The following is a 120,767-nucleotide window of genomic DNA, read 5'->3' as shown; positions in this document are numbered from 1 at the left end:
TGCTGTTCAGGGTCCCTCTTTGGAAACCCAGCTCAAGCTGAAATAAACTGGCTGCTTCATAAGCTTCTCAGAACAGAAGGCTCTGGGGTGACCTCAAACTGCAGCCTTTCAGTGCTTAAAGGGAGCTTATAAGAAGAGGGAGAGTGACTTTTTACACAGACAGATAGTGATAGTACAAGTGGGAATAGTTTTAAACTAAAAGAGAAGAGATTTAGATAATGCAGAGTCATTAGGAGGAAATTCTTCCACGTGAGAGTGATGAGGCTCTGGAACAGGTTGCCCAGAGAATCTGTGGCTGCCCCATCTCTGAAAGTGTTCAAGTCCAGGTGGTATAGGGCTTGGAGAAACCTGGTCTAATGGAAACTCTCTATGGCTTGGGATGAAATGAGGTGGGCTTTATGGTCCCTATTAACTCCAGCCTGTCTGTGATTCTATGACTATACACCTCCAGATTTAGGGTCTTTCTTTTGTGGTCTTGTGCAGACCCTTCTTTAAATGTCGATAGGTTGAAATGCTGAGGTAGGGTGCTACAACACAAAGTACTAAATCAGGTACACATTCAGAGATGCTAAACAGAGAGCAAAGAACACAGTGAATTGTATAAGCATAGCCAAAACCACGGAAGTTCAATTTTTCAGGAAGAAATTGTGAAAAATTGAGTGCTTGCTTCCCCATCTAGTGGTTATATTCAGAAGGAAGAATGTTCCAGTAAATATAAACCACTAGTCTCTGGAGTCTGGTGCTATGTGCATGCACTTAGATCAAAGCCCACAAATGTGGTCTTATGTGTTTTTACACATTGATCCTACTCCTTCTACCTACACAGCTCATTTCAGAGAAAAAGTGAAAGAAATCAAATATACCACAAAAGCACAGAAAGGTATAGGTAGGGCAAGACATTTTGAAACAAATGCTTGACAAATTTTGAAACAAAACATGCTTGAAACAAAGCTGTCTGCAAAGTTAGATCAGGTTATTCAGTCAAATTTGATCCAGCTAAATTTGAAACTCTCCAAGGATGGAGATTAATCACCCCAGTGAATATACCACCATAGTCCATATACAAGTCCTGTTCCACCAGCCTGGGAAAGCACTTGAAGAAAACAAAGTCCTAGCAAAAAAAGAAGCTCCCAAGTCCTGCCAGGGAATGGAAGTGCTATGTCCCCTTTTTGCACACTGTGATGTCTGTAGAGGAAAATGCTGTTTGCATTGCAGCTCTTAGGTTGTGCCAAGAACAGGCTCAAACTGCCAGGGTCTCCCAGCAATTTAGGGTGTTGAATGAGATTTCTAAACATTTTAGTTCAGGCCCTGAATAGCCCTAATGATTGACAGCTTTGCTTATGCTTTCAAGATCCAGAGTCCTGGGCCAGTGTGCCTGGAGAGTCACAGCTCGGGAGTAGCACTGACATTGCAAGTTAATTAGATAAGAGAAACTCAGACTATGAATGCTTCTAAGGCATTTCTTTGTATTTGTGAGTGGACTTAGTTGCTCTTGCACAGATGCAGTTTGCTAGAAGCAAGCCACAACTTATAAAAACTCAGCTTGCTTCCTCTGAGAAAAAAATATCCGGAAGGTAGTTTTAATGACCCTCCCATAGTGTTTTTAGCTCTTTGCCCTCAGGTCTTGTGTTTTGACCAATGCCTTCAGTCCATGATATAGAACAATCCCTGTTCCTTTGCTCTCAGGGCCTCATAAGCCTCCTTCATGTTATCCCAGATCACCCTCTAGTAGTGGGTGCTGGAGATCCCACCACAGCCAGGGAGGAGGGCTATGCCATGGCCTAAAGATACCAGGCTGCTCTTTTGAGCATCCCTTAAGTGATGCCTGGATGACCAGAGCTGTGCACCAGGGACATAATTTGAATTCTGGAGTTTCACTCAGGTGAGCTGTTGGTTACATGTAAAGCATTTAACAGAAAAAACCTTCCCCTCTGTGTCAGTGGTGCCTTGCCCCATGCTGATATAAGATCTGCAACAGAAATTGCATACAATTCCTGGAAATGCTGAGTAAGCCCCCAAATAGCCCCTTAGTTTTCTAAAGCCAGATTGAGTACTGTAGTGTGTTGAGCATGTGAGTAGCTTCACTCATGAATCAATTCACTCATAGGACATATTGATCATTCCACTTTAGCAAGTATTTTACCCTGTGAATTTTCCCACTGAAATAATTGTAAATCCTTGCATAAGGATACTAAAAGGAACTGAATTTAGTAACAACCTGAAAGTCTTCTGAAACTGCACCAGATGCCAGAGAAAAGACAAGGTGTAGGCTGTGTAGCTAGTTGGTTCGTCAAGATGATCTCTTTCCTTACAGTTGGAGAATGATTGATAGCTCTCTTTCCTCAGAGAAAAAAATATGATTCAGTCCTCACAAAGGAGAAAACAAACGCTTCATAACAAATCACCTACTGAGTTAGAACATCTGAAAACATTAATGGTGGCAACCAACATCACTGTTATGTTGTTAAAGACCCTCAGACGTGGGGTGTGTGGTCACACTGATTACTTTAGAGTTCGGGTTACATGCAACTATTAGTTTCCAGGGATGAACCACTGTCTTCACATTGCATGTTGCCTGAAAACAAGTTAACAGATGTATTTTCTTTTTTGTTACAATTTCCAGCAAATAAATGTTTGAAAACAAGGGGCTTGGCCACTGCTCAGTCACCCTCATTATTACAGCAGTTTCTGGCTCAGGATCATGATGTCACAGGAGGTGTGAGCTGCCACAAGAGGGAGTGGGACCTTAAAATATTCTGACGTGGATCTGTAAGACCCACAGAAATGGTCTGGCAGCTGGGAAAGCATGTGACGTCAGTCAGTTCAGTGTGACATAAATCCATACTGCTGTTGAAAAAGGAAGCCCTATTCCTCTTCAGGTTGCTTGTCCTTGCCAGCTCCCCCATGCTGTAAGGAATGAGTTGAGAAGTAACTTCATCAGTTCAAAAACAAGTTAAAAAATAGGTTTCAACTGATTCAGCTCCAGAAGAACCTAACTTACACAGAGCCCTGGATGTATTTCACAATTAATAATAATTACTGTACTGCTGAAAATCATAGAGGTGTGGGCAGAATGGGCCTCTGGAGGCTTCAGGTACAACTTTCTGCTTGATCCAGGTCTGTCACCAGAAGCAGACAAGGTAGTATATTAACTGACCTACATGGTGTGAGCATCTAGAAACTGCCTTCTTGTCCAGGACACTGACAGAGTGATAGAGCTAGAAATGAGACAGTGATTACCAGTGGTGCTGTCTAGAGCCTCTGTTTGTTTTCTTGCTGATGAATGCTGATGGCTATGGATCAAAATGACACTGTCATGCTATGGAACAACTGTGAAGGCTCCAGGGTCTGAGTCCATTCAAATGACAGAAGTAGAAAGTCTTCAAACAGAGTGGTTGGTTTGGGCTGGGGTTTTCTTTGTGAGGTGATGGTTTTTGCTTTTGTCGGAATTTTTGTTTGTTTGTTAATTTAATTTGTTTTTCTTTTTCTTTTGTTTGGTTGCTTTTTCTGTGGGGTTTTTTGTGGTGGTGTTCTTTGGTTTTGTTTTTTTGGTTTGTTTTTTGTTGGTTTTTTTTTTTTTTTTTTTTTGAGAGCTCGGCTATGGAAAATATTTAATTTGTCAAAGTCATAGTGACTTTTAGGCCATGTCCCTTTAGAAATACTGACCTAACAATAGTACTAATCAGAAAGTATGGCATTTATAGTATCTTAATGGCATGCACCCAAAATAGATTCTAGTTATATCAGCAAGTTGACAAGCTCATAGGGTACAGATAACTCTTGTAATTAATTTCTAAAAGTCACAAGAACTGTGAAGTTGGTGTGGGTGGAGTTTAATTTTTATTGAAATAATAAATTGCTGGAATCAAATTTATTCTGGTATTACTACAGATTTACTTGAAGGTAAATTAAATCACAATCAGAAACCTCCCAATGCTGTTTTATCCTGTTAGGATAAAACTGTTAATTTTCCTCTCTTACATTAATGATTCTGAGAAGTATGGCCTCTAATTAGAACATGAATAGAGAACATACTGTGACCTGCTGGTTCTTAAGTGTAGTGTAACTTTCTGAGGTACATTCTTTCTAAAGAGCTCCCCTTAAATGGGTCACGTCACTCACTATGCTGGTACCACATACTCATAAGAGAAGCACAGGGCAGTAATTTCTATAATTAAAGTTGTGCAACATTTTCACGATAAAAGCATGTTCACAGTTTCTTATAGGTTTAACAGGTTTTAATGCTCTAAAGTGAAATTTTCTGTAATGGATATCTGTATCAGAACAAGCACTTAAAGTAAAAATGTAATCATTGTTTCTTAGACATATAAGTAATTACTCTGCCTCACTTTTCAAGAGTAGTGTTTGACTCAGTTTGTAGGATATGTCTGCTTTGGGAAAGGAATTTAATTCCATAAAGACTGAAGCTAAGTCAGCCATGCTGTATATCCCTGAAAATTACAGTTCTCATGTGAATAGAAACATGCTAATTCTTTTGGCTAAATTCTCTGTAAATTGTCTGCACCAAATGTTCTCCAGGGAAAAGACACAGACAAGGTTTAGAACTACACACAGACTCAGGCTGCCATGTGGACATCATGCAGCTGCCAGCACCAATGTCCAACCCTGTAAGCTCTGAGTGGATATACACAAAGTAAAACAAACAAAAAAAAAACCATACAAAGCTATTCCAAGTCTCAGGTCGTGTTCAGAGGATACACAAAAATCAGCTTTAAGTCAGCTGGGATCAAATGAAAAATGCTGCAGCTCCAGATATCTATGGATACCATGGCTGGAGCTCTACCCTCAGGGAAAATGGGGATGCCTTGTTCAGGACCACATAGCTTATTGACTAGTGGCAAGTTTATTTAAGCCAGGGAAGCATGACAGGAAATCTCAAGTGAAAAGCAACACTCTTAATAGTATTTTACTTCTTCCTAGGTAGCTGGAGAGTGAGAGGTTAAACAAAGTCTCTTGCTGCTTTAAGTGCCTCCTGGAATGCAGACGTGGTTTTCACTGATCTCCAGGACCCTTTAAAGCTGATAGAATGTGTCTGCTCAGCCAGCTTTCAGCCCCCTCCCACACAGCCCACTGTATCCCTTGGACTCATGTGGGCTGAGAGTTCTCAAGAGATTTTTGACTTAATCCTGTCTCTGAATCCTGTCTCAAATCTCAAAGACCTTCCTTAGTGGAAAGTAAGACTAGGAAAGCTTTTGGAGTCCCTTGGCAGTGTCAACTCTAGTTGGCCTTTGACTTTCCTAATATCATCTCTGCATGCTGAAGAAGTATTCCTATTTTCCAGTTCAGTAGTCTTCCATCCTGTGTACAGTTTTTTTGTGTTCATTCACAAATTCTGTGTTTACAAAGTTTGTCTCCCAACACATTTACTTACTCCTCTGATTGCTGGGACAGACTGTTTTTGTGCTTGGAGGAAGTCCTTAATAAGCTGCCAGCTCTTTTGAGCTCCTTTGTTCTTCAGAGCTAACCCTCACAGAATCTCACTTCACTTGAATAACCCAAAGTCAATCTCTTGAAAGGGCTGAAGTCTGACATTTATCTTTGTCACTCCCCTCAGAACCTTGAATGCCACAATTTCATGATTATTACACTCAAAATAACCACTGATTATCACATCCCCAGACATTCCTCTCTTGGTCAGATACAGTTGCATGTCCTGCTGAACTAGATGGCCGAACTAGCAAGTTTTAAATGGTAAGAATTTGTCCCTAACATGCTTTAGAAAACACCTGGATTTCTTGTGCCCACTATCTTTCAAATTCAACTGATAATGCAGCTTGCACTAGCAATCGTAAAACTCCAAAGAGTATTGTCTGATCTACTGAAGTATTCCATCATATGGAATGAAGATGAAGATTGACATTTATTTACAGATAGGTATTCTGTATTTAAAGATAGGTGTCCTGTGTGGTGTGGTCAACATGCTGGAAGGAGGGGATACCATACAGAATGGCCTGGAGAGGGTGGAGATGTGGGATGATGAAATTCTACACAGTCAAGTGCAACTCCTGCATGTGTCAGGGCAATCCCAAGCACAAACACAGGCTGAGGGGAGAATGGAGTGAGAAGAAGCCTGGGGACAAGGACCTGTGGGTGCAGGTGGATAAGAAGCTCAACATGCCCCAGCCATGGACACTGGCACACAGAAACCCCTCTTGTGCTGGGCTGAGTCCCCAGCATGGGCAGCAAGAGAGGGAGGGGGGCATTCTGCCTCTCTGCCCCACTCAGGTGAGACCCCACCTGCAGAGCTGCCCCCAGCCCTGGGGAACAGCAGGAAGATGTGGAGCTGCTGGAGCCAATGCAGAGGAGACCACAGAGATGCTCTGAGGGCTGTAGCCCCTCTGCTCTGGGGACAGGCTGGGAGAGTTGGGGGTGTTCACCTGCTGGGAGGGAGAAGAGAAGGCTCTGGAGTCACCTCAGAGCCTGTTCCAGGGCCTAAAGGGGTTCCAAGAGAGCTGGAGAGGAACTTTGGACAGCAGTCTAGATTGACAGGACAAATGGGAATGACTTCCCACTGCCAGAGGGCAGGGTTAGGTGGGATATTGGGAACAAATTCTTGGCTGGTAGACTGGTGAAGCCCTGGCACAGGTTGCCTAGAGAAGATGTGGCTGACCCATCCCTGGGTGTTCAAAGCCAGGATGGATGTGGCTTGCAGCAACCTGGTCTAGAGGAACATGTCCCTGTCTGTGGCAAGGAGGGGAATGAGATGGGCTTTAAGGTTCCTTGGAACCCAAGCCATTCTTGTGATTATTGTTTTTTCTAAATTAGTGTCATTCATTTATTCTTATCAGGTTTTGTCAGTTCTACTGTTATATTCCTGATGGACAATTCTCCTAGCAGGTAAACCAGATGGTTTTGATGCATGGTACTTGCAAAAGGAATCAGGAACCTGGCCCTTGAATCTTGCCTTATGATAGTGCGACAGCTTGTGAAGGATATAGTCAAATGCTGGGCACTGTGCATGCTGTTGTTAAATGAGCCCTGAAGCAATCATTAAGGCTAAGATGAGAATCATGAGCTGGTCAGTTTCTATGTCCAGCACCAGCTGCTGTTGACCAACGCATAGAGATTGAGACCATGCAGTCAGGGGAGCTGTAGTGCACTGAACAAAGCAGACAACAAAATATGGGGCACCATCAAGAGAATGAGGGCACTAGCATGGTTACATACTGAACTCTTTGGACTGACCCTCTGTGACCATATAACACTCTGGTGCATCTACATTTTGAGCAGTGTGGACTTCTGTAGAACCAGATGTCACAAAGAATGGCAAACACAGATGTATGGGATGGAGAAGCATCCTCCCAAAAACTGAAGAGTTTGAGTCTCTAGTCTGGAGAAAAGGCTTGGCAAGGTATGATGCATGACCAAAGCGAAGGGTATGAAGCTGTGTCATGGGAGGTTTAGGTTGGGTATTAGGCAAAGGTCCTCCCAGAGAGTGGTCAGGCACTGCGCAGGCTCCCCACAGCAGTGGTCAGACCCAAGGCTGCCAGAGCGTTTGGACGATGCTCTCAGGAGAAGGGTGGGATTGCTGGGCTGTCCCCTGCAAGGCCAGGAGTTGTACTTGATGATTCCACTCAGGATATTCGATGAGTCAATGCTCAGGCTGACAGCATCCCAGAGGAGTCACGTCCCAGAGCACGCGCTGCACGGGCGCTGCTGGCCCGTAACCGGCCGGGGCAGCGGGCAGCGGCACTGTGAGCGCAGGCCGCGGCACCAGGAGCAACTCGTGGCCTGCCCGCCTGGGCTCCGCAGCCACGGGAGGAAGTGCGAAGGGCAAGGCCGCGCACGGGACGGAGACCCGCGTGCAACTGGCCCGGCTCCGACGGCCGCGGCCGCCGCGGTATACAGATGCGTGGGCCTCAGGGAGAGATCAGGCCAATGGAAGCCCCGTAACTAGCCGGCCTACGCGAACGCTGCCCAGACCGCCCACCCGGAGCTGCGGAACCCACTGGCCACCTCGCGAACGCCGCCAGCCCGCCACGGCCGGCCCCGCCCACGGCGCACGCGCGGCGCCCTCCCGGAGCGGCCGTAAATCGGGGCGTGCGCGGCGCGCGGGGCCCGCGGCGACCGGTGCCGTCCGGCTGCGCGATGCATTGTGGGCGCGGCTGAGGAAGTAAAATGGCGGACCTGGCGAACGAAGGTAGGTGGGAGTTGCAGGCGTCGCTGCCCTGGCCCGCGGTGGCCCCGCGCTGCCGTGGGCCTGGGTTGGCCTAGTCTGGCCTGGCGTGGCTCGGCCCTGGCCAGGCTCTGCGATCCGAGTTGAGGGGCGCGTCCGGGAGCGTTACCTCCCTGCGGCCGTCCCGGTCCCCGTGGGGCGAGCGGCTGGACAAAGGGAGCGCCTTGGCCGGGCCACTGCGCTGTCCGCGAGGCGGGGACGGACGAAGCCGGGCTGGAGCCTACGTCCTTAGAAGCCTCCCGCGGGTCGGTGGCTCCGGGTTCGTGGTGCGGCGGCTCCCGAGACGGTGGCCGCCGGCGGGTCGGTGCTCCCTGGACGCGGACAGCAGGCCCGGCGCTGGGCACGGGCCCTGGAGCGCGGCAGCGAGCTCTGTGTCTCGGCCCCGGCTCTGAGCAGCTTTGTGCCCTGCCTTTTCCAGTTGCTTTTTAAAGTTGTTTTCCACAGCTTTCGCACCACTGTAAATCTTTCCTTTGCTTAAACTCATGTTAATAATGTTTTAGTTAAAGGATTCATGGCAGTGCTGTGTAATACAAGGTGGGGTATCAAAATAGATGCATTGTATTTTTTTTGAGCTGAGAACATCAAAGGTCCGCTAGTAAAGTGGCTTCATGTTTTTTCTGAAGAGCATTAGGAGAACCTGGGCTGCAGTATTACAGTATATGGATGTTCTGCCGTAAGGTGTGTACAGTGGTGTTTTAAGTGGCAGTGGGTATCTATATTTTGCCTCTGTGAATGGCAAGTGTGTCTCTGTTTTGGCAAAAGCCAGTTTGCCCTGCTGTCTCTGTTTCTCATCATTCCTCTCAGTTAATGGAAGAGGGAAAGATACGCCCAGAGGGAATGAAAGTATGTGTGAGGCCCCTTCTTTCAGGATTGTTTCTTACTTTTGAGCTTTGTGTCAGTGGCAATTGCTATTTTGATATTATTGTTAAACAACAGGAAGCAAATAAATATTATAGGTGCAGCCTTTGAAGGTGAAACCTTCAAGCAGCCAGCAATGCAATTGCACTTAAGCTAACGAATCCTGTGATGCAGCATGTCTTGAGCTGTTGGCTTCCAGACTCAAGATGAGTTGTCAGCACCCAAGGAGGCATGATATGTGTCTCAAGAATAGTAGTACCCAAATCTGTAATGACTATTTGCGAGAAACTTAATGTCAATATTTAATTTATATAAAACCATTATAATGACCTTATAATAAATTTTAATGGGTTCTTTTGTTCTGGGTTGTTTTGTTCCTAGAACCAGAAGCTTGGCAACACTTATCTTAAGTCATGCAAGCCCTTCACTTCCCCTTTCTGCCAGGGAACATTAAACTCAACAGTTTACCAATATTTATTACGTCTTTTGGTGATGACTTGTCGTGTACTTCTATCTCTACTTCTGTTTTTCTGCAGAGTCTTATAGACTGTCCAGGATGGCGAGGGGGAGTGTGATCCCATCCTTATGACCCTTTTCTGCCTCCAGAGACTTACCTCACCTATAAACATCTTTAGTTTATATTCACCTGTCTTTGCAGAGTTGTCACCTTCATCTGCTGCTGTTTTGTGATAAGAATGTGATACAGTCTTTCCTCAGGTGAAGCAAGATCAGCTAATATCATTGCCTGTTGCTAGTTTTGTTCCCTTCAGTTCCATTTTTGAGGTGTATGTTTTTTGTACAGCAGTGGAAATACGTGCACTTCCCTGAATTAGCATCTTTCTGCTGAGAATTCTGTAATCTTTCTACTTGGCTATTTGCGGTCTCTGTCATGGCAAGGATCTTCTCAGGTGCCTGTTTTTTCCTCATTCTTAACCACATCAATTAGTTTTGTTTTTCTATTGTTTAGGTGAATGCTTTACTTTACTGTGCCTAGGTAATTTCATCTAAATATGTGAAGTAACTGTTTTGGTAGTGATAATTCTTTGACCTTCTGTTTAGTATTGCTCTTCTGTTGTTTTTAGCATTTGATAGCTCAGTGTTCATGTTCACAAAAAAGTATGATTCCAGCAATGTTCTTAGTGTTCCTTAGTCTTGATTGATCTGTACAACAGTGCTGTCTGAATTGTACTTCATTGTGAGATGCAAAGCTAATTATTCTTTGACACAAAGTAGAAGTAAAAAGAAAGAGGTTTCAGTCATTCTTAAAGACTGTTTTTGCTTGGTCTGTTTAAACAGTAGCTTTTATTGTCTATTCATGCAGGTGAAACTCAAGATTTTTACCTGTTTGTTGACAGACATGTTCCTGGCCTTGAAAAGTGCAGAATTTCATGCTGTCAGTGGCTTCTAATCTTACTAATACGAAGCTCCTTTAACCTGTAACTTTTACATGATACCCATCTTTCAATTCATTGGTTGGTGTTTCTGTTTCCAACAATATATTAGCTATCTTTCTCTTCTAGGTTCTAATGTCTCTGTTAGACTACTGAATATCTTAAATCACTGCTGAGCTGTCAGTACTGCCTCCAAGTAACCATTTTACCAATGGGCTTTGCAATTTTGATGGATGATCTTTCTGTGATGCATTTCTTCAAAGCTATAAGCATTTCTTCAAATAATTACTTCACTCTCTCATTCTTATTGTTCCTCAAATCTTTTTCATCCACTTGTCTTTCATTTGTTTCTAGTGAGGTGAAACTGCTCTCCTGCCTCTTAATATTGGAGTGATGACCAACTGTATCTTGATAGGAGAAGGGGTTCCTCTACTGCATAGAAGGGGGCTAAAAGATGAGGTAGTCCTAGTGCCACTTTCCAAAGACTTTTGTACTATGAAAATTCCTAGGAACAGTTCCTAGTCTTGACATTGCCTTTGGTGCTGGGAAATGAGCTGGTAAGTGTGGAGCTAATGAAGAGGAGGGGAGAGTAACTTCTCTGTAGCTTTGTGAAGTTTGATTGACTTTGTTGCAGAGATTTAGTGACATTGTGATAAAGGTTTTTGGGGACTGTCATCGTGAGGATGATTATTGAAACAGGATTTTGGACTGATAAGCGTGGTTATTGGTACTAATGTATAAAGCAGTTACTGAATGTTCTTAAAACTTTCTTTGAAGTCTTTGGTACTTCACTGCTAGGTGTGTGAAGTGTCAGTTTTAAGACAATCCAGCTAGAATACTAAAGAGAACTAGCACCTTCCTATTGGTCCTGTATATTTATGAGAACCTGAATGCATTTCTCATTAATTTGCAGCTGATACGTAGCTAGTAATTTGCTTGTTTATGACTTACTCCTGAAGCTTCACTTTTAAGACAACAGGATCCCCTTGTGTGGGGAATTAATGACTTTATTTTTTCAGTGGCTGAAAGGAGTTAGAAATTTTTCTCAGGGCTAAAATTTGATGGGTGTGTTCGCATTTCCCTTTCAGGAGGTGTCTGCAATTTACTTGGCTTTATGAAATAGCTGAGCATAAAGTTCTCAATCATAACAAGTTTACTGTATGTAACTGCCGTAAGTGAATTAGAGGCTAGAGAGCAGTGGTGGAGGAGGGGACCTGGGGGTTCTGGTCAACAGCAAGTTGGATCTCAGTCAGCAGTGCCCTGGAACCAGGAGGGCCAGCCATGTCCTGGGGGGCATCAGGCCAACTGGGCAAGGGAGGGGATTGTGTGTTTCTGCTCTGCACTGCAGCAGCCTCACCTTGAGTTCTGGGGATAGTTTTGGGCACCACAGTATAAAAAAGACATTAAGCTAATAGAGAGTGTCCAGAGCAGGGCCACAAGGGTGGGGAAAGGTCTAGAGGGGAAGCTGTGTGAGGAGCTGCTGAGGACACCTGGTTTGTTCAGCCTGGAGAAGGGAAGACTGAGGGGAGACCTCAATGCAGTCTTCAGCCTCCTCATGAGGGGCAAGTACCAGTCTCAACACTCTTGTGACCAATGACAGAGCTTGAGGAAACAGCATGAAGCTGAGTCAGGGGAGGTTTAGCTTGGATACCAGGAGAAGGTTTTCCACACAGAGGGAGGTCAAGCACATAAGGCTTCTCAGGGCAATGGTCATGGTACCAAGCCTGAGTTCAAGAAGTGTTTGAATAGTGCTCTGTCGCATGGTGGCCTTTTTGGGATGCCAAAGGTGCAGGGCCAGGAGTTGGACTCAGTGTTCCTAATGGATCCCTTCCAGTTCAGCATATTTTATGGTTTTATGAAATGCACAAAAGGTGAGCAAACTGTAGTTCCTTTCAGACTAATCAGTATTATTTCTTTACCAGACTTGTAGGATGCTGACATTTCTTCTGCGCCATTTCCTTGGCGGGGGGGGGGGAGAGGTTGAGCTGTTGCCCCGATTGTTTGTTCTTGTCTCATGGTAACTTTTGGACAGAAGAACGTCTGCCATTACTCTGGGGAAAAATGTGGTATTCACCACTGACTCTGCACGTTCTAGAAACAAGATTTCTTTTCCCCTCATGGTGACTTCAGATGGATTTGTACATGTGAAGTTAGGCTGACTGACATGTCCTAATAATTCACGCCCAGACAACATAAAGATCTATTTAATTGACAAGACAGACCTATCTAAATGCTTTAATACCTCTTGTTAACACTTTTTTGAGTTCTTTATTTAATTTTATCTACATTGCAAAGTAATTGGTCTGCCTCATGGCTTTCTTTTTCCTCTCATATAAAAATAAGCTACTTTTCTTTTTTTTCCTGACTTGTGACATTTGCAGATGTATCTCTTGTCCCCATGTCAGTTCTATTCATCGTGACATCACTTGTGAAGTTTGGCTGTAAATTACCCAGTTGTGTTTCTCATTCTTTCTGACATGAGGTATGGCTGGGTTTTGCCAGCGGAGGTCTTTCTGCAGATAAGCTCTTAGTGGCAGCTTGCTCTTTGTTTTGAGTCTATCGTTAGCTATTGAAAGAGAATCTTGTGTTGTTATCAACACCTTTTGAATTTTATAGTGCTGCAAATTGTCTGTATCTCTTCATGTGTTACAGTTTGCATGATTATTCTGCTCTTCGTAATTTAAATGGTGAAAAAATCCCCAGGAGCATTTTTTGTGGCCTGCAGTGTTCCAAAAAGCATAATTAAACCTAACTTTGAACTTTATTTTCTTGACTTTTAGATAAGTGTTTCACTAGTGATAGATTACCACTCTTAAGTATTTTTAGTCAGTTAACAGCCTAATTGCTCTTCTTTTTAACACTCATTAGTTGTTCACAGGTACACTTAATTCTCTCAAGCAAGATATTACAAAGAGTTACAGTTGGAGTAGCTATTCCCAACTTGTATGCTTCTGGTGTTGAAGAGTGCTTCTTGAAATTGAAGCAAGGATTTTCTTGCAAAGAAGTTGCACCCTAGGTTTTTTTTAGTTTTCCATGTAATCTGGTGTTATTCCATTTCTAAATGTAATTTGGAGTAAATTTTAAGAATGTTTGAAACATTGTAGTTCTTAGCTTTAAAAATAAATTCTTGTCTTAATAACGTGGCTATAGCAGATCTGGTGAGGTCTTGAAAGCTGTTTTCATGACATGGGTCCTTCTAAAATTTAAAGATTAACATGAATCACCAAGATATTTTGTGATCTGGGTTGCATCCAACCTGGCCTTGAATGTTGCCAGGGATGCCACAGGTCCATGAAACAACCTGTGCTGGGCCTTACCACCATTCCAGGGAAGAATTCCTTCCTAATATATTATCTAAATTTACCCTCTGTCAGTTTGAAGATGTTCCACCTTTTCAAAAGTCCCTCTCCTGTAGAGCCCCTTTAGGCCCTGGAACTGGCTCTGAGGTCTTTCCAGAGCCTTTTCTTCTCCCTCCCAGCAGGTGAACACCCCCAGCTCTCCCAGCCTGTCCCCAGAGCAGAGGGGCTACAGCCCTCAGAGCATCTCTGTGGTCTCCTCTGCATTGGCTCCAGCAGCTCCACATCTTCCTGCTGTTCCCCAGGGCTGGGGGCAGCTCTGCAGGTGGGGTCTCACCTGAGTGGGGCAGAGAGGCAGAATGCCCCCCTCCCTCTCTTGCTGCCCATGCTGGGGACTCAGCCCAGCACAAGAGGGGTTTCTGTGTGCCAGTGTCCATGGCTGGGGCATGTTGAGCTTCTTATCCACCTGCACCCACAAGTCCTTGTCCCCAGGCTTCTTCTCACTCCATTCTCCCCTCAGCCTGTGTTTGTGCTTGGGATTGCCCTGACACATGCAGGAGTTGCACTTGACCGTGTAGAATTTTGTAACATTTGCACAGTCCCAACTGTCTTGCCTTCCATACTTGGTCTCCACTTGCACACGAAGCTGTTGACTGCAACTCTGAGTGCAGCCACCAGCAAACCCCTTATCCAGGGAGTGGTACATCTGTCCAATTTAGAGACAAGGATCTCCTGTGGGACAGTGTCAAATGTTTTGCTTAAGTCCAGATAGACTGTCAGTTGCTCTTCCCTTGTCCACCAGCACTGTAACACAATCATAGAAACAAATCTGTGAGGTGTTATTTGTTCTAAGTGAAGCCATGTTGGCTCTCACCAATCACTGCCTTATTTTCCTTGTGCCTTAGCACAGTTTCCAGGAGAGTCTGCTCCACAATCTTGCCAGGCACAGAAGTGAGGCTGGCCAGCTGTAGTGCCCCAAGTCTGCCTTTTCTCCCCTTTTGTAAATGGGGGTTATGTCTCCCCTTTTCCAGTCACTGTGAACTTCCTCAGATGGCCACGACTTCTCAAGGAATGGATAGTGGCTTAGCCACTTCCTCTGATAGTTCCCTTAGGACTCATGGATGCATTTCATCAGCTCCCATGGACTTGTGCACCTTCTACTTGCTTAGATGGTCTCAAGCCAATTTTCCTATAGCAGGTGATCCTTCATCCTGCCAGTCCCTGCTGCTTTCCTCTTTTGTAACTTGGGTGGAGTGTTTGGAGCACTTCTTGGTGAAGATAGTTAAAAACATCATTGAGTACCTCAGCTCTCCATATCCATGGAAACTAGCTCCCTTGTTTCCTGCTAGAGAGGGCCCACGTTTCCCCCAGCCTTTCTCTTACCACCAATGTACCTACAAAAGCATTTCCTGTTGCCCTTGAATGAGTCATTTCATGCTGCAATAAAGATCTGACACCTTGCGGCTGCGAGAGGTGCATCATGTGAGTGGATGTCTAGCTGTGGGAAATGTGGTTGACATGGGAGAGTGGTCACGCATATAAGTTAAAAATCTAATAGTAAATAGTATATGTGACTTGAAGATGATATCTCTGCATGAGCTATGGAGGTAATATTTTCAGTTTCTGCCTTCTGATTTCCACAGCTTGTGAAGGAAGCTCAGCAGGTTTAATAATACAACACATCAGGTATTTATCAGTAGTTAATTACTTGATGGTAAAATATGTTAAATAAATTTAGCCTGTGAAATCCAGCTCTTGAGATTTTTGTAGTTATTCATGCAGGTTGAAATATCTGCAAAGTGAATAAACTGCAGGAAGGAGTTCTGTGGATTCACTTGGTTTTCAGGTGTGGATTCAATTTGATTTGACAGCCTAAAACCATTTAGGTTTGTATGGTTCCAGATATTGAGATTGGAAAGGTACTGTCTCTGATGCTAATTATTGAAAATTTTGCTTTCCTTCTTATATGCTTGGACTTTATCTGAACACCTTTAATAAGGCTGACTTGGTTAGAAAATGGACATTTTTCTAGATTTTGTTTTGCTGTGTTTCTGTCTGCTTCTCTGAAGAAAAAACCCGAGTCTAATCCTCAGTTTTTAAGAACTGTATGCTCTGACTGCTCATCTCTTGGTGAAGGAGATCTTGTGTTCTCTTACTCTTACATGCATTCTACCTGAAGTTTGGAGGTTGAGGGTTTTTCTTTTATATATCAAGCTTTATTTTCTTTTTAAGTTGTTGACAGTTTAGTGGACCTGGCAGATCCATTGTACCATAGGTCATCCTTTAGATACCCTGGTATAGCAAGAGCATGCTTGAGAGCATGAATGTCAGGCCCAGAGGTTGGGTAGTACAAATAACAGTGGAATTCTTGTTTTGGACCAGTTGGAAAAACCAAAGAACTACCTGACATCTGGATTTTTGATCTGCAAAATTAAAACCTGGTACGTGGGTTCTTCAGTGCTCTTGTACAGAAAACATTAAATGCTAGAGAGCTCTATATAAATGCATTTAAAAGCATAACTAGAAATAGGAACCAAAAGCTGGAGTTGGACATTTGAATGGGAAATTTAGCACTAGAATTTTTATATGAAGTGCAGAAATGGATGATTGAGGGTAGTAAAACTTCGCTTTTGATGCCTTCAATGAAAATGTTTACCCAGAATTTAAATAAGGCTTAGAAAAACATACAGTATTTAATGAAGGTGGTCAGATTAGGCAATCTAGTGATCCCTTCTTGCCTTGGGCTAGAATTAGGGAGATGTTTCCAGCACTGTGGTCTTGCTGCAGACTTAAAAATGGATACAATGAACAAGTGTTCCCTATGTCTGGTCCTGAGTAAGCACTGGTACAATTGTTAGCTGTGAGTCCCTATTGCCTCATCATGATTCCTGACCCTGTCAGTTGGTCTCACAGTCAGCAAGAGCAGTAGTGGGATTCTTGGACCTGGATGGCTGTGTTCCTTCAGTGGACAAAGAGTATCAAACATTGCACTGGTGTTCCCTTTTCCAGGTTGACTAGCAGACTTGGCCACAGTTTGCTTTATTAGATCCTTTTGCCATTGTCATTTGTCATAGCTAGACACAAATCTCAAATAGTTGGAGATTTTTTACTCTCTTGTCCTTTGTACTTTAATGAATTTTTTTTTTCCTGTGAGCTTTCTGCTGTTCCTGGCACCTGTCTTCTTTTTTCCTGAGTGCTTAGTTTACAATCACTGGACTCTTATATCCAATTTTGTTGTGTTACTTTGCATCAATTTCTCTGGATACCCATTCCATCTTTTGCCAGCTCTCCCATGCTTTTTTCTGCACTGTGCATTGTTGTTTTTCTTTGCTTTCTTCTCTCAGTACTTCAGTTCTTTATTATGCACTAGACAGACAAGTAGTTTTTTTGCTCAGTTCTTCTTGGTATTTGCAGAATTTGGTGCAGGAATCTCTTGTGAGGTGTGCATTACAATCAAGTCCCACATTCTGGTAGATCTCCCCATTGATTGGTTGGGCAGAGAGCATGCTGCAGTAGCACTAAAGTATACCTCATGGTATTAAGAAATAATTGTCACTTTGAAGTCAAGGGTTAAAAGCTTAACAGTTGCCTCAGTGAAGCCTCCCACAGGTAGGTTATACTGAGGCCAAGGGAATGAAAATGAATCCCTAGCTTGTTTCAACACAGCCCGGTTTTTGGGACAGGTATTACCTTTAAGGGTCTGTATTGTTTTCACTTCTGAAATGGATTGTCTGCATTACTCTTACTAATAAGCATTTTTAAGATTCAGCAGTATTTAATGGATAGAAGAACTTAAAAAATAAAGGGAAAAAAAGAGCAGACAAAATGATATCATAAGTAGCCTAATTTCTTGATTGATTTTATCTTTTGTAGAACATGTTGTGCCAGTCTTGCATGTTCAGTCTTGCAGTGTTTTTTTTGGTTTTGCTGGGTTATCCCTTTGACTTAGATCCACAGAAAAATAGAAAGAGACTTTTCTACCCTCAAAATTAAATACACAGTTCTGGTAATAATTTTCATAATTTTGTGTATGTCAACTAAAGCTTCACTTTTTCAGCCAAACTGATCTAACACTAGCAGTTCCCGAATGGAGAGTTTCATCCGTTTTTCCTTATGTGGTGATCCAAGTACTTTATTGATGCTGCAGCTCATTTATGGAAGCTTTTGGGGTACTGTTAGGTTGTTCTTTTTTTTTTTTTTTTTTTTTTTTGTTTTTTTTTTTGTTTTTTTTTTGTTTTGGTTTTGTTTTGGTTTTTTTTTTTTTTTTTTTTTGGTGCAAGGTAATTCATCTTGATAGCTTTGTTTCCTTTTTTAATGCTAGCTTTTCAAGCTCTGAAAGTTTTAAATTTTTAAATTTTCATAGATGTCTAGATTTGTTTATAAGATTGGATAATTGCAAAGGTGGAACTTTCTGGCTAATTTCTTTGCAAATCTAGCTCTTCCTAAATCCAATTTCCAGACTGAAAGACTGAAATATTGTACTCGTCTTTAGCTGTGCAAACATACAGAAGGCCGCTGACTGTGTAGTGCGTGCGCAGCATCTCTTCAAATGTAACACAGGGAACTCTCAGGAATTCTTCTCTGCTTTATCACACATGCTCCCCCTGTGTATGTATATTTTTGTTATTCAGGACACTGAGGTATAGTTGTGAAATCTCACAAAAGGACAATGGAAATATGCACTAATTCTAGAAATTAATTCTATTCATGTAGACTAGATGCTGATGTGCGTATTTAGAAAATAGCATCCTGCTAATATTTGATTCAGAGCTTTAAGATGAAAGCACATGTGCTCTTAAATTATACAGAAAAGACTGGTCCCTCTGTAATATGTAATATATCAGGTTTGAATTTTAGACCTGTAAATATTGATTTAGAACCTTTCTAAAGCGTTGAATTATAATGAAATACGAGTGTAATCAAATGTCAGTTAGTGACCTTTAAAAAAGGGGTATGTAGGGGTGTCAACTCTTCATTAATGTGTGACAATGGGGAAGGAAAAACATCTGTTCAGCTAGTGAACTGCTGCAGCACAGGGTCTTTTCCTTATGATGTTCCAAAGTATGGTACAAGTACTAGCTTGAAAGTGATCTGGAGGGGAAACACAGTTAGCTTTCAGATATTAGTTTTGTTGTTCGCCTTAAAACACTCCTTACTTTTGAAGATCAAGTCCTTATAAACGTCTATTACCAGGAACTGATAGAAACTATATGTGTAACTGAGAATTAACCAGCTTAAGGATTCATTATTGGTAAAAGCATCATAGAACATAACATTTTCATAATAGTCAATATGAATGAATGTGGTTGGAAAAAACCCCAATGATTTCTCTTTTTACAGAAAAACCTGCCATTGCTCCACCCGTCTTTGTATTTCAGAAGGATAAAGCACAGAAGGTAAGGAGATGCTGATATTTTTTTTTGTTTTGTTCTTAGCCCCGATTCCTTCCTTCCATGATGATCAGCCCTTTGTCTGTATTGTTGTGAGGCTGAAGATGGCTAATAGGACATCAACATCATTAATGGGCATAGGGCAAGCAAGTACTGAAATGCTAAAAGTGGGAAGGTGTGTGGTGGTTTCACAGTACAGGTAGGTCTTCAGACAGAAGATGGACCAATGTGGAAGAAAAAGTGTGGTGAAGGTGTATCTTGAGCGTGTGGCAAAGGAGTGCTGACACTTGAGTTACATGACAAAGCTACAAAATTTGTTTTTCTGATACTAGGACTAAGATAAAGCAAAGAAAACTGGTCTAGATTATGCATTTCACCTCAGTGTATTTAAATGTCTCTCATATCTTTGGTTAGTATACTGGGAAGTGACTAGTTACCATGGGAAATGGTAATTCTGTTCCCTCATCTCAATAGGGTATTTAATTCTGTTTGGTTAATAGTAAAAGCTGTTAAGATATTTATGGGGGGAAAAAATCAAGGTTACTCTTGTTTGTGTTGAAGATGGTGGGAACCAGGAAAAGTGTATGATACTTTCTATAGGATCACTGGATTGTTTTGTTATCTGTGGAGTCAGAAATGTTTGTATTGAAATACTGAACCACTTTTCAGTTGATAGCTTTTCTTTGATTTGGAACAAGTACCAGATTCAAGCTTTCTCACAGGTTCAGTAGGTGTATTCCTCAGCAGGAGCTTGAAATTGTTTCTCAGCTTGGAAAGGATTTAAGTCAGCTGTCCTCCTAAAATTAAATCTGCCAGAGAGTAAGTACTTTCAAGACATTCTTTTAGCTACATTTTTTGCAGTCACTGTTTACATATATCTTGGGATGAAGGGAGTGGTAGTGTTTGCACTACCAGTTGTGATTATGTTTCCTTTTAGGAAACAGCTCCCAATCACCCACTGTTGGTTAGACTCTTCTGAAGTCCCTTCTGAGTTGCATCATGGTTGAGTGTTCTCTACAGGTGTCCTTTACCCTAGTGGTGATCATAGCAGTGTGATCCAGACAGAGTGACATGTCCTGTGTCCTTTTTTGCTGGCCTGGTCCTTACATGCCAAGATAGCAGTTCTTGTATTCTCAAGTTCTTTCTCCAGCAGCCTGCACACTGCATGCCTTGAGCATTTAGCTGTGCAAGCTCCTGCATTGGGCTGTGAGGCAGATCTGTTGCACTCTGATAGGTCTCAACAAAATATTTGTAAAAACATATTGACTAAGAGTCTGTAGACACTGCAATGAAGTAATTCTGCTCAGGATGTCCAGGTTCATGTGGAAAAACACCCTTTCACTGTTTTTTCAGAAAAATTTAATATCTAAATGTTCCCAAGAAGGGTAAATTTCGTTACTGTTTCTGTAAAAGGTGCTTGGTTAAGTGCACTGCCTACCACAAAAGACTATCTTTAATAAAGTTAACAGGGAAATCCTGTAAACGGAGAAGTTTTTCCTAGAGCAATGTTTTGAAGAAAATTCAAAAGTAACTTCAAAATAGTAGTTAAACACACTACTCAAATATGTAATTTCTCAATGTAAATTACAATTCTAATTTAGCAAAATGTCTGTCTAGTCAAGTAACTCTTTTTCTGTAAGCAAAAGTGTTATTGGAGGCTTGTAGTGCTGATACAGCAGTCTGACAGTAAGCTGAGAGGGAGAAAAAGTGGTACATTGTGTATTTAGTTAACTGTGATGGTTGTTTATATGTTTGCCCAGTGTTTTTCCAAATGAACCTGGACATCCTGAGAAGAATTACTTCATTCTAGTGTCTACAGATCCTCTTAGTATTACACCTGGGTTGATATAATTCAGTGCTCTTACTGACTTATCTGGAACTAACAGTAGTGTCTACTATAAGTTAAGCAATGTTCTTTTTCTAGAAATCTTGACTTAAGTTTGTGCTTGGAAGATGTCTGACATTTGGGTCATACCAACACTATGAAACACTTTGGAGACTTGGGGCAGAGTGGCTGGAAAGCTGCCTGGGGGAGAAGGCCTTGGTGGTCCTGGTCAACAGCAGCTGAACATGAGCCCAGGTGTGCCCAGGTCTCCAAGAAGGCCAATGGCACCTGGCCTGTACCAGCCACAATGTGGCCAGCAGCACCAGAGCAGTGACTGTCCCCTGTGCTGGGCACTGCTGAGGCATTACAAATCCTGGGTTCAGTTTTAGGCCCCTCATGACAAGAAAATCACTGAAGGGCTGGAGCATGTCCAGAGAAGGGCAGCAGAGCTGGGGAAGGGGCTGGAGCACAAGGCTGATGAGGAGCAGCTGTGGGGGGGCTCAGCCTGGAGAAAAGGAGGCTCACGAGTAACCTTCTCAGTCTCTACAGATCTCTGACAGGAGGGTGGAACCAGGTGGGCTCTGCTAGCAGGGAACAAGGGACAGGATGAGAGGAAATGACCTCAAGTTGGATCTTGGGAATTTCTTCACTGAAAGGGCTGTTCTGCCCTGTTACAGCTGCCCAGGGCAGTGGTGGATCCCCATCCCTACAGGGATTTAAAAGCTCTGTGGATGTGGCACTTGGGGACATGGGTTAGTGATGGACTTGGCAGTGCCCAGATCATGGAGGAGTTTTCCAGCCTGAACAATTCTGTGGTTTTATGATCTTTTTCTCCATGAGAAATTGGAAAATATTCAGCATACTCTAGGACAAAGCTCATATTAGTCTGGGAACTAATTTTTTAACTGCATCTTCCAGCTAAGTATGCATACATTTGAATAAAACATCAGAACTTGCAATTTGACATATTTATTTGGAAGGGACAAAAAGTGCATTATGTTAATAATGCTGCCCCTTAATTTTATTTTCCATAAGGAGGTTTGAATTTTCTTTTGTAGTTAAAGACAGGATTAGTCTGTCCTTGTCTTCAGTTTAGGTGTCAATTAATGGTGGATGTCAAGTTGGTATTAAATATGAGTGAGTCTGCATTTTCATGATTTTTGTCTCCTTAACTCTTTGAGAACTATTTTTCTAATGTGTGAAATATAATTTTGCAAATGTCTCAATAGTAGCACTGCTGTTTGTGTTTCTGACAAGCAGAGTTTCTAGTGCTGACACCAATTGAAAACTGCATCAGCTTAAGGCTTGTACTGTTGAGATCTGAAAGCAAGATGAGGTCTGAACCTCACTATGTTAGGCATAAGAGTATATCTGTTACTTATTTATGAGCCAAGCTATGCTTTTCATAGCCCTTTCTGAATTAAATATTTAAATTGATGGATACAAGTAATATCTGTTTTTAATATTAGACACTTCTTTGGTGTTTCTGCTCTGAAACTGACTTTAACTTCTGCCATAAAATTATTTGATGACAAGTTTGTGGCCACAGGTTACTTTAAGTAATTTTCTGAAGTTAACTTTTAACACGTATTTCTGAGGTGAAAGTATTGCCTTTTTTTGGATTTATACATTTTTAAGCAAGTATATTAGCTCAAATTTAATCAGTAGGAGTGTAAAGAAACACTTTGTCCAAAAATGTTTTTAAAGTAGTGTCATTTATTCTGTAAGTGTGAACTGTGGTAATCTTGTCATTACTGATTGTCAAGGTATAGGATCATTATGACCTCCCTAGTCACAAGTATAGGAAAAGGTAGATTTCTCCACTCAGATTTTAAAAAAAAAAATTGTACTTGAAAATGCCAGTGTTTAAGATGGAGCTTGTGCCTTGTCCTCTTCCCCCTACCAGCTGTGTTGGAGTATTGGTAGTGTCATGAATGGATATTTTGGATATGTTCATTTTTGTCCAGTTAATCAAACAACAAAGTTAAATTTAGCAGCAATTTATTAACAACAGCTATTGTATATAAATAAGTACAATCCAAGTATATTAGTTACATAGATACAAAATTTGGCAGTGAGTAATTTAGTATAATTGAGGTTCAAGATTCAAATAAAGCATAAGTAAAACTGACCGGGGATACCCTGACCGGGGGTACGGGCAGGGCCATTCCTCTCACACCGTACCAAATGAGTCAAGCTAAAAATCTCACTTATATACTGTTTGCTAATACATATTAATACAGAATCTTCTAGAAAGCTCTTCCTCATTTCTGTTCCTAAAATCTACATCACTGTGTTGTGTTGCACATGCGTCACCCGTGGTTGGGGGTCTCCCCTCCTTTTGGGGCTCTTGTTTCCAATGAAGGCTCTGGGTCTTCCTTAGTGTTTGCTGTTTGACCTTGCAGGTAGCGCAGGCGCACTGAGCTTAGGATTATATGATTAAATATATGTTCCCATAACAGGCCTTTGTCTGTTGTTCAGTGTCTGGAATGATCCCAATTTGGCCCAATTCAAGGCTGAAAGTTTTGTTTCTAGATGCTGTAGACCTATACCCTTACTATCCTTGCTCCCACCAAACATCTGGAGGATGATTCTATCTGCTTTCTTTAACCATTTCCTTTATCCCTTTTTGCTTTATAACAATTAAATGCAATTTTTCTATTAATTATAAAGCAACAGTTTTGCTAATATTGTTACAATTTAATTAGCACGAATCTCATATATAACAGTGGAATATAGAAAAGAGCACTTCTAGTTTGTTGTGTAACTAATTTTGATCAGTGTATACTGCTTTCCATATGTGAATTGATAGTGGTAGTCTTTTAAGATTGACTCTGAAAGAAGGTAAATTATGTGATACTTGGGTCATGTTCAATACCAAAACAGTACAAAGATTTTTAAGGGGTAGCTGGGTCCTAAGTGCTAAGGTTCTGGAGTGAATAAGAGGTTATGTTGTTAGATTGTTCTAGCTATCATCATGGTCTTAACTGTGGAATTTTAAAACTAGGTATGGAGTTGTAAAAGTGATATAGGGAATTAGAAGATGGCATTCCCTGGTAGCCTGGAGAGCAAAATCATGAGTTAATTTTTAATTTTTTTTTTAAATTTTATTTTTTTAATATATAAAGTAGGGGTTAATTGAAGTCCTGCTTTGATGCAGTATTGTTTGGAAATGCTTGGGTTTTGGAAGCTTGGAGAAATACAGAGAGCCTGATAAAGTGAAAGGCTGTTAGGCATATAGGCAAGAGTTGTCCTTGGCTCTAAGCAGGTAAAAAATGTGACAACATATTCTGAGAGTAATCTTTTAGGCTATTGGATAGAGCTGCTAGAGTGAGAACACTGAGGAAAGGAGTTGCAAATAGTTCAACTTAGAACTGGGAGGAAAAGCTGGTCCAAGAGTGCTTGTGCCCATCTTTATTGGAAAAGAATATTATTTCCTTGCCTATATTGGATGACTAGTATCATGTGAGTCTTAGCTTTTAAGTATTCCTTCATGTCTCTCCTTATTTTCTGCAATGCAGAAGAAGTCAAAACTCCAAATAGACTTAGATGTATTTAGTCTGTATGTTATTTTTAGTTTTAATAGAAGTTGTTTGATCTGGCTGAGCAAGGTGAATTTGTGTAGGTGGCTTCCTAACTTTATTCATATTTCCCTTGATCTTTGCCATAGTGTTTAAAAGACAGGAACAGGTTTCTGTCAAGTTCTCCCTAGAACTGTATTTTGTAAGGAATGTTTTCTCTAGAGAAGAGGAGGGTCAAAGAGGGACACATTTCTCAGACAGCAAAATATATTCCAGCAAGAAGGAGGAGAATGAACTGTTCACCATCTCTGAAGAACTTCCAGAAAGAGCTTAGATCAGAATTCATGAAGCTAAGAGACTAGGAAACACTTTCAATAGTGCATAGGATTAAAATTAATTTTAAGAGCTTGCAGTTACCTTTGGATATGCTTTTTTGAGAACAGCTGTACAAACTTCTGCCTGGAGCACTTCTGGTTTGATAAATCCTTGAGTCCTTTGTTGGTCTTGTTTTCCATGACTTATACCACATACTATTCACAAAATTCTGAAACTTACAGTAGTTTTGATTAATACATTTTTTCTAATATTATTTTATATGTTTTTATGTATTTATATATTGGCTGTGAAATTCTTATATTGGATTCAGATTTTTCTTCATAAAGTGGTGATTTGCAGTAATTTTTGTTTCTTTTGTGGGTCTTGAAGCAGCTATTCCAGTCTTGCTTAGGATAGACATGAGATTTATGCTTATTTCCACTTTTTGAAATGCTTGACACCAAGTATTTCAAGTATTACAAGAGTTATTAAAATGTGTTGGATGTTTATTTAGCCTACTTTAGGATATTCTAAATTGTCTATGAATTACTTGCAAAGTGTTTTATCATTTCCAATTGTAAGTGCTTAGCACAAATGTGTATTGAATATTCTTGCCTCCTCTTCATTGTTAGCAATTTTCTGAACTGTAGCCAGAAGTCAGTGTAAATTTTTTTTAATTTTATTTTTTTAAACATATCTTTTAAGTGCTATGGCCAGTTCCAGGTAGTGTTTTCCTGCTGTTCTCCCCAAAAGAAAAGGTAAGGATAGGTTGCTAGACTGCTGATTTTATTAAATGTTAGGTGAAAAAATGTTTCTTTAACTCCTCTCATTCTGTGGGGTTTTAAGTTAGTGTTTGGGTCTATTATTAACAACTAACTACTAAAATGTTAGATAACTTTGACAGTACAAAAACCTGGCCTCCTGAACTTTTACCTGATATCCATAGTATTATTACCATAAATATATTTTGACTATTTTGACCCTTATAGTAATTTCTTGCATGATAAAACTTCATGTATTGCTGTCTTTTCTTACCATGACAGGACAAGTGTTACTTGAAAAACTTGGTTCATAAGATGTTAAGTGCTACTGGTTCTTTTTTTTTTTTTTTTTTTTTTTTTTTTGAGGCTTTTGCCAGCACCTGGGCAATGATGAGCATGGTTAGTCTTTGTTCTACCAAGTGTTATCTGGGAGCAAGCCAAGGTTGAGTGCTTTTGAGTGCCATCTCTTCCTTACTGCTTAATTCTTCAGATACTTCACTATAAGATGCAGGGAAGCTCAGCCCACAGATTGCAAATGGGAGCACATCCTTGGCTTGCATGTTATCCATGGACTGTAACTTAGTCCTTAATCACAATACAGTTTTTTGTACTCAAAGCCTTTTTAGCTTTTTTCATTCTTCAGATGTGTACAGAATATGAGAATGCTAACTTTTGTTGTACAAGCAGGGATGTGCAGCATTAAATCATGTGAAGGAATGAAAAGACTGTGGCAGAACTTGGGCAAATACCAAATGTCATTAGGGTACACTAGTTATCCCGTCACCTCCCTCCTTGAAATAGATTGAAACTTGCTAATTTATGAAAAAAGCATTGATGTTGCTTTTCAGATAATTCACTGTCGTGTGAATATGAAAGGATCCTGTGTCTTGTGTGAATGTTAATTAATTTCTGTGAGAGTTTTATAACCAACCTCACCTCCCTCAAAAGTGGGCTGAAGAGGCATTGGAGGACACTTATTTGGAATAATTGTGTAATTTTTATATCTGAATCTGCAGGTAAAAGCTGTCAGCTGTCCTTTAGTACTTGAAAGAGAAGAGGGGTGAAACCCCAACAAGTCTGCAGCTGCCAAAATCCTCTTTGCTGGGGACACAGATGATTTTGATAACTTCCAGAAGAGTTCATTTGCTCCAGCTGAGGTCTTTCGCAGAGAGGGGAGCTAATTCTGTCGGCAGGTTCTGTTACAGAGTTTCTATGTCTTTTAATTGGTGTCTCAGCAGCAAGCATCTCCTTAGGCCAAACTGTGAAAACAGTGAAATTTAAAAATGGATCGTGTCACTAGGACCACCGATCGCTCATGTTGCAGCCTTGCATTGAAGGGACGTTGTCTTTTCTGCTCACAGTCCCCTGCAGAGCAAAAAGCTTTGTCGGATTCAGGCGAGGACCCCCAGGGAGAGGTTGAGCCCCCCTACCATGGTCTGGGTCACACAGAACCAGCTGGTGAGTGCAGCTCTGAGCACCCTGTTCCTGCTGTGGCCTCAGTCAGTGCTACCCTGAGTCCTGCTTCTGAAACCCAGCTTGCTCCTATTCAACAAGAACTGGCAGGGGTAAGTGTCAACCTACCAAGTACTTCTGCTGCTTAGGGGACAAGAGGAAAAGGTCCCTTCCACTAGGCGGAATCCGTTATTGTAAACTGCAGGTAGTGCAAATCAGTCTGTCTGGTTCTTTGATCTCAAGTGTTAGTCCTGTCTAAACCCTCATTCCAATTAGAAGAAATTAAATTTGTGCATAACTGTAGAAGACACCTCAAGGATTTTATAATTTGAGGTGTAAACTGTGTGTTTGCTAAGGGTAAGAGCCCTTCTAATAAGTGAGAAGGCAGGTCTATATTTGACATAAGTGAGCTGCTAATACTGCTTCCACTGGATATGTCATGTCAACACCTAAGGTATTTAACAGATTAAAGGTACCAAGCATCATAGAGTTTTGAATTTGGGTGTTTGGAGTGGGGAGGAAATCAGTATCTTATGGAAAAGCTGTCAGTGCTCATAACTTGATTTTTCTACTGGTGATGTAGCAAAATCTTTTCAATTTTCTGAAAGACTGGATAACTAAATCGCTGCTACCATGCAGTCTTTCAGAGCAACTAAGTGTTCCTATTCTTTCTGGTTGATGGACGATGTTTTCTTGGTGCAGGTGAGTGTCACTGTTCATTCTGGCATTACACCCTAGGAATGTGCTCTTTGCTAGATCTTTGTTGAGGCTGCTTCATGTAATACCTGCACCCTTTTCTTGCAGTGATTAGTTTGGGGTTTTTTTTTTTGTCCAGGAATTGACCATTTCAAGTAAACCCAGTACTGAATGGATTGTCATGACCAGGTGCTAATAGCTGTAGGTTAAGCTCTCAATGTTCAGACTGTTACTTGATTACCTGCAGAAATATTTCAGGTTTTTTTCTGAAGGGTAGAGTTTTCAAGGGTTAATATTTAAAAATACAGCTGGTAAATATGTGCGAAAAATCATGCTCTGAAAAGCCAATGTCCATAAAGGAGACAGAGGAGTCCTGCAATTTTATTCAAATAAAGGGAGAGAGTCCACTAAGCCGCATGTCCCCACTGGGTTTTCTCTCTCAAGGTTTCAGAGGGTGCAGTCTCTCTCTATCCTAAACTCCCGGCTGCATGTTGCCCTCTCCCTCTCCCCGTTGGCTGAGGCACCAGGAAGGTACAGCCTTCCTGAACCACCTACCACCTATTTCCCCTTGAACCTGGCATTTTACCCCAAAGTTCAGGAGTTCAGGCTTGTGCAGAGTCCTCCACTTGTCTGTCTCAGGAGTCAGACTATCTGGGCTCAGTAACAAACCTGCTATTTAGAAGAGACATTAAGACCCATTTCAAAGATGTTACCGCCCATTCACTCACTCACTGAATTGGTTTGTAAAGACATTATCACACATCTTTCCTATCAAATATAATCACAGATTTTTATCTCCATTTTCTGTCATTTGAAATTACAGTGATACTAGAACTGTCCAAGAGAATGATACTAACCAGACTTTCAGAAACACAGCAGCAAGTGGTTATCTTAGTTTTTAGCTTTGTTCTTAGAGAGCAGAAAATCTTACCCCAGTTAACCCAGTTGTGAAAGAAATTTAAAACCCACAAATGCTGTTGGGGATCATATGCAGAAATGTATGTACAGAACAGCTGTTTCAGCATTCTTCTTGGCTCCATTCAGTTAAATGTACCAAGTTGTTTTGTGCTCAGTATGGGCATGTAACTGGCATGCACTGGCAAGTACTCTTCAAATTATCCCAGTGTTTTACAGTAAAACCATCCCTTACCTTGAAATCTAGACTATATTCATGTATTTTAACAGTACTTGTGCTGATTTGTTGGAGTGGCAGTTTTCATGCTGTCTTTTTAGGGCCTAGGAAGATGGATGAGTTAATACAGAAGAGACACGACATATTTCTTTTACTTGTACACACACTGCCAGATATTCTTGATAGGATATGAATTTAGTGTGGCCATACATACAGCCTCTCGCAGAGCTGATGGTTATGTCCTAACTTTTTGCTGACCCACAACAGCCTTCGACAGCATGTGGCTGTCCCAGCAAGACTGCTCCTCAAGAGTTGCTGAAACAGCTTCTAAAATCATGGCAGTTCAATAATGCCTGTGTATGTGCAGAATCTCTGGACTGAAGACTTGCATTACTGTGCTCTGAAGTCCTTTATATATGACTTTTTGCATCTTAAAGTGCATTTTCAAAGATAAACACTAGAAGTATACTCCTAGAGCTTATTCTGAATTACACTGACCTTTTCTGCCTTACCCAGATTCTCCCTTCCTGTCCCTGTTTCTGCTCACTAGTGGGAATAAGCAAAAACTGACAAATTTGTTGAAGTTTTGAAGTTCTTCTCTTAGCTTGATGTTAAAATTGTGTGAGGAATTAATGTTTGTATTTAATTACTGTGGCTTTTAAGAAGCAGTTGGTAGTTTTTATAAAGCTAATTTCCTTATCTAGAAACCTGTCATAATTGTAGGAGCCTCTATATATGCATAAATGTAACTAAATTCTCTAGCTGGATTTCTGGAAGCCGGGGGCAGACGTAATATGTGAAAAGTGGCTTCTGCTCCTAATTGAGAAAATTCTAGGTTGGATTTTGCTGTTACCAGTTTGTGTCTCATCAGCATCTAAGTCCAAACAACTGAATGGAGATTAATAAGCTTGGTGGTTTCTTCAGGATGAGATGGTCCTGCCTTTTGTTTCTGTTATGTGGGGTACTTGTGTAAAGCAGGTGTTGCTGTAAAGTACAGACTGAGTAGGTTGGGAAGAGAAGCCTAAAATGGTGAGGTTGGACTGCAGCTCATTGTCGCTAAATGTGATTTGCTGTTTTTCCAGTCTGTCAGGCTTGTTGTACATATATATCCATGTTTTTTGTCTAGTCTATCCAGCTTGCTCTTGGTAGGAGCAGCATTGGTATGCAATTCTGGCTGCAGTAGTGACTTATATTATCTGTGGCTTCATAGAAAAGAGAAGCTTATGCTAATACAGTAGATATGTGTACCGCCACCCCCATAGAATCTACCTGGCATCTATTTGTCCAAAGATACATAGCTTAAATCTCCCAAAACTCTTGGGCTAGGAAGCATGAAGATAACATGGAGCAGATTCTCTGATCTGCTTTGCCTTCAGTAGGGTACAGAACTGGTTTTGGATATTGATGCCTGTTGCCACTAAGCATGGTGATGGTACATTAGTTGTGCTTGTGAGATGTTACGTAGTGATTTGTGTCAATGTGATAAATATAAACAAGAATACTGAGTCCAAAGTAAAGCATGGACATGAGACACAGGAAAATCTAATGATTTCATTATATTTGTTTAAATCACTTTCTTGTAAATTGTTGATTTTTTTTGTTTTTGTGGGTTTTTATTATTTTGACACTATAATCATGAATTGTATCCACTCTCATGTATAAGAAAAACATGAGCTTGTTTGGACATGAGCAGGCTTGTCCTTGCTGTTACCTGCTTGCTAGGAGTGTAACCTGACATGTTCAAGCCTTGCCCAGACCTGGTGGGGGTTTGTAGCCACTGCTGCTTGGGCCCTAGCCAACATGTTTGGGCTTGCTCAGACTTGTGCCCCAGCACAGTGGGCATGTTACATCCCACCAAGAAACTGCCTATAAAAGGGACAGTGACCGGGGGTAGAGTGGACGTGTGGGTGGAGTGCAGACTCCCCACGTCCCCAGCGCTGCTTGCCTGTTCCTTATCAACAGATTAGTAAATTGCCTTATTGATTGACCTACCCGATTGTGGTGAGTAATTTATAACATTGTCAGTTGTGAAATTACAATGATAAGATGATTTGAAGCTTGTGCTATATAGGTTTGACTTCTTTGCATGTGTTACTTGAGCATTGAGAATGAAGCATGTGTTAATAACATCTTAAGGTTTTGACATTCAGGTGGAAATCACTTGTTTATTTTTAAGGATTTTTGCATATAGAGATGTGCAGTTCCACTCATGCAAATTTTTTACCAAATATTTTCTTATTGCTTTTAGGATTTTTGATAAAAGTGGAAACAAATTGCTTATGTATGTGACAATACTTCATGTGCAAAGTGGAATCTTTTCTGAGTTCAGGTGCTGGTTGCTGAAATACATGATGTTGTGGTTTTTCATTTTGGCTTCATCTTTCGAGAAGGTATTGTGTATTGGTAAGGGCAGTGAGTAATAAGACCACCCTCCAGTTGTACCATGGACTACTTGGCTAATTATGTGGGAAGAGTCATGGATCATCAAATGCAGAACTAACATGGCTGGGCTGATAGGTGTATGTGAATGCAGGGAGTGTTCCAGAACTGTTGGTAGCTTTTTATTCCCAATGCTAAAGGATTCAAAAGTACTCAACTAGGATGGTAGTGAAGTAGCTATACTTTTCTTTGAGCATTAAACAAAACATAAAAGCCCTTAAAGGTAATTTAATAGGCAAAGTGCAGTGTAAGTGGATTTTTACTAGCATTTAGTGGAGTACTGATAGTACAGTATTATCTCTGGGTTCTGAATGTATGTGGTGCTAAATAGAAAGTTTTGTGCTCTCAGGTATTCTTACACCCAAGGTATGCCTCAGATGTCAGTCCTATGCAGATGTGAGCAGTTCTTCTGTATGGCTGCCTGCTCACAGTGCCCAAGTGGGCTGAATCATGGTAGGGAAGGAGTTTTGGGGTGTCAGTGAGCTCTGGGCATGAGCTGCCATTGCTCCATTTATCAGCCAATATCTGAAAGAAGACTGAGTGAAGGGGAGGTGTCTGTCCGCATGTCCTGCAGCAGGAGTGGGATGAAAGGGTAGTATTGGACTAGGTAGATGGTCCAATATGTCAGAGGTATCTGAAAGGATGGTGTAGCCAAGGTGGGGGTTGGTCTGTTCTTCCAGGTAACAAGGTTCAGGACAAGAGGAAATGGCCTCAAGTTGCGCCTCAAGTTGAACATTTAGATTGGATATTATGAAAAGCATGTTGCACAAAAGATTTGTGCAGCCCTGGAACAGGCTCCCCATGGCAGTGGTGGAGCCATCATCCCTGCAGAGATTTATAAGACGTGTGGATGTGACACTTGTGGACATATTTTAGCACTGGGCATGGCAATTCTGAGGGATCTCTTAGACTTGGTGATCTTAAAGGTTCTTGCTAACCTAAGCAATTTGATGATTCTAAGATGTTTTGTAATGAGATGAAGATGCTGGTGCAGCTTTTGATCTCCTTCCATAGTGAAAGGAGTCTGTCATGGGATTATTTTTTAAAGGAGCATGGGAAGTTGAAGAACTGGTAGAGAAATAGGAGGAAAGAGCCATAGAAATCCTCAGAAAATATGTAAAACCTTTGTTCAAATACTTCGAATATCTGTGATATTTGATGCTTCCTGTTTTGTTCCTGGTAGTGTGGAAGATGTTAGGGGACTATCTGTTGTTAATTCCAGTGAAAATACTGTTGTACTGGTTTATAGAGCATGCTTTGAAAGACATTCCTTCAATGCTATAATTTTGTTGAAGGAGCTAATGTCACTTAGAGTAACTAGTAAAGTGCTTTGGAATGAACTCCCAAATGATGGATATGTTTATGTTGAGCTTGAAACTTTGTATTTTAAAAATGAAACCAATTTTGAAAACTATCCTTTTCAAATTTTCAGTATATAGAAAATAAAACGGTAGTAATTATTACACCATCCCTAAAGATATTAGTGCTTGGGATATGAACTTTCAGGAATCTTACTTGTAAATGAACTATTTTGAATTAATTGTGTTTGATAGTATCTATGTGAAACTCTATGCCCACATGTAAGTAACAGAAGATTATTGCGTTTAGTGTATATAATTGACAGGAAAGAAAAAAAGATCTCCTAGCTGATATTTAAAACATTTGGATCAAACAGAAGAGACTGAAATGTTCAGTATGTGATCTTTGTTTGATCAGTGTAATCTGATTTCAGAGATCTGCAGATGGAGCAAGTCCAGAAGATGGAGATGGTAAGAGATTTTATTGTAAAATCAAAAGTCATGAGTGTGTCTCTAGCTCGGATATTTTGCATTTTCTCTAATAATTTTTTTCAAATACAGAATCTGATCGGGAGGATGGAAACTACTGTCCACCTGTGAAACGCGAGAGAACTTCGTCTTTGACTCAGTTCCCACCTCAGTCAGGTAAATGTTGCTACAGTATTATATATGAGGGATGGTTTTCCTTTGTAAACATTCTTTTTCCAGTCACATAAGCAGTCCTGTTACTGTCTGCTGTGCTTTGAGTTAAGACCACAGCAAATGTATACTCATGTTAGCAAATGTGGTGAAGCCCAAAAGAGTTCATAGTTTTTTAAAATGTTTTCTATCTGTAAGTTTGTGTATTTGTGGTTTTAGCTTTTACTCTTGTGCTGTTGAATTGCAGAATTAACCAGAAACCTTCCTGATTTGTTGTGATCAGGTTGCTTTTTTCCATATTTTTATAAGTGCTACCTTTTTCTTAGTTACTCTGCTGCCAGAGAAATTTTTCAAGTCTCTGCTCATGTTTTAGTCCTTTTCTTTTCTCCCATTCCTTTTAAAATGGGGATGATTCAGTGCATTTCTGCAGGAGAGAATGACCACTGCCTCTGTGTGTGCATGGTCAGGGCAGTGAAATCACTGAGGTAAATTCATGCAGTTCACTTGCACGGCAATGATCATGTTTGATATTTGTTCACTGACTGTAACAGTCTTGATTTGTGCTGTCTCTCCTCATAGATCATATCAAGGTTTTAGCTGTGGTCAGTGGTTATTTTAGTGAAGATATGTCAGTGTTTGAGGCAGATTTTGAGACTGCTGCTTTATTTCTACCATCTTAAGTTGAAATAAAGGAGATGAAAAACATTGAAGAGAACTGTAAAAAGAAATTCCTCTTATATGCTGCCCATTCTGGAGATGTGACTAAAAGGTGAAAGCCTAGTTGTTTTGATTTTAATTTTAAAGAAATAAGTTACTATGAAATCCAAATTGTAGCATTCTAAATTCATGTACCAGTGCTAGTCATGGGAAGAAGCCCTTGTCTTTCAGATCCCAGTTTTCTGTGTCGCTCATTGGGTCTCCAGGTGCCATCCTGTGAATTGAGTGACCAGCATTGCTGTTATCTGCTTGCCAACCACTTTTAGTAAAGGAATGCACAAAAATAATGAAATACGGGGTTTTATAGATTTTCTGTTAGAATACTAGTATGTGTATACCAAGGTTCCCCAAAATCTGTAACACTTCCATTCTGCAATGTCTTTATATTATAAGATTAGAATCTCTTTGCTAACATCTGTTAAGAAGTGGAGAAAAACAGTTTACTCAACTCTTTCATGGTGAAACATTGGATATTCCAGGAGTCCAGTATCCTTTCTCAAGCCTCTGCTTAGCTAATGTATTTTGAGAGGATGTGGTAATTTATTCCCTGATGCCTTTGTTCTCTTCTGATGTATTTTGTTGTCAATGACAACTTTGATTTGAATTGCGACTTCCGTAAAGACCTCTTTGAATATTGTTGACATTATTCAATGGCTTTGGTTTCCAGAAAATCTTTTACTTTCCCACCTTCTTTTTTTTCTTGTGGGGTTGTTTCTATCAAGAATAGGGAAATTTTGCTTACATGAAAACTGTGTTATGTGTAAGCTTAAGGCAGACAACAATAAAAGGAGAGAAGATGGAATTAAAGGAAATATGAAAAAAAAATTTAAGACTTAATTCTGAAAGGCAGATGCCACATCCTAGTACAGTGGTGTTCAGAGATGAGCTTCATTTATCTTTTCAACATACTTAAACTTTTTCTACAGCTAAAAGCTAGAATAGCCAATAAATACTTTTATGCTTCTTCATCCAAAATGATCTGTTGGAGAAATCAGTCTCTTTCTCTGATTGTTGTATTTCATAAAGTGGATTGTGATTTTTGTATAACAACAGAAGTACTAGAACTGCTGGAGAGGGCATCAGCCAAACTCCCTATTGCTTGCTTCTTTAGGTTGCAGCAAAGTGTGGAAAATAAACGGTGTTCTTTGCCTGTTTTGTTCAAACATTTTTTTCCCTTTTGTTGACTGTTGTGCTGCTGAGGTGACATCTGACAGAACTCTGATGTTCTGTCCTCTGTTTCTTAGGAGTTTTGTCTTTGCAGGGTAGGTCATACCTAAGTTGCCTCTTGGTGCAGACAGTGCGGTCCATCAGAGCCCAATTGTTCACTCCTGCTTCTCTAGCAGGCATTACACACCTTTTTGCTCTCTCTGCAGGGGCCTCTTGAAATGGTATTATACATTTTGCAATGCTGTTATATAGTCTAACACCATTTCTAATTCCTAATTCAGACTGGGAATCCTGTATTTATACAGGATTCAGAAAAAATGAAATTTGTTTTTTCTCTGTTTCAGGAAACACTGAGAGGATTTTATGAACAATGGCTTGTTTGCTACTTTGGCTATAATACTGCTTTAGTTTAGAAAAAAAAACCAAAATAAAACAAATTACTAGAAAAATAACTTTCAGTTTGAAGTATGGGAGCAGGTTTATAATAACGAACAACATACACAACTTCCCTTTTTTTTTTTTTTTTTTCTTTTTCAATGACCGCAGTAACAAAGAACAATGTTTTTATGCCATCAAGCTTCTGTGAACCCTCTACGGGCAATTCTGATTCAGAACCAGGTGAGCTTCCTCATTTGTCTGCTTTTTTCTTATCGTGATCCAAATTTGTTGTGATCCAAAGTACTCTTGATACTTCAGAAGTAAGACCCTCTCTGTGAGAATGGAAGTGATGATGCCTCTGATCTTAGAGCTGTTCTCTTGCTTACTTCATTGTTTGACTTCATCCTTGCTGGAGGTAATTAAAATAAAATCAAAATTGTTAAATGAGTTGGGAATGATGGTAGAATACTGCAGTCTGACCTTTTCTTGCTAGGCTCACAATAAAACCTGTGGGAAATTCTCATTTATCTGCTTTGGAAAACTGTTCTTTTATATTGGAAAGCAAAACAACCATAAGGTATGGTCGTGATTGTGTTCAGCTATGACCTGTGAGCCCTGTCTTGACAGAACAGCTGATATTGTTAGTTCTGGTTTGGTTGTGTTGGTATTGCTGTAGTGCACATCAGTATCGTATGCTTATAACCAAGCACAGTGAGGCTGTAAGATGCTGAGTTGTCTTATTCTGAGTACAGATATTAAGCCAGTAAAAGGAAAAAAGAATAATTATTCATTGTAAGTTCTTAGGAGCTTGATTTTTATTCGCTGTAGATTTATAATTTTATTTTTGAGATTTTGGTACTTTATTTAAAAACCATAACTATAGTGAGTATGAGCAAAGGAATTTATTTTATCTTCATACTACAAAAGCATGAGTAAAAGCTTTTTATTGCAAGAAACTAACATTAGGTAATTAAGTTTAACTTAATTTATGATAATTAGCAATTATGTCCTTGTTAGCATCTGTCATGTTCAGTTGTAATTTTGATTGTTCTTTAGTTTGATTCTCACTTAAAACCTTTATCTATATTAAGTCCTTCACAGAAGGAACCGCATTTCTCTAGTGAAAGCAGTATTTTCCTATTTCTTAAAAAAAATTTGAACTTTTTCCTGGTGATACCATGTGTTTGTCTGCGATGTATATTTGCTGTGGTGATCACTGGAAATTCAGGTTTCTTTCAGAAGAAGAGTTTATTCTTTGGAAATCTAATAATTTTGCATATTTATAGAACTTGTGGGTTGTTACAGTGGGGGAAACATGAGGAATTTTTTGACTTAATGGGTATTTCTTGTATGTTACAGCTTTGTCCTTGTAATTTTGTATTTCACTTCCAGAGGAAAAGAGCAGTGGATTCCGGCTGAAGCCACCAATACTTATCCATGGTCAGGCACCTAGTGCAGGTGAGTTTGCTGTTTACTGCAACAGTACAAAGAAACCAGCTCAAGCATTTTATTTTGTTAGTAGTTTCATCAGTCAGCTAGTGGAAGGTGGCAATACCTATGTGTCTGCTGAAAAAAAAATCTTGTTTTCTCTAGGGTGGTTGTGCCCATATCCACTGTGTAACATGTGTGGACGTGTCTGTGTTTTGCATTGGATCATCTGTGCATGTCTGAAGTGCATTTCCCAGCTGTTGCTACTTAGCAGGCTTCTCTTTGTGCCTGGAATAATCCTACAGAGAGTGAATTTAGTTCCTGGTAGTAAACTGTAAGAAAAAGAGTGTTCCAGGAGTGCCTTGAGCAAGTTGTAGCCATTGCTGAGTGTTCAGTCTGTGACCAGGCCGGGGCAGTTGGAAGTGTCCGAGAGTGCCCACTTTGGCTCTCCCTGGCTATTGGAGGCAATGTGGGTGGTGAGTCTATGATCATGCCTGTTCTGCACTACAGGTTGGCTATGACTGAGTTTTCTGTTTGCTTATGTAGACCCAGCCACTATCAGAAAGATATTAGTATTGCAGCTTCTTAGGAATTTGAGGGGGAAAAAAACCCCAAAAGTATTTAGGTAATGAAAGCTGTTAATGCATAACTATATGGAAACTTCATTTCACTTGCAGGAAGAGTGGTAAATTTAAGAAAGGAACAAGCTGTTTTGAGCTTATGAACTTTTCAGCTTAGGACAGCTTTATAATTCTGATGTCATGGCCTTTGAATATGGGTGTCCTGAAATGCCGCTAATTGCTATGAGTGAGTTCTGTTGCAGTATTCTATGGGATCAAGAGTTCATCCTGACATTTTTCAGTGAAGAAAACGGAACCTTCTGGGCTTGCCATAACCTTCTAGAGTTGATGTTACAATGTTTGGTTTTTTATTAGTTGGTTTAAGGTCCATTAGCTTTCTGAATCATAACAGAATTAGAGTTGTAGTGCTGTGCATTTTACTATAACAGCCAAAGAAGCCAGGTTAATTCAAAAAACCAAAAGGTTGTTAAATGGCACAACACAACTATTACAGTACCAATACATTTGATTGTATGGATAAAAAAAATTTGTATTAATATTTGGAAATTACTTTATTGGAAGTAGAAAAGACGACTTTGAATGTCTACTTGAATAAAATATCAGTATATAAATAGGATTACTGGTGTACTGTTAATTTCTCTTACATATTGGTGCTCTTTTTTGTGGGTCAGTAGTAAACTTTCATTCTGTGTTTTCCTGGTAGACAATATATTTTGAAGTATCTTTTTAGGGTAGGAAATAGTCTTTCTATTTGGGACTAACTCTTTTGAGGCTGAGTAAGGAGGGATGGAAAAAAAAGTGAGTAGAAGCTTTTCTAGTGTCTGTTTTTTCATTGTGTGTCCTCTTGGAAGCAGTTAGAGAAGATTAGATGAAGCTGATTTTTCCAATTTTAAAGCTTTATACTTCTTGAAAAAACTTTACACTTGCAGGTCTCCCTAGCCAGAAACCGAAGGAACAGCAGCGAAGTGTGCTCCGTCCAGCAGTATTGCAGGCACCACAGCCAAAAGCTTTTTCACAGATGGGTAAATAATGCTTTTGCATTCTAAATATAGTGGAAAGAACAAGAGTTGAATTCGTTTAGTTGATGGTTTGGTTTTACTGAACACCCACCTTGGTTTTTCTAGTTTTCTCCTTTCAGAAAAGAAACATCTTAAGTGGTAAGTGTATATGTATTACATGAAGGATAAAGTGGTGGAACCTTCAGGTCTTGTGTAGGATGACTGATGTTTCCAGGCCTCTAATGTTGGTGTAGTCCATGCTTTAGTTCTGGAAAAAAGACTTAGGAGTGTGGAATAGCAATCAATCTCAAATGACAGCGTAGACCATGGTGTAATAAGCTATTATTGCTGGTAATTGATCAACAGTAAAGTACCTAAATCAGTGAGAGGTGCCTCTGGGCTTGGGGACCATTTTGGAGTTGTGACTTTGAAGTTCAATTTTAATTCTGAACATAGAAACTTAATTCTTAAGTTTAGTCATCTCTATAATGTTTATTGTATTACGGAATTATGGAATTTAATATAGCTGATGGAAATAGACATGACTAAAGTGTGGAAGTTAATACAAAAAGCTGTTTGAAGTGTCCCTGTCTCCTAAACCCTGTATTTCCCCAGCCTGATGCAATTTGTTATGTGGATGTTTAATTGAACAGAAACAGGAGTAACTTCAGTTAATGCAGAATCTGGCAAAGAACCAAACACTTCTAGCTTGATTTCTTGACATGCCTCCTGACACTAATTGGACTCTGCAGAGGACTTAGTATTGGGGTAAAAATTTTCAGTGGGAGTTCAGTGTATGAGCAGGTAGGTCAGTCTGAAGACAAGCCCTGCTGGCTGTGAACAGTATTAGACTGGATTAGGATGGTTACTTGAAGTTGTATATATTGAAGTCCTTACAACATTTTTATAGACTAATTTGCTTACTTGGTTTTCTGCATTTGGAATCTTGATTCTGCTAAGAATTGCTGAATTGTAGTCCTCATGTCCCTTGCAAAATACTGTGGGACCTTTTTAGTTTACATTGCAGCATTTAATGGACTTAAACAAGCAAACAGCATGTAATTTACATAAGAAAACTTTTATGGCATTCTAAATATCTAGAGAGTTTGTGTATTTTTATTTCTGTGTTGCAGTTCTCAGCAGTGGCACCAATGGTGTAAATATCCCTCCAGATTCTGCAGCCACATCAGAATCACCAAGTGATGCCACACTGAAAAGTTCAGACTCTGAAGACAAGGTGAGTTGGAGAAGCAGACTCAAGGTGACAGATTTAAATATTCTCTGAACAGAGTAAAAAGCTAGTAGTTGCACAAGAGTTCCCTACAGGAAGTGGATAGTGCAGGTAATGAAGGGCTGAAAAGCTTCATGCAGAGCAAAAGAGTAAGTGCATTGCAAGTTATGTATTGGCCATCATGAAAGAAAGGTAGTGAAATATTTACTTCCAGTTCTTGGTAGTGTGTCCAGTCCTTTCCTTCCCTGTAGGTTCTGAGCTAAACCATTAGCATCTGAAGATCTTGACTGATAGTATGAGGAAGATGTTTGGGGATTTTGAGTGCGATTGGGTTTTTTTTGTAGTTTCATTAGGCAGTTGTTTGCTTTTTGTTGCCATATTAAGCCTAGAAATAGTGTTGATAAGACAAGAGTATGGAACAGGTCACTTGAAATTCAAGTCTTAATCCTGAAGATGCGAGCAGGAGCACTTGCAGTGTGAATGGCTTTTTAGGTTTTAGTGAAAAGCTGCTGCCACAACTAAATATTGGTTGCATACATGTCCCAGTATGAAAACTGTGGGACATGCTTGTAACCCAGCTGTGTGGGTGACTAGGGACACCCTTCATTTGCTTTTAACATCCAAACATCCTCTTAAGGATTTTTAATCAACTGACCTTGGATAAAGTTTTCTGGTGGATGAAGTCTCTTAAATCTTGATTGCTAAGGATTTCTGGAAGCTCAGTATAAGTAATATATAGGCTTCATAACTGAACATTTGCAATTTTACCAAGGGTTGTGGTGAGATATTCTATTGTCTTGGCATTTGTAGTTATCTTTGTCTCCCTGAAGCTTCCTAGCACAGCTAGATGTCATTTGAGTTCATGCAGTAGTTGTGTGAAAGTTGTGCTGGAGTCTCTTCAGACTATTAGATGGCTTGGTGAGAGTGAAAGATTACTTCTGGAATTGTTTCATATGAGTAATTGTATGTATGGATGTGTGGCATAGATTTGATGCACCACAGAGAGAGAGCTTCCTTGTGAGAGCAAGTATGTTATTTGCAGTATTACATGAGCATGGTCTGCCTGTGTTAGCGCAGATGTGAGTCATGGTCTTACTTTACTGTCAGAAAAGATTTTTCTTTAATGTGTTTGCTACCTTGTATAAACATAAGACAGAGTGAGAATGTTCTCTGTCTGGTGATTGTCATACCCTGAGCAGCTCTGTGGCAATTTCTACCTATCTGGTCTCTTGTCTTGAAAATACCTAGGAAACTGTAGGAGCCCTAAGCAATATTGTTCTCACATGGGTACAAGCTGCAGCCTTTGATCTAACCTTCCACAACTGTTAGGAGAGTCTGGTGGCTGAAAGTCATCAGGTGTGCAAAGAAACTTGACAACCCTCAGCCTTTCTAGTAGCAGGGAGATGCTGTTCGTTATCCAGAAGGAAGAGGACATGTTAAGGAAATCCTAGGCTAGTGATTTTTCCTTGTGTCCAACAGAATGCTCTTTACCCTATGTATCATTCAGTGGTGAATGACTACTCCCAGTGATCATTACTGGCCCACTTCTGATTGCAAGCAGAAAAACTATGTCTTTGAAATGCTAGAATTAGAATCTGAAGGCAAATGATACAGCTAGATTCAAAGGTTACAGCTAGGTTGTCCCTTTAAACATAATATGGGATTTATGAACCTTGGACCGAATCTAGTGTTGTTTTCCTACTGCTTTTTTTTGACCTATGTGATAATGTGCAGGAAGTGCCATGGCTGGCACATGGAGACAGCAATACCCTGCATGAGATACTAACAGAAGGGATTGTAAATCTGTGTTCAGTGATGGTTCTGATGTGTTCAGTGATTGGGATCATGGATACAGGAGGTTAACTTGGGCAAGTAGAGTACTGCATTAGATACCTTTTAAGAAATTAAGCAGGAAAGACAGGGATGGGTTCCTATCGGGAGACCAAAATCACGAGAGACGGGGCAACTGAGAGACTTTTTTAAAAGTATGGCTTATTGCCTCATGGCGTCAGTCTCACAGAATGGTGAGACATTAAAGGTGTTACGTTTAATGCCATATATCAGAAGCCGTCTATTTCTTAGTGACAATGTCTCATGTAAGTTTTTTAGCCAATCACATACTTCTGGGAAACTTGGTAGCATCTTTTTACATTAGTTGTTTTACTTTTTGTGGCTTTGCTGCAATGCATCATTTTTTAACCAATCATATAACGCTTCACAAACCTTCATTGGTACACCTTAAGCTTCCAACTGACTTCATAGCAGGTTCTATTGCTAAACTTCAAAAATTTTTACACTCTTACTTAACATATTGCTTTACTTCCATAATGCATATCTCTGTCTGCTTAAAACATATTTCTACTTAAATTACAAACTTATATTTTTGTTTTATGTCTGCTTCACTTTCAGTGTTCTAATTCTCCAAGCCTGTTCCAAGGTCTTAGGTCAAACCTTGTATCCATCTCTATCTCTGAGCCTGTGTGCACAAGGCCCTGAGAGCTCTCTGTACTTGCAATTGCCACATCTCCCCTCTCTGAACTAGGAACACTCCTTTGATAGCTTTGTCAGTCATTTGCTGTATACAATGAAGCACACAAGGCACCATTATTGATACGACTATTGTGACAAACTATATATAGACCCAGTTTTAGAAGTTCTTTAAACCAAGGTGCGAAATTCCATATATTAAACAAGCCGTCTAACCAAGATCCGTCGTTAACCTTAATTTTGGATGCTCCTTCTTTTAACTGATACATGATTTTATGGATGGATTCCAAATTATCTGATAGATTAATACAACACATTCCAATGAAGTTTTCACACCTGTGTCCATGTGCTAATAAGAGAAAATCAATTGCAGCTCTGTTTTGCATGTCTTACATCTTTGCCGTCAGCTAACAGACTTCTCTATGTAAAAAAAGTACCACTGTTTTGCTTATTTAGCCAACAACCCAGTCTATCCAATTTCTTTAATACTACTGCAGAGACAAGTTGAAGTAAAAGTACAGATATTCAAAGTCTTTTTCCAAAACCCCAAGGTTCAAAGTCCGCTTTACATTCTGATTCATACTGATGAACAAACCTTTTTTCCTCTGCATCTATTTTCAGTGATCATTTTTGTACTCGGTGTTAGCAAAGTAAGCCTCCCCAAGCTACATGGGTTACCTATGATGTGTGATAAGATGACAGGCCGAGCTCTATCTCCACGAATAAAAAAAATTTTTACAGTGGCAACTGTAAAGGTGCGTCAACAGACCATGCAAGTATTGGAGAAGTATAGTTACACCAAGAAGTCTGGTTTCTATATACTTGGTGGTGGAGGAAACATCTTTGATCAGCAACAACTCTTTCCCTGTATAGCTGAATTTAACATGAAAATCTGTTTTTACTGAGCCAAGGAGATCTATCTCCTGAGGTTCTGAGGATGCCTGGGGAAGGTCTCCTGCCCAGTAATTCCAGGCATCTACAGGGGTGTGATCCTAATCCCACATATGGTTAGCACTTTTACTTCGTAAAGCATTAATTATCTTCTCCTTTATTGGCCATGCATCCACTGGCAGCCCCACTAAACAAGTGGAAAAGGAATTTTCTGGAGTTGTGGTGGCTAAACACATAGTGTCCAAGCCTGATGCATTTGCTAAAGTCACCCAAACATTTCTTTGGGGCTGATTAATGGACAAGGTCACACTACTAAAAGCAAGCACAACAATAAAAAAGTGTAAGCCTAATATTTGATTTAGTTCCATACTTCTTTCTTATGTCTAGCAAATCTTTTAACACATTCCTTTTTTGTTTTTTCCCAAACTTGCTCTGGGACAGACCAAAGATATGGCATTAAGTTATTTTATTTGCGTTCAGCTTTACAAATTTGAATATTTTCTGATTCTTTCCAAAGTTCTTTTCTGCATTCTTCTCTAAAAGTGGAGATACAGGGGATATTTCTTCGTGACCTACTACTACTGAAAATTCAATTACTCTACCTTGATTGTGACTCTAAAATATAACATAATATACACCAGGCTTTTGCTAAAGAAGCTCCATGATACCTGTGATTCCCACAGTGTTTACATTGACATAAAACCCAAGGTTCACAATTTTTACAGATGGGGCAATAGACATCAGTCATTAACTACAGTCTGTGTTTCTCATGTCTGTGTGCTTATTTCTCTGCTCGTGGAGTTGTCAGCATGTTTCTGCACGTGATATGGCTTCACATTCTTTGCTGGAATCTACTTGGGTCCTGTTCCGGTGGAAACACTAGCATACCCTTTATCCAGGTTATTAGAGAAAACAGACCCTCAATTTGTCCCATTTCTGGGTTTCTAATCAAAACTAAAAGGATTTTCTTTCAACTTTTCTTTCAACTACTTTTGTGCTATTAGAAAAATGCCTAAAAAGTGGCAGATTTGGCTCTGCAAAGGAACAGTTTAAAAAATTAAGAATATACAAAGCTTTATTTAACCACATTTGGGCATTTACCCGAGTTGTTTGTCTAGCAGAGATTTCAAAGTGTGATGTGTTCTTTCACTAACAGCTGACTTGTGGGAGAATTGAGTAATACCAAAAGTGTGGAAACACCCCAATCCAGTAAAAAAGTGGCTAATTTTTGAGCTGTATATGCGGGACCATGGTCTGTTTTGATTTCCTGAAGTCCTCCTAATGAAGCAAATGCTTGTAAAAAATGTTGACAAGCATGATTAGCTGTTTCTCCTGTGTGTAAAGAGGCAAAAATTGCACCTGAAAAAGTGTCTGCTGATACATGGATATATTTAAATTTCCCAAAAGATGGATATTTGGTAATATCTGTTCGCCATAATTGCAGACTTTGTAACCCTTGTGGGTTGATAACTCCTGTGGACATAGGAGGTTGCACAAGTGACAATCAGGACAAGCATTTATAATTGCTCTTGCTTGATCTTTGGAGATGCGAAACATTTGCATAAGTGTTTGTGTATTTTGATGAAAAGAGACATGACTTAATTTAGCTTGTCAAAAATGTTAGGCAAGGTACTTGTAACAGTCATTGTCAATGTATCTGCTCTTATGTTTCTTTCTGCTAAGAATCCTAGAAGTGAGGAATGTGCCCTAGTATGGGAAACAAAATACTTGTTAGTTCTCTGTTGTATAATTCCGTAAAGACACGTAAGATAACAATACAGATCATCATAAATAACATCTTTTAAAACTGTTTCTTCTATTCTTTTAACAATATTAGCAACATAAGCAGAATCTGTAATTACTCAGAAAGTGGATAGAACAAGCACCTGAATAATCTGGCAATGCAATTTGTAAGTCTTCTGAATTTTGTAAAGCCCAATCAGAATATTCTTTTTTTAAGGGACAATAAATCACTGCAAACTCTTGGCCTGCTATAGTTAGCAGTCTTGCTCTAGCTCTGATTCTGATCTGAGTAATAATTTCCAATGTTGTGAAATTTGTCTTTGGGGACCTGTGAGGGAAAAAAATCCACTCTGTTATCTGCAAAGGCTCTTTATCAGAAACATCCCATTGAAAAATGAGATCATACAGCTGCAGTTGTTCTCCTAATAGCCATAGAAAAAAAGATTTTGAAAAAATACATTTGTGTGCTTGTCTTTGTTGAAGAGCTTCAGTGATTTTGTTCAAGAGTGTTTTGAGCTTCAGCCAAAAAAGTTCTAGGAGCTTTAATATTGCAATATCTTTAACAAATGAAAAAGTGGTTCAAGTTCATCATTAGGGATTCCCAAAACAGGTCTAATCCAATTAATTTCTCCCAAGTTGCTGTAAATCTTGTAAAGTGGTAACACTAGTACGAAGTTGTATTTTTTGTGGCTTAATGCACTGTTCTGATATTAGCCGTCCTAAATACTTCCATGGTGAGGTTTCTTGTATTTTTGATGTAGAAATTTCTAGTCCAGCATTCTGAACTTCTGTAATAACACAGTCATGAGTTTCTTCCATCTCTTTTTGTGTGGTGCTGCAATTAACAAGTCGTCCGTGTAAGGTAAGGTCATTGCCTGAGGATATTTCTGTCTGGTGTTCTGTTAACATAACCTTGGAAAATTCTCAGGTTGCTCAGTTGGTGCTATCTGTGTTGTCGCACAGTGGTGCTGCGCACTTACTTTTGGGTTTCTTGACAACAGCTTTCTGCAGGCTCTGGATAGTTTTTTATTAAGTGTCCAGGCTTTCCACACCGGTAACATAATCCTGTAAGAGTTTCAGCTTGCATTGGTGCCAGAGAACTACTCTGCTGAGGTATTAAATGTAGGGCGGAGAGGGTTTTAACTGGTCTTTGATCCATAGCTTCAGCTTGCACAGCGACAGCTCTTTCAAGTCTCTCTCCAAAGATACCTGCTTGTATTGTAGCAGTATGCTGCAGCCTATAGATTTTACTGCAGGCTTCTATTATTTGAGGCATTTCTGGCTGTAAGTCAGGCAAGGCTTGAATAATCTGTTTACACTCATCATTAGCATTTGCAAAGGCAAGATTACAGAGCACGTGTGAACATGCCATGGCGTTGTCACACTGTTGATCTATCACTTGTGTTAGGCGATCTATGGAAGTTGTAAAAGGCTCTGATACCCCTTGCCTTATTTGAGTATAAGCTCCTTCAGGGCTCCCTGCTGGCTGAACTTGCAAGAGAGCTTTACATGTTGCATCTTTACTATCACCAAGCACTGCTCTGGGTAAATAAGCTGCCTGATCTTAAGCTCTGTCATGTGGAGGGTCCCCAGCTAAATTTACAACTATAAGAGCTGCATTGGGACCTCTTGCATATTTTTCTATTAATTTGTCAAGAAGCCTTCGCCATTTTAAGTCCCAGAAGACACACTGTGAATCCATTAAAATCATGGATGAAACATAGCGACAATCAAAAGGAGTCATTATAAACACTTTTCAGCAATTGTTTAAACTAAGGCAAGCCCAGACTACTATCTTTAATAGCTTTTCTTAAGTCTTTGATTTCATCATGTGAAATAGGGTCCCATCTGGGGTTTGCATTCTGTCTCCCATACCTTAGTGGCAAAGATAAAGTGTCTCATGTGCTAATTCAGCATCACCTTCTTTGGTCACTTTATGCCTGATATCAGCCCAATCTGTCAACTTAAATTTGTTTTTTGGAGACTCTTAATTTTACAGGAGCCAGGGCGTCTCTGGGCTCAGGAGAAAACTCAGTCTCTAGTTTTAAGTCTGTCTCCTCTTCAGAAGCAGAATTACTATCTTGCTGTTGCATACCCACAACAGATTAATAGTTTTCAATTTTCTTTTCACTTTCCCCTTCATTGGCAGTTTTAGAAGCATCTAAAGATAACAGAGACACAGTAAAGGCGGCAGCTACAGGAAGAGCAGAATCCGAAGACCGAGACTGAACAGGGAAAGAAGCTAAGGGATGCATTGAAGGCAGACCAGGTTGTTTACTGAAAATGTCAACAACTATAGGACTTGTTGGAAGCAGTTTAGCAGCTGTAAAATCCATACGGATAGTTGCATTGTAGTCTTACTGCAGCAGAGTCCCAAGGAGACATGGTAAAAGCAGATGCAAGGTCTGTGTCTGCAAAATTTTTCTGTACCCAGCATAAAAGGTCTTTTAACTGTTGGTTAGGCACGGCATGAGAATTAGCTCTTATCACAGCTTTTAAATGAATGTAAATGTCTCTCTGTTCCCTGGACATTTCTTGCCCCATGTTCCCCAAAGTTCACTTGTCATCTCGTCACAGGTCCTCTCTAGATGAACTTCAGCCAGGCATAACCAGTGGGCTCAGTTTTCTTTCAACAGCCAATAGAATCTGTTCTTCCTTCATTTCAGGAGCCATTAAATCTGTGGATTTTCTGCTTCATTCCAACAGCCTCTAAATTAGGCATTCGGGGCTTCCCGATTGCTCAGTAAGATTGATCGCTCCTCACACCGTGGAGCACCAATTATTGGGAGACCAAAATCACGAGAGACGGGGCAACTGAGAGACTTTTTTAAAAGTATGGCTTATTGCCTCATGGCGTCAGTCTCACAGAATGGTGAGACATTAAAGGTGTTACGTTTAATGCCATATATCAGAAGCCGTCTATTTCTTAGTGACAATGTCTCATGTAAGTTTTTTAGCCAATCACATACTTCTGGGAAACTTGGTAGCATCTTTTTACACCGACCATTAGCTATTTTACTTTTTGGCTTTGCTGCAATGCATCATTTTTTAACCAATCATATAACACTTCACAAACCTTCATTGGTACACCTTAAGCTTCCAACTGACTTCATAGCAGGTTCTATTGCTAAACTTCAAAAATTTTTACACTCTTACTTAACATATTGCTTTACTTCCATAATGCATATCTCTGTCTGCTTAAAACATATTTCTACTTAAATTACAAACTTATATTTTTGTTTTATGTCTGCTTCACTTTCAGTGTTCTAATTCTTCAAGCCTGTTCCAAGGTCTTAGGTCAAACCTTGTATCCATCTCTATCTCTGAGCCTGTGTGCACAAGGCCCTGAGAGCTCTCTGTACTTGCAATTCCCACAGGTTCCACTATGCTAAAAGAAGCTGTTTGAATGCAGAGGCTTTGTTTTGGGAAGGCACTGAATTGGTCAAGGCTTTATAGATTAAGATCAGAGGGGAAGCTTACAAGAGGGAGAACCTATGTGAACCAGACTTAGACTGATCAAGTAGAGAAAGTAACTAACGCCCTTGAAGAACTAGAAGCTTCACAATTACAGGCCTTGTTTCTAAAGATGAACTTTAGTGCTTGGACACCTGATAAAATGGCAGTATGTCCTGGTAGAAATCCTCCAGAATGCTCCTGGAGATTTTAGAAATAAGTTGATAGGAGTATTTGTGTGCCCTGGGTAAGTTGACATGGGAGGTATTCAGCTTTACCTGGTATTCACAGCGAAGAACTGACTGGAAATGCAAAGCTTGAGAGTAGCTGTCATTGCAGCATTAATGAGATGGAGTTTGAGATCCTGAGGGAGCTAATATGTAGAAAAATAAAGATCTAGACTTCAGGAGAGAAGGCTTCAGGTTGTTCATTGAGCTGGTTGGTAGCATTCTGAAGGACACTAGAGCTCATGAGAGCTAATTACCTCCGTGGACAACCGCCTTAGAGAATGAATAATTTATCCTAAAGTACATGAAGTTGTGTAATTGTGGCATGAGGCCAGCACGTATGGAGTGGGAGCTCCTTAAATCCAGAAAGTGTGCATATAACTCATGAAAGCCATCTGAGCTTCCAAGACACCTGATAAGTATACAGCAGGATTGCCTGGATGTGTGTGAGAACTGGGAAAGCCTAAATTTGTTTGGTGTTTGAAATGACCGGGAATGAAAAGCTGCAAGCCAGGCCTCCACTGATATTGGGATCAAAGGTAAAATGAAGGAAAATTATGGGCCATCTGCAAAATGTTGAAGGGAGTCTAGTGGTGAAAAAAATTCTTCTGTAGTGCCTTTGTCTTGTTTTCTACTGAAGAGGTCTGCTGTCAGGTCTGCTGTCTGCTGCCAAGTCCCTTTTTTTAGGGGAAGTATGAGGGAGTGAATTATTACAATAAATTTGCTTAAGGACTGTTTTAGACAGTTCAACTTAGGCAGGTCCATGGGACCAGGCAGGATGTATCCATGGGTGTGGAGGGAGTGTCATGGTTTAATGCCAGCTGGCAACTAAACACCATGGCACCACTTGTTCACTCCCTCCACTCAGGTGGGATGGGGAGAAGAATCAGGAAAAATTAAAGCTCGTGGATTGAGATAAGAATAGTTATTTAAGTGTTGAAACAGAGTAAAGTATAATAATAATTGTAATGAAAAGGAGAGAGGGACAGAAACAAAACACAAAGGAAAGAAGTGATGCCCAGTATAGGTGCTCAGCACCCACTGATCTGTTTCCAGACTGTCTCCCAGCAACAATCAGCCTCTCACCAGCAACTCCCCCAGTTTACACACTGGGCAGTACATTTTCTGGTGTGAAATATCCTTCTGGCCAGTTCAGGTCAGCTGTTCTGCCTGTGGTCACTCCCCCAGCTTCTTGTGCAGCTCCTCGCTGGCACAGCGTGAGACACTGAGAAGTTCTTGTCTTGGGCTGAGCACAACAGAGCCACAAACAAAATACCAGTGTGTGATCAAGATTCTCATCCTGGATCCAAAATACAGTGTTGTACTGAGAAGAAAATGAACTCCTGATGGGGTGCTGGGGGGTGCTAGTGTGAGACCACTACCTGTCCTCAGAGACTTACGGTACTGTGGTGGATCCCAATTATTGGGGAAGAAGAAAGCATAGCACACGTTTACATGAATGGCAAGAAAGAGGTTCCAGGAAAGTAGAAGGGGCTCAGCTCCTTCCTTCTTTGTGGTGAAGGAGTCCTAGGATATGAGGCACATTAAAGGGATTGAGAACAGCCAGCGTAGATAAAAAGGAGACCAACCTGGTGGCTTTTTTATCCTCTGAGATTATTTGCTTTTCAGAGAGCCCTACTTGTTGATTTTAGCTTTAGGCAAGATCTTTGTATGGTTTGAAGTATACTTGTCACAGCCAAAATGGAGAGAGGTGTACTGTTTGGGTGGAATTTAAAGTGGGTGAAATATTGACTGAAGCAGTGAGCTTTGAGGGTAACAGCCAATGGTTGGAAGTCTGACAAGTGTCAGTCGCTAAAGGTATTTCTTAGGACTGTTCAACATATACACAAACAACCTGGCAAGGTGGAATAAATCTTGTTAAGTTTGTTCTACTAATACACTGTGGGAAGGGGAAATGATCAATATGTTGGAAGATAGGAGCTGTTCAGCAGGATCTCAGCAGGTTGGAAAAACAAGCTGAGAAAAACCGTCTGATGGTCAGCAAATGCAAAATTCTGTACCTGGGGTGAGAGAACCCATATGTCACAAGGACTGAAGAGAGATTGGCTAGAAAGCAGCTGTGCTGACAAGTTGTGGAGATCCTGATACTGCATGAAAAGTGTTGAGACAAGTTCTAACATACAGAATTTACTAGCAGATCTATAGCTGATAACATTGCTTCTAAGGGTGACAGTTACTTTGTTTTGGAGGAAGGGAGATAAAAAGGGGAAATAAAAGGGAAAATTTCATGTTGGCCAGCCATAAAACTAGTAATGGATTCCCTAAACAAGCATCTTCCCCCTGAGTGTCCTCTTCAGTGGGGCAGGTGGTATCCCCTAATATTCTTCCCATAATAACTATATGGCTTTCTTCATAATATGCTCAGACTTGCTGTGGTTTTGGAGTTTTTTTTCTTCTTATGGTGCTGTTGATGCTGATGGAAGTGTGCTTTGCTGAGGGACAACTGCTGTATGTGGGTCACTTCTGAAACTTTGTGTGTGGATAGAGTGTTGGGTTCCCATCAGTGGCAAAAGCTCTGTGGTAGGAAATTAGGACAGAAGCAGGAGGGAGTGATTCCTGTGCAGTTTCCAATTGCTTTCCAACACTACTTTAGGGATTTTTAAGTGCAAGGCTCTGAGTATAGTGGAACAAGAACTATAGCATGGGAATAATCGGGAAAAGTGCCACCATGGCATGTGCAGGGAGAAGTCATGAAGCCACTTGTGGAAAGCAGGTGGTAGAGGTGCAGAATAGAAAGTCCTTAGGAGAACAAAAAGCTCAGGAACCTTCAGGTACTGTGCAGCAGTGATGAGCAATAGATTCAACATGAGCAAGTATTGTATCCTTTTATTGATAAGAAGACTTACGGGAAACATTAAGTTCAGAAAAGTGATCTTTCTCTTTTTGTGCCACTGGAGGATGGTATCAGAAGTGCCATATAGTTTGGGGCTTGATAGTACATGAAAGACACTTTAAAAGCGGACGAGTGGCTGGAGCACGAGATGTGTGATGAGAGAATGAAAAAGCTGAGTATGTTCTGCTTGGACTAGGGCAGGGAAATTGGGTTGTTCCCCTCAGCTCTCAAGTGGTAGGTGGTGGCAAAACTAGAATGAAATTAGGAAGTGTCTGTCAAACAGATGAGAAGCTGCAGGTGTGGTGTGAAGGAGATTCCAGTGTTTTAGGACATAACTATAATGCTTAGTATAGTTGAACATTGAACCAGACTACTAAAATGTAAAACTGTCATGTGGATTTTTTTGAAACTTGATATGAGATCTTGGGCAGCCTAATATAAGTTTGAAGTTGATGCTGCTTTGAACACAGTTTGGACCAAGTGATTATTAGAAATTCCTTTGAACCTTAACCATTCTGTGATTTGCTACGAAAAATGCTTAGCAACAGAGACATTATTTAAATGCAAAACATGCCCTGTAGATCTGGAAGTGTTACTGGTTTGTCATTGTAAATGAGTGTGTGACACACCTTGTTGTAAGGTGTTTTTATTTAAAGAAACTCAACTTCTTAGGCTACATTTTTCCATTTCTTTAGGCAGCGGAATGTCAGAAAAAGGAGTCCAACAATACTTCAGATGATGACAGCTGTGAGAAGGCTGAACTAAATGCACAGCAAGCATTTGTTTTTGGGCAAAATTTAAGAGATAGAGTTAAGGTAAACATACATTTGTTCTCTTGACTAAGAGTTTATGAAGTGTAGCTACTGTATGATAAAGTTAAAACTTTTTACATGTATATATGTAAAATTAAAAGCTTTTAACTCAGAGTTGGCTGTTTAATTAAACTAGTCTTCTGTACATTTAATAAATGAATTCTGTTAAGTAGCACAAGAAGCTTTTTCAAGAATAAATACATCTACTGCAATCATGAGTAAAGGCTAAAGCTCAGTAGAATGTAGCGTTTTCTCTTACCTTTTGGGTTAGAATGAAGTTGAAATGTGGTTCTAAGATGCTCCTATGCAACCAAGACTTCACAGAAATGTGGAAAAATAGGCTGAGCCTGAGCTCAGACTTGCCTGTAGAATAACTGAGTTGGATTGTTAGTACCTCCTGTTGAAGACAGGTTTGCTCAGGTATCCTAATGTAATAAAAGAAAGTGTAATATTGGGACATAGACTTACCTTGTTTTATTGTAGAAAGCATTTGTGGATGGAACTTTGTCTTCAGAAAGAATTAGTTGAAAAAATTGTGGTCAGTAATTAAAATTATTGATACATACTTTATTAGAGTTTTTATATAAATACTATATATACTTGATTAAAATTATTGATATATACTTGTTCTTTGTCTAGCTAGGAGATGAAAGCGATGAAACTGCTGATGTGCAAAATGCTGGCCTCCTGACAGCAGATATACCTTCTGCAACAAATTATTTTCTACAGTACATCAGTTCCAGGTGAGACTACACGGAAACCAATAAAACAGTTTTCCTTAGTCATTATTGAATTTTTTTTGTTTCTGCTCTTTATTGCATGCAGGGCTTAGACTGGGTCAGTGGGGATCCAGACTTTTGAAGAATGAGATGGCAGTCTTAGGTTTGGGGGAATCCTTAATCATCTCATCAAGGGAGATGAATTTGATACTATTTATTTGACCACATCCTCCCCAAAAACCTCTTCAGAAAACCAACAAGTGTGACATGAGAAGTCTTCTCATGGATGATTAGAAACAGTGATGGACTAAATTTGAGCTACCAGTAGAATCTCGTGGACATCTACACTGTATTTGTGTTGTTCAGTAGGTTCCGTATATGATATGGATGACAGGAAGAATAGTTAAATTTTTTGAAGTAGTGTACAGAATGAGAAAACAGGAGATACAGAACTGTGAATTCAAGTAGTAACTGGAAAAGTGTAAGGGGAATTCCTGCCAAAAATGATGAAGCAAAGCAACATCTCTTCTCCTGGAGTAAGCTGAAATTCAGATTGAGGCAATGAAATAATTGTAGGAAAAGCACCAATACATGCTTTCTTTGTCCTTATGTTAGGCATTTATAAGATTCACCATGTTGGTGTTGTTCACCATGAAGGAGGCAGTAGGCGGTTCTGCAGTCAGTAAACTTTTGATGCTGAACTTTTCAGCACTGGAGAGGTAGAGAACACCTTTGCTCTCTTGATGCCAGATCATCTTTCCAATAGACACAGTCAGACTTGTTCATTTAGATTTGGCAGACAGTAACTACTAATATGTGACCTTCAAATACTGGAATATTTTTTTCACATTCTTCAACTCCTATGGCATCTGCTGTCATTCCATTCGAGTCTTTACTTTGGGAGGATTTATTCATGGTGGATCAATTGTCAGAAACCTAGTTTTGCACTTGTCTTAAAAAAAAAAAAAAAGTGTCTAAGGGGAGTTGGCTCTGGTTTTCAGTGGAGGTGGCAAAGCATTGTAGTAATCAACTTGTAAAAGAAAACTCCTCCCTTTGTGTAACAGTGTCAGTTCTTTAAAAAGTGTAAATGTGCTGGGTGGTGTGGCATGTACTGGTAGGCCACACTGAGATCCCTCTCAACATTTAGAACTCAGAACTGTGGTATTTAATACCCTTAGTAGGTAAAACTATCTTCCACTGAGGATCTCCTTTGTTCTAGGAATCCTTAATCAGAAGTAGCAACTCTACATGTACAGTTTAAAAGTTTGTTTGGTTTCACTTGAATCATATACATATGAGTCCTCATTTTCCAAACTTGGTGAAATGCACATAGGCTTGATTCAGAATGGTCTTATATTCACTTTGTGAGCAAGCTGGTTTCTTAGAAAGGTGTGCCTGATGGTAAGGGACCTAAACTGTGTTAAGTCTTTTGAGTCTGTAAAAGAATAAAACTCTCGTCCTTTCTAAATAGGATTTAAAATCTGTTAATAAAAATACTAATGGAAGGAAGAAGTAAAGGCTGAGTGAGATTTGACTGTGAAACTTCTTGGAGAAGCTGTGATATAGCAGCTAGTCTGATAAAAGGCATTACTTTTCCCTGCTGCCTTTGCTTCAATTACGATATTGGAAGTGCTTTTGTTTCAGTTCTTTCCCTTTCTGAGAGAATTGACCAAAAAATATGTAGTAGTTCAAGTCTGTTAAAAAAAAACAGTTATATGATTAGATCGTAAGCCCTCACTTAGCATTCAGCATTGCTTTGTGTGTTATTAGTTATCTGAAGGGGAAGATTTTTACAGAGGCAAAAATAATTTGTTTGCATTCTTGAGAGAATTCTTGTTCTGTAAAGAATGTGCTCTTGTGGTCAGTTGAATTAATTTTTACCTATGTATGTGTCAACCAGTGCTTACTTTTTTAAAGCCAGTGACAATCACTCACTTTCTGAGGAATTTTATTAGTAGAAAATAAGAGGTATTATTTTCTGTCTTGTAAAACCTGGCTTATTTATTGGGTTTTTTTCAGCGTAGAGAACTCTACGAACAGTGCAGATGCGTCTAGCAACAAGTTTGTTTTTGGACAGAACATGAGTGAGCGAGTCCTAGTGAGTATCCACTATGTATATGTTGTAATTTTGTGAGCAGTTTGTTACAGATTCTCACTCAGGAATTTTGAGATCCTTTAATTGTACTTGTCACTTGGGTATGGGAGTTTTCTTCCGTGGTTTCCCCTGAAGGTAACTTACTTAGAGTGCAGCAGGGGAAGTTCATTATGAGCTATCTGCCCAGCAATATTCTCCAGGATTTCCCTGCCAAACTCTCTCAGTGTAAGGAGATTCTGTGCTCTCTCTGTAGTGCATATGGTTCTTGTGCCCAAGCATTTTATGGCATAGCTTGTTGCTTTAAATGGCTATTGGAGTATTAGAGGGTATTTTACGTTTGTCCTCAAAATTGAGAGCAGTGCAGTCATGTGACTCCCCCCAGGATGGGATTTCAAGCCTCGCAGTAAAGCAGATGGCTCAGGACTTGGGGTATGATTCTGGAAATGCTTTTTATGATGTACTAACCTAAGGAACAACTTCTAGTACCTCACTGTTTCTTGCTGTTGTTTTGATTCCTGTGCTGGAACAAAATGGAAACGTTTAATGCTGTGTGTTCAGACCTAACTACCAAGCAGGACTTCAGTCAATTATGCCATGAGTAGCTGTAGCTGAAATTGACTTGCTGTGTTGAACAAATCAAGTCAAAAAGCCTCAAAATAAGGATTGAAATTTGGTATCAATTTAAGGGGGAATAATTTGAACTGTTTTTTAGGTCTCCATTCAGTTCCTTGGCTGAGGTAGTAGGATAGTTTTAACTGTGAAAGTATGGTGCCTATGAGCTTCTTTTATTGCCATATGGTTTGTAAATACTGGAAGTGCCCTCACACTTGGTCACTAGTCCTGTTCAGCAGAATTAGTGTATGTTTCTCTCTTCTGTTTACCTCTTCTTATTTCTGTGATAGAGTCCACCAAAATCAAATGAAGGTAGCACAGAGGGTAATAAGGAGAATGCTGCTACAGAGTCTGGGTCTGAATCATCTTCTCAGGAGGCCACGCCAGAAAAAGGTGAAAACCAGAATATTATATTAGGAATGGTAGTTAATAATTTTTTAAATTACTGTGGTTTTCAATATCCTGTTACTTTTCAAAACCATAAAATTTTTATGTTGCCTTTCCTGTCTCCTGTAACCAAAGATACAGACTGGGTGTGAAAGTTCCTGGATGGTGTAGATACTCTAATAGTAAATGTGTATAGGCTGCATTGTCTTTTTCAGTGTCACTCTGTGGTAGTGGGAGTATCTTCAACAGAATTAAATTAGAGGGAATTAACAGAACTGGTTGTAGGACTTGGTAGAGAATATAGAAGAAATGTCGCAAACTTTTTTTAAAAAATTCTGTTGTATTTCAAGTGACTGAATTTGAGTCAAATGTGTATTGTATTGGGTGGGTATCCCACATGTTGCTTGAACTCAGAGAGAGCTGTTTGCTGGATTCTGTGACTTCAAATTTTCAAGATATAATGGAAATTCTGGCAGCTATGGGTTTGCTTCAGTAAACTGCTTGCAAGCCCAAATGAAAATGGAAAATAAATTGCACTTCTGTAGGCACAAAAATAAATTGTGCATGTGTAGGTACAACTGTATGGCTGGCAAGAGTATCAGCACTGCTGGAGCATCTACAGATAAGCAGGTATCCATGCAAAGGTTTTGAACTATTGTGTGTAGGGACAAAACTTCTTGAGAACTTATCTCTTCTGTTCCTTGTGCTTGTAAAACAAGTATTAAAAGACAAGCTTTCACTTCTGCTTTAAATTTCAATCCTTTTTTACATGTTTTATTAAGGTCTGTCTTCTGTGCTTTTCAGAAGGTCTCAAAATTCTGATGTGCTTGCATGTGACCTTTGTACATCTTACAAAATTTTATGCTAATCATTCTCAGACTCTCAAAATGTTGTTCAGCTAATAATATTTCAGAATCACTGGCAGAGTCTGCAGCAGCCTATACTAAAGCAACAGCAAGGAAGTGTTTGTTAGCGAAGGTAGAAGTGATTACTGGGGAAGAAGCTGAAAGTAATGTGTTACAGGTAAGAAACCGATAGAGGAGCTTTGAGTTTGTGGGGTTTCATATGGATGTCCAGTGAATGCACACCATCTGATTCCCTACAACTCAGCCTTCCTCTATATCTCTAATGTATTTTCTTGTGTTAAAATTAAATTATTAACTTGTTATTCATTGTTTTTTAATTTCCTCTTTCTGAATAAATTTTTCTGTGTACGTCATCCAGGTGTATGTTAAACATAATTTCCTGAATCCATCACATAGAAGCTTCTGCTTTCTCAGATATTTATTTGAAGAAAACTTAGATGAACTAAATGTTTTTAAGTTCTTTAATCATTGTACTACTGAAGACTTTCTAAAACTTAAGAATGGACTCTTTATGCCAACAGTCTAGTTTCTTGCAAAACAAACTATATCACAAACACTCAGGAATTTGGCTTGAGCTACTTAATTGAATTAGTGATGTTGTAGAAGGATATTTAGTTGTGACTTTAGACTCCTGATTTTAATCATGATATATTTAACATTGTAGTTATAACTTAAATATACTTACGAACTCCTGTATATCCTTAAGAAAAAGGGTTTTTATATCAAATGCAGTGGTGTATGTGTTTTTTCCTGTCTCTTTATCCTCCAATTATAGTATGTTTTTTTTCCTTGAGATACATTGTTTCTCAGCATTTGAACTGTGTTATTTTCAGGTCTAGCTTGCTTTATTCTTACAGACAGGATGCTCTTTTCTGGCACCAAACAGTTGCACTGACAGTATCTAATGTCTATCAGTTACACTTGTATTACTTTACAAAATGATACTCTATAATGTTTGTATTCTTGAACTTCTTTTTACCAGACATAAATGGTCTTTAAATGGTTGTTCTGGTATGTCTCTGTTTCTGTGTAATTCAGAAGCGTTTGGAGGCTTCACATAATTGAACAAAACACTGAAGAGATAAGACTCCTGTTTCACTTAAGAAAACCATAACTTTTGGGAGTTGTATACTTAATAGAGGACTGACTTGCAGGAATGTGCTGTAATTTAACAGACCTCTTGCCTAACTTTAATTCTTTTTTTCTTGTGAGATATAATGCATTAAAATTCCAAATAAGACTTTGTACAGACAGAACTATGTTAATATTGCAGAAATACATGTTTTGGTGTGAAGAAAATGGTAAATGGAGGGAATGAAAATGGAAATATCTTTTCCACTTAGTGCATGTTCATCTGTGGGGAACTTGAAGGGTGACAGTTTGGGGTATAAAACCTCAGCAGTAACAGTGAAGTTGGATTAGAGAGAGCGATATAGAGTAGAGATGTTTGTCATGGAAGAAGGCAGCTTGTAGGTCAAGAAGGAGTATTCCTACTGTTGAAAAAATACATACACCTTTTGAGTTTTATAATCTATGAATGCTCTAGGGAGGCAGTAAAAATACTTCACTTATTAATGACTTTGTGTGGTTTAGGCTTTGATAATGACTTAATGAACTAGTGTGTTTATTCATCCTTTGCTTCCTTACAGAAAGAATTTTGCTTTGCTTTCATTATATTTGCTGGGTCTTCCCAGCAACAAATAGCATCTTCAGTGGTGCAATGTGTACCTAAGGCTTTTAAAAAAATTGACTTGTAGAAGGCAGTCTCTTACGACATTAAGTTTCCTCTGTGAAAATTAATATCTTACCTGAAAATTACTTGTTGTTTTGATCTTGAGCCCTCTTATTCTTTAAGAATATATAGCTTCTTTTAATAAAACCTGATGAAAATAGACAGCATATTTTGAGAAATTTGTTGCAAAAAAGATGTTTTGATTTCCACAGCTATAAACAATTAAAAATTCCAGTATGAAATATGAATGTTTTTAACCAACTGTAGGTGACTAAGAAATACATGATTACTTCAATCAGCCGCTATGCCATAGAGATATTTTCTGTTACAGATTCAGTGCAAGCTGTTTGTATTTGATAAAAGCTCTCAGTCTTGGGTGGAAAGAGGTCGAGGGCTCCTGAGACTCAATGATATGGCCTCAACAGATGATGGAACGTTACAGTCTCGACTGGGTAAGGTTAGCCAGGGGAAATGAGATATTGGATGAGAGTCATGCTATTTTCACAAGGTTCTTCCTTGATGCACAGCACCGTTCACTTTAGTTCGTCTTAGCTCCAGCAACACAGAAGCAGTTTGGACCTTTTCTTTTGCTTTGCTTATTGCCTCCAATAATACTGCTTCAGAATATTGCCTCCAAAGAGAGTATCTTTATACCCTTCTATTGCGGCAGATGTTCCAGTTACTTTTTCCCCTCCTAAAAGCAAGCCATGTTTAGTAACTAGAATATTTGCCTAGAAATTTATGGTAAGATCATTCAGATCTGGCTGTATTGGATGGGTTGCTTGTGGTGAGGGAGGTCTCTTTGAATAGTGCACAATTGTTCAGTCTGGCAGGAATGTGCATTAGCCTGAGATTATTTGCTCAGATACCACTGCTGAACTTTAATGTATTAACATATAAGGCTTCAGACTAAATAACTTTAGACATGACTCAATCTTTAATAGCCTTATTACAGTTTAGGTCCAGCCAGCAGCCAAGCCCCTTGCAGTGTTTTGCTCACTTCCCCTCCAGCATGATCAGGGAGAGAACTGGAAGTGTATAAAAGTTAGAAAACTCATGGGTTAAGATAAAGACAGTTCAATAAAAAAAGCAAAAGCAGTGCATGCAAACAAAGCAAAGCAAGAAATGAATTCACTGTTTCCCATGGGCAGGCAGGTGTCCATCCATCTCCAGGACAGAAGGGTCCAATCACACATAATGGTGACTTGGGAGGACTAACGGCATCACTCCAAACATCCTCCCTTCCTCTTCTTCCCCCTGCTTTGTATCTTGATCATGGTGTTATATAGTCTAGAATATCCCTTTGGCCAGTTTGGGTTACCTGTCCCAGCCGTCTGCCCCTAACCTCCCACATACACCTATCTTTCTCATCAGTGCATTATTATAAAAAGCAGAAAAGGCCTTGGCTCTGTGCAAGCATTGTTTGGCAATAACAAAAACATCTCTATATTATCAACCATATGTTCAGCACAAACCCACAACACAGCCCCATACCAGTGACTGGGAAGAAAGTTAGCTCTACCCCAGCCAAAACCAGCACAAGCCTATGTTCTTCACATTTACTGTTGTGACAAAAGCCCAAGAGGGCTTATTTGTAGAAGGACTGAAACCTTTTGACAACAAAAAGTGTCTTGACTGTTTTGAGCTTCCTGATGTCTTTTTTCACCTAACTGATCTTGTAACTTGGCTTTAGTGATGAGGACTCAGGGGAGTCTCAGGTTAATCTTAAATACCAAGCTCTGGGCTCAGATGCAGATCGATAAAGCCAGTGAGAAGAGTATCCGGATTACTGCCATGGATACAGAGGACCAAGGAGTTAAAGTTTTTCTTATATCAGTGAGTACTGTTCTTGTTTACATCTTAACCATCCTAATAAAGTTGGTGCGTACTTCAACTGTAGTTGAGGTTAGCATTCCCATTTTTCTTTGCACCCTACACTGTCTTAACATCACCCCTGCCCCAAAGACAAGGCACTTGGCAGATTTTCTTGTCTGAAAAGTCTTGATCGTTGTAAACAAATGCCACATCAAAGGCTGCCCTAGGAAGCCAGATTGTCCGAAGCATTGCCTATGGAGTTATGGGACCTGTTCCACACATACTGAGACTCTAACTATAGTGTTTAAAGCAGATTGTTTTCTGATTTAAGAAAAATGGGCCTTACTTCACAGATCTAATGCAGTAGTTTAACCAAAATTAGATCTACTGGAACTTTCAGCACAGGAAAGCTGTCACTGTCTGTAGTGCGGGAGGATAATAGGTGTCTACTGAAAAGGAAACACTAAAACTGTCAAGAACATAATATTAGCATTTAAGGGTTACACATTTTAACTTTGATTTTCTTTTGAAGATTATTTTGATTAGTATTTTGATGAGTATTAAAGCAGTAACAGGACAGTGAAAGTGATTTCTGTGCTTGCTAAATGGGGAACGGCAATTCCGATCAGAATTCCTAAAACACTCAGGATCAGATCACACAGTCAGCAAGGAAGAAAGGTCATTCTCTAATGCCTGCTAAAGCATTTGGAGAGGTCCAAACATGTTATTTTGATTTACACTGATTCTACACAAGATGTTGCAAAAGAATTAGTGTTTCTAGGGATCAGAAATTGAGAGCATCAGCAAATGGTCAGCATTCCCTCTGACATTAGGTTTGTAGGGCTGGGATCTGGAGTCCCAGAATGGAACTTAATGATACCAAATATGCATTGATAAAGAAAAATAAGTGAAATTACTGGATAATATTTTCTCCATATTTTTCTAGATTTGGAAATTTTGAGTTAATCTGTCATCAGGTCATTCACTCTTGATTTTAGTATTGATAAAAAATGTCTTGTTTGGAATTTTTTTTTTCATTACAGCTCATTGCAGGGGAATTTTGCAGACATAGAGGTTACAGATGCAAGTGTCAGATGGGGCGGATAGAAACTATTTTTTCTGAAAGAATTTGACAGGTTGTCAAAAATGCTTCCCTCTGAAACAGAGACTGTTTTAGAAAAATATTGAATAATTGCCTGCCTGACTGTTCAATGAATTTTCTCATTGTATCTCATTGAAATTTTATGCCAGTGCCTCATGAAACAATTGGCTTCATTGCAAATAACTAATGTGTGAAGTTGAATTATTGACAGGCCAGCAAAAATCTGCAAGATTTTAATTGAAGGTCTTTTAAATATGAGCTTTTGGGAGGTTTCAGGAAAGCTCTATGATTCCTGTGTGAAGACTATATGAGATCAAGAAGTACTGGGTATGTTAGCAAGAGAAAGTTGGGACTAAGCAGAGGAATATTCTTTCACCACCAGAGTTTTGTATATCTAATGTCCTGCTGTGTGTACCACAGCCTGTTGTAACTGGTTTGAAAAACACTTTATGAGAAAACTGAAAAGTATATTGTGAAATATGGCTGGTGTGTACTATGTCAGCAGTGTATTGTGTTATAATTCTATGTACCTTTTTCTTATTTCTGAATATTAAAAAATGCAGGCAAGCTCTAAAGATACAGGGCAGTTGTATGCGGCATTGCACCATCGGATCTTGGCCTTGCGCAGTAGAGTCGAACAAGAGCAAGAAATCAAGAATGTAGCACCTGAGCCAGAGGTAACACAGTCAAATGAGGAAGACAGTGATGATGATGTCATTGCACCTTCAGGATCAGTTGGAAGTGGTAAGTAAGGAAGACAGTGGTGTTTCCTGTTTCCCATGCATCTTGCTGTGTCATTTCTTAAGGCAGATGGTGCTCTTTGCATATGTCTGTGGAGTAGGACTATTGCATGGACTTCCTTTTTGAATGCAACTACTTGATTCTTCTCCAAACTGGTAAAAGGCCCCTGTATTGCCTCTGAGTTACATGCCAGAGTTTAGCAGAGGTTTTCTGTGCTTTTTTTCATTTACAGGATTTCTAAGGGTGGTTCTGAGTTTTGTTTTTTGCCTTCATCATGGCCAAGAATTGCACATAAAACCTGAGATGACTCAGGATCAGTAGACAGCATCCAGACTGACCTTTCAGTGGAGAGCTGTTTGGAAAGCAGAAAGTTTACAAAGGGACATGGAAGGAGTGTAATGGTTTTTATTGTGCATGAGGAGACCATAATTTATGAAAAATACTATTCTTTGATTTGCAGAAGGCTTCCTTTTGTACTCTCAGCTTGGAAGTCATCTATGCTTTGCTTTCTTGTGGCTGAGAACGTCCAGCCTTTGACAGACCTCTATCAGGGTTCACAGAAGGGGAAAAAAAGAGGAATGAATATGAGCAAAAGCAGTGGGAAGATTGAAGAGGTTGGAAATGGAGCTTTTAGGCTTTGGGATGCTGCTGGCATTTCTGAACCAGATTAGTCAAGAACACAAAATTCTACAGTAGACAGATCTTAGTCTGGAGAAGGCATATGCAGGGCAGGGGAGGAGGAATTCTGTAGCTCTCATCTCTCATTGAACACCTGAATCTGAGATTTTGTAGGCTGCTTGGGATAGGTCTCTTACTGCAAGGCAAGAAACACAAGATATTTCTTATGACCAAGAACTGCTTTTATTGTTTCAGGTCCTAATGATGAAGGCGATGGGCAGAACGTTGGTAGCACATAGCAGATGTTAGCCGATCTGCTTGCAAGGCTGCTATGAACACCATCTTGCAGGCATCTCTGGATACCCCAGGCCAGCGATTATTTCAGGCAGTGTTGAAAACTCCAGAACTTAAGACTGTGCATCTCTGTTCTGTTTGTTTGGGTTTTTGGTCTGGATCAGTAGATTCCACACAAAAAAAGGCAGACTTGGAAACTACCTGAATGTGGTTTGGGATGTTAAAAGCTCATCATATTGATGAGCAAAAAAAATAAAAATCCAACCCCAAAACAACAAAAACACAAAATGCAACCACCCCCAACCATTTCTCCTCTTCCTTGTAATTAAAATGGCACATTACAGCTTGTCACAGCTTTTCATTGGGACCTTTTGGCTGTTTCTTCAGTAGTTCATGTCTTGCAGGTCTCCAGGATAGAACTTTTCGACACGGTTCCAACTCGAATTCTGCATTTATAACCCCTACTCCCCTTCACACAGGGAAATCCGGTCCTCACCAGGTCCTATGCTCACTGGCTGCCCTTTTGGGTTCCTGTTTTTTTTTTTTTGGACTGCAAATGGGGCAGGGTTATGTTTTTACCTTTTAATCCCAACATAGATGATGGATGTGGATTCCATTGTTTGCTGTCTAGTGGCTTGTAAACAGAAAGAAACAAAACATTGTGGTTCACCAGAAGAGCTTTTTTAACTTGATAAGAGACTTTAAAGTCTGCAGGATGTTTTGCTAACTCTTTTTTTCTTCCCATTTCATTATTATTTTTGGGGGGTTTATATTGTGGTGAGACTTTTTTATTTTAGTTTTTCAATAAGATGCTCTTGTGTGTTGAAAAAGTGAAACTATTGTTTTGTACTGTTCTTTTCTGTTACTATTTAAGGGAGAGCTAAGCCACTATATATAATAGATGTTGCATACAATTTTTCTTAGAAAACTGTGTTTCTGTGGCTACAGTAAAGTGCAGGAGGCATACAGAAAAGTTAATGACAAAACAGCTGTTAGCCCTAGGAAGAATAAAATAGGCTCATGTAATGAGCTCTGCCAGCTATTAAAATAAATCTGTATAATAAAGCAGCTCTCATTTAATGGCTTGATTCAACAAGCCATTTAAGCACCTGCCTGACTTAACTGTATGTGAATAATCTTACTGAAGTCAGTGCAACTCTTCATGCTTAAAGTTGAGGACATTTTTTTAAATCTTGCTGAATTAATGGCCTTAAATAGAAAATTTAACTTCTAACCCTTCCTGTTCCTGTTCTGTTTCCTAAAGTCTTGCAGCATGAAGAAGGTAATACTGCCAGCCTTGAGTAGTTTGGGCTGAAGGTTATTGTATTCTGTTCCACCACAAATAAAAGCAAGAATGTGTTTTTCTGTGTGTAATTCTGAAGTACTCCTACTGTAACCATAACTCACCCTTTTTTTTTTTCTTTTTTTTTTTTTTTTCCTTTGGGTGTTTTTTAATAATTTGAGACTTCTGTGTGAAAACTGAGTTTTATTTTCTTATTGAAGTATATGGTATGTTCTTTTCCAGCAAGTTAGGAATTTGATAGTCACCAGGTCACTTTCACTATAAATTCCCCAAATTTTTCTATTTCCTTTATAAATAGTTTGCTGATAGATAATTTTTGACTTGCATGCTTGCTTCTTTGTAGGTTAAGGATCTAAAATGCATCACCTAAAAGAAAATGAAAGGGGAAGAAGCATTTGATGTAGTATTAATTGAAAACAGAAAACCAGTTTATAGCACAAAATCATCTTTGAACTTGAGTATTCAAATAGCAAAACAGTCCTTATTGCCTCTGTTTTAATGAAACACACTTTTTGCTGGCAATCAAGAACAGGTCTAACCCTGTTTTCTGTTGTTAACCATCACTGAAGACTTCACTGAAGACTGATGCTGTTGGGGCAGAGGGTGCTTTTGCTTTTCCTGATAGCCAGTTGGAGGAACACCTGTAATTACTTCTCTGGCAATTGAAAAGGGCTAATGATAAGCTGTGCCACTGCATCTTGATTGTCTGCTCATGCCTTCTTGCATTTTGGTTTTCTTTTTCCCTCCTTAGAGTTATGGGGGTTTTTACTAATGAACAGACCTGTACCCCCTACCTTTGCTGTGCTTCAACAGGAGCATGGCAGGTTCCTTAGTACCCACTACACGATTGCTTCTGCATCACAGGGACTGGGGACTTTCATGTAAGTGACCTGCATTTTTGGATCTGGGATCTTTTTGCACTTTTGAGATACTCAGATTTAAACTACTCTTTTCAAATACCCTTGCACCATAAAGCTGTTTATTGACAGCAGCTTGTTCATAAGGAAAATTAATAAGGTGTCTTGGCCAGCACAGCCCACTTCTGAGAAAACAGGCATTATTTCCTGGTCCCAGGCTCTCAGGGGTCCATGCTGAGTCTCACTTTGAAGTGTTTTACCTAAAATGAATTGATGGTGCATGAAAATTCAGAAAAATTGAATAAGCATGCTTGCTTTGGGGTTTGGTAGTATGCAATCACCTACAGCTTTTTCAAAGATTTGGTAACTGTTTACTGATACAGATTTTATTTTTAGCCAGAAGCTTTGCATAAATGTTTATAGTGAAGGCAGAATTATGTTGCTGTGCATCCCAACAGAATTGGCAATGGGTTGAGTTCAGGCCCTGCCCAGCAAGATACAGTTAGGCCAAAGCAAAACCCTAACTTAGCTTTCTGCTTTAAGCTTTAGTAAGCCAGTGGCAGGCAAAACCAGATGATGCCCATGTGTCTCAAAAGATCTATGTAAGACTGTCATATTAAAATGTACATGGGAATTACATTAAAACCTATGTTAGCGAGCAAGCAAACAAAACACTATGAGCCCTGCATTGTGTTTCCTGTACCAAGCAGTGGCTGTTCAAGGGGAGGGTAATGGTGACCAGCTCTACTGCCTTACAGCAGTCTTCCTCTTGATCTCACTCCTGCTCCATCTTTCCCCTTAGGCTTTCTGTTAACTTTTGTGTGGTGTTGACAATTCCTGTATAGTCTGTATGGCTGCTGACCCACACAGGCACAGCCTTTCAGATTTCCAAGTGGACAAAAAATACTGAAGAGTGTAGTAAAGTCAAACATGCTTGCTGATGACTCAGCAGTGTACTGTGGCAACCAGGAGGGCAAGCCATGTCCTGGGGAAATATCAGGTACAGCCAGGCAAGGGAGGCTGCTGCAGCAGCCTCACCTTGAGTTCTGGGGATAGTTTTGGGCACCACAGTATAAAAAAGACATTAATATAGAGTGTCCAAAGAAGGGCCACAAGGATGGGGAAGGGTCTAAAGGGGAAGCTATGTGAGGAGCTGCTGAGGACACCTGGTTTGTTCAGCCTGGAGAAGGGAAGACTGAGGGGAGACCTCAATGCAGTCTTCAGCCTCCTCATGAGGGGCAAGTACCAGTCTCAACACTCTTGTGACCAATGACAGAGCTTGAGGAAACAGCATGAAGCTGAGTCAGGGGAGGTTTAGCTTGGATACCAGGAGAAGGTTTTCCACACAGAGGGTGACATTAGAACTGGAAAAGGCTCCTCAGGGCAATGGTCACAGCACCAAGCCTGAGTTCAGGAAATGTTTGGACAGTGCTCCCAGTCATAGGGTGGGATTGTAGGGCTGCCCTGTGCAGGGCCAGGAGCTGGACTTGATCATCCTGATGGGTCCCTTCCAACTCGGTATGCTCTATGATTCTGTGAAAATGTTGCTAGAATGGTAATGTCACTGAAACCAGAAGTAAGCCTCCTACCCATCAAATGGGAAAAAAAAGGAAAAAAAAAAAGAAATAAAAACAGTAAGGTAAGAGAATGTTGTAATCCAACATCTTTCTGTAGTCCAGTTCCCAGTGCATGATACATTGCTTTAGAGAAGACAGAGCAGGAAATTACCTAAATAATTGAGTATTCAGCCATCCTGCCGTAGAACCAGGGTGGGAGGTGACCAGATTGTTAGAAGCCTGCAGGAGTAAAAACACTCCCAACTCAGTTCCTTTAAGTATGAATTGATGCTATTGCTTGGGTATTGTGGCCATCAAATGACTGTTCCTAATATGTCCCATTCTGCAGTTCAGCTGGTCTCTTGCTCTCCCAGTGAGTGTAGAAAATGGTTTATTTACTTTCTAGAAACATGTTACATATTTCAAAATTTACCGTGTTTCCCATAATCTTCTCTAGTTTTAAGAATTCCAGTTATGATAATTGCCATAATTTGTCATACAAGATTTCATTAAACTGACTTTTCACTGTGCGCTTTTTCTCCCGGTGTTACGTGGTCTTTCTGTGCACTGACTGGCTTAAATAGAACTCTAGTTCATCATGTGGGTGCAGATTTTCAGATAGGTTGTTATAAAGATGTTTCAGTTTTTTTAAAAGATTTGGGTTTTTTCCCTCCTGTGAAATCAGCACAGACCAACACAGGTTCAAGAGAGAATTGCTGAATCAGACAAAGTCAGTCTTGATTATTTTCTGCTAGGTGAAAGTACATATATCTCAATAAGAAATACTTACAGATTTCTGTAAATAAAAGTCTCATTTGAAGATAGTATTCAGAGCTCCCTTTTGGCTACTTCCTTTCAAGGACTCCTTTCCAAAACTCTTCCTTTTGTAAAGATACAAAAGCTGAATTTGTCACTGAGAACACTGGTAATTCTGTTGCATGGGTGGGCCGTGAATGCCTTTTCCAAGGGTATCTCTGAGTTAAATGTGGGGTTATTTTAAATTAATCACTTCTGATCAAATTCTGGTAGCTTACCTTCAGCTTCTGATGAAACTGGAAAAGCCAAATGGTGATATTTGATTTCTTCCTCCTGTTCCAGAGATCAGGAGGTGTCGTAGAACCCCCACTGCAAGGTGTCTACTACTGGTAACGTGTACCTGACCGTTCATGTGCTGACTGTACGCTGTCCTCTAAAAGCAGCTTGCTGTCTGTAGTCCGTTTAGCAGACAGAATAAATTACTGCTCCAGAGAATTTAGAGCACAACTTATGCTGCAGACAGGAGATCTATCAGACATGGCCCTACAAAAAGCACCCAAGATGGAAGGGTGGGGAAATGTTTTGAATGCCATTTGCTGATGGATGGTTCTGCCATTTCTGAAAAGGTTTTGGAGATAAAAGGAACCCCAGGTATCTGCAGCTTGTAATATGATGGCAAGCCCCTCTCCCTGTTTAAGGGTACTAATATTCTGTATCAGCAATTTTGTTAATCAGCAGTAAAAATATTTGGAACCAAGTTAGTGTTTTAAGAGTAATGTTACATTATTTATGTATTGCTTTCCCTGGAACTTTCCTGTTTGTAGTAAAGTAACTGTTCCCTCCTATTATAATAGCTCTCTGAACAATGTTGACTGCCTGGGGAGGGTCTGCAACCCAAGGATGTATATCTGCTAAATAAACCCTACCAGCAGTATTGCAAGGTTAGGTGCAGTCTATCCACGAGGCAAGTGGAAAGCTGTACACACCAGGGTGCTAAGTCTTGCACTTACAGGCATTGTACCTGCTGCAAAGCAGAAGAGATGTGAATTCTCTGTTCCACCTCCCTTGTCAGTGGAAGAAGCATTATGAATACTATTGGGTTTCAGCCTCAAAAGAGCTTTTTACAGCTGCTTGGATCCCAGAAAGCTATTTGTAACTTAAATGTGTAGAGTAATGGTGTTACTTAATGGTAGAGTCTTGCCCTGTGCAAGATTCAGTGGCTTCTGTATATTTATATTGGGGAGAGAGCATTTGCAGCATGTGCCACCCTGCAGGTGAGTGTTTTCTCCATCCTGCTGTCTGGAAGGGTCACACATCCCTTCATCCAGTGTGCTTAGGAAGAGCTTTGGAGAAGGAACAAAGTTGTTCTAAAAATGCTTCCTGTCTTAAAGCACCAATGAGTGCCTGCTGGTGGCTTTAGTTCTGTGTGCGAGAACAGCGGGCTCTCTGGCACACAGAGGACAATGTGCCCAAGCCAAGGGACAATAGAAGGCCCTCTGTGAATGCACTTCACACTAGCACCTTCTGGCACTGACAGCTCTGGAACAGAGATGAATTTCCTGTCGCAGTTTGAGCACACCACAGCATGTCTCTGGTGTGATACAGCCCAGAGCAGCTGCCAAACCCTGGCCATGCCCCTTTTCCTGCTGCCAGGGCTCATGAAAACCCGACTTTACTGCTGGCAGGATACAGTGCTACAAAAAATTCCTTTAGATAGCAGAGCAGTAGCATCCAGTGCCAGCTGCTTTGAGCTCCTAACCCAGAGGAGAGATACTGTGGGGGACTCAGCATACTGGAAAATGCAGAAATCAAGTATTTAATACTTTTCTCATACAGGAAAAAGCAGTAGAGAGGTGACAAAGCTTGAGCTAACAATGCTACTGAGCCCAGATAGTCTGACTCCTGAGACAGACAAGTGGGGGACTCTGCACAAGCCTGAACTCCTGAACTTTGGGGTAAAATGCCAGGTTCAAGGGGAAATAGGTGGTAGGTGGTTCGGGAAGGCTGTACCTTCCTGGTGCCTCAGCCAACGGGGAGAGGGCAATGTGCGGCCGGGAGTTTAGGATAAAAGACTGTGCCCTCTGAAACCTTGAGAGAGAAAATGCTGTGGGTGCATGCCCCAGTGGACTCTCTCTCTTTATTCAAATAAAGTTGAAGGATTCCCGTGTCTTCTTTTTGGACACTGGCTTTTCATTGTGTGATATTTTGTACAAAGTGGTGACACATCCCGATCCTTCCATCCTCTAGATCTGGCACGTGGCAAGCAGAGCTGGAGGTGTGCCTGACCCAGCTTTAGATGGCCAGCTCCCTTTGGCCCTGGCTGACACTGGGCAATTGATTGGGTACCTGAGACCCACAAATAGACTGGGGGGGGTCCGTGAATAGTCCACAGGAAAGGACCACTGGAAATCTCACCAGTGAGTACCATGGGAACATCAAGGAGTAAAACAAGGCTGCCCAGAAGGGGCCATAAAGGAAAGTTGAGAAAGGGTCTCATCTGTAGGGCTGATGATCCCAAAATGCCTCCAGAGGTTCCTTTGGGAGAAGGTTGGGATGGTTTGCATAGTCTCCCAGAGACAGATAAGGACATGGACACGAGGAGGAGGCAATATGGGGAGCTGGTATTCCTACACCCCCAGGCATTATGGAACTATAGTGAAGGATTTGGGTTTATCTGCTTCCTACTGAGGATTTAAGGGGGTTTCTCTGTGGAGTGCCGAGGCTGGGAGCAAGACTGCAGGACCAGCAGCTTGGGCTAGGGGCCTGTGGGGAAGGTGTGGCACCAAGCTGAGGCTGTGGGACAGCCAGGGCTCAGCTCCAGGTGCCCAAAGCTGCCATTCCACCTCCCCCCCGCCTCCTTGTCCATCCCTGTGGCACTGTCGGTTGTGCCCATCAGCTGAGCTGCGCCAGCATCTGGTTCTTCACAGAGCTTGTGGTGCTAGTAGAGCAGCCTGGGGACCTGGACATTGGCAAGACAAAGGCTGGCTTTAGTGTAAGAGACAATGTGTCACCAAAGCCTGGCTTGATACAAGAAGGGATTTTGTTTGGATCACCAGGGAGGTGTGTGATTTTTGCAGAATTCAGAGGCTGAGGGAGGCTGAGAGCCCACAGGCAGCAGGAGCACAGGCTGGAGCAGTGGCAGAGTGGGCACTTGCAGGAATTGATTAAAAAGGTACATCAGGTATATAAAAGATATGAAAGAAGGGGTGAGGAAAAGGTAAAGAAAGGTACAGGCAAGGATAATGTCACAATTTTTATAACCCCCAAAGGGAAAAAGTGTGCAGGGAGACCCAGGACCAAAGGGAAGAGGGCGACCACCAGGACAGTGATTGGGATGGAATCAACGTGCCATTTGTAAAAAAAAGAGAACATTGGAAATGGATTGTTAGGGGTATCAGGATCTATTGTACTGGGGGCATTCCACACTGGAGCCCTTGCTGGACCAAGAAGAGTTCTAGTTTCCTAGTGACATGGGGGCCTCTCTGTCTACTTTGTCTACTTTGCATTTTGTGCCAAAGGTGGGACAATTGTCCAAGTCTTCTTTTGATAAGTGGGAAAGATGAGCAGATACATTTTATTCAATTGCTGTTGGTGAATGTGGGAGATGGGTTTGAAATACATGAGTTTCTGTTTGTCCCTAGTTGTAATTGTGTTTGCTAGGAGGAAATTTGATGACTGAGTTGGGGAATGTGAGTTACTGTCATGAGAAGTGATAGGGAGGCTAGTGCTGTTGTGCTGATAAAGCTTATGCTAAAGTGAACCTAGAAGTGTGCTTAGTCCCAGTGGAATGTGGAAAACTGGATATGGAGTCTCTCCATATCCTCAGATTACTATAGAGGTAACTTGGACAATTGGTATCTAAAAAGCAATACCTTCTTTCAAGGGAAAGAAGGAAGGGGTTGCAGCCTCTTGCTGAGTCCCTGTTAAAGGCAGATATTTGGAGCCTTGTATAACACTCCTATACAGTGATAGATACCAGGTATGCCAGATACACAGAGTGATGTATGGCATCTTATAATACTCCTACCCTGCCAGTTATGGTGCAGGACCTAAGAATAAATAATGAAACCCAGGCATTCTGCAGTCCCAGATCCCTATACCATCTTGAGCCAGGTTCCCTCTTCTCACTGCTACTATTTAGGACTTGATTTAAACGATGCTCACTTACAGAGCACAGTAAACAGTATTTTGCCTTTGAGTGGGAACAAGATTATTTGGGCAAGATATTAGCCAAATTTACTCCATCCCTAGGAATTAGGTTATTGCAGTATGTGAGAGACTTACTTCTATTGAGAGAATGGGAGGAGGTGGTAGAGGAAGCCACTGTGGTTTTCTGGCTGGAGGGTGCTTGGAGTGTCTGAAAGGAAGGCACAGGTGATGGACAGAAAGGTTGAATGTTTGAGGCATATTTTGATTGAAGGTTTTTGGTGTATTGGCCCAGAGACGGTCCAGGGGAACTTGGAGGAGCCATTGCCCAGGGCTGAAGGGGGCCTGTGACTATTAGGATTAATAGAATATTGCAAGAAAATTAAAAGAAAGATTGATTAAGCCCCAGCTTTAGCTCTCACAGGCCCAGAAAAGGAACTAGAACCTCCCTTTAGTCCCTGTGACTCAGCTGCTGCCAAGGAAGGAAGTGGGGAGTGGTGCTGTCTTTTCCACCAGAGGAGTTGGAGATAATTAAAGGTGGTGAAGTAGAAAAATGAAGGGAGAATTGATTTACAAAAACAGTAAACAGTGAATGCTGGGGGCTTTGACCCTGCAAATGTTAAAACAACTCCCTTATGGGAGCCACTGTGGGTCTCCAGGAATGGCAGAAGCCTTCCTCAAGATGAATTGCCTTGGGTCTTTTTGTTTTAGCAAAATGAGCTACTGAGGGGAACCTGGGTAAAGTTAATAGCCAGACTGCAGAGGAGGTTGCAAGGTGGGGGAGTGACCTCTGGCTGTAGTCCTTTCCAAGAATACTGGGTATAGTTTGCTGAGGTGCCTTTTTCACCTCTCCGTATTTGGATTTATCTACCCGCGGGGCCACAGTTTGTTTGTAAAGACACCTCATTCCTTTTACCCTTTGAGAATTAATTTTTAATTTGGTGGAGAGGTGAAAATGTGTATTTTAACCAGTACGTGGCCAGGATTCTGTCTCATGAAATCTCTTTGACAGGAAGCCCATTTAGCACAGACACCGACTTTGGACTTTGGCTGTTCAGAACATCCAACCAGGACTGCAGAGACAGCAGCCAGGACAGCGGAGCACAGGTGGAGCCATCACACTGGAGTCAAGGTCTCTAGAGATCTGGAGATTTGGACTTCTCAGCAGGAGACAAAGGATAGGAGACCTCACCTTTCAGTAGCCACGTTTCATCTAGAACGACCTCTAAAGATTAGTGGGCTTATATGAACTGTCATTGTCTACTTTATTCTCTGTATTTACTGTATTCTCTGTTTCTCTGTATTTGCTTGCCACACCTAGTGCAGGGGCCAGATGTGGAAAAATTGGGTGGAGGTGTTTCAAATGTTAGTCTTTATACCATGCCAGGTTGTTTAAAAAGGTTAGTAAAAATCTAGGGTTTGTGAAGTCAAACTGAGCAATAAGAGGAAGGATTGATAAAGTGTGTCTTTACAATTAGATGGGTGAAGGTACGGGTGTTAATGTCTCTAAAATGGGTCTTAATGTTTCCTCTAACTTCAAACAGTAGGTTTGTTACTGAGCCCAGATAGTTTGACTCCTGAGACAGACAAGTGGGGGACTCTGCACAAGCCTGAACTCCTGAACTTTGGGGTAAAATGCCAGGTTCAAGAGGAAATAGGTGGTAGGTGGTTCGGGAAGGCTGTACCTTCCTGGTGCCTCAGCCAACGGGGAGAGGGAGAGGGCAACATACGGCCGGGAGTTTAGGATAGAGAGAGACTGCGCCCTCTGAAACCTCGAGAAAGAAAAGGCAGTGGGCGTTCCCTAGTGGACTCTCCCTTTATTCGAATAAGGTTGAAAGACTCCTCCTTCTGCTTTATGGACATTGGCTTTTCATACATCACAGAGAAGGCACAGTAGAGAGCTGTCTTTTTATTAGCGTACTATGAACAGCTAGAAAAATCAATGTATACAGCATCCTTATAGCCTGTGTCAAAGTATCTTTATTATTTTATCTTTATTATTTCAGAAGGAAACGGGGCCATACAGCAGTATAAACACTCAGAAATTAAAATATAATCTTTGAAAATTCCTTAAAAATATTTCAAGCGCCATTAAGTAAGAGTTGTAGACCCTACCAGAAAAACAAACAAACAAAAAACCAAACAAAAAACAAACAAAAAAACAATTCCTCCTCCACAAAAATGCAAAACATCCACAACAGATCAAAACCACACCGATCTCACCGCCCCGCCAAACCAAGACAAACGGTAAGGTCAGAGCTCCGGATTTAGGTAAAAAGCCTGAGAGCCGCGGGTGGGGCAATTGGGAACAGGAGGTAGAAATCCCTCAGAACAGTGCGGGTGCAGCGGGCAGCCGCCGGTGCGGAGCACACGCTCCCGGTTCGTGGAGCACACGATCCGGCGCGGAGCACGCGGTCCCGGTTCGCGGAGCACACGCTCCCAGCTAGGAGCACGCGCTCCCGGTTCGCGGAGCACACAGTCCCGGTTCGCGGAGCACACGGTCCCAGCTAGGAGCACGCCTTCCCCGTGCGGAGCACGCGGTCCCGGTTCGCGGAGCACACGGTCCCGGTTCGCGGGTCCCGGTTCGCGGGTCCCGGCTCCCCGCGCGCGGGGCTGGGGGGCGGGGCGGGGCCACGCGCGTGCCCGGGGAGCGATCCCTGGGCTCGCCCCCTTGCGGGGCGGGGCCGCGCCGTCCTCTCGCGATACCTCGGCTGTGCCCTTGTCGCCATGGCGGGCTATTGGGACGGGCCGGAGGGCGAGCAGTGCCCGCAGCGCACCTGGCTCGCCACGCGCGTGGGCGCGGCCGCGGGTGGGCACCGGGGGAAGGGGTCACGCGGGGGGAGCGGCCGAGTGGGGCCCTGGCCCGGGCAATGACGCGCGGTGCTGTGTTGCAGGCCTGGTCGGGGCGGCGTATCGCATCATCCTGCTGCGGCCCGGCTCGGCTCTGGCCGCCTTGCAGACGGCGGCGGCGGACAGTGTCACGATGGGTAAGGGCCGGGCCCCTGGGCAGTGTAACTGCGGCTGGGACTCCCGCACACCGCGGGGGCGCCGGCCTCGCCTCTGCCGGCTCGGGCTGCGCCACTCGCTTTTGCCCTTGCCTTTGCCCCTGCACGGTTTCATTGGTTCTCTCCGCCGGCCCTGGGTCGTTGTTTAGCCAAGAGCCAGAACACTGAAATGTAAAGACGTATCCTTGATTTGCAGGTCAGGTAGCGTACTTTTGCAGTCTAGAGTAACAGGTACGTAGGGGCTTTTTGATATTTCTGGAATACTTAGTTTGTGGACAACAATGTAATGTAAGCAAATTTAGGTTTTTGCTTAATGTATTTAGGCATTGTGTTTAATAAACTTCACTTGCTAAAGAACAATGCAATGGTTTTGGTGGCAAAAGGAAAATAAAGGTGGGGGTTTTCCCATCATGTTCTGTAGACAAAAAGAAACCATGTAGTTGTATTAAATTGTCTTTGGAAGAGGAAGTGGATTATGAAGAGAGGAGCAGGGATCTGAAGGGGCTGCATGGTTGAAGCTCTCTCTACTTCTTGTCAAGTGCAGTTTTCCTCTTAGTAGACTTTTGCTTTTCAGTCTAATTCAATGGCTTGCGCCACCTCTGCCTCTCCTGGAGTGCTGGTGCTCTGAGCTGGGGCACAGGCAGTCCAGGTTTGCATTTTTGAATAGTTTGACTCTAAACCAGGATCTGGTATCTCCTCTAACGAGCTGAGATTGTTATGAAAGGACTGGATCACGTAATCAACTGTGATATCAATAAATCCCTTAATCCTAAACAAGCATATTGGGTCCTCTTACCAGTTTCATACCTGAGGAAGGATTTGTCCTGTCTGCCATTCAGGGGCCACACCTCACAGCCTTAAGCTGTGCATTTTACCTATAGATGCCTTGGTCCAAAGCAGGGAGAGCAGGAAAGTTGAAATGCAGTCCTAGGTCTGGGGATTTTGTTTCTTCAGTGCTCTTTTCAGTTGATTTTGGCATCAGCATAATTTGTTTTCTGCATAGGTTTGTAACAGGAGCTGCTGGTTTTATATAGGGTTTGAAAATTTTTATCCTGTTGTTCCCAAGAAGGATTAATTGAAATCTCCAGATGGTGCCTAGTAGACAGTTTCATGTTTCGTGATCAAGAGTTTGTTTAGATACAAACCCAGCTTTTCTTGATACGACTCTTTGCCAAAGGGTCTGATGAGATGAGGTTTGTAATTCAGTGGACAGGATGCTTGTACTTTACAGGATTTTAGTTCAAAATTCTTAATTCAATTTCAAAGTCAGTTTTAAAACAAGAGTAATTTACAAACTCAATTATTTTTGCTACTATCCAGTAATAATTGTGAGCCCCAGGTAGGCAGAGGAGGAAGGTGCCAGGACTAGCAGTGACAGAGAGAGAAGAGCTCTTGGGGTTGTTCTGCCTGGTGCTGTGAGGTGGCTTCCCAGGGACTTGAGGACTGAGTTACAGTGCAGAGTCCAGGCAAAGCTGGGGTGGTGGCTGCAGAGACACCGCTGCTCTCCTCAAGCACCCCGAGCTGGCAGGGGTGCCCCATGGCATTGTCAGGAAGGGCTGTGGGGCGATACCCCGGCAGGCTGCGGTGGGTGTGGGGTGCTCTGAGCCTCCAGCTCACAGCTGAGCGGGATCTACGTGGTGTGTGAGGAGAAACCCAGGGAAGCTGGGTGGGACTGGGTGGATGCTGAGTCTCACTGTGGCAGCTGGGATAGGATGTCCTGGGAAACAGATCTTACTTCTTTGCCATTATAGTCACTGCGAATATTGAAATCATGTTGAGTGTGAATTCTCTGATCCTTGAGGAGGTTTTTGCTGGGGTTTTTTTACTTCTTATTTAAAGCTACACTGGGAGCTGTGTTTGGCTTAAGTACCTGTCTCAGTGCCCAAGTCCGGGAAGAACCAGAGGATCCTTTGAACTACTTCATAGGCGGCTGTGCAGCAGGAGCTGTCTTGGGAGTGAGAGGTAACTGTGGACAATGCCTGCGTTGAATTGTGCTCTTGCTGGTTTTAGAAACTTTACTGTTGGGGAAAAATGTTAAAGAATGTTGGTGTCACGCTTCTTTAGTAACAATTCATTTGAGCCTCTATTCATGCCAGTTTCATTGACATTGTATGAGCCTGCTAAAATAAATATGGCTTCAGGAGGGGAGGACACCAGAGGCAACATGAAGTGGTAAACAGAATGAAAGGAGAGCTGACTCGATACTGACAGTAAGCGCTACCAAGTATACCTTAAAATTGCAGGATAGGGAAAATGTAGTTGTGGAAATCTTGGCAACAAATGTGATTTATTTTAGACAGCTAGTACAATCTAATATCTGCATTATGAATTCTTCATATAGTCTGAGGGACAAGCTGTGCCCTGCTGTTGCTTCAATAACTTGTAAGGCTTAAGCAGCTCCTGCAGATACTGACTCTGCTCTGTTTTCTGTAGACATTCATACTTGAACCTGAAGAAGTGAAGGATTTATTTAAGTTGTATTTGTGGTGAAACAGAATTAATCTTTACTTGTCCTAGTTGCTGAGCTGATGACAGTTCAGAGCAGTGATTGTTATTTGTGTCACTCAAATGAGCCATATAGGATTGCCCACTTAAGGGGATGGGGCAGTGGAGTACTGAAGTTGGTATTTCAAATTGCAAACCATAAGCATGAAAACTCAGTTTTTTAAAACGGCCACTTTTCCAATTCCTCTGGCCAGATAATGTTGCTGATGGTCAAAGGATTTACGAAAAATGGCAGTCTATCAAGATCTTTTGTGAAGGATTTGTGCCCTAATGGGTCTTTTTCTGGTTTGATGTGTTTTCTTCAGCTCACAGTTACCTCACTGGCACCACAGCATGTCTGGGGTTCGGAATCACTGCAGCTCTCATGAAGATCGGTAACAAGGAGGGCTGGAGGCTGACGGGACCTCCCAAGCTGTAAATGTCACCTTTCCCTCCTCTGAGCTGGCTTCCAAATTTCCAAAATGTATGTACTTAGGATATTGTGTAATAAAGGTTCAGTCCAATCAGCAGTTGTCACAACGTTGTGGTGTCATGTGGCTGTTTCCCGGAATTTGAGCTGAGGTGCAGAAAGCTGGAGCTGCTGAAGGGGGGGGCGGCATCATCTGGTCTGGCTGCAGTTTTTGTGCATATGACTTTGCCTCCGTGTCTCGGTGTTGTGCGCGCAATCGGGAGCACCACACTGCAGCTTCAGTGAGGTCCTTGCAGTTGAGTGGGCCCTGTGGGGCTTCTTGACAGGGAGTGGGATTACACTGCACAGTGAGGCTCCAGAGCCAAAGCTTCTGAAGAAGTGCTTGGCTCTGAGCTGAAGGTGGGGAAGATGGGGTAGGGAAGAAGTTGTGCATTGCTCACAAGGTGTCTGGGAGCCTGGGGTTTTTCTCTAAAAAGCATTTCAGGAAGTCTAGAGCTAAGTGCTTCAGGGTTGAAATTGAGGAATATCTGAGGCTGGAAGGGACCCCTGAACGCCATCTGAGAACTGGAGCAGATTGCTTATAACTATGTCTGGTTGAATTTTCTGTGAACAAACAAGTGTGTCCTGCAAACCCACTAAGGAGATGGAGAGCATGGAGTCACAGGATGCACAAAGAGAGGTGAAAACTGGATCTTTTTTCCTGGAGAAAAAGTCAAGATTTAATTTAATAGCACTTTTACACAACTTAGTGGCTACAGAAAGTGGAGGCTCAGGTTGATGCCTTAAGTTTGGAGTTTTCTGTTCTGCTTGGGTATGCTTTCCGTTGAGCTTAAGGTGGTGAAGACAAAATAGTCCGATTCGAGCTATTGATTCAAGGACAGTTTCTTCAAACTTTAGGCCCTAAGTATAAACAGCGTGAAAAGAGGAGGGCGGGCCATCCAGGAGAAGAGGAGGATAACACCTTACAATTTGAGACTATTAATTGGATGGCTGACTCCTGTATGTAAATGGACTGAAGTTTATAAAAATGTAAAATCATGTGACCAAGCTCTCTTTTGCATCCACCTTGGAGCCACTCGGGCAGGGCAGGGGCCACGCTGTGGCACTGTTGCTGCCAGGGTGTGGCCTTTGAAGGCCTCTCAATAAATACCTATTTATTTCCCCTAACTCTGTGTGATCTCTGTTCCAGCTCCTAAAGGCAACAAGGTGTGCAGTGAAAGATGGGAAATAACAAGATAGGGCGATTTTAACTAGACAGAATAAAATCTCGCGCAGGATAGGTAAGTGCTGAAAAATGGACTTAGAGAGGATGTGAAAACACCTCTGGAGACACAGAATTTAACTGGACATGTGGGAAGAGTGCGGTAGAGATGGGACATTAGGAGATGGGTGCATGAGTTATAGAGATAGGGAATGTGGGCTTGCCGGATGCAGGTGTGTGGGACAGGGGAACTTGGGGTGTGAGGGGAGGGGACAAGATGAGATTGGGGCACCAGAGGACAGCAGAAGGAGGAACGGTGGTACCTGAACACAGTCAGCCATGGCAGGCTTTGTTGCCTTGAGCACTTGAGGGCACTTGAGGCTGGGCCAAGGGGCTGGTGTCTCCATGTGCTCCTGGAGCTGAGACCTTCAGTTCTTCAGGAGTCAATGGGGCTGGGCTGCAGCTCAGGAACACAGCAGGTGATGGTAAACCTATCACCTCCTAATGGGGGTGGGGGTGCAGGCAATTGTTCGTCTCCTACCCAAGGGCTTGGGAAGGGGCTCTGCTTCACATTGGGCTGTGGAGAAGAACAAGATTTAGAGAGGGGCCTGAAGGGCCAGGGATCCCCAGCAGGACTTGCCCAGGGTAGCACGGGATTTACAGAAGCTCCTGTCATCTTCAGCTGGCCCTGCTGCCTGTCCTCATAGAATCCACTGTCCCAGCCTGGGGACTCTGGGGCCTTGGACCTCCCTCTGCCTGAGCCTCTCCCAGCTCCTGGCTGGGGCCACGTGTTCTGTCCGGGCTATAATTACCCGGGCGCATTCCTAGGGGGTCACCGGAGTTCTGCAGAGCAGCAGCAGGCGGTAAGGGGGACAAGTGCACGGCACAGCATAACAGGCCACACAGTAATGCAGGGGCACAGCATACAGCAAGCGCTTCACTGGGCTGCAAAGTGCATGGCCTGAGCAAGGACAAGCAACACTGCGCAAACAGTGAGCAACACAGTGGGGGCAAGGGGTGGCACCGTCACAAGGGTCAGCACACCTTGACAGTACGCAGTGCAGGGGAGTATGATATGCAGCATTGCAGACAACTAGCAGGATAATGCATCACAATGTGTGACAGCAGCGTGACACGCTATACAGGCAGTGCACAGCAGGCACTGCCATGCGACAGCTGCTTTGCGGGGGTCTGTGGCTCGGTTGCTGTTGGACCATCAGTAGTTTCAGCTATGGAGCAATGGCTGAGGAAGGGCATGGTTGTGTGTGCTATAGGAGTGAAGGTCTGAGTGGTGACGGTGGCCTGAGCCACTGTGGGGCTCTGGCTGTAGAGCAGCAGTGTTGGCTGTAGGTCAGTAGCTTCATGCTAAGGGTTCAGAGATGAGACAGGCGAGGAGATCAGGCTTAACTATGGGGCAGTGAAATGGGCTGTTGCTCTCAGCTACGGAGCTGCAGTTTTGCCAAGAAGCATCAAATTCAGTAATGGAGCAGTAGCAGAGCCTGGTGATCCTGGCTGTGGGGTAGAAACTTCGGTGGTTTTACTTTACGTGGCAGCACCAGTAGCAAGACCCCATGTCCTCAGCTAGTACTCCAGCCATGGGCCAGAGGCTCCAGTTTTGGAGACAGCACCCTGACACCTTGCTTCATGTATTTCCACAGGCAAGATGTGGGTTGCAGAGGGGCCAGCCCCAGACCAGTGGAGCCTGCGGGATGGGGCTCATGCTGGACACTTCCTGGCCGTGGCTGAGCACCTCCGTGCCGCAGGACAGCTGGTGGATGTGGCCGTGGGCCCAGAGGGTGACATGGCCCATGCTGTGGTCCTTGCCTCCATCAGCTCCTTCTTCCACCGCTTCCTGGAGGGCAGGACCAGACAACTCCGCCAAGATCCTCCACCCCATGTCCCCCTGCCACCTGGGACTACACTGTGGGGCTGGCGGGCTGTGCTTACCTTTGCCTATGGGGGAATTGTGCCCCATGGCCGGGCAAAAGAGGTGGAGGAGGCTGCCCGGGCCCTGGGTGCCCCCCGGCTGGCGGCTGCCTGCGCCCTGCGTCTGGAGATTGACCACCAGGAAGAAGGTCCTAAGCCCCTGGAGGAGCAGTGGGAGACGCTAAGAGCCATGGAGCGGCTCCATGCCAATGGTGTGGGCTGTGACCTCCAGCTCCAGGCAGGGAACGAGGTCATCCCAGGTGGGCAGGAAGTGGGGGTCCCCTATGAGGGGCTGAGAAGTGGGACAGGGTGCTCTGGGATGGCCAAGTCGTCTGGGAGGGATGATAAGACTGCAGCTCCAGGTAGGGATCAGGCTCTAGAGGTGCCTGCAGGGCTGTTCCCTTTGCCAGAGCTGGGGCTTTGATGGGCACGGGGCCAGGATACCTGGGTTCCGGCAGCTGCACAGTGCAGAGGGTCCCCTGCTGCCTCCCACCATTATTCTTCCTTCCTCCTAGTTCAGCGACTGGCCCTGAGCTGCTCCTGTGACTTCTTCCGGGCCCTTTTCACCTGCCCCATGCGGGAGGCCACCCACGACCCTGCCGATCCGCTGGTCACAGGGCTGTCCCCAGCCGAGCTGCGTCTCCTCCTCTCCTTTGCCTACACAGGAGCTGTAGCAGGGCCATGGTCCATGGTCTTGGAGGCAGCTGAGACCTCCCTGCGCTACCAGGCCTGGGGACTTCTCACTCTCTGCCTGGATGTTTTCACCCGTGGCCTGACTCCAGAAACTGTCCCTGACGTGCTGGCCTTTGCTGTGGCCTATGGGTTGGATGAGGTGGTGCATGTAGCAGAGAACTACATCTTGGCCACCTTCCCTTGTGTGGTGGTTACACCAGCCTTCCTGGATCTTCCTGCACACCTTCTCATCCGCCTCCTCCGCTCTGATGGTCTCAACATCCTCCACGAACTGGAAGCCTTGGAAGCAGCATCTCGGTGGCTTATGGCCAATGGAGATGGCAAGGAGGATCTAGCCAAAGAGATCCTGTCATCTGTTCGCTTTGCCCTTATGTCCAGCCTGGAGCTGAAGAAGGTCCCATCTGTAACTGCAGGGGTAGCTGACCCAAAGATCCTCCGCGAGCTCATGGTAGCAAGTTTCACCCCCATGGCCCAGCTTCCATGCCGGGTACGTTCCTTGCAAGAGGTCTTGGTGGTTTGTGGTGGAGACAAAGTAAAGGACAACCTGGCTGCCCGGAAGCCCAGCAGACACCTCTGGTTTGCAGACCGCTACCTCAGTGCTGTGGGATTGGTGAAGCAGGTTGAGTGGCGGGCACTGGGACATTTTCCTGATGGCCCACGCTTCCGTCATGCTGTAGCTGTGGTGGGCAACAACCTCTACATCCTGGGTGGAAAGCACTACTACGGGGTCCATGACACCCTAGCCAGTGTCTACAGGTGAGAGCTACAGAGGACTTAGAGTTGCCATGTGGTACCAGGACATTGTGGGAGGTATTGGTAGTGCTAGAGCTGCCCTGTGGATTCAAGACACTGTGGCATTGCAGCTGGTCAAGTGGCCCCAAAACATTCTGGAAGGGTTGGGTGTAGGACTCAGAGGTACCCTTCTACTCTGGGGTGTTACAGGCTTTTTGGGAGTAGGAAAGGGAGGCTTCTATTTGGACATGCCCCAGTACATTATCAGTTTGATATTGTCCATAAGGAGGGATATTCCCATGCAAGGTGACCATGTGACCTCAAGGCATTATGGGACTGGCAAGTTGTAGGTGGGTTGTTGTTCTCAGCAGTGCCAACATCAGCTCATGGTGTTGTAGATAACAGGTAGTCTCTTGCTTCTTTGCCTCTCAAACCCAGGTACCAGCCTATGGATGATTCCTGGGAGCGTCTGGCCAGTATGACATGTGGGCGGAGCTACTTTGCTGCTGTGGCACTTGGTAATTTCATCTACGCCCTGGGGGGCAGCTCAGGGGAGCTGTACTGCACAGATACTGTGGAGTGCTATGACCTGGCCAATGACACCTGGAGGTGAGGTTGCTCTGGCAGATGCCTAGTTTCCCTTTTCTCTCAGAGCCCCTTGTCTTGGCCATGGTGCTCAGTGAGTGCTGAGGTCACTAAGCCTCCAGTGGAGGATGGACCTAGAGTGTATTTGAAAGAGGTTTACTGGGTATTGAACAGCCATGTCCCTTGGGGACTGGGTGTTGCCCAGTGTTGCCTAGTGGGTGGCAAATGAGTTTTAGGCCAGTAGTGTGTTCACTGCGGGTCTTGTTGGCCATCTGCCAATGTGAATAGTAGTTTGATTCCTTTCACAGGCAGAGAGTTCATGAGGTGATGGCCAGCCTTCACCCCTCTCTCTTTCCTTGTCCAGGCGGTGCCAGCCCCTGCCAAGGGCTCTGTGTGGGCATGCGGCGTGTGCCCTGGACGGTGAGCTCTACGTGTCGGGTGGGTGTGATGAAGCATACCAGTGTCAGGCATCCTTGCTCCGCTATGTCCCTGGTGCACCTGTCACACTCCTGGCCCCCATGAATGGCGAGCGAGCTGGCCACGTCATGGAGGAGGCAGGTGGGCAGCTCTATGTGGCTGGGGGCCTGTGTCAGCGGACTGGGCAGACTGGCTACAGGGACCAGCTGACCTTTGAGGTTTACAGCCCCAAGCAGAACATCTGGGTCCTACTCAGCCCCCTCCCCCGTGCACATGTAGTTGGGGGTGCAGCTGTACTGGGAGGGGAACTGCTTGTACTGGGAGGGTACAGTCATGAGACCTACCAGGACACGCACTTGATCCATGCCTATCAACCGGGTACCCGGCGCTGGATCACCCGAGGCACATTGCCCCATGCCTACACTGACCTACAAGCCTGCGTTCTCACTGTACCCCCTGCCTTGCGTGCCCCCAGCTCCCTTAAGGACCCCTTGAGATCAACAGAAACTCCCAACAATGCTTAGGGTATACTCTCTGTACACCATACTGGGATACCCAGGTAGCATTCATGGATACTTCTATGACAAAAGTGTCCAGATCCCTCCCCCAGAGTGGGTTCTTTCTGTGGTTTCCAGCAACCCTTCACCCTCAGGATACATGACCTAGACTGTCATGAACTTGTGGAACATAAAGATTCCCCACACTGTAGCCCTGTGCCTCCAGGAATACTCAGTCCCCTTGTCTGAGCCCTTTGCTGGGAGCTGGGAAACCCCCAGTTTCCCCCCACACTTGGGTTGAATAAAAGTGCTTCCCGAGCTGTCTGTCTAGGTCTTGTTGTTTCTGGTGGGGAGCCCAGACATCCAGGTGCTTCTCCCAAGGAAGAGGAGGAGAGCAGGAGACCAGTGACCTGAGTGTTCTGGTAGGTGGTGCTGGGCACTGGGGCTTTGTGTGCCTGTGTTCACTGGGCATGAGGATGTATGTGTGTGTCTCAGGACTGACAGGGATCTTGGAGTGTGTAGGGGATCCTAAGGGAATAGAATCCTGGGAGTGCCAGGATTTGTGGGGGTTGATGGTGGGGTAGAATAGGGGATCCTGGGGGCTTTGAGGTTTCTAGGTGGTATTGAGAGGTCTTGGATTCCTGGAGTGACCTGGAGTGCTTGTTGTGTGAAGAATTCCAGGGAGGAGTTGCAAGGAGAGGCAAAGGTAATGGGGTTCTGATAAATACTGGGGTACCAGTAGTGCCTGTGGGGAGGGAACTGGGTGGCTTCAGATGCGTAGAAGGTGGCAAAAAATTGTAGTCTAAAGGTTCTGGGGAGAAGGGGATAATCACTTCCCTTGGCCTGCTGGCCCTGTCTCTGTTAACCCAGTCCAGGTTTTGTTGCCCTCCCTTTGCTGCCAGGTGCACGGCTGGACCTTGTTCACCTTTCTGTCCACCAAGATACAACGATCTTTTTCCACCACTCTGCTTCCCAGTGCCCCACTGTTGAGGCCTTCAGACTGTGCCAGCACTGGAGGTGCTTGCCTCATTGTCCCAGAAAACAGGGATATAGAGGATGGTGTGGTTAGAGGACAGCCACCAACAGACAGACAAGTGCCTCCTTAGAAATGCACTATATATAAGTCCAAAGATGCACTTGCACACCAAACCTTCACTAGCAGACATTCTCATGCTGACCAAGCACAGGCACACATTCCCTCCTGTGGACCTAGTAGTTAATCTGGCAGAAGGCCATGCTGACTCACAAGCGGTTTGACATTTGGGGCAATTAGAACTGGAACTGCATTTCAGGCTGGAAAAGTGATTCACAGGATCCAGCTGCACCAATTCTGGGGTGAGCCATTCAACCCCTACCAATGGTGACTATTGCCTCCTTCTCATACATCCCAAAACGTTTGAGTGACATCTAGACAGGTGGTCATGAAGTTTGTCCAGCTCCGGTGTGCTTTGTCCTAGTATAATCCCTTACAAGTCACATCCATTGCCCTTCAAAGCCTCTCATGCTACTCCATATCCAACCATCCCATAATAGGTCATGCAGAGGCATCAACACTTGCACTTTCCTTATTACCTGCCAGTGGGATGCTTTTCCCGTGTGATTCAGTAGCACAGGAAAAAATCACACATTTGGGGCCAAAGTCAGAAATAGGAATGTAAGTGTGCTGTTTTGAATGCCAGAATGCAAGGAGGATCTAAAGTTGTTAAAGAGTATCCAAAGGAGGCCACAGAAATGGGGAAGGGTCTAGAGGGGAGGAGTATGAGTAGCAGTTGAGGTCACTTGATGTATTCAGTCTGGAGGACATCGAGGGGAGATCTCATCGTGGAGGGGAGGCAGAGGGCCAGCTCTGATCTCTGCTCTCTGGGACCTGAGTCAGGAACCCAGGAACAGCTGGAGCTGTGTCATAGGCATATCCCAATAGATCAATACCGGAAAAAGTTCTTCCCTCAGACAGTGGTCAGGCACTGAACAGTCTCTTCAGGGAATTGTCACAGATCCAAGGCTGCCAGAGCTCCAGGAGCTTTTAGACAATGCTCTCAGGCACAGGGTGGGATTGTTATGGTGTCTGTGCAGGGCCAGGAATTAGACTTGATCCTTAGGGGTCCCTGCCAACTCAGGATATTCTAGGATGCTGGGATTCCATGGACTTTTCTTCCCTGCCTTCACTATTCCAAATACTGAAGACAAATTACTCATTCACTGTGCCCTGCCAGGAGTTGTGGTAGGTCCAATGAAATCAAACCAGCACCCCTTTTAAGTTCAGGCACAGAATATTTATTATGTGATTAAGAACCTGGCACTGAGTAGAAAGTGGTTTGCATCTTTGTGTGCATAATTTGAACAGAAGCAGTTGCAACAGAGCACAACGTAAGTTCTGCTTGCTCTCACTCACCCCAAAACCAGGCAGTGGCAGTCCCAAACTGTCACTGACCAGTTTAGGACATTATCTTTCTCCGCCAAACACCCAAGTAATTATTTTAGCTCTGGAAACCTCAGGCTATTTGAGAATACTAGAGGAAGGAGCTGGATGGCTTCCCCCTAAGCAAGTAGATCTTTCCCTTGTAAAACAAAGTATATAAAGCACAGCTGCAACTTTCGATCTCTTTCTCTGGGTGTACAGAAACATTTACATGGTATTACCCACATATTTCATTCTGACATCACCAATGGCCTTGACACCCCTGTCTAGGCTGTAAGCAGATGGGGTCCTCAGGGAGCCAAGGTCTGTGACCATCAGCTGCCTGGGGAAAGGCTTGACTGATGTGTGCAGAGGACTGTGGTGAACCCACAACTCCTTTGTGGTGCAAAAGGAGTAACTTGCAGGAGGACTGCACTGTATCCCCAGATCTTTAATTGTGCAGTAGGTAACCTCAGGGCACAACTCCACTTCTTTGATTGTACAGAATGTGGGTCGCTGGAGAGGGATTTTGAAACTGCTGAGATGCATCATAGGGTTTCCTGTTGACTCCCTCCATTCCAGCAGTGGATACCACTCCTCTTGGGTCTGCAGAGACTGCTGCCTGGAACACTGTCCCACCAGACACATCCATGCCAGCCAACCTGCTAGAGCCAGCATGATCAGGATTAGCAGAGCCAAGGAAGCGAGGTAGAGCACCCAGTGCAACAGGCAGCAGTGCCTCAGCACCCACTGTCCCCACTGCGGACCCCCCACCACCAGCCTGCAAACGCACCACAGGTACAGCCCGTCCTGGGATGGAGCATGGACAGAGGGGAGGAGGAGCAGGTAGTGGGGAACATGCAGGCTGGGTGAAGTGTGTGGTGTCCAGGGGAGGTGGTAGTGTTGGAGCACGAGTGGAAAGCATGGTGTTGGCTGACATCAGAGGAGAAGATGGAGATCTGACAATGGAAGAGGCCTCTAGCATGGCAGTAGAAGGCACTGCTGTGGAAGTGGTGGGAAATGTGCTAGTGGACCCCATGAGACTGCCATGGATAGTGCTAGCAGCAAGGATGGTTTGCGGTTGGCCACTGGTGCTAGAAGGGCTGCTGCTCATAGTCATAGGCAGTGAGGTGGCATTGTCAAGAGTGGCAGGTCTGTGCAGGGTGATGGTGGTAGCAGCAGTGAGAATGGTGGCAGTGCTGGGGGTCTGTGTGGGTGTCATGGGGGGACTGGCTGGTACAGGAGTGCTGAGAGCTCTGATGCTTGTCAGTACCATAAACAAAGTGCTTGGGGAAAGGGTGGAGGTATGAGGGGTGCTGAAGGAAGGCAAGATGAGGTAAGAGCACAGGGCATGGTAGTGTGCTCTTTGGGGATGAATGGATGTGGGAGGAAGGTGGTCATGGTAGCTTTCTCTGCTGTTTCTTCCCCATAATTATATTCATCCCCTCCTTCCTCATCCGCATCCTCCACGATGCTGCAGTTAAGCTTGAAGTGAATGATGGGCTTCTGCCTATGCTCAGCAGGACTGTGGCACAGTACCTTCTCAGGTGCGACCTCCACCTTTGTTTCCTCCAGGCCCCTCTCTGGCCAATAAACAATGTCAGCATTCTTCTGGATCCAGGTCTGGAGGTAGTGCAGGTCACAATCGCAATGCCAGGGGTTCTCAGTGAGAAAAACATACATGAAGAGGTGTCCCTTTGGGAAAAAGTCAGTGGGCAGGGTCTGCAGCTGGTTTCCTGAGAGCCAGAGAGTCTCCAACTTTTGCAGGTCCTGCAGCAACTCTTTGGGTAGCTCCTTGAGGAAGTTGTCTGAGAGGTCCAGCTCCCTGAGTGCCCTCAGCCCTGCAAAGGCCTCCTGGGGCAGCTGCTGCATCTTGTTGCCTCGCAAGTCCAGGTTCTGCAGCTGTGGCACTGTGCGGAAAGCTCCCGGGGCCAGTGTCTCCAGGCTGTTGTGGGCCACAGCCAGGTGGGTGAGTGCAGGCAGCCCCTCCAGGACAGGTAGGGACACCAGGGCATTGTGGGAGAGGGTCAGCTCCTTCAGGGATGGCAGCTGGGCCCCTGTGTGCAGAGCCACCAGCCCATTGTTGGCCAGGTCAATGTCCTGAAGCTGGGTGAGGGGCAGAAAGGCAGCGGTGGAGAGGGACTCCAGGCGATTGTCGCTGAGCAGCAGGATGCCTGTGTCTGCCGGCAGGTCTGAGGGCACTGTGCTGAGAGCCTGCCCAGTGCAGTTCACCTCCAGGAGATCCTTGACCTTGTTCATCTCTGAGGGGCAGGGCTGCGCTGGGGGCAGCAGCACCAGGAGAGTGACCAGGGTCAGGACAGGGACCTGCATGGCCTGGAGGGGACAACCGAGGGGTGTAGGTGCAAACAGGCATGAACTTACATATTACTTTTCTTCCCGCCCAAGCACCATTTGCAGCAAAACTGGCATCTTCTGCCAGACCCTTTGGCACCCTCTGAGCCCTGCAGCTCCTCCCTGGGATGGTGGAAATGAGGGATGAATCCCACGCCTACAGCCATCTTCTCTTTGGAGGCCAGCAGTGACATTTTGGCCCTTTTGCTCTCCTTGTTCTCTTCCATAGTGGGGAGAACCTGACTCATTGGCCTCTTCACAGCAATGCCTTCTCCACTGGGGCAGCATTGCTGCCTTCACCAATGTAAAAGCTATGCCTCTGTAGTGTTTGTGTTCCAGAGTACCCACACCCAGCTCAACCCAGAGAAATCATGTGCTGGAAGAATCTCCCTGAATATGCTCTTACCCAAAATCAGCTGAGCCCTCTGCTAGATTTGCAGGGTCGGAGCATGAATTATGTGAAAGGAGCTTCCTGTGCACAGATATGTCTTCCATGAGCAATCAGGCCCCTGTGAACAGTGAGACTCACCTGCAGATCTTCTAGCATTTGCTCTTGTGCTGCTCTGCCTCCTCCAGTCCACTGACCAGGCAGTGCTCTGGGACAGTGCTAGCAGGGAGCTGCCCAGCCCTCTATCAGCACCCACAGTTGTGGGATGGGAGCTGTGGTTTCCTGAGCAGCCAAACCCATCTCCTGTCCTTTCACTCAGCCCTTGCTTTGGCTGCACTGCCACGTCACCATCTCTCCTTGCAAAATGTCAAGGAGGATCAGCAGGCATTGCCCCAGCAGCAAATGGTCATAGCCTACCACAGTCTTGCACGGGATCCTGCTTATTCTGCTGTTCAAGCCTGTTCCCCCCTTAGGATTTGCAGGAGTTCTTGCAGAAGATAATTCCATTGGCTTCTGGAGAGGAAATGGGCAGGAGCATTGGCCACTGCTTCTGAGAAGGGGCTGAAGTGGTAATAAAATGCATCTATGCCCACAATGGTGGAGAAGCCCTTGTGTATGGATGCAGGCCCATCTGGACCTGGATGCCTTGAGCCTCAGGACATTGGTTGCTGTCTGTGACAGGAATGGGATGGACTGAGGCTCTCCTCCCCCAGCAACTGTAGTTTAAAGCCCTCTTCTCCAGCTTGGCAAGCCTGTGAGTGAAGATGCTTTTTGCCTTTTCTGGCAGATGGACTCCATTTGCCCCCAGTAGACCAGGTTGTTCAAAGCAAGTCTAATGTATATTCAAAGCAAGTAGCCAAACCCTTAGCTGTGGCACCAGTCCTGTAAAAATTTGTTGATTCCCCAGATTCGACTGGCCCTTTCATACCCCTTCCCTTTAATTGGGAAGATTGATAAAAATATTCCCTGTGGCACCTCTGTCTCGATGAAGGCACTGGCAGTAGCCAGAGTAGATGGTGCAGACCTCTGCATTTTCTCTCAAAGAAGTGTCCATCATTCTGCCTTGGGAGTCAGGTAGGAGGAATGTCTTCAACCTTTGCAGATGGTCACACAACATCTGGTTGCTGGAAGACAGAGCTTAGATACAGGTTACGAATGTGTGATGGTAACTGCATTGCGGTAGTCATCTACAGAAGCATTTCCCTCTGCCATGTAATCTTAATCTATAATGGTATCTGCAGAACCAATGGAGTCTGAAATGATACCTACATTTACAGCAGTAATTGCAATAGTATCTGTGTCCGTCTACAAGGCATAAGTTACCTAATCTTGGAATATAAGTTTTCTTAATAATATTCTTGCCCTCTTTTAATTGTTTTCTTTTTTTTAAATTCTTCCTTGTCCAAACAAAGAAAACATGGACAGGATCTTTTGGGATTGTGACAGGACGTGTCATTTTAACTAGAACCTCTGATTCCCCAGGCCTTTTTGCTTCTTTTTACCTTTCATTATCACAGTCAGATGCACCTGTGTGCTTTTGGCTACTCCATTTCCTAGACCCAGTTGTAGGAAATTATATAACTTTTCTAATTTTTAAATTAATGAGTTTAATTAATTTCTAATTATTTTTAAAAATTTACCATAACCAGTATGTAAGTTATAAGCAGTGTATTAGTCCTAAATCACTTTTAGCCAGTATTTAGTAAAGTTGTTATATGCTCCTTTTATGGGAACACAGCTTGGGAAAATTACTGAAACTTTACATTTTGCTAAACTAACTCTGATATGTTTCAATGAAAAAAACCCTGGGAGAGAGACACCTGGACTACAAGGACCTTTTGCAGAAACGAGAAGATAAAGGACTAACAAAGACTCAGTATTTGTGTTGGAAAGCCCCTACTGGAGGAAAAAGATACTAAAAAGACTAAAAATATGGCCTAATTAGCATAAGAAGGAAGAATTCAGCAGTCAATAGGATATAGAATACTAATTATGAGAGTTATGTGATTTAGAACCAATGAACATTAATTTCTTGGTTTGTTAACAATGCATAAATAAATGAAAAAGTTTTGTATCAATGTTTGTGTAGGTGCTGGAATTTTGTTGGCCAAATGCATACCTCTGGACTAAGGATAAAGTAACGCCTTTCTTGTTAACACTGAAAAGACAGTGTTAGAGGGTTTTATTTATCCTGACAATGTTGGGAGATTTAGTAACAGAAAGACAGCAGAAACATGCTGGCAGGTAAGACTGGCTTTCCCCTGTTTTTTCTGTTTTATATATTGTCTGGCTCACATCTGTTTGCCCATTGCTAAAGCAGTGGTATCACTGCCAAGTGCAGAGTGTGTTCTCCAGTGAGGTCTGGAGATGCAAACACTGGCTCCACTGCAGTTGTTGGTGGCTCCTTATCCTCTTCTGCAAGAGAGTAAGGGAAGGCTGTAGTCAGGTCCATGTTGAAGCTGCTTGAGTGTCAGAGGCAATGAATGGATTTTTTTTTTGGGCATGTACAACAAATGCAGTATGGGCTGTGAGTGTCTTCTAGTGATAATTTCAGCTGGAGCTGCTGCAGGCTGGAGGAGCATTGCTGCGTCTTTCCTCTCCACTGTGATCCATGGCGTCTCCTCCTGCCAGCTACCAGAAGAAAAGTCTGGCTGAAGCCCCACACAGTCCTGGTAGGCTGTATAAAGCCCTGAAGCCTTCTCCCCTGGCTGAGGTGCCCAAGTGGATCTCTTCATCCCCCATGGACTTCATGCATTACAAGGGGACAGTTTGTTTCACCATAGTCCTCACTACAGTTTGCAGAGTAATCTTGGCTATGACACTTGAAGCACTTCCTCCTCCTCTTTCTTTACCACTGACCTTGGTGCTGCCGTGTTGTTTTCCCTCATGAGTCCTCACCTCCTCCTCTTCTCTGACTAGAAGAAAAACTGCTGCTTGTAGGTACCATTGTCAACAAGTTCCACTAATTCAAAGATTCCTGCAGGATCCTGCACTGCCAGGTTGATCTCGTCTAGGTTCCACGTCAGGGAATCTCTCGTCATGCTTCTGCTGCCGGCCATGCGGCCCTGCTGCCATAGCCTATTCAATGCCTCTCCTCATGCGGGCTCTGGGAAGGGGATGCTGCTGCTGCTGCTGCTGCTGCTGCTGCTCCTGCCCTTTTTGTCCATAGCATGGCTGGCTAGGAGTGACCAGGCAGGCAAGGCTCTCCATTAATCACACTGACATGGCTGAGGCTGTGGTGTATTGCTGCACACTGCTGCAGGAATGGCCAACGGTGGTGGCACCTTGCCACCCCTGGAAAAAAAATCTGCATGCACGCTGTTTTGATTTCCTTCTCAAATATGTCATCACAGAGGCATTGCCAGCCTCTTGAGTTGGGCCAGCAGTATGCCCATCTTCAGAGCCATCAGAGATTGGCACTGTTGGACATGGTAGAAGCTGCTAGCAGCTTCTCACAGAAGCTACGCCTGTGGGTCCCCCTGCTATCATAAACCAGACTGTGCCAAAGCAACACACCATAGCAGACTCCATTGCAGAGGCGGATATCCACTGTAGAGGTATCATTGCAGATGAAGATACCATTACAGACCCCACTGAAAATGCAGATACCAGTGTATATGCATAGGAGTAAAAGTACATTTTTCCACTAGTGATTTGAATCGTCGGAGAGAAGACCTTAAAAATTTTGTGGAGGACCCCAGTAAAGTGGAAAAATTATTTCATAGTCAAGAACCAATACTCAGACTCAGGGGTGATATCAATTTAATGCTGACAGAATTAACAGAAACTGAACAAGAATTAGTGATTAAAAAAGCTAAAGCACACGTGCAGAGACAGATTGCTAGTGGAGCCCTACAGGATATTGTGGACATGCTACTCCCTTCTGTGTAATCATCTGTGGGATCCAAATGATCCAGGCAAATATGCCTCACCAACCAGATACTAGGAGTTAGTCAAATTTGGATTAGAGAATGCCATTCTGAAAGCAGTAAATTTGGCATAAATGTATAATTTTAAACAGGAACAGCATGAATCTCCTACTCACTGTAGATAGGTTCTGAGCAGCAATGTGAAAGTTTACAACCCTTTATCATACTTTCAAAAATGGGAAGCAGCAGTTAGTCCCCTTGATGCTATGACAGAATTCAGAAGAATTCAGTTTGCAATTTGGCCATCTCCAATCCTTCTTTTAAGATTCCAAAGACCCATTTCCTCATGTACTTATGAGTAAAGTAGGTCCTGAGAGACTATTGGGAGGGTCAGAGTGCTCATCCTTCGTTCTCTGTGATGTTGTGTGTGTTCCCTGTGTCATGCTGGAAAGCATGTCAGCTCCAACAGTTTGTATGCAAATTGCTCATCTTCAATAGCTTTTTAGGCAAGCTGAAAAATTTCTACGTACCAGCTGTGACACTTGAGACAGGGAGCTGCAGATTTTAGAGGCTGCCAGGGCTTTCACCACTGAGGATCAACTCAGCAGCATGAGGCAGACCAAGATGGGCTTCTGGGAGAGGATGGAGCCCACCTTCATGATGCCCAGTATCACCCCTTGAGATATAGACATCTGCAGACACCACAGGGCTATCGCCAGCACCCACCATGCAGCACTCTGGGACACAACAGCTATCCTGTGGGTGTCTCCATCCAAGGCTGCAGACAGCAGTGACACATCCGCCAATGTCCCACAGCCCAGGGGTGCTGGGAGAGTTGAGAGTCAGCAGATGCAAAGCACAGCCTGGCTTTCCTCTGCTTTCCAGAACAAAGGGCTGTCTGGGACACATCCAACAACAGCTCTTGCTGTACAAGGTAGGGCAACACCCATCTCCTCTTCATCTGCACAGAGAAGTGGGGAGTTCCATAGCCCTGGAGTCTGCAGTTCCTCTTGATCTCCTCAGGGAGCAAGAAACTCACCTCAAAAGGTTCCACTCCACGTCCAGGAGACCACCTCCAAAACTGAACATATTCAGAGATTGCTTCTACACAAAAGGTAACAGGACAGAAAGCTATTGCTGGCATTTAGCTCCGCATGACAGCCTAAAGCTTCACTTCTTGGCAGTAGAGAAGAATCGCTAGGTTCTAAAGGGTCATTTCTACCATCTCACCTATTAGTTTTTTTCATGCCTAAAACCTCCATTTTAGGGCCACAACCCTAATTTCTGAGCTTCCAACCTGCTTTATATTACCTTTTATTGCCTGTAGAACCTGATTTGGAAGGTTCAAATTTTCATTTGTAGGGTAAAGGCTCACCTTTAGAGTCCAAAGCCTTCCTTAGAAAGTCCAAAGCGTCTTTCTGGGGTCCAAACCCTCTTTTTAGCTTCCACAGATCTTGTCTCTGGGACCAAAACAAATGAGGCTCTGGACCTAACAGATAAAGCTTCAGACCTTCCAAATGGGACTTGTAGCCTTCAGAATGATGCTCTAAGCCCTTCAGATGAGTTATGGGGTTTGTGCCTAAACCAGGTCAGTTTAGACTTAAACCAGGACATTTTGGATATCAAAAATGAAATTGCAGTTCCTAAGAACAAGAGTAAAATATATGGATACTAAAGGAATAAAAATGTGATTTTACACCCTATAAATAATTTGGTTTCGCTTCCAAATGAGACTTTGGGCATGAAGAGCCCTCAGTGAGGATTTTGCACCCTAAAATGAGGTTTTGGATTCTAACGTGCTCTCCTGAGAGGTGGATTCCAAAGAATCCTGGTGTTAAAAATCCAGCAGGGAGAGCTAGGGTGAGAAAGAAGGTGGGTGAGGACCTAGAAGCCATCCAAGGTCTACCCAACACAGTTTCTGAAGGTGTTCTTTTGGTATTGCTAGTTCAGGGTCAGCCTGAAGCTGACCTTAAGGGCAAAGAAAATTCATTGGAAATGAGCCCTAAGAGCTCAGGTGATTTGCTACACAAGTCACATGGACACTTTCCAGTACCTGGGAAGAACAGAACAGAAGCCCCCAGCACTGTGAGTGAGCCAGCCAGACCACTGATCAGGCTCATAGCCCTCAGAAGCCTTTAATTCCTCTGGCTGCTGCAGCCAGGAGCTTGGCTGGTGGGTAAATCCTTTGCCAGGGGAGGTCCAGTGACTTCCAGTTGTGAGAATTGCCTGGGTTGTGTGTAGAGGCACTGGGTTCTGTGGTCACAACAGATGTCCCCAAGTAGCCTTGTGTCACAAAGGGGCAGAGATAAGGCACCTGCCCCGCCATTGTGACCTCACCTGCCCAATGCTTGGTATCCTGAGGAGCTGACCAGCAAAGATTGAGCTGGTCTTCAGGATAACTCAGCTCCTTTCTTTGCTGCTTGCATGTCTGCATTTTTTCAAGCATTCCCTGTCTTTGGCAGTGACTACAAGCACCAAAAAAATGATTCTGACAGTTAAAGCTGTTCTGTGGGTCACATTTGGGGTTTTTTAATTTTCAAGCTGCATTCATTTTCTTTCTCAACAGGAGACAGGTTTAGTTCTAATCTGATTTTTCTGGAGCAGGATCTGGATCCTTTGTCATCCACTACTTTTCCATCTGTTCTTGAGAGGAACAGCTTCAAGAGGAAATAATTCCTGTAACAGTTTTGTCAGCAGACTTGAAATTTGTGAATGCCCACAGACAACATGGCTGGTGCTTCATTCCTACTGAGGTCAGTGTGCTAACAAACTAGATCCTGAGAGCAGCCAGACTGACCCAGGTGATTTTGGTTAGAGACAGAAAAATGCATTTGGTCACTCTGTCACTAGTGCACAAGACTTTGAAAGAGGACATTACTCATAGGAAGACCTGACATCCATAGGTACTTGTTTGTTCTTTTCACATTACAATGAGGAAAAAGGATTGACGAATCCAAGGCTCTAGAGGGAAAGGAAGGTAGCCTGAGGTCCAGAAATCAGAGTGGGAGGTTGTAGGACTTTTGACAGACTAAGCAGGGGATCAGACTGTTTTCCAAAACTGTTTTCGCATCAGTAGATATAAATGGGCTGTTATGCTTTACCCAGTGTTTCTGTGATGGCAGTTAAAGCTGTTGTCCTTGGTGCTCCTCTAGAGAACTCAACATTTGAATGTGCTTTCAAGCAACAATATTATCACATCTCATCAAATATCATTCCCATGCAGGCATTGCTGAGGGCATGGCTCTGCCACAAAGGATCCTCTCTCCCCCAGAAGAGATTTGCATGGACTGGCAGCAAAGACAGAGACCTGGAGCAGGACTCTGCAACCTGGGCAGCACTTGCTACATCAATGTCATCCTGCAGTGCCTGACATACACACCACCTTTGGCCAACTACCTGCTCTCTCGTGACCATAGCCAGTTGTGTGAGTACCTTAAGGAATATTTCCTTGTGAATCTCTTGAGCACATCCTAAGGATTACAGAAACTAGAACTGTATTTAGGAGGATAGTAGCCCTTCTTTGCCAGCCCCATGAGCTTATATTCAAAGAAGAATTTATTGTTCCATTGTGTGTGTCCACAGATGACACAAGATGTGTGTCCATCTTCAGGAAGGCACCTCTTTCTAGCCTAGTATCTCTGCTCCTGCAAGTTAAAAACTCTCAGCTTATTGCACCAAAAATTTGTGACAATTTCTGAAGAAGGTTTTCCCTGCACTAAAATGTCCTAGGCTTGTTAGGAACAGTTGGAATGGTTGTATGGATGGGCAGAGTCCAAGAAAATTGCATTTAATAAGTCCGAGTGCCAAATCCTGCATTGTGGCCACAAAAACCCTCTGTAATGCTATAGGCTGGGGACTGTGTGGCTGGACAGTGCCCAGGCAGAAAGGGACTTAAGGGTATTGGTCAACAGCCAACTGAACATGAGCCAGCAGTGTGCCTGGTGGCCAAGAAGGCCAATGGTATCCTGGTCTGTATCAGGAATAGTGTGGTCAGCAGGAGCAGGGAGGTCATTCTTCCCCTGCACTTGGCCCTGGTGAGGCTGCACCTTGAGTGCTGTGTCCAGTTCTGGGCCCCTCAGTTTAAGAAGGACATTGAGACAATTGAGGGCATCCAGAAGAGGGCAACGAGGCTGGTGAGGGGCTTGGAACACAAGTTCTGTGAGGAATGACTTGGGGAGCCTGGGTTGTTTAGCCTGGAGAAAAGGAGATTCAGAGGTGACCTTATCACTCTTTACAATTACCTGAAAGGTTGGTCTCTTTCTCCAGGCAACAACTGACAGAACAAGAGGACACGGTCTTAAGCTGTGCCAAGGAAATTTAGGTTGGATGTTAGGAAAAATTTTTTTTTATTGAAAGTGTGATAAAGTACTGGAATGGTCTGCCCAGAGAGGTGGTACAGTCACCATCCGTGGATGTGTTTAAAAAAAGTCTGGATGTGGAACTCAGTGCCATGGTTTAGTTGAGGTGCTAGGACATCAGTTGGACTCGATGATCTTGGAGGTCTCTTCCAACCAAATCATTCTGCGATTCTGTGATTCTGCAATTCTGTGATTCTGTGACATTGTCAGCTTGGGAGAACTGAAGACTGTTCTTAGAAGTTCAAGATCTCCATCAGGTTTCCTAGTGCTAGGGATGATGTGCTGATCGGAGGAGCTTTCCTCCCTCCCTCCCTCTCTCTCTCTTCAGGTCATCGGCAAGGCTTCTGCATGATGTGCATTATGGAAGCGCACGTTAGGAAAGTCCTGCACTCTTCAGCCAATGTCATCTGGCCTAGGGCTGTTGTCAAAGACCTCAAATGTAAGTAATTTCAGGTGGTTTGATAGGTTCTCTCTCTTTCTTGTAGGTGAAAAGTACTAACTTCTTTCTTAGTCATAGGAGAAGAATTTGAGCCTGACATGGCTGGAGATGCCTATGAGTTCTTACGCTGTGCTCTTGAGGCCATGCAGAGAGCTTGTCTGAGTGGAAGCAGTGGGTAAGCATAAGTAAATATCTTTCCCATGTTCTTAAGCCCACTGGACTCCTTGGATGTGCTCCCATCAAGGAAAACCTATGCCCAGGGCTTTCCAAGCTAACCTTTTGGAAGATAACTCTGCCTTGCCATTCATTTCCAGTGTGGACATCTCTTCTCAAACAACTACCATCATCCATCAAATATTTGGGGGCTTTCTGAAATCCAGAGGTAATGTTTCTACATCTATTGTTCTCCTTGGCATTGTTTTCACCCTTCCTTCTATCTGTCTGTGATAAATAGCTGGTCCTGTAACTGGTGTAATTGATAACATGAGCATAAAATATCACCATCATTTAACTTCCTCCTTCACTCAGCATTTTGATTTTCTTTCCAGTCATATGCTTGAGGTGCCAAGCAGTTTCTGATTCCTACAAGGCCTTCCTTCATGTCCTTTTGGATATCAAAGTAAGAGGGCTTGCAGTTGTGCTTCAAGACATTCCAAGGCCCCTGTACCTTTCCAGATCAAAAGTATTTGTCTTAAAAATGGATCCTGCAAGCACAAGGGAGCTTGGTGGTGGGTGGGAAGCAGAATCTATCTCCTTCTGCAGAGACCATGGCACTCATCTCCGCATTCAACAGAGGAAGCTCTTGATGTCCCCAGGAAATCCTAGGACAAAAAGGAAATCCTCCCTTCCTCCCTCCCTCCCTCCCTCCCTCCCTTCCTTCCTTCCTTCCTTCCTTCCTTCCTTCCTTCCTTCCTTCCTTCCTTCCTTCCTTCCTTCCTTCCTTCCTTCCTCCCTTCCTCCCTTCCTCCCTCCCTCCCCCAGATCTTCTTGTTAGCTACTTGGAAGTGTTCAGGCATGGGCATTTCCCACAGCTCAGAGGCTCCTTTCTCACTTCTCCAGGCACCCTCATCTCTCACCACAGCTCTGGAGGACTTTGTGACACCCAAGAAGCTGGATGGAAAATACTGCTTCAAATGTAGCAAGTAAGATGACTTCTAATAACCTATTAGCACTTGATTCCATGTGAAGGAGCTGCATGTGGTTGAGCACAATCATCTTCTCAAGGAGGTTTAAAGCACAATAATGAGATACAGGTTTTTTTAATGTGACCTTATGGCATGGAATAGCTTTAAAATACTGTAAGGATATGTGAGACACAAAAGCTTGTCTTGCCTTGTTGGGCGAATACAGAGTTCATTTCAGCACTTGGCTCTGCTTTGTTTCAAGGTGTGAGAAGAAGGTAACCGCCTCCAAGAGGGTTACAGTCCATTGTGTGCCCAAGGTCTTCACAGTGTGCCTGGAAAGGGCTGCCGACCACACAGGCAAGAAGATCAGCAAGGTGTGTATGCAACTGCAGTGCAACTTTCTCTTTGAAACAGGAGAGTCCCCAAAGCAGTACACTCTTTCAGAAGCTGCTCATGTTGGGATTTTTGTGCTCTGTTATGGGGAGAGGAGAATTCCTATGAAAAGACCATCCTGAACTCTGCTCCAACAGAGGTGCTTTGGCTGAGAACAGTTTCCTGTTGCCCAAATCATTGTGTGCTAAAGGGCTATTTCATGTGATAGTTCAAGATAATTTCTGATCTCACTTGGTCTTTTTGTAGATTGTTGAGTATCCCGAGTACTTGGATCTTCGGCCATACATGTCTGACACAGCTGGAGAACCACTCCTCTACTCCTTATATGCTCTTGTTGTGCACAGTGGTGACACCTGTCTTGATGGACACTTCTTCTGCTACACAAAGGTAAAGAGCAACTTCTTTCTTGATAGAGTCAAGTGTACTGGGAAGACACTTTGTCAGTGTTACAGGTATCCAAGGCTTTTGGGAGACAAGGTCTCCTTCAGGGCTGATTTGGATTTGTTTTGGTGTACTCTGTTCAGCTGCTTTCTCTCTTCAGTGTTGTGGAGAAAACTTGCAGCTCCTTTCCAGAGATGGATGGCTTTCTTTGCAGGCCAGCAATGGACTATGGTACAAGATGGATGATGAGTCTGTGGATAATTGTGGCATCCACACAGTTCTCAGGCAGCAAGCCTATTTGCTGTTCTATGCCAGGTAATAACTAGGGTCATATGCTCAGAATATGTTTCCTTTTCCCAGCTTTGTAGCTTGTCTTCTCATCTTCCTAGGTGTTTCTGTTATAGGAGGCAATTCTTCTCTGCTTATTTCAGTACTGTCAATTCTGAACTATGTCATATCAGTCCTTCTCTTGCTGAGTTTTAGGGTGCTGGCCTGTGTAAGCTGCCCCTTGTGTGCTCTCTGAAACTAGGTCATGCTGACAGGACTCCAGGAAAGATAGAGAGGGATTCATTATCAGGGAATGCAGTGATAGGATAAGAGGTAAAAATTTCAAAGTGAAAGAGATATTTAGATTAGATATTAGAAAGAAATTCTTGCCTGTAAGGATGGTGAGGCACTGGCAGAAGTTGTCTGTGAGCTTCTTTATGGTGTAGCTGCCCCATTCCTGGAAGTGTTCAAGGTCAGGCTGGATGGAGGTTGGAGCAACTTGTTCAACTTGTTCCTATTCATGGTAGGAGGAGGTGGAACCAGATGGTATGTAAGGAACCTTCCAAACCAAACCTTTCTAGGACTCTGTGAAATGGAGGCTGTAGGGAGAACAGACATGAGGGCTTGTTCTGACAGGGGCAGACCTGGTGGGAAGACTCCCATCAATTTTCCATTGGTGACCTTGGTGAAATCTTCTCTCTGCTGTAGAAACCACTCCAAGGAAATGACTGAAACCCAGTGGAGCCTGCAAGGAATGCCTTAAACAGAGATCACTTTATTTTTTTCTCCAGATGCTCTGATTTGAAAATGGGAGGAATGGTGGCTTCCTCTCTGACACCATCCTATGCCCATTCCTTCCTCAGTCAGTGGCAGGCCAGCAGTGAGCAAGCAGGTTCTGCAGGGACACATGATCCACCTGGTAGGACTATGTCAATGAACTGCCAGAGGACAAGTGCCAGGAAGAGGATCCAGAGCAGATCCCTGCAGCGGGACAATGATCACTGCAGCTGGTTCATGAACAGCAGTGGCTCCAACAACTCAACAGGAAGGAAGAGAAAAAGAACTAATCCTCCAAGTCGTGACCATGCTCTCAAGGATGGCACAGCTTCAGGGCCCTTCAACAGAAGCTGTCAGTGGGCTCCTGCTCCCAGTGCTACTTGGGTACAACACCTGCCAAGACAGAAAGAGCAAAGCCAGTCCTCACAGCAGGGCTATGATCTCTGCAGACGGTTTGTGGAGATCACGGACTACCACCAGTCAGTGAGGAGGAGGAGGAGGAGCTGGTGGAAAAGAAGTCCTCCACACTGTGACCAAGAGCTAAAGAATGACCCACTGGAAGGGTCCTCGAATGCTAGCTCCAAGAGGGCTAATGCACCCTGTGCTGCCCAGGAGCAATCCCTGCCAAGGCAGAGAGAGCAGAGCAGATCACCACAATGGGGCTATGATCTCCGCAGACGGTTTGTGGAGATCACAGACTACCACCAGTCAGCAAAGAGGAGGAGAAAACACTCATTTGGAACAAACAAGCAGAAAAGACAAAGCTAGAATTAAAACCCCTTGCTAGCCTTGTGTGTATCATTTACAAGGTGTTTCCTTCTCTGTAGGCTTTGAGGCAATTGGTGGAAATACCCACTGTGGGATGTTTGTGTAACAGATTTTGAAAGCTGCATGCTTGTATGTGTCCAACCGGCAATCTCTTATTTTTTAAATATGGAGTTCAAGTCACTCGAAAGCACATGAACTGAATGAGCCAACAGTGATTGGGACTGAAAAAGGCTGGGTCCTGAGGTGCTGCTCAGGGCCACCAAGTGTATTGTGGCGCCAGGAACAGCACTGGGATTGATCCTGGTTAACATCTCCTCAACTAATGGTCGGTTTTCTGGGGCAGAGGACATGTTCAGCAAATAGGCACATGACAGCAAACTTGAAGAGTGGTGCTTAGGCCAGGGGTTGTGCTGCTATCCCTGAGGGACTTGGGCAGGCTGGAGAGATAGGCTGGCAGGAACCACTTTTAGTTCCCTTTTAGAAAGGGACGTGTAAAGGGTGCCGAGCCCCAGCAGAAGCTACTGAGTGAGCCCATGGAGGCTCCATCCTTGGACATACTCCACAGCCATCTGTGCATGCTCACAGACAAGTGGCTGCAGGAGCCTCTGCTGGAGAAGGGGGTGGGAGAGCCCTGATTCACCCTCCAGGTGACTTTCCTCCCAGGCTCAAGGTATCACGAACGCCTAAAAGAATCCAGCCAGCAATGTTGTCTCTCTAAGGTGACCATCAACATCTCCACCAGGAAGCTGGAGCTTATGGAGACGCTAGGCCAGGGCAGGCTCCAGGTGCAGCAGAGCAGCCATGAGTCACTGGACTCTAAAAATGTACATATGGGACCTAAAAGTAGGTATTTGGTCCCTAAAAAGGAAACTTTCAATCATCAAATCACAGAACAACAGAATATTAGAATGTTTTGGGTTGGAAGGAACCTTAAACATCATCTAGTTCTAACTCCCTTGTCATGGACAGGAGCATGTCCTACTAGACCAGGTAGCTTCAAGCCCTGTCCAACCAGGCCTTGAACACTTCCAGGGATAGGGCAGTCACAGTTGCTCTCAGCAACCTGTGCCAGGGCCTCATCACCCTCTCGGGGAAGAATTTCTTCCCAAAATCTAATCTAAACCTAATTTTTGTCCGTTTGAAACCATTACCTCTTGTCCTGTCACTCTATATCCCTTTGTGCAATGTCACTCTCCAGCTCTCTTGGAGACCCTTTTGGGGCTAGAAGGTGCTAGAAGACCCTGGAGCCTTCTCTTCTCCAGGCTAAAACACCCAAACTCTAAACCTGTCTTTTTGAGAGTGGTACTCCAGCCCACTGAGCATCTTTGCCACTTTCTCTGAAATTGAACTAGCAGGTCCGTGTTCTTTCAAGACTAGAAGCAAAGATTTGCATTCTATAGATGAAGCTTGGGGCCATAAGATAGGGCTTTGAATCTTGCAGATGGAGGTTTGGACAAGCAAGATGTGGCTTGGACTCTAAAAATGACTAGTCGGATCATAAAAATGCCCATTTAGAGTACAAAAGGAAGTTTTGGAGAGGAAAAACAATGCTTTGGACTGTAAAAAGGAGATGTTCAAAACTGAAATGGAGACTTTGGACACTAAGACTGAGGCTTTGTAGCCTAAAAATAGCTGCTTTGGGACCCAAACCAGGACTTTGGGAAGAAAACACAAGGCTTTTGACCTTCTCAATGTAACTTTGGAAGGGGAACAGAAGATTTCTATCTGTCAAATGAGTTTTGAGTCCTCCAAGTGAAACTGTGGGCCCTAAAAAAGTCTGTGAGTAATAAAAGACAGAATGGGAGACTAGGAATGAGGAGTTTTGCCCCAAAACAGTGGTTTTACAAGAAAAGAATATGTGAGATGCTACAAATGATCCTTTGGACTGTGCAAAGGAGGTAATCTCTGACCTCAAGAAATGAATCTTTTGCGCTAATTAGCTTTGGACACTCCAGTGGAATTTTTGAGCTGTAAAAGAGGACTTTGAACTCCTGCAAATGAGGGTTTGGGTCCTAAAAATGAAACTCTGAGCACTAAAAATGGGTCTTTAGAAATAAAAAAGAGAGTTTGAACTCTGAAGTTGTTTAGTGCCCTTAGGGGCGCTTCAATATCATAAACCAAGGATTGGCACCCTGTAAATGCCTCCTTAGAGGCTTAAAAAGAAGGCTTTGAGCCTGCCAAACTGAAGACTGAATCCTAAAAAGGAGACTTTGGCCCCTGACAATGAGGCTTTGGAAGATACAAAGATGGTTTGAGCCTCATTTGAAAATGAGACTTTGCTTTCTACAAATGAGACTCTGGGCCTTCCAAATTGCACTTGAGGCCTTAAAAATGATGCTCTTAGCCCTTTGGATTTGTCTCAACACCTTAAGAGCAGCACTTGGAGTATATAAATGAAGGTTTGGACACAAGCCAGGCAGTTCTGGACCCTAAAAATGAAACTGTGGCTCTGGATTCCAGCTTGTTTGGGGTTTGAGGTCCTGGCTGTGGGTTTGGGGTCCTGTGCTTGTCTTCAACAGGGAGTCCTGGCCATGGGCTCTGGATCCCAGCCATGGGCTTGAGGTCCTGGCCATGGGCTCAGGGTTCCATGCCCATGCTCACTGGGGGTTCCAGCCCCTCTTTCCACCCCCAGGCATGCTGCCCATGTGCCACACGCCCTTTCCCCTGGCTATAGAGGATTTGAGCTGCTGCTTCTCCCCCCAACCACCTCTGCACCATCAAGGAGTCCTGCAGTCAGGTTGTAATGTCCAGGATGAGGTACACCCCCAGCTCAGCTGGGGCTCTCTGATGGCTGATTGGGGTTGTGCTCTCTGGGGGATGCAGCATTGAGACCCCTCTGCTGTTCCCATCAGGTTCTTCTCTGGCTGGTGCGGACTGGGACAGGCCCACCACTTCCAACTGCTGAACAATCAGGCCGGGTCAGGAGGGACAGCTCCCCAGGCTGCAGGAAGCTCGTTCCTTTGTGGAGCTCCTCGATGGCCACTCCCAGCTGAGGGCGGATACCCAGCGCTCCTTCTGCAGGGAGGTGGCCCTGAGCATCAGTCCCTGAGAGGGAGTTGCAGAAACCTCTCAAAGTCAGAAACTCCAAAGTTTCTGATATTGTTAATGGGTCCCACTGAGGGACACAACTAAGAAAGTGTCCCCAGGTCTCAGTCAGAGCAGAAAACTGGAGGCAATGATGACAGGTGGGGACAAAGAGAAGCCAAGTCTTGGTGCCCTGGGGCACAGCAGGGTCTGTGCCACCAAGGGCTGTGAGGAGACACCTTGTCCTGAGCCACTGGGACCTCCTGGCACAGCCCCAGCAAGGCTGGGCACTGTCACCCCTTGTCCTGCCCTCAGCATCTCCCCCACATCCCAGTGGTCTCAAGGAGTTGGAAGGAGTCCCTGGGGAGTCTTAGCCAGGAATGGTCCTGGGTGGCTCCTTAATGCTCCCAGGGACTGCAGATTTTTCAAAGGACTTTGGGTTTTGCTCTTGCCTTGGAGTCTCTGAGAGGTTTGTGCAATCATGGCCTCCAATTATTTGCTGTAATTAGTCCCTTGAGATTCTTAGTCAGTAACAACACTCAGCAGGGCTCATTAGTGCTTCTGGTTTTTAAGGTACTTGATGTTTCCCTTTTGATACCGACTCTCTGAGAGGTTTGTGCAACCTCCAGTTATTTACTCTAACGAGCCTCTTGAGAGGCTTTGTATTGACAGTCAGTGAGGCTCCTTAATGCTTTGAGATACTCCAGGTTTTTAAGATACTTTGGATTTTCCTTCCTATACAGAATCTCTGAGAATTTTTTTTGTGCAATCATGGCCTCCAGTTCTCTCCTTCAAGGAGTCCATGAGGAGCCTGTGTTGGGGTCCCTCAGTGGGACTCATTAATGCTTCAAGACACTTTGGGTTTTTCTTCTGACTTTGACTCCTGGAAAGGTTTGTGCAATCTCCTTTCAGGCCCTGAGGTTCAAGGGCTCATCACCAAATGCACTAGGGGGCTCATTAGAATCAAGTAAGTCCTGACAAACGATGGGTCTGCCTTGATTTCCCTCTGGTCTAAGGTAGTTCATTGGGAAAGTTACCTACTGCCGTTAAGGAGAAATATTTCAAAGAGCTTCTAAGAAATAGACATTCCTATTCTAAAGGGTGTATTTTATTACTGTTCTCCTTAGAGAAGAGGTGATTGATATTGATCCAGGGACTCTCCTCAGGAGAGTCTGGCCTTGTCAGAGAAGCTGTGCCTTGAGGTCTGACCCAGTGTGGACATCCTTGCTCCACATTCCCCAGCCCCATCCTGTCTCTCCTCACTCACCTGGGACCTGCTTTGCTCAGAGTACTGGTGGCACTCAGACGAACAGAGGTTTTCTTTCTTCTATTTTTTGAAGCAATCTAGAACTCTTAATTTGCAGTACAGCTGGCTTGTATTGAGCAATTAATTTGGCTTTAAACAAGAAACCTGGGCCAGTTCCATGGGCCAGCCCCAGGGTGGACTATGATAGGTTTTATTCAAACCCAGACAGGGACTCGCCCAATGATGTCCCACCCCTGGCTGCAGACATCTCACTGGTCAGGGAGCTTGGAGGTGTTAAGGCCAGACCAATCAGCTGTCTGGATCAGGGGCTCTTGAATCTCCTATATAAGAAGGATCTGAACAATAAAACAGGTGGTTGTTGCATGGAAGCTCTGGGGTATGTGTCATCTCTCTCTCTGACCCACTAATCCTGTGAAATCCTAACTTTCCCCTTTGAAAACACACACACTTCTCAAGGGTATGCCAAGCCCAAGTTGCCACCAAGGAGGCTTCTCTTCCCCAAGGCAGAACTATGCAAGGGCTATTTTAGACTTTGGACTTCTTGGTTCCACAAGGCCTGCTGTGTCAAAAGGCCCCTTGGTCCTTTTAGTTTCTGTAGTGTCACAATGGTTATTTGGTTCCATGGGGCCCCAAAGTGTCACAATGGTCTTTCTGGTTCCATGAGATCTTGCTCAGTCACATGGACTTTTGGTTCCATAGCTTCTGTACTCTCAACAATGGTCTCCTTAGTTCCAAAGTGTCATCATGGACCGTTGGTTCCATGAGGTTCCAAAGTGTCACAATGGTCTCATTAGATCCACAGGGTCACAATCGTGCTTTGGCTCCACGTGGCCCCGCTGTGTCACAATGGACCCTCAGTTCCATTAGGCCCCACAGGGTCACAAGGGTTTCCTTGGTTCCACATGCCCCGAAATGTCACAGTGGTCTCCTTTTTCCTGCAGCAATCAGCAGCAAACCTCACTGGCAGGGCCAAATGCCTGTGAAGGAGGAAGAGAGGGACATTTAGAGTGACAGTTTTTGTCTTCCCAGGTCACAGCGACGTGGGAGATGTCCTGTCCTGGAGATGGCTGAACACCGGCCTGTCCATGGGAAAGGATAAGAAGCAACAACCCATGGAACTACAACAGCAGAGACGTCAGGCAGAAGGCTGGGTTTAAAAAACTATCACCAGCACAGGAAATATCAGTCTAAGACTGATTTTACTGAAATCTGACATTTCAGGGCTTTCTTATATAGGCAGAGATGGACTACCAAATAGCAAGTGAAACAGTTTCAGCTTTCTGTGTGCCCTGAGAACAGCTGGAATATTTTCAGCAGTGTGTGCTGTTCCATCCCTTGTTTAGAGCCAAGATGTCAGATCTTTCAGCAGGCTCTGCTTTCTTGTAGGACTTCTCTTCACAGTCAGGCTCTAAAAGCAGAATAAAACAGCGGCATAAGGCACAGCACAAAGGAAGTACTGGGCACCCCGACTTCTGGGGGTAGATGTTTAAAGGAAAGGTTCCCTCTACCCACCATGCCACCGATGCCACATGCAGCAAGTGGATTGCCCTCATCACGCAGCACGCCTGCATTGGCAACCCGAGTCGCCCTGGGATTTTGGAGATAATTACAAACTGGCCAGAGGGTGAAAACTTTGGTCTCTGATGAAGAGGAGCAGAAGCAAGTGACCCGGGCTGAAGAAGCCCCACCGTACAGCCAACTGCCAGTAGATGAAACGTGCTACGCCCTTTTCACCAACGGTTCCTGTCGCATTGTGGGGATGAACCAGAAGTGGAAAGCAGCCGTATGGAGCCCCACACGACAGGTTGCACAAGCTACCGAAGGAGAAGGTGGATCAAGTCAACTTGCTGAGCTCAAAGCTGTTCAGATGGCCTTGGACATTGCTAAGAGAGAGAAATGGCCAAAGCTCTACCTTTACACTGACTCCTGGATGGTAGCCAATGCTCTGTGGGGGTGGCTGGAAAGGTGGAAAAAGGCTAACTGGCAACGTAGAGGAAAACCAGTCTGGGCTAGTGATGAGTGGAACGACATTGCCACTTGGGTAGAGAAGCTACCTGTGAAAGTCCGTCATGTGGATGCCCATGTTCCCAAGAGTTGGGCTAACGAAGAACACCGGCATAACGAGCAGGTAGATCAGGCTGCACAGATAGAGGTCTCAAAGACAGAGTTAGATTGGGAACACAAGAGAGAATTGTTCCTAGCTCGATGGGCCCATGATGCCTCAGGTCATCAGGGCAAAGATGCCACCTATAAGTGGGCATGAGACCGAGGACTGGATCTAACCATGGACAGCATCTCTCAGGTTATCCATGACTGTGACACGTGCGCTGCCATTAAGCAGGCCAAGCGGGTGAAGCCCCTCTGGTATGGGGGGCGGTGGTCCAAGTGCAAGTACGTAGAGGCCTGGCAGATTGACTACATCACACTGCCTCAGACCCGCCAAGGCAAGTGCTACGTGCTGACCATGGTGGAAGCCACCACTGAGTGGTTGGAGACCTACCCTGTGCCCCACACCACTGCTCAGAACACCATCCTGGGCCTGGAAAAGCAAGTCCTCTGGAGGCATGGTACCCCTGAGAGAATTGAGTCAGACAACGGGACTCATTTCAAAAATAGCCTTATAAGCACCTGGGCTAGAGAACATGTCATTGAGTTGGTGTACCATATTCCTACCATGCACCAGCTGCTGGGAAAGTCGAACGGTGCAATGGCCTGCTTAAAACCACCTTAAAGGCACTTCAAGAATTGGGAGATTAATCTACCAAAGGCCACATGGTTAGTGAATACCCGAGGTTTCACTAACCAAACAGGTCCTGCCCAATCTGAGCCATTGGGAACACCAGATGGAGATAAGGTTCCAGCAGCACACCTGAGAGGCACGTTAGGAAAAACTGTTTGGGTGAACTCTGCCTCCAGCAAAGACAATTCTGTCTGTGGGGTGGTTTTCACTCAAGGACCAGGTTGCACTTGGTGAGTGATGGCCCAGGCTCTCTCGCTGTTCCTGGCTCCCGCAGAGTCCCAGTGTGCCCAGGCAATGACCGCCCAGTGCCAAAGGGCCCCGAGGCCCTGCTCAGCAAAGGGTCAATGTCCATTGCCAGCCCCTTGCCAGGGCTCCTGCCATTCCCCATCCCCAGCACAACCTTCAGCTCCCACCGCAGCTCCCTCGAGCTGGGCACCAGGGGTTCTGCAACGAGGCAGAATGTTCAGTTCATTTATCTCTGCTTAGACGTCCAAAACCAGCTGCTGCTGAGGCAATCATATCTCAGACTGAAGCGTTCCCACCCAAAATGCTATGTTCTGTTGTGACACACCATTAAGAAATCCAAGAGCAAAACTGAAAGCTGATTACAGAATCTTGCAAAATCACATCTGAGAACATTTTGTTAATAAAATCACAAATATTAACAGAAGTCAAGAAAGTCATCAATGTTAGAATACAAGCTTTGAAAGCTGGGACTAGAAGAGCTCAGGCAATGCATTTGATTGGAATGAGCCCTCTCCTTTTGACATGTGAGCAATGAATGTGAGCATTAAATTTTCCAAACCAGGGAAATATGGAGCCCTGCCAGCACACAGCAGTGACACAGAACATGGCAGGGCAAGGAGATGCCAAAATTTTAACTTCTACTTGCATTTAAGAACTTTTGTTTTGAGTTCCACTATTATTATAGTCAAAGATACTAAAAATACTAGCAATAATAAAAAGAATTATAAGCAATAATAAGAATTAATGGTAATAAAAACCTACCATACTTATACTAGGTTTGCATGGCCAGGTTTTGATCCGGGGGTCTTCAGCAGTGCCTTTTGTGAGAGGCTGCTGGAAGCAGCTGCTCCTCCATGTCCTGCAGAGTCAGCGCCAGACAGCTCCAGGACAGACCAGCCGCCCACCAAGGCTGGGCCAGTTAGAAACTGTAATAACACCTTTGGAATAACAGATTGAAGAAAAAAAAAAACTGATTATCATGTAGTTGTAACTGTGGCCAGAGAAGAGCAGGGTGAGAACATGAGAGAGGAAAAAGTGTACACACAGCCAGAGTAGGGCAGGAGCTGCTCCAGCGGCTGGAGCTGATTGCCCTGACATTCTGTGGTGCAGTCTGTGCTGAGGCAGCTGGACCCCTGCAGCCCATGGAGGGCACAGAGGGCAGAGATGCACCTGCAGCGCCTGGAGGAGCCCATGCCGGAGCAGGGGGATGCCTGAGTGGAGGCTGGGACCCCATGAGAAACCTGTGCTGGTGCAGGGACCTGGCAGGGACCTGCAAACCTGTGGAGAGAGGAGCCCACGCTGGAGCAGGGTCCTGGCAGGACTTGTGAGCTCATGCAAGCATGACCCACGCTGCAGCAGTTTGTGAAGAACTGCTGTCTGTGAGATGAACTCACCTTGGAGAAATTCATGGAGAACCATCTCTGGGAGGGAACCATTGGTGCAGCAGGGGAATGACTCCCCTCCCCAAGCAGCAGGAGAAACAACACATGATGAACTGACCAGAACCCCCATTACCTATATCCCTGCACCCACTGGGGGAGGAGGTAGACCTGGGAAGTAGGGAAGGATGGGCAGAAGGTGTTTTTAAAGCTTTATTTTACTTCCCACTATCCTGCTCTTATTTTGATAGGAATAAACTTGATTGGTATCTCTAATTTCGAACCTGTTTTTCCCATGATGGCATTTGCTGAGTGTTCCAGTCCTTATCTCAACCCATGAAGGCTTCATTCTATTTTCTCTTTCCTGTTCATCTCTGGAAGGGAGTGACAGAGCAGTTTTGATGGGTGCCTGGCATCCAGCCATGGTCAACTAACAACACTTCCTTTCTCTCATTCTTTCTTTCTTTCCAGTGGTCACAGTGAACAGGTTGAGTGGGGCTTTGATGGAGGGAGTGAAGGTGGTGGGGAGCAGCGGGGACAGGAGCCCCAGGGATGTGGGACAGGCATGAGAGGGGCCCAGAGGCAGGGGGAGACCCCAGTCCCGGGGGCGGCATTTCTGCCCCGACCCCTGTCTAGCCCAGCTTGCCCTGAGTGCGCAGTGACCGCTGGCACGGCTGCACTGGACAGCGTGACCTGCTGGGGACATTGAGAGCTGCCCCACTGTGACACTGTCCTTGGGATGTCACAGGCACCAAACAAATCACAGCCAGCCCCGATCCTTGGGATGTCACAGGCACCAGAGCACATCACAGCCCTGCTCCTTTGTGATGTCACAGGCACCAGAGCACATTGCAGCATTTCTCCTGTGATGTCACAGGCACCAGAGCACATCACAGCCCTTCTCCTGTGATGTCACAGGCACCAGAGCACATTGCAGCCCCTCTCCTGTGATGTCACAGGCACCAGAGCACATCACAGCCCTTCTCCTGTGATGTCACAGGCCCTACCAGCATCCCGAGTGTGAGAAGGAGTTCAAACAGACCTCAGCCTTGATGAAACACCAACAGAGGCACCACTAAGGGAAGCCCTGCAACTGCCCCGAGTGCAGGAAGAGTTTTGTACGCTGCTTCAGCTCCGTCTGCCACGGGAGGATTCGCATTGGATGATCTCCAGTGACCTCTGTTGGGCAGAGCCCTAGTTATTTGTCTTGTTGGTGATCTGTGCTGGGAAGACACCTGGCTGGGGCGTTCCACATGCTCCTGGCTCCCCATGGCCTGGATTTTCTTTTAATTTCCCTTTGTCCTTTCAAAACACCCAAAACGGGGGTAAAAATAAAGATGGCGAACTAAGACATGGGGGACATGGGGCCATCTTCCAGTGGTTGTGGGGGATGCTGGGTTCGAGGGAGTTGAGGGTTCCTGGGAGGGACTTGGGGGTTGCTCAGGGCTTTGGGCACCCCAGGCCAAGCAACTCCGGGTGCCCTGCGAGACCCTGGCAGAGGTTCTGGAGCAGCTGATCAAGGAACTGGAACTTTCCCCATGTTCCCGGTGTCATCAGCCCAGGATGCCCCTCTTCCCACTGCCCTCCACCCGTTCCCGTGACACCCCACGCCCGGTCCAACCCTGCTCCCATCCCAATCCGGATCCCATTCCCGATCTCATTCCCTGTCTCGTATTCTTTGGTTGCCGTTCCCATATTCCCAGTGCCATATTCCTGCGCTGTTCCCATATTTCCATTTCATATTCCCTGTCCCGTTCCCATATTCCCATTCCCGGTCCCCCTCCCCTATTCCTGGTCCCTGACCCTATTCCCTATTGGTCATATTCCTGTTTCGAGTCGCGTACTCCGACCCCGCCCCCCTCACACCGGACGCCGCCATCGCTCCGGGGCCCCACCCGGCCCCCACGTGACCGGATCCCGCCCACCAATCAAAGCGCGCGAGCGCTCCTGTATTTGCATAACCACGCCCTTTGGTTTGGCCTGCCCAGCGCTGGCTGGAGCTCGGTCCGGGCGCTGTCTGCTCCCACTTCCCTCCCAGTGCTCCCAGTAAGAGCAGCACTGGGGGGGCAAAACGCTCCCAACTCCTTCCCGGGGCTCTCGGGATCGCTCCCGATGCTCCCAGGATCCCTCCCAGTGCCGCGCGGGGCGGGGCCGGTTTGGCGACACCCCCAGGGCAGAGCGCGGCTGTTTTTGGGTGTCGGCACCTGCCCGGGCCGGGCTGGGAGCGGAGGAGGAGCGGGAGGAAGAGGAGGGACAAAGGAACAGGAACAGGAGTAAGAGGAGGAGCGGGAGGAAGAGGAGGGACAAAGGAGCAGGAACAGGAGTAAGAGGAGGAGCGGGAGGAAGAGGAGGGACAGAGGAGCAGGAACAGGAGTAAGAGGAAGAGCGGGAGGAAGAGGAGGGACAGAGGAGCGGGAGGAAGAGGAGCAGCAGGAACAGGAGGGAGAGAGCGGTAGAAGGAGGAGCGGGAAGAGGACCAGCGGCAGAACCACGGGGTTTCCTTGGCCGTCCGCTCAGGCCGCAGCTCCCCCAGGTTCGGTAGCATCCAGCCCTCCGGAACTCGCAGGTGTGCGGGGAAGGTGAACTCGCCCCAAATCCATCGGAGGGTCTTCTTGAGGGTTTTTTTTGTGGGCAGGAGATATTTGGATCTTTCAGGACCCCAAAGCTGAGCCGCAAATGCCCCTTGGGGGATTTGAGGGGTCCCACGTGGCGATCGCCCGGTACCGGCGGAGGGCGGGGGGCGATATCAGGTTTGGAGATCCCTGGGAGAGCTGGGGATGGAACGGGGATGGAGCCCCCGAGTGAGGAGAGCCCGGAGGGGCGATCCCGGAGCCGGGGGACCGCCGGCAGTCTGGAGGGGTGGGGGAGGCTGGAGATGACTGGGGTCCGGGCCTCCTGAGGCTGAAAGTGTCTTCTCAAGCTGTACCTGGGCAGCGGGACGATCAAACCCAACATACTCAGCCCTTGTACCTTAACCAGGATTTCCCTTTCCCAAACCCTGGCCGGATGGAGGAGGAAGAGGCCTCGAGGAAGATGGCCTGGGAGCCCCAGGCAGGTGAGGAGGAAGTCACTGCCCCTTTCCCTCTCTCTCCTGCTCCATCTCCCAGCCCAGTATCTCCCTTGGCTGCAGGACGACTCTGCTGCTGATGCTGTCCTGCTAGAGACACACTGGGGGGATCTCCTTCCCTCTGACATGGAGGCAAATCCCATTCTCTCCTTGTCCTTCCTCCCCCAGACAAAGAGCTGAGGTCGGGCACCAGGGAGGACAAATCCCCACAGCAGAACCTTGTGGAAGAGGCTGTTTTGAGCGGCTCCACAGTGCAGGAATCCAATGGGGAGGAAAAGCCCTGGAGATCCTGTACAAGGGGGGACTGCAAATGGAGATCATGGAGATCTGAGGAGGAAAGACCCAGCCCAGGCCAGGGAGGCGACTGGAGCTCGGAGCTGGGTGTCCATGGGCAGCTTCAGGATGGGGACAAGCCCCACAAGTGCTCAAAATGTGGGAAGAACTTCAGCCAGAGCTCCAGCCTGATCCGCCACTTGAGAATCTGTGAGCGTGGGGAATGCAGGAAGAGGTTTCAGACCAGCTCCACTCTCCTCAGGCATCAGCAGACCCATACAGAGGAGAAGCCTTTCTGCTGCCCTGAGTGTGGGAAGGGCTTCAAGAACAACTCGGCCCTCGTCACCCACCGGCGCATCCACACCGGGGAGAGGCCATACGAGTGCCCTGAGTGTGGGAAGACCTTCACTCAGAGCTCCACCCTGACTGCCCACCAGAGGATCCACACAGGGGAACGGCCCTACGAGTGTGGGGAGTGTGGGATAAGCTTCAGGACAAGCTCTGAACTGACTGTCCACCAGAGGATTCACGCAGGGGAAAAGCCCTATGTGTGTGGGAAGTGTGAGAAGAGCTTCAGCCGGAGCTGCCACCTGATCCGCCACATGGGAATCCACACAGGGCAATGGCCCTACGAGTGTGGGCAGTGTAGTAAGAGCTTCAGGACAAGCTTTGAACTGATTGTCCACCAGAGGAGTCACTCTGGGGAAAGGCCCTTTGAGTGTGATAAATGCAGGAAGAAGTTTAACACCAGCTCCCATCTCCTCCTGCACCAGCGGATTCACACAGAGGAGAGGCCCTTCCGCTGCCTCGAGTGCAGCAAGGGCTTCAGGCAAAAGTCTTCCCTCATTAAGCACCAGCGCATCCACACAGGGGAGAGGCCTTACAAGTGTCCCAAGTGTGGGAAGAGTTTCTCACAGAGCTCTTCCTTGACCCAACACCAACGGAGGCACCACAAAGGAAGCCCTGCAAGTGCTTCGAGTGTGGGAAAAGCTTTGGGCGCTGCTCCAGCTCCATCCCCCATGGAAGGATGTGTGTTGGACGATCCGCAGTGAGCCCTGGTGGGCAGAGTCCTGGTGATCCATGGTGCCAGTGGTCTATGTTGGTTGCTCCTGGCTCCCCATGGGCACCTGGACACATCCACAAACCAATGTCAGAAATGTATTGTGGAGAGTTTGATTAGTCAACTTCTGACCCCAGAAAAATCTCAGTTCTTGCTTCTTCTGGTGGCATCAAGTAACACTGGATGGCCTTGGAGGTTATCTCCGACATAAATCTATTGTTTTAATTCTCTCTGGGCCAGCATCTTCTATAGCCAAATGGGGACAGATTGGAGAAAAACCCACAATTTTGGAGATGGTGAGGTGGAAAGCATGGATGCTCTTCCGGCAGGGACATGTAAATAATTTTGTTTTGGCCTTGAAATGAAAGGTTTCTGTTTCTCCCTTTGAAACCTGTGAAACTGGGGTAAAAATAAAGATGTTTAACTAAAGCATGGATGAGGACATATGGGGGATGATGGCATGGGGGGACATGGACTTGGGGGACATGGCCATGGATGAGGACATATGGAGGACATGGACATGGATGGGGGACACAGCCATGGATGGGGACCTGGGGAAACATGGGGAACATGGATGGGGACTTGGGGGGACACAGACATCCAGAGGGACATGACGGGACATGGACATGAGTGGGGACAAGAACTGGGACAACATCAATGCCACCATCTGTGCCACCACAGTGCCACCAGCACCTTCATCTTGCCATGATGAAGCGCTGCCTGATGCAGTTCATGCCACTAAGTCCTCCACTTGTGGTGTCACAGCCAAATGTCAACACCCACCTGGGCGGGATGAGGAATTTGTTCAGCTGGTGACAAGTCGCCTGGAAGCAAGTGACAGCCACCACAGTCTCCCAGGGGCACTGCACCGAGGGGACCCTAACCGCCCCTGGGGATAGGCTAGGGACATGGCAAGGGTCAATGTTACCCGTGGGGTCACATGGCCCAGTGCTAGGTGTCACCGGAGGTGTCCTGGTGGCAGCATTGTCACAGGTGTGGTGACATTGTGCCCTGATGTGTGTCCTGGTGACATTGTCTCCCCTCTGTATGTCCCCATCTGTTGCTATGGCTCCCTGTCACCCCTCTGTGTGTCCCTATGCTGCCCTGTGTGTCCCTGGCCCCTCTGTGAATCCCTGTACCCATTTACCCCACGTGTCCCTGTCCTTCTCCCTATGTCCCTGTCCCCCACCTGTGGTGGGGGACATGGCCCTGGGGCCGAAGTCCCCAAGACAAAGTCCCTGAGGCCTGGGCCCATGTCCTGCAGGGCGTCCCCACATGCCTCAAGGTGTTGCCTTGTTCCTAAGAATGTTCCTGTGGCTGCTCCTGGTGCTGAGCATCTGCACCCACCCCTGCACAGGTAGGGACACACCACGACATAGGGACACCTTGTGACACTCAGTGACACTCCACAAAATCCCTTTTCCTCTGATTTTGGGTCCTTCCCCACACCTATTTTTGTTCCTTTCCCCTTTATTTTGAATCGTTTCCCCCTTATTTTGGGTCTGTTCCCCCCCATTTTGGGTCCTTTCCCCCTTCTTTTGGATCCTTTCTATCTTTTCCATTCTTTCCCCCAATTTTAGGTGCCCTCCCCTTAACTTTGGTACATTTTGGGGTGCAATTCCTCCCCTCCAACCCCCTCCTATCCCAATAACCCTCCTCACCACCCACCCCCTGTCCCCCCAGCTGTGTCCCCAGCTGTCCCCCTGCTCCACATGGACTCAGTGGTCACCATCCTGGGTGTCAAGTCCACAGCTTGGGACAATGGATCTCCTCTTCCAGGAAATGTAGAGCTAGCTCGGCTTCCGGGGGACACCTGTGGCCCTGGGGCTTGGGGTGGGTGGCCTGGTGGGGTTGGTGGAAGGGGATTTGGGGTCATCTTGAGACTGACCATGGGTCTTGTCCACTCTGCAGTGAGGAGTGGAACCAGCTGGGAAGTGTGGGATGGATGGGAGCAGAAGAGGTTGGACCCCAGTCCAGATGGACACCAGAGCTATGGATCCCACTCTGGATGGACATTGGTCCAGATGAACACCAGCCCAATGGATCCCAGCTGGACTGTGGTCTGGATGGCCCCTGGCTCTGCCGCCCCCCAGCCTGGCCAGCCTCCAGCCCAGATGACCACCTGGTCACACCCCAGCTCATCCCACTGGCCCACCACTCCACCTGAGTAGCCCAACCCCAAAACTCCCCCAAAAAAACCAAATTCAAGAACATCAGCTCTGGGTGCTCCCTGTGGACGGAGGGCGAAACTGAGGCACGGGCTGGAGGGATTACTTTGTGGTGATGGGAAGGGACTTCGGGGTCCACCCTGGAGATCCCAAAACAAGCATCCCAGGGCCCCCAGCTATTACATCAGGGGGACTCCAGGAACCACCCCGCAGTCACTTCGATAAGTGACCAGCGGTGTCCCCCCGGTGTCACCAGTGCGTCCCCAGCGGGAGAAGGGACATCATGTCCCGCAGGAGGAGGTGAGGGTGTGACTGAAACCCCTGCCCGCACACATGGGGAAGCCGCGACAGGAACCAGGGCCGAGCACGGGCGCAGCAGTGGAGGTACCGCGGGGACGGGGGATGCGACCCTGCACCCCCGCAAAATCCCCAAGGTCCCCCCAGAGGATTCTGCTGCCGGGGCAGTGCGGGGGTTGCGGGGTCCATCAACATTCTCGGGGGGATGCGAGGGAGTGGAAGTGGTCGAGTGTGACCCCAAAAATGTTGTCACTCTCTGCTCCCCAGCCCCCCCGTAAGGATGTGGGCCACCCTCCGCTTTGGAGTGCTGGTTACAAATTGTCGGGTGACGGTGACAAAAAGCGAAGGTTCCACTGCGGGGATGGCACAGAGAGAGGGTCCTACGGTGCCACAAGTCCCCTCCCCCGAGAGGCACACCAGGGTGACAAAGTGGGGATCAGGGGTGTCCCCAATGCGAAGGAGGAGTGAGAAGGGAGAGGGGAAGAGCGGTTGGGGCGCGACCGAAACGCATCAGGTCCCACCTGCGCTCGGGGCACGGGGGTGACGGGGCGCCTTTCACGCTGTCCCCGGCAGGGCTGGGGTCTGCAGGGGCTGGCGTTGGCACCCACTGGGTGGGGACCCCCTGGGTGGGCAGGAGAACCCAAAGAATTGGGACCCCTGGATGGGCAGGGACACCTCGGGGATTTGGGACTCCACAAACTGTAAGCCTTCAAGGTGGGGATGCCAGGTTGGGAGTGCCTCCCTCTCCATCCCCAAATCCAGCCCTGGAGCCCCCTAAACTATTCTCTCCGACCCATCAGTCCCAAATTCAGCCCCCAAAATGCTTCCCCTATCCCACCAACCCCAAATCCAACCCCCAAAATTATTCTTCCCATCCCACCGCCCCCAAAATTCAGCTTCTGAAACCCCCAAAACTGACTCTCTTCCCACCACTCACGGAGGTGGAAGCCCTGCGGACACCCCCGAGCCTCCTGCCCTACTGAAGACTTGCAAGTGGCACATCAAGACTGCCGCCACCTCCGACCGGGACCCCAAAAGGGGAGGGGGATCCCTGGGGAGCCGGCGCTGGGTGCGGCTGCAGGGCTGGAAACGCTCCTAGAGCCAACCCAACACCAATGGTGACAAAGCTGGGGACAAGGGTGTCCCCAAGGCCGGTGCGCGCCGGTCGCTGTCCCAGAGGGCGTTTTCCACCCTCTCCAAGGTGCCTAAGGAGCCACAGGGACCTGAGAGCACATGAGGAAACGAGGGAACCCTGCAGCAGTTCCTGAGCTCCGTGGGAAGGAGGAGGGGACACGGCGACACCGGCACCAGGGCAGAGCTGGGGCCACAGGATGGGGAAGGTGCGGGCACTACGGGGTGGAGGGTGATAGGTTATGCGGTGAGGCATGGCTTTTGGAGTGATTATGGGTGGGGGGTTGTCCTGGTGTTATAGATAATAAAAAGATCAAGCCGAATAAAAAATAATCAAAAGAAAAGGTTTTTATTTCGCTGCCGAAGTACACTCTTAGATAGCCACAATCAAAATAGGACAGCGCCGAGCCCGGGATCGGCGCCGGGTGAACACACACTGATCTGAACTCTATCGCTTCGGATCCCCCAATGTTCACATGTCATCTCGGACAGGTTGGTTTTATAGTTTGTTCCGCCTGGGGCAGAGGTTCTCCTTTCTTTTCATAGTTTTCTTTCTCTGCTCTGGGCTGGACAAAACCATTTCTGGGAAGCGATGAATGTTGATGAATGCTGCTCTGTTAATTTATGAGAATCCAGTATTGGGATGTAATTTCCTGACGACTCTGGTTATCTTGATCGGTGGTACTTATCAAGTGTTCATCTCTTGGGTGTTCCCGGGCTGTCTCTGAAAGAGCCCATCTCCGCTGGAGCCATTTCTATTAACTTCCTAATTTAGGTCTCTTTGCTTTGTCGACAGCTGTAGTTTTGCAATTTTGTGAGGCAATCCTTTTTCCCCAACTGCTGCATATGTTCTAAAGATTTTATTTTTGATTTTTTTTTTTATTTATACAAGCATGCTTTATTTTACATAAATTACAAACCAACACGAATTATTTTATAACACATATATATTACACTGGTTTGAAAGACAGCTATTTGCCAAGAAAGGCAGGAGCCCCTCCCTGAGATGGAGAGTGCAAACCCCCGTCCCTCCAAATTATCATGATTTTGGAATCAGGGGCTCTTAGGCAAAGATATGGGGATAGGAATAACAGTTCTTTACTAATATATCTAACAAAACAAACTAAAACAACAACAGCTATGAAAATTAACAACAAACAGCACAGTAACTCAGTTCCAGTCCTTTTCGGCCGCAGACACCCTCTCCCTGCACTCAGTTACCAGAGGTGGTGTTATAGACTGGAAACCAAATGAAGAAAGTCCTAATCAATTAAAATTTATTAGAGCAAGTGACAGTAAGCAAACAGTGCTGGGCTGCCGGGAGTCTCTGCTCCACAAACGGTGCGCAGCTCCCTCTCCCACCCGTGGTCTTTTATGCAGCTCTGTTCCAGCTGACGTGTCCTTCCTTGGAGTACTCTGCATCTGCGCGGCCCATTGCTGGGTGGGTCACAATCTGTCTTCTGGTGGTCGCAGCAGTGGGGAGGCGCCCGATTCTTTCTTGCTGGTTCCTCCTAGCCTAGGGAAGAATTTTCAATAACTGGTTAAGCAGCTGCTGGTTCCAGCAGAAGGTATGCATACCGTGCTCAGTGATCTGAAACTATGTGGTCAAAGTCTACACCCGTCTCACCTCCTGCTGTAATTCATTGTTCCTTACTAGGATTTTTAATGAACAAAGTGCTTATACTGTATCACAGGGGTAATAAGTTTTGGGGTGATGATGATGGGTGGAGAGTGATGGACATGGTTTGGGTGTTGATGGGTTATAGGGTGATGAATTTTAAATTATGAAAATGTTAAAAGTTGGATCATTTCCAATAGGGGGACCCCCGTACCCCCAAACCCGCTTCTCCTCCCAGCTGGGCACAGAGCTGCTAAGACACTATGGGAGGTGGGGGAGGGGGGATGGTCCTGATGCCTTCTCCATGACCCCTAACCCATGCAAAAGTTATGGGGCAGTTTGAAGCTGTTTTGGGGATCATCACGGACTGGTTTGGAGAGGGCAGAGGAACACTTTGGGGGCTTTTTGGGGTGCTGCTGTGTGCCTCCTTTGGATATCAAAATGCAATATATGAATATAATGTAATTTGTGTAAGAATTATACAGTAGTGTAGAATAAGCAGTGTTTGTAGGAGGAAAATAATAAAGCTCAAAACGGACCACAGACAGTAAGGACACAGATTGCTCGATTATGTCATCATAACATCCAACAAAAGCAGGACAGCCCGAATTAACAACGTAATAGACCTAGCCGCAGTGGAGATGGCTCTGTCCAGGAGCACACCCAAGCAAAGAGCACCCTTGATTAAAGATAATCACCCCCTTGGGAAAATTACATATGAATGCCTGGCTTCCAGTAAACTGAGATCGACAGGCGACATCTCCATGTCGCCTTCCCGAAAGCCAGGATATGTCCTCATCAGAATTCATCGTCTCCCAGGATATGGTTTTGTCCAGCCTAACGCGGTGAAAGAAAACTACATGAATAAGCTGAACGACAAGAGAAGACAAAGACCTCCGCTCCGGGCAAGTAAAAAGTGTATAAAAACTGGACTAACCAAAGCTGTTTTGTGAAACACTTGGGGATTCTGAGCGATAGAGTTCGAATCATTGTGTGTTCACTTGAAGCCGACCCCGGGCTTGGCATTGTGCTTTTTGATTGTGGCTATCGAGGACCGTGTTTCGGTAGCAAAATAAATATAGCTTATTTTAATAATATTTAATTCGGCTTGATCTCGTTTGTATCTATAACAAAAATATCCCCCCCAAAAATCCCATAAAATTCTCAAAAAATCTTAGGAAAATCACAAAAAACAAACAAACAAACAAACAAACAAACAAACAAACAAAACCCCTAA

The 120,767-nt window shown here is 44.4% G+C and overlaps 6 protein-coding genes and 1 long non-coding RNA gene across 17 annotated transcripts; 5 read left to right on the top strand and 2 right to left on the bottom strand.

Annotated features, from left to right (window-relative positions):
- Positions 1–7,685: 7,685 nt before the first annotated feature.
- RANBP3 (RAN binding protein 3) lies at positions 7,686–67,701 on the top strand. 4 transcript variants are annotated; one of them, XM_056512685.1, is made up of 18 exons: positions 7,686–8,161; positions 19,083–19,138; positions 26,916–27,119; positions 33,006–33,042; positions 33,133–33,216; positions 35,641–35,712; positions 36,865–36,930; positions 38,411–38,503; positions 39,613–39,716; positions 52,061–52,180; positions 52,817–52,920; positions 54,916–54,994; positions 55,894–55,996; positions 56,889–57,013; positions 58,920–59,040; positions 60,282–60,424; positions 62,069–62,249; positions 63,120–67,701. In XM_056512685.1, the coding sequence occupies exons 1-18, from the start codon at positions 8,140–8,142 to the stop codon at positions 63,161–63,163; spliced, it is 1,758 nt and encodes a 585-aa protein (XP_056368660.1). In that variant the 5' UTR covers positions 7,686–8,139; the 3' UTR covers positions 63,164–67,701. The 4 variants fall into 4 exon arrangements, with proteins under 4 accessions (XP_056368660.1, XP_056368663.1, XP_056368661.1 ...); XM_056512688.1 differs by lacking the exon at positions 26,916–27,119 and having other exon boundaries at positions 8,022–8,161; XM_056512686.1 differs by lacking the exon at positions 52,061–52,180 and having other exon boundaries at positions 8,025–8,161.
- A 6,734-nt stretch (positions 67,702–74,435) lies between these two features.
- On the top strand, positions 74,436–77,805 carry NDUFA11 (NADH:ubiquinone oxidoreductase subunit A11). Its single transcript, XM_056512700.1, has 4 exons — positions 74,436–74,585; positions 74,671–74,763; positions 76,621–76,743; positions 77,592–77,805. The coding sequence occupies exons 1-4, from the start codon at positions 74,504–74,506 to the stop codon at positions 77,702–77,704; spliced, it is 411 nt and encodes a 136-aa protein (XP_056368675.1). The 5' UTR covers positions 74,436–74,503; the 3' UTR covers positions 77,705–77,805.
- Positions 77,806–79,733: 1,928 nt separating this feature from the next.
- Positions 79,734–84,066, top strand: KLHL33 (kelch like family member 33). Its single transcript, XM_056512683.1, has 5 exons — positions 79,734–79,759; positions 80,555–81,082; positions 81,338–82,271; positions 82,686–82,856; positions 83,197–84,066. Exons 2-5 carry the CDS (start codon positions 80,560–80,562, stop codon positions 83,771–83,773), a joined length of 2,205 nt encoding a protein of 734 aa, XP_056368658.1. The 5' UTR covers positions 79,734–79,759; positions 80,555–80,559; the 3' UTR covers positions 83,774–84,066.
- A 1,986-nt stretch (positions 84,067–86,052) lies between these two features.
- LOC130264477 (platelet glycoprotein Ib alpha chain-like) lies at positions 86,053–88,475 on the bottom strand. The gene is given in 3 exon segments (XM_056512684.1): positions 86,053–86,915; positions 86,917–87,473; positions 87,476–88,475. Coding segments are annotated over 3 exon segments (2,100 nt in total). The 3' UTR covers positions 86,053–86,372.
- A 6,486-nt stretch (positions 88,476–94,961) lies between these two features.
- Positions 94,962–101,298, top strand: LOC130264479 (ubiquitin carboxyl-terminal hydrolase 42-like). 3 transcript variants are annotated; one of them, XM_056512691.1, is made up of 12 exons: positions 94,962–95,506; positions 95,604–95,656; positions 95,977–96,177; positions 97,440–97,550; positions 97,623–97,725; positions 97,865–97,932; positions 98,099–98,169; positions 98,610–98,692; positions 98,937–99,048; positions 99,314–99,454; positions 99,663–99,763; positions 100,507–101,284. In XM_056512691.1, the coding sequence occupies exons 3-12, from the start codon at positions 95,991–95,993 to the stop codon at positions 101,258–101,260; spliced, it is 1,731 nt and encodes a 576-aa protein (XP_056368666.1). In that variant the 5' UTR covers positions 94,962–95,506; positions 95,604–95,656; positions 95,977–95,990; the 3' UTR covers positions 101,261–101,284. The 3 variants fall into 3 exon arrangements, with proteins under 3 accessions (XP_056368666.1, XP_056368665.1, XP_056368667.1); XM_056512690.1 differs by lacking the exon at positions 95,604–95,656 and having other exon boundaries at positions 100,507–101,298; XM_056512692.1 differs by lacking the exon at positions 95,604–95,656 and having other exon boundaries at positions 100,579–101,296.
- Positions 101,299–104,976: 3,678 nt separating this feature from the next.
- LOC130264485 (uncharacterized) lies at positions 104,977–111,839 on the bottom strand. 5 transcript variants are annotated; one of them, XR_008842477.1, is made up of 5 exons: positions 111,781–111,839; positions 109,932–110,087; positions 109,708–109,815; positions 109,300–109,475; positions 104,977–106,528 (listed from the first exon to the last, which is right to left on the bottom strand). It is a non-coding gene; the product is annotated as an uncharacterized LOC130264485 (long non-coding RNA). The 5 variants fall into 5 exon arrangements; XR_008842475.1 differs by lacking the exon at positions 111,781–111,839 and adding an exon at positions 110,959–111,732; XR_008842473.1 differs by lacking the exon at positions 111,781–111,839 and having other exon boundaries at positions 109,932–110,745.
- A 59-nt stretch (positions 111,840–111,898) lies between these two features.
- LOC130264481 (zinc finger protein 664-like) lies at positions 111,899–114,750 on the top strand. Of its 2 annotated transcripts, none has more exons than XM_056512698.1 (3): positions 111,899–112,449; positions 112,896–112,971; positions 113,152–114,750. In XM_056512698.1, exons 2-3 carry the CDS (start codon positions 112,923–112,925, stop codon positions 114,306–114,308), a joined length of 1,206 nt encoding a protein of 401 aa, XP_056368673.1. In that variant the 5' UTR covers positions 111,899–112,449; positions 112,896–112,922; the 3' UTR covers positions 114,309–114,750. The 2 variants fall into 2 exon arrangements, with proteins under 2 accessions (XP_056368673.1, XP_056368674.1); XM_056512699.1 differs by lacking the exon at positions 111,899–112,449 and adding an exon at positions 112,476–112,482 and having other exon boundaries at positions 113,152–114,741.
- The last annotated feature ends 6,017 nt before the right edge of the window (positions 114,751–120,767 follow it).

Source organism: Oenanthe melanoleuca, chromosome 28 (genome assembly GCF_029582105.1).
Source record: "Oenanthe melanoleuca isolate GR-GAL-2019-014 chromosome 28, OMel1.0, whole genome shotgun sequence".
NCBI classification, from domain to species: domain Eukaryota; kingdom Metazoa; phylum Chordata; class Aves; order Passeriformes; family Muscicapidae; genus Oenanthe; species Oenanthe melanoleuca.
The sequence above is the reverse complement of the archived record's forward strand: the minus strand, read 5'-3'. Positions and strand labels throughout refer to the sequence as shown.

Excerpts from the sequence above, each read along its gene's own strand:
- RANBP3 (XM_056512685.1), top strand. The coding sequence starts at position 8,140 with ATGGCGGACCTGGCGAACGAAG. Across the intron at positions 33,043-33,132 it reads AAGTCCAGAAGATGGAGATG|AATCTGATCGGGAGGATGGA; the intron begins GTAAGAGATTTT and ends TTTCAAATACAG. Across the intron at positions 55,997-56,888 it reads GGAGGCCACGCCAGAAAAAG|CTAATAATATTTCAGAATCA; the intron begins GTGAAAACCAGA and ends AATGTTGTTCAG.
- NDUFA11 (XM_056512700.1), top strand. The coding sequence starts at position 74,504 with ATGGCGGGCTATTGGGACGGGCCGGAGGGCGAGCAGTGCCCGCAGCGC. Across the intron at positions 74,586-74,670 it reads GCGCGTGGGCGCGGCCGCGG|GCCTGGTCGGGGCGGCGTAT; the intron begins GTGGGCACCGGG and ends GCTGTGTTGCAG. Across the intron at positions 74,764-76,620 it reads GGCGGACAGTGTCACGATGG|CTACACTGGGAGCTGTGTTT; the intron begins GTAAGGGCCGGG and ends TCTTATTTAAAG.
- KLHL33 (XM_056512683.1), top strand. The coding sequence starts at position 80,560 with ATGTGGGTTGCAGAGGGGCCAGCCCCAGACCAGTGGAGCCTGCGGGAT. Across the intron at positions 81,083-81,337 it reads AGGGAACGAGGTCATCCCAG|TTCAGCGACTGGCCCTGAGC; the intron begins GTGGGCAGGAAG and ends CCTTCCTCCTAG. Across the intron at positions 82,272-82,685 it reads ACCCTAGCCAGTGTCTACAG|GTACCAGCCTATGGATGATT; the intron begins GTGAGAGCTACA and ends TCTCAAACCCAG.
- LOC130264479 (XM_056512690.1), top strand. The coding sequence starts at position 95,991 with ATGGCTCTGCCACAAAGGATCCTCTCTCCCCCAGAAGAGATTTGCATG. Across the intron at positions 97,933-98,098 it reads GGGCTTTCTGAAATCCAGAG|TCATATGCTTGAGGTGCCAA; the intron begins GTAATGTTTCTA and ends TTTTCTTTCCAG. Across the intron at positions 99,455-99,662 it reads ACTTCTTCTGCTACACAAAG|GCCAGCAATGGACTATGGTA; the intron begins GTAAAGAGCAAC and ends CTTTCTTTGCAG.
- LOC130264481 (XM_056512698.1), top strand. The coding sequence starts at position 112,923 with ATGGAGGAGGAAGAGGCCTCGAGGAAGATGGCCTGGGAGCCCCAGGCA. Across the intron at positions 112,972-113,151 it reads GGCCTGGGAGCCCCAGGCAG|ACAAAGAGCTGAGGTCGGGC; the intron begins GTGAGGAGGAAG and ends TTCCTCCCCCAG.